The 144179-nt window shown below is 45.0% G+C and overlaps 2 protein-coding genes across 3 annotated transcripts; both read left to right on the plus strand.

Annotated features, from left to right (window-relative positions):
• The first annotated feature begins 29119 nt into the window (after positions 1 to 29119).
• On the plus strand, positions 29120 to 91343 carry ANXA13 (annexin A13). Its single transcript, XM_069731852.1, has 11 exons — positions 29120 to 29201; positions 51149 to 51224; positions 59081 to 59175; positions 67767 to 67937; positions 68927 to 68960; positions 69043 to 69122; positions 70664 to 70732; positions 70989 to 71090; positions 71513 to 71588; positions 88666 to 88778; positions 91095 to 91343. Exons 1-11 carry the CDS (start codon positions 29187 to 29189, stop codon positions 91212 to 91214), a joined length of 951 nt encoding a protein of 316 aa, XP_069587953.1. The 5' UTR covers positions 29120 to 29186; the 3' UTR covers positions 91215 to 91343.
• Positions 91344 to 94249: 2906 nt separating this feature from the next.
• KLHL38 (kelch like family member 38) lies at positions 94250 to 112627 on the plus strand. 2 transcript variants are annotated; one of them, XM_069731850.1, is made up of 4 exons: positions 94250 to 94492; positions 98360 to 99827; positions 102989 to 103094; positions 110224 to 112627. In XM_069731850.1, exons 2-4 carry the CDS (start codon positions 98478 to 98480, stop codon positions 110505 to 110507), a joined length of 1740 nt encoding a protein of 579 aa, XP_069587951.1. In that variant the 5' UTR covers positions 94250 to 94492; positions 98360 to 98477; the 3' UTR covers positions 110508 to 112627. The 2 variants fall into 2 exon arrangements, with proteins under 2 accessions (XP_069587951.1, XP_069587952.1); XM_069731851.1 differs by lacking the exon at positions 94250 to 94492 and having other exon boundaries at positions 98343 to 99827; positions 110224 to 112626.
• Positions 112628 to 144179: the final 31552 nt, after the last annotated feature.

The following is a 144179-nucleotide window of genomic DNA, read 5'->3' on the forward strand; positions in this document are numbered from 1 at the left end:
TCCTCCTTATTTTCTTTGGGAATGGCTCCATTGATGAGTGGAGGCTCCCGAAGCTGTCATTGGTTTTTATTTTTTCATCATTCATAGAAGTGATCTGAGACCTGTAACTGTTGTATTTTTCCGTCGCTGCGGCGGTTGTTGTTGTTTTTTCTGGTGACCTGTACTGGTTTTCTTGGTCCTTTTTTTCTAACACGCACAGTTTTGATGTTCGATGTTCCGATGACAACAAATATGTTTATATATATATATATATACTACATGGTGGCACCGATTCTAACGCATCGGGTATTCTAGAATAGTCATGTCCACGTAGTATATTGCCCAGCCACGTAGTATATTGCCCAGCCACGTAGTATATTGCCCAGCCACGTAGCATATTGCCCGGCCACGTAGTATATTGCCTAGCCACGTAGTATATTGCCCAGTCACGTAGTATATTGCCCAGCCACGTAGTATATTGCCCGGCCACGTAGTATATTGCCTGGCCACGTAGTATATTGGCCGGTCACGTAGTATATTGCCCAGCCACGTAGTATATTGCCTAGCCACGTAGTATATTGCCCAGTCACGTAGTATATTGCACAGCCACGTAGTATATTGCCCGGCCACGTAGTATATTGCCTGGCCACGTAGTATATTGGCCGGTCACGTAGTATATTGCCCAGCCACGTAGTATATTGCCTAGCCACGTAGTATATTGCCCAGTCACGTAGTATATTGCACAGCCACGTAGTCTATTGCTCAGCCACGTAGTATATTGGCCGGTCACGTAGTATATTGCCCAGCCACGTAGTATATTGCCTAGCCACGTAGTATATTGCCCAGCCACGTAGTATATTGGCCAGTCACGTAGTATATTGGCCAGTCACGTAGTATATTGCCCAGCCACGTAGTATATTGCCTAGCCACGTAGTATATTGCCCAGTCACGTAGTATATTGCCCAGCCACGTAGTATATTGCCTAACCACGTAGTATATTGCCCAGTCACGTAGTATATTGCCCAGCCACGTAGTATATTGCCTAACCACGTAGTATATTGCCCAGTCACGTAGTATATTGCTCAGCCACTTACTATATTGCCCAGTCACGTAGTATATTGCCCAGCCACGTAGTATATTGCCCAGCCACGTAGTATATTGCCCAGCCACGTAGTATATTGCCCAGCCACATAATATATTGGCCAGTCACGTAGTATATTGCCCAGCCACGTAGTATATTGCCTAACCACGTAGTATATTGCCCAGCCACGTAGTATATTGCCCAGCGACGTAGTATATTGGCCACTCACGTAGTATATTGCACAGCCACTTACTATATTGCCCAGTCACGTAGTATATTGCCCAGCCACGTAGTATATTGCCCAGCCACGTAGTATATTGCCCAGCCACGTAGTATATTGCCCAGTCACGTAGTATATTGCCCAGCTACGTAGTGTATTGCACAGCGACGTAGTATATTTCCCAGCCACGTAGTATATTGCCCAGCCACGTAGTATATTGGCCACTCACGTAGTATATTGCCCAGTCACATAGTATATTGCTCAGCCACTTACTATATTGCCCAGTCACGTAGTATATTGCCCAGCCACGTAGTATATTGCCCAGCCACGTAGTATATTGGCCACTCACGTAGTATATTGCCCAGCCACGTAGTATATTGCCCAGCCACGTAGTATATTGCCCAGCCACGTAGTATATTGCCCAGCCACGTAGTATATTGCCCAGTCACGTAGTATATTGCCCAGTCACGTAGTATATTGCCCAGCCACGTAGTATATAGCCCAGCCACGTAGTATATTGCCCAGCCACGTAGTATATTGCCCAGTCATGTAGTATATTGCCCAGCCACTAGTATATTGCCCAGCCACGTAGTATATTGCCCAGCCACGTAGTATATTGGCCACTCACGTAGTATATTGCCCAGTCACGTAGTATATAGCCCAGCCACGTAGTATATTGCCCAGTCACGTAGTATATTGCCCAGCCACGTAGTATATTGCCCGGCCACGTAGTATATTGCCCAGCCACGTAGTATATTGCCCAGCCACGTAGTATATTGCCCAGCCATGTAGTATATTGCCCAGCCACGTAGTATATTGCCCAGTCATGTAGTATATTGCCCAGCCACGTAGTATATTGCACAGCCACGTAGTATATTGCCCAGTCACGTAGTATATTGCCCAGTCACGTATATTGCCCAGCCACGTAGTATATTGCCCAGCCACGTAGTATATTGCCCAGCCACGTAGTATATTGCCCAGTCACGTAGTATATTGCCCAACCACGTAGTATATTGCCCAGTGACATATATTGCCCAGCCACGTAGTATATTGCCCAGCCACGTAGTATATTGTCCAGCCACGTAGTATATTGCCCAGTCACGTAGTATATTGCCCAGCAACATAGTATATTGCCCAGCCACGTAGTATATTGCCCAGTCATGTAGTATATTGCCCAGCCACGTAGTATATTGCACAGCCACGTAGTATATTGCCCAGTCACATAGTATATTGCCCAGTCACGTAGTATATTGCCCAGCCACATAGTATATTGCCCAGCCATGTAGTATATTGCCCAGTCACATAGTATATTGCCCAGCCACGTAGTATATTGCCCGGCCACGTAGTATATTGCCCAGCCACGTAGTATATTGCCCAGCCACATAGCATATTGCCCAGCCACGTAGTATATTGTCCAGTCACGTAGTATATTGCCCAACCACGTAGTATATTGCCCAGTGACGTATATTGCCCAGCCACGTAGTATATTGCCCAGCCACGTAGTATATTGTCCAGCCACGTAGTATATTGCCCAGTCACGTAGTATATTGCCTAACCACGTAGTATATTGCCCAGCCACGTAGTATATTGCCCAGCCACGTAGTATATTGCCCGGCCACGTAGTATATTGGCCGGTCACGTAGTATATTGCCCAGCCACGTAGTATATTGCCTAGCCACGTAGTATATTGCCCAGTCACATAGTATATTGCCCAGTCATGTAGTATATTGCCCAGCCACGTAGTATATTGCCCAGCCACGTAGTATATTGGCCGGTCACGTAGTATATTGCCCAGCCACGTAGTATATTGCCTAGCCACGTAGTATATTGCCCAGCCACGTAGTATATTGGCCAGTCACGTAGTATATTGCCCAGCCACGTAGTATATTGCCTAACCACGTAGTATATTGCCCAGCCACGTAGTATATTGCCCAGCGACGTAGTATATTGGCCACTCACGTAGTATATTGCCCAGTCACGTAGTATATTGCTCAGCCACTTACTATATTGCCCAGTCACTTAGTATATTGCCCAGCCACGAAGTATATTGCCCAGCCACGTAGTATATTGCCCAGCCACGTATATTGCCCAGCCACGTAGTATATTGCCCAGCTACGTAGTATATTGGCCGGTCACGTAGTATATTGCCCAGTCACGTAGTATATTGCCTAGCCACGTAGTATATTGCCCAGTCACGTAGTATATTGGCCAGCCACGTAGTATATTGCCCAGCGACGTAGTATATTGGCCACTCACGTAGTATATTGCCCAGTCACGTAGTATATTGCTCAGCCACGTACTATATTGCCCAGTCACGTAGTATATTGCCCAGTCACGTAGTATATTGCCCAGCCACGTAGTATATTGCCCAGTCACGTAGTATATTGCCCAACCACGTAGTATATTGTCCAGTGACGTATATTGCTCAGGCACGTACTATATTGCCCAGTCACGTAGTATATTGCCCAGCCACGTAGTATATTGCCCAGCCACGTAGTATATTGCCCAGTCACGTAGTATATTGCCCAGCCACGTAGTATATTGCTCAGCCACGTACTATATTGCCCAGCCACGTAGTATATTGCCCAGTCATGTAGTATATTGCCCAACCACGTAGTATATTGCCCAGTAACGTAGTATATTGCCCAGTCACGTAGTATATTGCCCAGCCACGTAGTATATTGCCCAGTCACGTAGTATATTGCCCAACCACGTAGTATATTGCCCAGTGACGTATATTGCCCAGCCACGTAGTATATTGCCCAGCCACGTAGTATATTGTCCAGCCACGTAGTATATTATCCAGCCACGTAGTATATTGCCCAGTCACGTAGTATATTGCCCAGCAACGTAGTATATTTCCCAACCACGTAGTATATTGCCCAGCCACGTAGTATATTGCCCAGTCACGTAGTATATTGCCCAGCCACGTAGTATATTGCCCAGCCACGTAGTATATTGCCCAGTTACGTAGTATATTGCCCAGTCACGTAGTATATTGCCTAGCCCCGTAGTATATTGCCCATAGTCCATAAAGAAACAAAGAACCAGCGCTCCATCCGGGTGTAGTATTCCAATGATCTTTATTGAGCCATGTAACAGCAACATTTCGACCTGAAGGTCTTTTTCAAGCACGACCTTCGGGTCGAAACGTTGCTGTTACATGGCTCAATAAAGATCATTGTTTGGAATACTACACCCGGATGGAGCGCTGGTTCTTTGTTTCTTTATGGACTATGTGGATGATCCAGTAAGTTTCCCTGGATGTGGACCGGGCGCCCCAATAAGTGAGTGCTGTCAGTCTTTCTTTTCCTCTTGTAGTATATTGCCCAGTCACATAGTATATTGCCCAGCCACGTAGTATATTGCCCAGCCACGTAGTATATTGCCCAGCCACGTATTATATTGCCTAGCCGCGTAGTATATTGGCCAGCCACGTAGTATATTGGCCAGCCACGTAGTATATTGGCCAGCCACCTAGTATATTGCCCAGCCACGTAGTGTATTGCCCAGCCACGTAGTATATTGCCCAGCCACGTAGTATATTGCCCAGCCACGTAGTATATTGCCCAGCCACGTAGTATATTGCCCAGCCGCGTAGTATATTGGCCAGCCACGTAGTATATTGGCCATCCACCTAGTATATTGGCCAGCCACCTAGTATATTGCCCAGCCACGTAGTGTATTGGCCAGTCACGTAGTATATTGGCCAGTCACGTAGTATATTGCCCAGCCACATAGTATATTGCCCAGCCACGTAGTATATTGCCCAGCCACGTAGTATATTGCCCAGCCACGTAGTATATTGCACAGCCACGTAGTATATTGCCCAGCCACGTAGTATATTGCCCAGTCACGTAGTATATTGCCCAGCCACGTAGAATATTGCCCAGTCACGTAGTATATTGCCCAACCACGTAGTATATTGCCCAGTCACGTAGTATATTGCCCAGCCATGTAGTATATTGCCCAGTCACGTAGTATATTGCCCAGCCACGTAGTATATTGCCCAGCCACGTAGTATATTGCCCAGCCACGTAGCATATTGCCCAGTCACGTAGTATATTGCCCAGCTACGTAGTGTATTGCACAGCGACGTAGTATATTGCCCAGCCACGTAGTATATTGCCCAGTCACGTAGTATATTGCCCAGCCACGTAGTATATTGCCCAGCCACGTAGTATATTGCCCAGCCACGTAGCATATTGCCCAGTCACGTAGTATATTGCCCAGCTACGTAGTGTATTGCACAGCGACGTAGTATATTGCCCAGCCACGTAGTATATTGCCCAGCCATGTAGTATATTGTGCAGTCACGTAGTATATTGTCCAGTCACGTAGTATATTGCCCAGCCACGTAGTATATTGCACAGCCACGTAGTATATTGCCCAGACATGTAGTATATTGCGCAGTCACGTAGTATATTGCCCAGCCACGTAGTATATTGCCCAGCCACGTAGTATATTGCCCGGCCACGTAGTATATTGCGCACGTAGTATATTGCCCAGCCACGTAGTATATTGCCCAGCCACGTAGTATATTGCCCAGCCACGTAGTATATTGCCCAGTCACGTAGTATATTGCCCAGCTACGTAGTGTATTGCACAGCGACGTAGTATACAGCACAGAGCCACGTATTATATTGCCCAGCCACATAGTATATTGCCCAGTGACGTAGTATATTGCCCAGCCACGTAGTATATTGCACAGCGACGTAGTATACAGCACAGAGCTACATAGTATATTGCCCAGTTACGTATGTAACAGGTTAAAAAAGACTTAAAATAAAAAATAAACATATGCTCACCTTCCGAGGGCTCCTTGTAGTCCTGTCGCCTGTGTGCGGTGCACGCGGCAGCTTCCGGTCTCAGGGTTGGTATGAGTGCGGGACCTGTGATGACGTCGCAGTCACATGACCGTGACGTCATGGAAGGTCCATCTTGCATACCATCCTTGGCCCCGGAACCTGACGCTTGCACTGCCGAGGAGAGGACGCGACGGCAGAGGGTGAGTATAAGGTTTTTTTTTATTATTATTATTTGTAACATTAGATATTTTTACTATTGATGCTGCATACACATCATCAATATTGAAAAGTTGGTCACACAGGGTTAATAGCAGCGTCAATGGAGTGCGTTACACCACGGTCCATTAACGCTGGCATTAACCCTGTGTGAGGGCTGACTGGAGGGGAGTATAGAGCCGGCTGTGGGGAGGAAGGAACGGCCATTTTTCCGCCGGACTGTGCCGGTCACTGATTGGTTGTGGCTGTTTTGCCGCGACCAATCAGCAACTTGGATTTGCATGACAGACAGAGGCCGCGACCAATGAATATCCGTGCCAAAAAGACAGACAGACAGACAGAAGTGACCCTTAAACAATTATATAGTAGATGTATATTTTTATGTAGATTTTTAATAATTTTACTATTTTCAACTCATGCTCTGGGAATGGGTGAAATGAGACTCTTTTGGCCTCCGCCGGTGAATGGGGCCTATTGGACTTGGGCCCCCACTTGCATGTTGGTCAGATGTACGGGCCCTAGTAGCGTTCTAGATCCTATAAACACATGCGTGTTCACGCTCCATGTAATAATGTCCCCATCCTGGCTCTTTCCTGTAATAAAGCCTCACCCTTGTCATATCCTGTAATAATGTCTGCCATCCTAGGTCCCTTCCTGTAACAATGTCCCCCATCTTGGTATAATGTCCACCATCATGGGCCCCTTCCTGGTTTAATATCCCTCATCCTATAACAATAACCCCCATCTTGGGCCTCTGATATATCTGGTACATTACCTCCCATTTTATAACAATGGCCCATCCTGGGCTCTTTCGTGGTGTAATAGCCCACATACTGGACCCCTTAAGGTATAATGTCTCCATCATAGGCCCCTTCCTGGTTTAATGTCTCCCATCCTATAACAATGTGCCCCATCTTGGTATAATGTCCCCCATCCTGGGCTCCTTCCTTGTATAATGTCTCCATCATGGGCCCCTTCCTGGTTTAATGTCTCCCATCCTATAAAAATGACCCCCATCTTGGGCCTCTGATCTATCTAGTACATTACCTCCCATTTTATAACAATGACCCCCATCCTCGGCGGTTTCCTGGTATAACGTCCCCATCATGGGTCCCTTCCTGATATGTCTCCCATCCTATAACAACGGCCACCATCCTGGGCCCTTTCCTGGTGCAATGACCCACATACTGGACTCCTTAAAGTATAATGTAGCCATCATGGGCCCCTTCTTGGTATAATGTCCCCATCATGGGCCCCTTCCTGGTATTATATCCCCATCCTATAACAATGACCCCCATCCTGGGCCTCTTACTGAAATATCTGGTATATTACCTCCCATTTTATAACACTGGTCCCCATCCTTGGCCCTTTCCTGGTGTAAGGTCCCACATACTGGGCCCCTTCCTGGTATTATGTCCCCATCATGGACCCCTTCCTGGTATGATGTCCCCCATCCTATAACAATCGCTCCCATCCTGGGCCCTATTCTAGTATGATGACCCAGATACTTGGCCCCTCCCTTGTATAATGCCCCCCATCCTGCTATTATGCCCCCAACCTGGTATAATGTCCCCATCATGGGTCCCTTCCTGGTATAATGTCCCCATCATGGGCCCCTTCCTGGTATTATGTCTCCATCCTATAACAATGACCACCATCCTGGGCATCTTACTGGTATATCTGGCATATTACCCCTCATATTATAACAATGGCCCCCATCCTTGGCCCTTTCCTGGTGTAATGACCCACATACTGGGCCCCTTCCTGGTATAATGTCCCTATCATGGGCCCCTTCCTGGTATGATGTCCCCCATCCTATAACAATCGCTTCTATCCTGGGCACTATTCTGGAATAATGACCTACATACTTGGCCCCTACCTTGTATAATGCCCCCCATCCTGGTATAATGAAACCATCATGGGTCCCTTCCTGGTATAATGTCTACATCATGGGCCCCTTCCTGGTATTATGTCCCCATCCTATAACAATGACCACCATCCTGGGCCTCTTACTGGTATATCTGGTACATTACCCAATAGTGTATAACAATGGCCCCCATCCTGGGCCCTTTCCTGGTGTAATGACCCACATACTGGGCCCCTTCCTGGTATTATGTCACCATCATGGACCCCTTCCTGGTATGATGTCCCCCATCCTATAACAATCGCTCCCATCATGGGCCCCATTCTAGTATAATGACCCAGATACTTGGCCCCTCCCTTGTATAATGCCCCCCATCCTGCTATAATGCCCCCAACCTGGTATAATGTCCCCATCATGGGTCCCTTCCTGGTATAATGTCCCCATCATGGGCCCCTTCCTGGTATTATGTCTCCATCCTATAACAATGACCACCATCCTGGGCTTCTTACTGGTATATCTGGTATATTACCCCTCATTTTATAACAATGGCCCCCTTCCTGGGCCCTTTCCTGGTGTAATGACCCACATACTGGGCCCTTCCTGGTATAATGTGCCCATCATGGGCCCCTTCCTGGTATGATGTCACTTATCCAATAAATATCGCACCCATCCTGGGAAGTATCCTGGTATAATGACCCAGATACTTCGCCACTTCCTTGTGTAATGCCCCCCATCCTGGTATAATGTCCCCATCATGGGTCCCTTTCTGGTATAATATTCCCATCATGGGTCCCTTTCTGGTATAATGTCCCCATCATGGGCACCTTCCTGGTATAATGTCCCCATCATGAGCCCCTTCCTGGTATAATGTCCCCATCATGAGCCCTTTCCTGGTATAATGTCCCCATCATGAGCTCCTTCCTGGTATAATGTCCCCATCATGAGCCCCTTCCTGTTATAATGTCCCCATCATTAGCCCCTTCCTGGTATAATGTCCCCATCATTGGCCCCTTCCTGGTACTTTTCTGTTCTGCCATTCCTTTCCGATACATTAAAACAATTCTTCTTACCTTCCTCCGCTCCCATGTTTTGCGGCGTCCTCTTCTATAGCCTGCAGTTAATGTGCGATGCATGACGTCATTGCCGGGCGCCGCTTATAAAGCGCACAATTAGGTCAGCTGCCGTCCTCTGATTGACCGACGGCATGTATTGCGGTGCAGAGAGCCCGTGGGTCTCTGCACCGCAAAACACCTCAGCTGAGGACACACATGCAGCTGAAATAAGCACTGGTGTCGGACGGTGCGACTATCGTGAATCACCTGCATCTAGATACGGTTTCACTTGACTTCTACAATCGGACCTCGGTGTTTCAACCTGCATCAACTGCATAAACCTCGCCTCACCGTAAAACTTTATTGTCAGAAATAAGCATAGACATTGAAGACGATGGCAGGAAGAGATCATGTGATCATCGTCCTATAGCGCCCCTGCGTGGACACATCCAAAGATGAAATCGTTCAGCCTGTATTTCCTTTCCCGGCCTGTAGAGGCCGACGTTGCTCTTGTTTTGCAATTTTCCCCATGTTGATTTTTTTTTGTCCTCATAGTCCTGAGAACATAAAGCTCCGTAGTCTTCTATCTGGTCTCTAACGTGGTATCATTTCTGATCCATGTGGAATACAGTCGCGTCAGTCCTTTGAAGATGGCTGACCGCTATTCAATGTGCAGAAGAACCATATACTTAGACCGGGTGGCCTAAAATTGGCGGAACCGTCCTTGGACCTTCATACACACCACTTATCTTTGGGATCATGCGGGGATTATACGCTCCCAAAGTCATGAAGGACCAGATGCAGCCCCATTTCTACATCCTTTCCTTGTTTGTGTGTTTCCCCTCAAAATATAAATATCCCTGAACCCAAAAATGTATTTCTTCTTGCCGCTCTTCCATGAAGTTCAGATTTTTTTTGAGTATATACAGTAACTAAGGCCGGCGTCACACACAAAGCATAAAAAATCGTCCTGTTTTACACAGACGAGAATCGCACAAATGTTTCATGAACAGTGATCCGACATGAACTCATTAGCGTGGAAAAGTTTCTGAACATTTTCCCACGGCGTCAGGCGGGGAGTCAGCACAGCCTAAGTGACATCAGCGGTAGTCACTGAGCGTGCGCTGACTGCCCACCTGATGCGATGAACTGACAGCGTGGGAAAATGTTCAGAAACTTTCCCACACTAATGAGTTCATGTCCGGTCAGGCGGGGAGGCTGCGCAGGCGGCTTTTCTTTCATTCCTTCGTGATTTATAGCCCGGCTGGTCGCATTAGCACCGCTCCCAGTTGTAAAGTAATTAACCCCTTCAGATGGATTTACAGCGTGGGACTTGACTGTACGGCGGACACGTATGGGATATTGTTGTTTTTTTATTTTGGATTTTGTTTTTACAGAAGAACGAGGGCCTCGCTTGGATTGAGTGTGCAATAAAGATGTTAAACCTGTGTGTTTCATTATTTCATTTCAAGACTTTATTCTTAATGTGTGTGTATTTTTTCAACCCTTTACTAATATTGGATTAATAATGTGTAGGCGTCTTATTGACACCTCTCCATTATTAACCAGGCTTAATGTCACCTTACAATAGCAAGGTGACATTAACCCCTTATTACCCCATATCCCACCTCTACAGAGCAATAGGAAGAGAGAGGCTAAGTGCTGGAATCTTCCAGATGTGCCTTTTCTGGGGTGGCTGGGGCAGATGTTTTTAGCCAGGGGGGGCAATAACCATGGACCCTCTCTAGGTTATTAATATCTGCCCTCAGTCACTGGCTTTCCCTCTCTGACGGAGAAAATTGCGCGGGGGCCCACACAATTTTTTTTCCGTGAATTTACCCTTTAATTTAACACCTAGAGCTCCAACATTTTACACACAAATACTAACATTATTAGTGAGGGACATATAAAAATCTAACTGTTCTGCAATGATTTACTGTATGTAAACCATGTGTCATATCCTGTAAGCTTCTGCAATTATATTATAGAAGCCGATAATTGAATTATCGTCTATTCTGCTATCTCTCTATGAAATATAAAGATATATATACAGTATATATGTGTGTCAATTACATATATGTATATATGTATACATACTGTATATACACCTATACTATGTGTAGACATTTATTTTATCTATTCTATTGTAACCTGTCAGTGTGATTTTACTGTACACCGCACTGAATTGAACGGCTTTTCTATAGGACACCAATGCGTATTTCTCGCAAGTCACACTGATGGTCCGTGTGGTGTCCGAGTTTTTCTTGTCCCCATAGACTTGCATTAGCGATTCTCGGCCGATATACGCTGATAATCACAGCATGCTGCGATTTCACTCGCACACTGAATACGGGCTAGAAAATATCGGATGATGGGAGGTGCCCCATAGATTAACATTGGTCCGAATGCTATGAGATTTTTTATCGCACTGCACTTGTCCGTATTATGGTCTAGTGTGACTCCGGCCCAATAGTTGTCCTGTGGAGATATTCTCCCACCTGAGCTGTGGATCTCTGCAGCACTTCCCAAGTGATCATGGACCTCTTGGCTGCTTCTCTAATTAGTGTTCTCTTTGCTTGTGATGTCAGTTTAGGTGGACGGCCATGTCTTAGTAGGTTTACAGTTGTGCCACACTGCACCATTTTAGATTATGGATTGAACAGTGCTCCATTACATGTTCAGAGCTTGGGCTGTATTTTATATAACCTAACTCTGCTTTAGGCTTCTCCGCAACTTTATCCCTGACCTCTCTGGTGTGCTCCTTGGTTTTCATGATGCTGTTTAATCCCTGACACAATCCTCTGAGGCCTTCACAGAACAGCTGCAGTTATACCCTGAGAATAAATTGAACCCAGGTGGACTCAATTTACTAATTATGTGACTTCTGGAGACAATTTGTTACTCAAGATAGGTCTTGTAATATCTGCATATCTGTCTATGCTGGAACTAGTACTTCAAGATGCGCTCCCATCTGACCCGTACTGCAGGCCGTGCTATCCTGGTCCTTGCCAATCCACATTGTCTGGCATGTCCAGCTCCGCTGCATCATCTTCTCTTGCCTGTGCTGTTCACCTTGACCTATGTCTTAAAGAGTCCACCTAAGCGGGTGAGCCCTTAGCAATATGTACGGCTATTTCTAGTTGTTGTGATAGGATTAGGGGTTGCGGTCAGCAGAGCTCCCACATCCCAGAGCTTGTCCTGTGTCAGTTTAACTATCAGGTCGTGCCGGGTGCTCCTAACCACCAGGTCCATAACAGGCTCCCCTATATATATATATATATATATTCTGGTCTGGAGGGAAAGTCGGTTAGTTCCTGTCAGACAGACAGCGGGGAAGGAAGCAGAGGGGCCGTGCAGCCACAAGAAGATGCTGCAGCTCCTGGAAAGAGATAGCACAGAAAGACGAACAGATTTGCAGTGAGCGTGCAGGAGAGTGAAGCACAGGCAAGTGACACCTGGAGAGGACAGCTGGGATTGGGCTACATCCCTGCAGAGCACAGATACCGGTAGCTGGAAGACCGAGGTTGTGAGGGACTCTAGAACTTACAGCAGAAACCGGCAGGACAGCTGGACTTCACGTCACCTGTCTGCCCCAATACCCAGGAGACACAGTGGCACATAGAGCCCGGGTCATGATAGAGACCCTGTAAAAAGGCTCGAGCCACCTGTCATACGGGTTAGTGTCCCACCTTTATGGAGTACAGAGAGAACTGTGAGGACCTTGATAGAAGCCACAGGCAGCAAGGAACTACACCAAAGTGCTGGTAGGAAGGCTTTCATCTCCACCTGGTAAAGGGGACTCTTCCTAGCTTCCACACGGTATGTATCCACCCAGCTCTCCAGCCTGCTCTCCTGCTTTGTCTGTCTATGAAGTGCACATAGTACATCACCCAGCTTTGCGCATAGATTTCCCTCTGCTCCTAGCTTCCACACGGTATGTTTGTCCACCCAGCTCTCCAGCCTGCTCTCCTGCTTTGTCTGTCTATGAAGTGCACATAGTACATCACCCAGCTTTGCACATAGATTTCCCTCTGCTCCTAGCTTCCACACGGTATGCTTTTCAGCTAACCCCAGCTCTACCCTAGTGTTATTTATGACCTTGTTTACTCAGGCCTGATTGTATGCATCTGGTCCATTCTTAATTCTCTGACCAAGATGAGCAGAGACCACTCCTCTCTGCTTCACACCTGAACGCACTTAGTTTTCCAAAAATTGCATAGCAAAAGTCTGCAATGACTTTAGTCTGCTGTGTGATCCCTTAGAAGTGTGTCCTTAAAAGTGTGGATTACAGTAGAATTAAAACCTGAGTTGAACCTGAAGGGAACTGAAGGTAACTGGCCAGTCACTCTAAATAATGTTTCTGTTTGTTTTCACTTTCACCCCTATAATCTTTCACTTTCTGCTAACTCCCCTGATCCCTATACCAAGTAAGGAACTGTTCATCTCCTCTTCATTCCTCCCCATTCACCTCACCTCCTCCACAGAACTGTTCCTTAACATACAATCCTCTGTCTGCAAGCACAGACAGCCCCCTCATGCCCTCTCCTGCTCCCACCTGCTAACACTTTCTCTGCTCCTTCTCACTGCTGGTGATATCTCTCCAAATCCTGGTCCTCCTCACCATATTCCCACAATCATTTCTACCTTCCATTCACGCTCTATCACAAACTTCCGTAACCTCTCTAACCTTATACCCATTCGCCCAGCCCCCGCCTCCCCAGTCCCACTAACAGGAGCTCTGTGGAACGCTCGCTCTGTCTGCAACAAGCTTTCCTACATCCATGATCTTTTTGTTACTACCAAACTTTCCTTCCTTGCCATCACCGAAACCTGGCTCACCCCTTCTGACACAGCCTCCCCTGCTGCACTCTCTTACGGTGGCTTCCACCTTTCCCACACACCCCGCCCCAGCAGCAAACATGGCGGAGGAGTTGGTTTTCTCCTGTCAGATAACTGCTCCTTCACCCCAATCCCACTGCCACCCTCTGTTACCCTCCCTTCCTTTGAGGTGCACTCTGTGCGCATCTACTCCCCCTCCAACTTCCAACTGGCTGTCATTTACCGCCCCCCAGGGCCAGCCACCACCTTCTTTGACCACTTCACCACCTGGCTACTCCATTTCCTCGCCGCTGACATTCCCACTATCATCATGGGTGACTTCAATATCCCCACTGACTCTTCCCTCTCAGCTGCCACTAAACTTCTATCTCTGACTTCCTCCTTCGGCCTCACTCAATGGTCTTCTGCAGCCACTCACAAAGACGGTCACACACTGGACCTCATCTTCACCCGCCTCTGCTCTCTAACCTCTCTAACTCACCTCTTCCACTCTCTGACCACAACCTTCTCACATTCTCATCTCTCTCCACTCCATGTCTACAATCCCCACCCCACAAACTTTCACACCCTCACAGAAATCTTAAACATCTTGACCTACATTCATTCTCTGAATCCCTCCTCCCTCTCACAGACATAAGTTCCCTACACAATGCAGATGATGCTGCCGCTCTATATAACACCACAATAGCTGTAGCTTTGGAATCTGCTGCCCCACTTACACATACCAAAGCTCGCAAAATCAACAGACAGCCCTGGCACACCAGCCTGACCAAAGAACTGAGGCGAGCTTCCAGGGCTGCTGAGCGCAGATGGAAAAGATCCCACTCTAACGAGCACTTCATCGCATTCAAACAGTCCCTCACTACTTTCAAGACCACACTCACCACAGCTAAACAAACCTACTTCTCATCTCTCATATCCTCTCTGTCTCACAACACTAAACAGTTATTCAACACCTTCAATTCTCTCCTCCATCCCCCAGCATCTCCTCCCTCCCCACTTATCTCCGCTGAAGACTTTGACTCATTTTTCAAGCAGAAGATTGATAGTATTAGAGACAGTTTTGGTCAACAACCCCCAGAGCCCTTCCTCCCGTCTTCCCAGCCCTCCACCTCCAAAACCAACTTCTCCACCTTTACAGAAGATCAACTCTCCACTCTACTCTCAAGATCGCATCTCACCACCTGTGCACTTGACCCGCTCCCATCCCACCTCATCCCAAACCTCACCACTGTCTTCATCCCAACCCTAACCCATCTCTTCAACCTATCACTAACAACTGGTGTTTTCCCCTCAAGCTTTAAACATGCCTCCATCACACCTATCCTCAAAAAGCCCTCTCTTGACCCATCCTCTGTATCTAGCTATCGCCCTATATCACTTCTCCCCTTTGCCTCCAAACTACTGGAACAACACGTTTACCTTGAACTGTCCTCCCATCTCTCTTCTTGCTCCCTCTTCGACCGCCTACAATCTGGCTTCCGGTCACACCATTCCACTGAAACTGCCCTAACTAAAGTCACCAATGACCTCTTAACCGCCAAGAGCAAGCGACACTACTCTGTCCTCCTCCTCCTCGACCTGTCGGCTGCCTTTGACACAGTGGACCATTCCCTATTATTACAGACCCTCTCATCCCTTGGCATCACAGACTTGGCCCTATCCTGGATCTCATCATACCTAACAGACCGGACATTCAGCGTCTCCCACTCACACACCACCTCCTCACCTCGCCCTCTATCTGTCGGAGTCCCACAAGGTTCAGTCCTTGGGCCCCTGCTCTTCTCCATTTACACCTTTGGCCTGGGACAGCTCATAGAATCTCATGGCTTTCAGTATCACCTCTATGCTGATGACACACAGATCTACATCTCTGGACCAGATATCACCTCCCTTCTAACCAGAATCCCTCAATGACTGTTTCATCCTTCTTCTCCGCTAGATTTCTGAAACTTAACATGGACAAAACAGAATTCATCATCTTTCCCCCATCTCACGTGACCCCCCCAACGAACCTATCCATTACAGTAAACGGCTGCCCACTCTCCCCAGTCCCACAAGCTCGCTGCCTCGGGGTAATCCTTGATGCTGATCTCTCCTTCAAACCACATATCCAAGCCCTTTCCACTTCCTGCCGACTTCAACTCAAAAATATTTCACGAATTCATTCATTCCTCAACCATGAATCTGCAAAAACCCTAGTCCATGCCCTCATCATCTCTCGCCTTGACTACTGCAACCTCCTGCTCTGTGGCCTCCCCTCTAACACTCTCGCACCCCTCCAATCTATTCTAAACGCTGCTGCCCGACTAATCCACCTGTCCCCCCGCTATTCCCCGACCTCTCCCCTCTGTCAATCCCTTCACTGGCTCCCCATTGCCAAGAGACTCCACTACAAAACCCTAACCATGACGTACAAAGCCATCCACAACCTGTCTCCTCCATACATCTGTGACCTCGTCTCCCGGTACTTACCTACACGCAACCTCCGATCCTCACAAGACCTCCTTCTCTACTCCCCTCTTATCTCCTCTTCCCACAATCGTATACAAGATTTCTCTCGCGTATCACCCCTACTCTGGAACTCTCTACCACAACACATCAGACTCTCGCCTACCATCGAAACCTTCAAAAAGAACCTGAAGACCCACCTCTTCCGACAAGCCTACAACCTGCAGCAACCACCGATCAACCAAACCGCTGCATGACCAGCTCTATCCTCGCCTACTGTATCCTCACCCATCCCTTGTAGATTGTGAGCCTTCGCGGGCAGGGTCCTCACTCCTCCTGTACCAGTTATGACTTGTATTGTTTAAGATTATTGTACTTGTTTTTATTATGTATACCCCTCCTCACATGTAAAGCGCCATGGAATAAATGGCGCTATAACAATAAATAATAATAATAATAATGTAGCTCCAAGAGGTCACACTGCACTAGGGGTGTACCTAGTAAAGCCAGAAGGGGCGCAAGCAAGCTATCTTGCCTTGGTCCTTGTATATAGATACAGGGCTAGGGCAGCAAACTGAACCTTTGCCCCGATGAAGCAGAGCCTGTAGATTATCCCATAATGTATAATAGAAAGATGCGATAAGGACGTCCTGAACCTAAATACCTGTGATCTCAGTCACTATGAACAATATGTGAGAAAGGTCCGTCACGGCTAAGCTATGTTATATTACTCGGGACCCAAGGGGGGGATCCGCCGTCATGGCAACAGTCACAAAGTGCAGCGGTTACCTGGTACTGTCTGTTTGCTCAGCCTGATAAGGGTCATATAGTCGTTTTCCTATCAGATATGGCAACTCGGTCATATCAGACCACTCCCCAGTCCATGAATAAACTGTCCTCTGTGCTTCAGCTCCAACCAGGTGATGGCACACAGAATTCATCTGCTTTTTATTTATTTATTTATTTTATTTTACTAGATATTAAAAAAGTACTGCAATTTTCCAGATTGTACATTTAATGAACTCATTGCATCATGGGTACAACATGTCCAGGGCCAGCCTTACATTACATGATATATTGAGAAATCCAGGAACCAGGGCTCCAGACATTTTCACTTTGGTAACTTTATTAGTGCAGAAAAATCACAGCATTTCGGGCACAAAAAGAGTTCTACTTCTTGTTAAAGGCCCCGTTCGACCGAAACGTTGTGATTTTTCTGCAAAAATAAAGTTACCAAAAGGAAAATGTCTGGAGCCCTGGTTCCTGGATTTCTCTACATTGCTACAACCTTGTGGAGGGATGCACTCAGTGTCCACGGACAGCAGAGTGGGGCACAAGACTCATCTATTATATGATATACTGTCTGATACATTCTGTGGAAGTCCGCCTCCCTGTATGGTGGATGGTCCTACAGCATACCCTACAGTGCCGTATAGTATAAAAGCCACAATTGCAGCAATACGCAGGGGGTCTCTACGTCCCATGGCCCAATAAACCTTAAAGGGAACCTGTCACCCCGAAAATCGCGGGTGAGGTAAGCCCACTGGCATCAGGGGCTTATCTACAGCATTCTGTAATGCTGTAGATAAGCCCCCGATGTTACCTGAAAAAGGAGAAAAAGATGTTATATTATACTCGCCCAGGGGCGGTCCCGCTGCTGGTCAGGTCGGATGGGCGTCTCTGGTCCGCTGCGGCGCCTCCTATCTTCTTTCCATGACGTCCTCTTCTGATCTTCAGCCACGGCTCTGGCGCAGGCGTACTTTGCTCTGCCCTGTTGAGGGCAGACAAAGTACTGCAGTGCGCAGGCGCCGGGCCTCTGACCTTTCCGGCGCCTGCGCACTGCAGCACTATCCTCTGCCCTCAAGAGGGCAGAGCAAAGTACGCCTGCGCCGGAGCCGTGGCTGAAGATCAGAAGAGGACGTCATGGAAAGAAGATAGGAGGCGCCGCAGCGGATCGGAGACACCCATCCGACCTGACCAGCAGCAGGACCGCCCCTGGGTGAGTATAATACTGTATAACGTCTTTTTCTCCTTTTTCAGGTAACATCGGGGGCTTATCTACAGCATTACAGAATGCTGTAGATAAGCCCCTGATGCCGGTGGGCTTACCTCACCCGCGATTTTCGGGGTGACAGGTTTCCTTTAAGATGGCTATAGGATAAGTAATAGCTCAGACGATCGATCACTCGACCGGCAGCTATTTCGCACAACTCCTTTCTATACAGAAATGCTCACTCTGCATGATAGAAAACCCACAAATAGTGAATCGAGGCTTTTGCTTCTTCTTCATGTTTATATAATTTATTAAATTGCACCTTTGGCACCAGACAATTTGGCCCTGATCCATCACTGTTGTTTTTATAGTTTTTTGCATTCTTAGATTAGAAGCATAGAATTATAAAATGCTAAAATTGGAAGGGACCTCCAGGATAATTGTGTCCAACCCCCTACTCGATCCAGGATTCGCTAAGCCATCTCAGACAGATGTATGTCCAGCCTCTGTGTGAAGACTTCCATTGAAGGAGAACTCGCCACCTCTCATGGCAGCCTGTTCCACTCATTGATCACACTCATTGTCGACATTTTTTTTCTAATATCTAAGCTGTATGTTCTCCTTTTCACAGTTACCAATCCTTGTCAGAGCTAGCATTTGCTGCATGGCTAACAGAGGGAGAGGCGTTCAGAGGAGAAGGAGAGTTGGAGGAGTTATCTGTGACTGTTGCTTGGTTTGTATGTATGGTAATTCCCTATCCTTCTCTATTTTGGTTTATTCCCCTACCTCCACGCCCCGGTGCATTCTTCTGTTATATATGAGTGAATATTTTGTATGCCTGGAGTTTTCTGTTAACCCTTGTTTGTGTTGCCTTGTTTGTCAGGTTGGTGTACTACGATGCACAGTAGCGCCCCCTATTCCCTGGGTGGGGGAAGAGAAAAGACGGACGGCTAACTCAGGAGATAAGGCAAGGGTGGAGGCCCCGTCATCTTCACCTTCAGAAATATCCTGAGGAGAAAGGCACCCCCTAGTGTTAGTGACAGGAAAGTAGCCCCTGGTCCCAGGTCACCCAACAGCTGTGTCGTGACAAGTGGTTAGTATATGCTTTTTCATGGCTTATTAGTCAGATGGCTAGATAACCGGAATGTAATGGTAGGGTCCCACAGCCAGCCAGTGTACTCGGTAAACTTTTTCAAAACTGTGTGGATGGGTGTTGTGAATTCTGCTCTTGGGCTCCCTCCGGTGGTTATGAGTGGTAGTGCTGCTGTCTTTGGATCACAGCATTTATCTGGTGTGTCCATTTATTGAATTTGGACTGGGCTATTTAGTCTTGCTTGATCCTTTAGTCAGTGCCAGTTGTCCATTGTTTTTGGAGGATTCACATCCCTGACTGGTCCTGTTTGCTGTTCTTTTCAACAAAGATAAGTTCAGGCTTTGTTTTTGCTGTGCACATGCTGTGGGCCTTATAGTTCTGTGCATTTTCATGTTTTGTCTTGTCCAGCTTTGTCTGTGTAAGGATTTTTTGCAGCCAAGCTGTATCTCTGGAGATGCAGATATACCCTCCATGTCTTTAGTCAGATGTGGAGATTTGTATTTTCTGTGGTGGATATTTTCTAGTGTTTCAATACTGACCGCATAGTACTCTGTCCTATTCTTTCTTTTTAGCTAGAAAGGCCTCCTTTGCTAAATCCTGATTTCAGTCTGCGTATGTCATTTCCCTCTCCTCTCACAGTCAATATTTGTGGGGGGCTGTCTATCCTTTGGGGATTTTCTCTGAGGCAAGATAGTTTTCCCGTTTCTATCTTTAGGGGAAGTTAGTCCTTAGGCTGTGTCGAGGTGTCTAGGGAGTGTTAGGTACATCCCACGGCTACTTCTAGTTACGGTGCTAAGTTCAGGGTCTGCGGTCAGTACAGGTACCACCTTCTCCAGGGAACGTCACATGCTGTTCCTAGGCCACCAGATCATAACAGATGGGACTACAGAGGTGGTCCCATCAGAAGCACTTAATAGACCCTGAAGAACGGCAATGGGAAGCTGATGAAACAAAACAGTTCCTACTATGGGATAGTGGGTTGAGATGCCTTCCCACCCGTTGGAGGCTGGATGCTTGGGATGTTCTCAGTGCCGGCTGATGTTTTAGTGACATTAGTGTCAGTTCTGTGGAATCTGTTGAACACACGAGAGTCTTACTGCTGATATTGAGGTAAGTAGACATGAGTAAATAAATTTGCAGGACCCAGTTAGAGAAGCCATGTCAGTACTCAGTGGTCACTGGATGGGAGCCCTGCAAAATGCCTCCTACTTTCCAGCATCTGTGGCTCCTCTTTGGATTAGCTGGCATGGTGTGACAATGTGTGTGCAACAATGATTTTGTTCCAGGCTGAATAATCAAAAGAAGAACTGGAATTAGGGGGCGGTTCGCAGTGATCCCATCCGGCAGCCATAAAATACTGACCTGCCCTATCTCTAGAGGTAAAGTAATGTTGATTGTGCTTGACTCATACCCAATGGAGGCTACAGCTGACCTTCTGGGATGTGGGAGATATTAGCCTAGAAGGGAATGGGAAAAGGGAGCATGTATGCTGATGCCTTACTGTGCAAAGCATGCAACATCAGAAATGGTGAGGAGACTGGTGAGGGACTGGTGCTTAATACCTGTGCAAGTAGGAATGGGCAATAGTGTCAGACCAGCTATTGCAGTGCATTCATGTCAAAAGAATCATTTGTTTTTTTGACCTTGAAAAACATTGCCAGTACAAGGTCGGAACTAATAAAAACTTTTTCTGGCACTCCAAGTCTCCTCATTTCCCACAACACAGCTCACCTAATATGATCGCGCAGACCACTTAACATGATTCTCTCCATTCTAGAAAATATCCAAAAGAGGGGGTAAAACCAAAAACTGGTAGAGAAAGTAACGGACTGAGAGTGAGACAGGGACCAGAGTAATAACCAGAGAAGAGAATGCTAGCCAGGGTCATAAGGGCACATTCAGCTGATGTGTATTGCAGCGCACATGTAACACCCCAGATAACCGGTTGTTACAGTGATGTTGCCTTCCCTTCGGGGAGGGCGATATCAAGCCTGGAGGCAAGGGGGATTCTCTTTATCAGGAAAATCACCCACATTCAACACATTCCAAATCCAGGCCAGAAGAGGGAGCTCTGAACCCAGATTCAGGGGAGCTTCCCTAGCTTTAAGTGTTCTGGTCTGGAGGAGGATTAGATCAGTCTGGAGCAGAGAGTGAGAAAGAAGGAAGTCTGCAGACAGTGGAGCCATGCAGCCAGGACTGTGCTGCAGCTCCTGGGAAGGAAGAGAACCTGAGGGGTTGAGCGTAGTGAAGCATAAGAGGAAAGGAGCACAGAGGAAGGAAAGGGGCTCAGAGGGGAACTGTGATCGGGCACCCTCAGAGCCGAAGCGCAGGAACCAGGCACGAGAGCCCGAGGTCGTGTTGTACTCCAGGTCACACGGCAGAACTGAAGGGCAAAGAACTATATGAGGTTTGCCCACACCACACCTGGAGGTGAAGCAGCACCTGAAGAGCCTGGGTAGTGATAGAGACCCTATAAAAAGGCTCAAGCTGCCTTGAGTGGATGGACAGCACTCAGACAGCACCTGGACAGCGCCTGGACAGCACTCGAACAGCACCTGAACAGCACCTGGACAGCACTCTGACAGCACCCGAACATCACCTGGACAGCACCCGGAGCAGAACCCGAACAGCACCTGGACAGCACTCGAACAGCACCTGGACAGCACTCGGACAGCACCCGAACATCACCTGGACAGCACTCGGACAGCACTCGGACAGCACCTGGACAGCACTCGAACAGCACCTGGACAGCACCTGGACAGCACCTGAACAGATCTCGGACAGCACCCGAACATCACCTGGACAGCACTCCATCAGAACCCGGACAGCACCAGGACAGCACCTGAACAGCACTCGGACAGAACCCGAACAGCACCAGGACAGTTCCTGGACAACACCCGAACAGCACTCGGACAGCACCCGGATAGCACTCAGACCAACGTTATTCACTAGTGCTGTTCAAGTGACTTTTTTCACACAAACCAAATGTCCACTGTTAAATAAAATCTTAGCACACACTATTCTCTTCCAGATTTTGGATGACGCTGGATTCAAGTCTATGGGTGCGCAAAAATAATCGAATCTCGAACTGATCAAACGCAAAGCACCCGATTTTTATACATACAGTGCAATTCTTAACATAGGAAACTGTTCTGGTTTAGTAAATTGCATTAATTGTGATTTATAAATACGGGTGCCGTACGGATGACAATGCAGATGAAAAATCACCTGTTTTTTTCTGGTGGAAAAAGAGACCGATTTTTTTATACGCAGGTGTGAACTTAGCATTATGTGCACTGATCACCATCCTTAAACAGAAGAAAGGAATTACAGGAATTATAGATATTCAGGCTATAAGATGGAGGGTGAGGTACAGACACTACACTGCCGGGAGGGGAGGCAGGTGCTTTGATGTAGACTGCACACCTGGAGCTGAGCGGTGGAGTAAGGGCCAATTGTTGACCAGAATTCCCCTTCTGTAGGTCATAGTTTCCTGGGACATCAATGGAGAAGATACCTGTGATAAGCTGAGATCAGACCTTGTACCGCAGTGATAGACACATTCCTCTTTACAGTGAAGATTTACTATTACTCCAGTTGTGTTTCTGGAGTCCATTATCTGGGACTTTACTGATAATAGATAACAATTTATTGATTTCTGTATGAGCGCCATCAACGTAATGTAGAGATATCAAACATGTACATCATGTAATTGGGCCAACGACTCACTAACCCCAAAGGACAATTAATCCAGTACTTTCCGATGGACATTATTTCTCATGAGTCACCTGCATATGACCACTGCATCTGCTCCTGGCCATACCACATGAGTACACAGCAGATGTTTCTTAGTGACCGCACAGGCAGAATAGTGAGTGCAGCTCTGGAGTATAATACAGGATGTAACTCAGGATCAGTAATGTAATGTATGTACACAGTGACTGCACCAGCAGAATAGTGAGTGCAGCTCTGGAGTATAATAAAGGATGTAACTCAGGATCAGTAATGTAATGTATGTACACAGTGACTGCACCAGCAGAATAGTGAGTGCAGCTCTGGAGTATAATACAGGATGTAACTCAGGATCAGTAATGTAATGTATGTACACAGTGACTGCACCAGCAGAATAGTGAGTGCAGCTCTGGAGTATAATACAGGATGTAACTCAGGATCAGTACAGGATCAGTAATATAATGCATGTACACAGTGACTGCACCAGCAGAATAGTGAATGCAGCTCTGGAGTGTAATACAGGATGTAACTCAGGATCAGTACAGGATCAGTAATGTAATGTTTGCACACAGTGACTGCACCAGCAGAATAGTGAGTGCAGCTCTGGAGTATAATACAGGATGTAACTCAGGATCAGTAATGTAAGGTATGTACATGGAGCGCCCCCAGACGCAGGGCCGCGGGTTACTCGGTACCGGTCCTTTCTGGCTCAGTTCTGGGGATGTCACGGTGGCTGGACCCAGTCCGTTACCCTGATAAGGGGCGTCCAATAAAAGGTGATACGAGTCTGTCAAGGTTTTGTGACGCCACCTGCGGTATTCGGTCAGGGTGACCGACGCTGCTTGGGGTCCACTGGGGTGATGTGATGGCAGCTAGATGGTATACCTTCCCACAGGTGAAGTATGTCCCCAGGGCTTCCCAGTAAGGTGGATGGCGATGGTGTGAGGTGCAGTCAATAACGAGGACACAGGGTTGCAGTCTCTTTACCTCTTTACTAGTGTTGAGCGATACCGTCCGATACTTGAAAGTATCGGTATCGGATAGTATCGGCCGATACCCGAAAAATATCGGATATCGCCGATACCGATATCCGATACCAATACAAGTCAATGGGACATCAAGTACCTGAAGGTATTCTCATGGTTCCCAGGGTCTGAAGGAGAGGAAACTCTCCTTCAGGCCCTGGGATCCATAGGGATGTGTAAAATAAAGACTTAAAATAAAAAATATTGATATATTTACCTCTCCGGCGGCCCCTGAACTCAGCGCGGGTAACCGGCAGGCTTCTTTGTTCAAAATCAGCGCTTTTAGGACCTGAGAATCACGTCCCGGCTTCTGATTGGTCGCGGGCCGCCCATGTGACCGCCACGCGACCAATCACAAGCCGTGACGTCATTCGCAGGTCCTTAACGCGCTCATTTTTTAAAAATGAGCGCGGTAATGACTTTCAAAGACGTAGCGGCTTGTGATTGGTCGCGGCCACGCGACCAATCACAAGCCGCGACGTCACCGCAAGCTATTAACGCGCTCATTTTTAAAAATGAGCGCGTTAATGACTTTCAAAGACGTAGCGGCTTGTGATTGGTCGCGGCCACGCGACCAATCACAAGCCGCGACGTCACCGCAAGCTATTAACGTGCTCATTTTTAAAAATTAGCGCGTTAATGACTTTCAAAGACGTAGCGGCTTGTGATTGGTCGCGTGGCCGCGACCAATCACAAGCCGCGATGTCACCGCAAGCTATTAACGCGCTCATTTTTAAAAATGAGCGCGTTAATGGCTTTCAAAGACGTAGCGGCTTGTGATTGGTCGCGTGGCCGCGACCAATCACAAGCCGCGACGTCACCGCAAGCTATTAACGCGCTCATTTTTAAAAATGAGCGCGTTAATGGCTTTCAAAGACGTAGCGGCTTGTGATTGGTCGCGTGGCCGCGACCAATCACAAGCCGCGACGTCACCGCAAGCTATTAACGCGCTCATTTTTAAAAATGAGCGCGTTAATGACTTTCAAAGACGTAGCGGCTTGTGATTGGTCGCGGCCACGCGACCAATCACAAGCCGCGACGTCACCGCAAGCTATTAACGCGCTCATTTTTAAAAATGAGCGCGTTAATGACTTTCAAAGACGTAGCGGCTTGTGATTGGTCGCGGCCACGCGACCAATCACAAGCCGCGACGTCACCGCAAGCTATTAACGCGCTCATTTTTAAAAATGAGCGCGTTAATGACTTTCAAAGACGTAGCGGCTTGTGATTGGTCGCGTGGCCGCGACCAATCACAAGCCGCTACGTCTTTGAAAGTCATTAACGCGCTCATTTTTAAAAATGAGCGCGTTAATAGCTTGCGGTGACGTCGCGGCTTGTGATTGGTCGCGTGGCGGTCACATGGGCGGCCCGCGACCAATCAGAAGCCGGGACGTGATTCTCAGGTCCTAAAAGCGCTGATTTTGAACAACGAAGCCTGCCGGTTACCCGCGCTGAGTCCAGGGGCCGCCGGAGAGGTAAATATATCAATATTTTTTATTTTAATTCTTTATTTTACACATCTCTATGTATCCGATACCGATACCCGATACCACAAAAGTATCGGATCTCGGTATCGGAATTCCGATACCGCAAGTATCGGCCGATAACCGATACTTGCGGTATCGGAATGCTCAACACTACTCTTTACTGAAGACTTCAGGATCCTCAATCCAGAGCACGGTTAACAGGGCTGTTTGAGACCGGCCGGTCTGAAGGCACATCCAGAGTTCCCTTTGCAGGTGGAAATCGTGGCCTACCACTGGCCTGTGACTGCACCAGCAGAATAGTGAGTGCAGCTCTGGAGTATAATACAGGATGTAACTCAGGATCAGTAATCTAATGTATGTACACAGTGACTGCACCAGCAGAATAGTGAGTGCAGCTCTGGAGTATAATACAGGATGTAACTCAGGATCAGTAATGTAATGTATGTACACAGTGACTGCACCAGCAGAATAGTGAGTGCAGCTCTGGGGTATAATACTTGTATATAGTGACCACATGCTCGTTATTGGGTGGAGAGCTGCCGTTCTGAATGAACCATTAGTGTCTTGTTACTTCTTTACATCATAAACCCTGCGTTTCCTTTGCCATACAAGTTGCTATTGAGGCTGGGTTATTCCTGAGCTGGTAGTGTGTTATATCTGCAGAGATATTGTGAAGAGTGCTAAGAAGCAGAATACGCGAGCACATGACTCACAAGGTCAAGAATTTTACATAAGGATTACGGTGTATATTTCATTGTCCTATTCATTTTATGTATGGAGCTGCGTGATTGGCGCTGCGTGCCACATGCCGGGATCTTTTTAGCACTACACCGTCTGGCGATATTGATTTAAGGCGCATTAGCATTGCACAAACGTGGCCATTAAACAACTGCCAATCGGCTACATGTTTGGCTACAGCGGTCATTTAATAGCCTGTTCAGATTGGCCGACCTCTTCTGACGGACAGAGAATGATCGTTAATAGATCGTTCTGTGCGCATCGATTGTCGCTGCTCCCAGCAGCACATGTCCTGTTTGCACTAGCTTCCTGTTTAGCATGCTTAAAGGGATTGTCTGGTGACAGTAAGTCATCACCTGTCTGAAGGCTAGGGCGATAACTTATAGATATCTGCTTGGACCTCCACCGATTAGCAGCATATTTAATATAGAGCGGCCATTAGTCCGCCACGACATTCATTCTCTATGGGGCTGCCAGAAATAGTCGAGCGCAGCACATGTCCACTGACGCTCCATTCTAACAGGGATAATAGTGCCCAATTGTCTCGATCTGTTGGGGTCCCAGCAGTCCAAACCCCACCGATCAACAAGTCATCACATATCCTGCTGGGACTGGCCAACCCCTTTAAAAATCATTTAATCTGATGAACGAGTGTTTTGCTGATTGGCAGCTTGTTCCTGTCATTGATCGTTTGCTGCATTGACATTGAGCGAGTATTGTTACCATGGCTCAGATATCAGTCGGAGGATGACGCAGAGGCCATCGCTGCCGTCACTTCATCACAGGTGAATCAGCAGAGACAGGGTGACACTGAGTCACTGGACCGATCTGTGATCTGCTGATCTCTCTGCTCCTGGATGATGCAAGATCTTAGAATTGTTATTGGAGAATGTCAGATGGTGGCAGGACGGAGCCTTAACAGCAGCAAACAGAGGTCATACCATTAAAAAAAAAAAAAAAAAAAAGGTAACATGTTATTTTTAATGCTGAAAGCTGTAGAAAAAAATCACAAAAACTATGTCAGAATTGCTGTTTTTGAAAACTAACAGATGCAACCGGAGCTTGCTCAGATTGCTGCTGTTTGACAAATTAAATCCTGCTGTCAATCTCCGACAGGCCCGTTAAGCTCACAAGATCCTGCCTGTGTGACCATTTTGACGACCGTCAGACAACTATGATGTGGTTGCCAACATGGCTGACTTGTTGGTACTTCTGTGAAAATTAGTCACTTACTGGGCATCCTAGAAGACTGTGATTTTTGCTATATACTGCAGTTCTATGGTATATGAACAAGCATTTGGTTGATCGTGGGTTCTAAGAAAAAAAAGTAATAAATAAAAGTTTTAAAAAATATAAAACAAAAATTCTAATCAACTCCTTTTTTTCCGGTTTAAAAAAATAAAGAAATAACAAAAACAAACATACGGTATTGAATCAAATAGAATTCTACATTATATGACTCCTATGGTAAATGACAAAAAAAATTACTCGTTACTCGAGATTTCCCGAGCACGCTCGGGGGTCCTCCGAGTATTTTTTAGTGCTTGGAGATTTAGTTTTCATCTCGGCAGATGAATGATTTACATCTGTCAGCCAGCTTGATTACATGTGGGGATTCCCTAGCAACCAGGCAACCCCCACATGTACTCAGCCTGGCTAGTAGCTGTAAATCATTCAGCTGCGGCGATGAAAACTAAATCTCTGAGCACTAAAAAATACTCGGAGGACCCCCGAGCGTGCTCGAGAAATCTTGAGATGGACAAGTTCTGGTGATGCCATTGGTGCTTCCCATCTTACGGGACAAAACAGGTCATCATGGCAGGAGACAACCAGAGCGCCGACCTGACTAACGTATGCGGCAGTTATAGGAAGGAGGGCACCAGGGGAGGTGATTATACATGAGAAATATATAGTCACATTTAATGTAGAGGTTAGAGGGTCCCTGTAAAGAGAATCTAGGTAAAAAAGGGTCCAGTTTTGCTCCTATAGTTTTCCTGCTGTTCCCCTAATTATTCATATATTTTTTTAAAATCTGTCATACTTATCCAGAGATATGGGCTATTTAATTTAGTGTAAATTTTTATGATCTTTCCCAAAAGGGGTGTGGCTCGCAAGGTAATTATGCAGAGACACGCCCCAGAGGATCCTGTGAGCCACGCCTTCCTTCTAAAGCCCATATAAATTAGCAGTGGAACCGTATGGTGGACTTTAGAGAAAATAAAGCTTGGAGCAGTGGAAATAAATAAAGAGCAAAAACAGACCACTTTTTACTTGGTGAGATGTTCTCTTTAAGGAGCTAAACTAGGCCACATCCTAACGGGTTGATGAGAAAACTCCCTAATAAACACTCCCAATATTTCATAGGTTCCCCTGGGGTTTTCCTTCGGGATAACAAATGACAGCTATTTACGGCTACTTTGGCTTGGATATTGATGGGCGGCTCTAAAGTTTACTCACCGAGCCCTCACCAATACTCTGTAAAGTAGCCTATTAGATAATGGCGGGAGTTATTCATTAATCCGGCTCATCTCATAAAACTGGACTCGGGCAATTCCCAGCAGACTCGTTATCAGCAAACTCCTTCTCCTGCAGAACAACAAACAGGACCATGGGCAACTTCCATGTAAGCTTTCTCTATGCCTGACACGGTACTGCGATGCAGCAGAGCTGGACTTGTTAGACATTGATTTTGGAACAAAAATGGTTTGAAATAGTTTGGGGTTTTACATAGGACTGCAGGTAGCCCTGCTACATTATCCAACAAGTGGGTATACATGAGAGATTCAGCTCTGCTACATCCGCTCAGTATATTAATATTATTCACTGATATTACTTCATGCATTTTAAATGTTAATATTTTACATAAATTCATACTTTTTTTAGATTTTTATGAAACCCAATTTAAGAATATTTGTGCTGTGTTTTATATTTGGGTTCCGTGTCTTTCACACCAGTTTTTTTGTGTGCCCTCCATTATTTGTACAGATAGACCATAGATTGGTTACAATTATTCTGTCTTTTCATATGTCCGTTTTTTTGGGGGGGAGGGGGTTTGCGGATTATTCTAGAATTTGAAGACATGTTCCATTTTGATCAGTTGTTGCGGATGAGTTTCGCCAATGCAAGTCAATGGTCAACTGGAAAAAAACAAAGCGTAAAGCCCATGGATGTTTTCCGTATTTTACTGTTTAGTGGGTAGGAGAGAGGCTAAGAAATGGTTTTATTCCTCTGAGAAAAGCGGATGCAACCAGGAATGTAAAAAGTGACGGAAGGACTAAAAAAACAATGGATGCGGCGCGCTAAAAAAGACTTGGATTGTTTTTCACGTATGAGAAAAAAAATGGCTTGTGAAATCGGCCTAAGGGCTCATGGACCTGTCCATGGATCTCATTCCTCACAGACCCCAATGCACAGGCTGGCCGGCGGGTCTCCCGAGTGTGACAGCCTCATAGAAATACATGGAGAATCTGGAAATCTGGAGACCCGCAGCCAGCCAGTATATTGTGGTCCATGATTGGACCAAGACGTCTGCATGAGACCGTATTCAGGATGAGAAAAAAAAATGAATTATTCACGGGAATCTGATGGGGTCTGGACCACGGGCAGCGTGATTCAGACCCTGACTGTGCAAGCGTAGCCATGTATGCTGTTGCGTTTCAGGAAAACCATCCTTTACTGTCTTGGCTGCGGTCCCTGGTGGCTTCTCCCTATGTCCAGGTCTCCTAGACTGACAGGTCTCTTCTGAAGTGTCTGTAAGTGGAAAGATCTGCCAGTGTAGGGGAGTGGGGTGGGCGGCAGCATCGGACTAGTTATCGGACGGTTTATCGAAAAGCATATTCTCTGTGTAACGGCCTCCACGCACATTAGACTAATATTGGCCGGTGCGGCCAATATCGATGGGTTTGGCCGACACTTATGGAGGTGGCGGCTGATGGACGGTCGGTGGAGATGTCAGTTGGGTATGTCCGATTACAGACTGCCGATTGCTTTGTCCTCCAGGAGAAAAGCAGAGATGTCTGTTGGCGGCTTTCTCAAAGTGTGCCGTGGAGCACTTGGCCGACGCTACTGCGTATGGGAAAGACGGCCAAGACCGGTGATTGATCTAATGTGCTTAGGACATACACGGCTAAAATAACTCTGCTCATGGTTCAGGAGCGTGAATCAGATGATAGCGTCCCTCTAATATAATTACTGCATAATGGTATCAATACATTTCCAGATAAATTTACCTGGAACGTAATATATCGAGGGTAGAATTCGCTTTATTACGGACAAACCACAATGTTGTATGTAATAAAAGTGTGAATTCATTTTATACTCTTGGCAGTGAATAGGACAATATTTTATTACAATAATCGACTAGAGACAAATCTCATCAGAGGGAATGAATGTAGAGTTAACCCTACAAGTAAGGGAAATCACGCTACAGCCAAGAGCGAAGAGGTCATCTCCCTGAATCACGAGATTCACCTGTGCCGATACTGAGCACCGAGGGCTGACGGCTGCCAACAGCTCTAATGACACCTAGATATATATATATATATGTATATATATATATATATATATATATACATATATACAGTATGTAGCACTAAAAGCGCATTGCTAAATAGTACCCAATATCACTAGAATCAATGGATCGATCCATTCCTGCCTCAACGCGTTTCTCCAATTTCGGCACATCAGGAGGCTTACTTGTTAGTACAGGGGGGATATAATAAATATGGTGACCCTAAGGTCAACTTCGGGACCACTGATTATATTGTGCCTCACAATTTACCGAAACCCTGATGGCGGAGGACTCTGGCTGCATAAATGAAAGCCGAAGTTCAAAGAATTGTCAAAGATTTCACAAATAGTTTTTTAAATAAGTGCAAATCTAGAAGGCAAAATGATTACTGTTATTATTTGTCACATTTATTTTTAGAATATGATTTTTTTTATTACCGGTAATTATGCCTAGCTGAGAATCAATTATACTTATGATTTTATTACTAATTTTATACAACGTTATTATCATCGTTGTTATTATTACTATTATTTTTATCATCACATTTTTTTTATTTTCATCATTACCATTATTTATTATTTTTACTTATCATTATTATTACTATTTTTCATTTTATAATCATTATTATCACTATTATTTTTTATTATCATTATTATTCATATCGATATTTTTCATCATGTTATCATCATTATTTTTATAATTTTATTAACATTATTATTATCATTATTATTTTTTTAATACCATTTTATTATCACTTTTTTTTAATAATTTTATTATCTTAATTGTAACGTGCTGCGGAATATGTTGGCGCTATATAAATAAAAATTATTATTATTATTATTATCATTATTATTTTCAGTATCATTTTTAATATTATTGTTATCAAGAGCACTATTATGTTTTATTATAATTTTTTTAACTATTATTAATAACACTATTATAATAATAATAATTATTATTATTATTATTTTGAAATATTTTTATGAAGCCAACAACATATTTTAGTAAGAAAACAAATTTAAGGGGATTTTGCTGTAAAGGTAAAGATTTTATTTAAAGCATACAATACACAATTTTGGCAGCTTCCCCTAATGCTGTCGTCACACACACGCATGCACAGATTGGCAGACCGTGCATTTACGGGTGGGGGGTGACAGTCTGGTCGTCTCCATACACATCAGAGGCCAAGCTGACCAACCTTTTCCTCATGTATTTGGGGGCTTTTATAGGGGATTTACTAGAACTGAATGTTGTCCATACTTGCGTCAGTCCCATTGATAATGCATGGAGCGGCGGAGGTCTGCATCCGCACCATCACTCCATTCACAAATGGGATCTTGCTCTTGGGATTACTGGGGGACCCTGGTGGTCCTACTAATCTCGCGGCTATAGAAAGTTAGGTAGCAAATCTACCGCATGTGAATATATAGAGACAACGCTAAATCAGCCATGAAACAATATCCCATATCTCAGATTCCTACACCCTCGTGTCATGGAGGACATTTCCTGCTTTCACTGCAGAAGTGTAAAGTTTTTAGTTAATTAATGTTTTTTTTACATACATTGGAAAATCCATCAGAAGGCACGTGTTTTCTACAGCACCACCTTAGGGAACATGAAGCAGTACATGGAGCTCATTTATATCACTAAACCATAAGACAAAGTCGTTCTGGACCCTCCTAAGTGACAGAGAGGCACTGTCTACAGCTATCTGACTGGCCCTCAACGGAGGGATGTTTAATCTTAACTTTAAAGCTCATTGTCATTGTTACCACCAACCTTAGAGTACCCAACATCCTAGCCAAAGAGCATGTGTTTGCAAGCTATTTCCTATACAGCTTATAAACGCAGCTCTGATCCGTCCAGTCTCCATCCAGCTCTGATCCGGCAAGCCTCCATCCCTCCAGACTCCGTCCAGCTCTGATCCGGCAAGCCTTCATCACCCCAGACTCCATCCAGCTCTGATCCGGCAAGCCTCCATCCCCCCCAGACTCCATCCAGCTCTGATCCGGCAAGCCTCCATCCCCCCAGACTGCATCCAGCTCTGATCCAGCAAGCCTCCATCCCCCCAGACTCCATCCAGCTCTGATCCTGCAAGCCTTCATGCCCCCAGACTCCATCCAGCTCTGATCCTGCAAGCCTTCATTCCCGCAGACTCCATCCAGCTCTGATCTGTCCAGCCTCCATCTCCCAGACCCCATCCAGCTCTGATCCGGCAAGCCTCCATCCCCCCAGACTCCATCCAGCTCTGATCTGGCAAGCCTTCATCCCCCCAGACTCCATCCAGCTCTGATCTGGCCAGCCTCCATCCCCCCAGACTCCATCCAGCTCTGATCCAGCAAGCCTCCATCCCCCCAGACTCCATCCAGCTCTGATCCAGCAAGCCTCCATCCCCCCAGACTCCATCCAGCTCTGATCCAGCAAGCCTTCATCCCCCCAGACTCCATCCAGCTCTGATCCTGCAAGCCTTCATTCCCCCAGACTCCATCCAGCTCTGATCTGTCCAGCCTCCATCCCCCAGACCCCATCCAGCTCTGATCCGGCAAGCCTCCATCCCCCCAGACTCCATCCAGCTCTGATCTGGCAAGCCTTCATCCCCCCAAACTCCATCCAGCTCTGATCTGGCCAGCCTCCATCCCCCCAGACTCCATCCAGCTCTGATCTGGCAAGCCTCCATTCCCCCAGACTCCATCCAGCTCTGATCCGGCTAGCCTCCATTCCCCCAAACTCCATCCAGCTCTGATACGGCAAGCCTCCATCCCCCCAGACTCCATCCCGCTCTGATCCGGCAAGCCTCCATTCCCCTATACTCCATCCATCTCTGATCCAGCAAGCCTCCATCCCCCCAGACTCCATCCAGCTCTGATCCGGCAAGCCTCCATCCCCCTAGACTCCATCCAACTCTGATCTGGCAATGCTCCATCCCCCAGACTCCAGCTCTGATCCGGCAAGCCTCCAACCCCCAGACTCCATCCAGCTCTGATCCGGCAAGCCTCCATCCCCCTAGACTCCATCCAACTCTGGTCTGGCAATCCTCCTACCCCCCAGACTCCATCCAGCTCTGATCCGGCAAGCCTCCATCCCCCCCAGACTTTATCCAGCTCTGATCCGGCAAGCCTCCATCCCCCCAGACTCCATCCAGCTCTGATCCGGCAAGCCTCCATCCCCCTAGACTCCATTCAACTCTGATCTGGCAATTCTCCATCCCCCCAGACTCCATCCAGCTCTGATCCGGTAAGCCTTCAACCCCCAGACTCCATCCAGCTCTGATCCGGCAAGCCTCCATCCCCCTAGACTCCATTCAACTCTGGTCTGGCAATCCTCCATCCCCCCAGACTCCATCCAGCTCTGATCCGGCAAGCCTTCAACCCCCAGACTCCATCCAGCTCTGATCCGGCAAGCCTCCATCCCCCTAGACTCCATCCAACTCTGATCTGGCAATCCTCCATCCCCCCAGACTCCATCCAGCTCTGATCCGGCAAGCCCCCATCCCGCTCTAATCTGGCAAGCCTCCATTCCCCAAAACTCCATCCAGCTCTGATCTGGCAAGCCTCCATTCCCCAAAACTCCATCCAGCTCTGATCTGGCAAGCCTCCATCCCCCAGACTCCATCCAGCTCTAATCTGGCCAGCCTCCATCCCCCCAGACTCCGTCCAGCTCTTATCTGGCAAGCCTCCATTCCCCAAATCTCCATCCAGCTCTGATCCAGCAAGCCTCCATCCCCAGACTCCATCCAGCTCTAAACTGGCCAGCCTCCATCCCCCCAGACTCCATCCAGCTCTGATCCGGCAAGCCCCCATCCAGCTCTGATCTGGCAAGCCTCCATTCCCCAAAACTCCATCCAGCAAGCCTCCATCCCCCAGACTCCATCCAGCTCTAATCTGGCCAGCCTCCATCCCCCAGACTCCATCCAGCTCTGATCTGGCAAGACTCCATTCCCCAAAACTCCATCCAGCTCTGATCCGGCAAGCCTCCATTCCCCCAAACTCCATCCAGCTCTGATCCGGCAAGCCTCCATCCCCCAGACTCCATCCAGCTCTAATCTGGCCAGCCTCCATCCCCCAGACTCCATCCAGCTCTGATCTGGCAAGACTCCATTCCCCAAAACTCCATCCAGCTCTGATCCGGCAAGCCTCCATTCCCCCAAACTCCATCCAGCTCTGATACAGCAAGTCTCCATTCCCCCAAACTCCATCCAGCTCTGATACGGCAAGCCTCCATCCCCCCAGACTCCATCCAGCTCTGATCCAGCAAGCCTCCATCCCCCAAACTCTAGCTCTGATCCGGCAAGCCTCCATCCCCCAGACTCCAGCTCTGACCTGGCAAGCCTCTATTCCCCCATACTCCATCCAGCTCTGATCCAGCAAGCCTCCATCCCCCCAGACTCCATCCAGCTCTGATCCAGCAAGCCTCCATCCCCCAAACTCTAGCTCTGATCCGGCAAGCCTCCATCCCCCCCAGACTCCATTCAGCTCTGATCTGGCAAGCCTCCATCCCCCAGACTCCATTCAGCTCTGATCCGGCAAGCCTCCATCCCCCCAGACTCCATCCAGCTCTGATCCGACAAGCCTCCATCCCCCCAGACTCCATCCAGCTCTGATCTGGCCAGCCACCATCCCTCTGAACTCTTTAAAGAAGTTATCCACTACTTGGACAACTTCTCATACCCTTCGCTTGGCCCCTTTAAAATTATAAAGCCTATACTCCCCTCTTGTGCCAGGGCCATTCCCGCCATGTCAGCACTCCGTTTCCCAGGGCTCCCATGCTGTTGTTGTGACCCCAGCACCCAATCACTGTCCCCGCCTCCTGTCGAATTGAGTGAGCAGGAAGAGGAAGCTAGGGATCAGCTGCAGCCTGGACTTCCTCTTCATGTTTGACTTGTCCGAAGGTGGAGACAGTGATACTGTTGCTGATTGGGCGCCAGGGTTATATGTCACAAGAACAGCACGGGAGCCCCATCGGCACGGGAAGGGAATATAAGCTTTATTATTTTATCGGCACAAAACATTTTGTTCTAGAAGAAGTTGTCCTAGTAGTGGACAACCCCTTTAAATGATGCAGAAGCAAAGCTGTCTCTGCTGGCAGCTTTGGAGAGCACACAGTTTGGACTAGAGGTGCATCCATTCCGCTGGTCTGAATTGCAAATCTTCAGAAGCTCATCCCCTCCCTGACAAGGAAAGCAGGGAGCAGCGTGCTCCTGAATATAGAATATGAGACCACCCATCTATAAGGCTGACCCCTGTAATAACTCACAATTCACCAATATGAATAGACAGATCTTTGTTTTCCCAAAATGACCATTTGTCACTTATCCTCAGGTGATTTGGGTGGGACCACCATAGTTGGGGCATTGATTGAGACTGCGCACTCCCCCTCTATTCAAAGACGGTGAGGTTCATGGAGGTCTCCGAGTCCACCACTCGGCCATCCCTGTCCCATAGACTTTGACTAGACGGCGGTACATGTCTGTCCAATGGACGGGCTGCCAACGATCAGACACTTATGACCAACGCTGTAGATAGGTGGTAATTGTCAATTCTGAGACAACCCTGATACGGACATTGTACTTCTCTACCCTTATAGTTATCATGCTGGGCGTGGGGTGAAGTCCCTATAGTGACGTGCGCTTCACATTTCCCCGCCAACAATTTTGGTAAAAATTTGAATCAATAGGTCGTGGGCAATACTTGTCAGTAGGATTTCGGTAGTACACCCCGAAACCTAATGTATGGATTTATTTATGGCTTTTGCCATAATAAATTCCGCTGATAAAAGTCACGTCATTGGAATTTCCCAACACCTGCCCAAAGCGACAGTCACGGAAAACACGCAAGTATTTATCAGATGGGAACGGGTACGAATCCATGCGGCCAGTAATGGAGCGATTATTACATTCTTAGACTTAGCGGGATTTTTTTTCTAACTAGATATTTTCAGTAATAGAATAGTCGCAGATTGGCGCAGAGTAGCTGGGGCAGAGGTGTAACTGGCGGGACGGAGGGGGGGATACAAGTCAAGCTGCTTTTTGCCTGGGTATTTTCATGGTTAGGCAGTAAGTCATGGACATAAAGTGGATGCATCACACCTGAGGTCATAGCATCGACTATGGACGTCAGACACGAGTTCTTTTATTGGAAGAATTTGACTGTAGACAAATAAAACCCAGGCTGCGGCTGATATTAAAGACCTACAAGATATTTAAATTAAAGGGGTTGCCCCTTTCAGAAAACTTACTTCATTGTAAAAACAACAAACTGTGCCTTACTTACCCTCCCCGGGTCCAGCGCTGTGTCTCCGTTCTTTGTTTGTTTGGCTGCATCGGTGATTTGACATCAACAGCGCTGCAGCCCATCACTGAGCTCAGCAGCTCGTGTTGCCTATATCGGCGGAGCTGCTGAGTTCAGTGATTGGCTGCAGCGCCAGAGACTTAGCTCAGGACCCGTGGAGGGTTAGTAAAGTGCAGCTTGCTTTTTAATGATAAACTGAGCTGGCAGAAAAAAAGTTTTCTGAAAGGGGACAACCCCTTTAAAATAAAAATTGCATAGTAATGTTGACGTATATTGTAGAAATAATTCCATTATATAGTGTTTAACTACCATTCATAGTAAGTGCCATAATCATTATTGCCAGGCTTGGGAACCAAGTTATTTGGGGATTACTTGGTGTTATCATTTGACCACTGTACCTTTTTTAGTTATTGTAAGTGCTATTATTTGGTTACTGTATATTGGTAATATTTAGTCACTGTATTGCGGCATTATTTTTCCATTGTATGGCGATAGTATTTGGGTACTGTATATCTGTATTTTCTAGTCGCAGTAAAGTGCTATTATTTGGTTACTGTATATTGGTAATATTTATTCACTGTATTGCGGCATTATTTTTCCTTTTTATGGTGGTAGTATTTGGGCACTGTATACCTGTATCTTTTAGTCACAGTAGAGTGCAATTATTTGGGCACTGTATGGGGCTATCAGTTGGATACCATATAGTCCCGTGATGATGTAGTCACAGAATAGTGCCTGTGAGGCTAGTCACTACTCATGGACAAGCCGTGAGGCTGGGTAGTCAAGAGGTCCGAGGTCAAAAGCCAAGAGAAGAGAGTGCATCATAGACAGAGGGGTGAGACAAAGGCATAGTCAGGTAACAGTCCGAGATCAGAATTCCAAGAAGGTAGCGCATGACGACAAAACGCTTCAATTTGCTCTCAGTATAGCGCCATTATTGAGCACTGTATAGAGGTGTTACATGAGAACACTGCGGCGTTATACTGATTGGGGGACATTTATCATTGTGTTTGCTGCACCATTTTTCTGAAAATTGCATCATTTCATTGTCATAAATGGCAAATTCAAGCTCCATATTTTACATCACCGATTACGCCATTTTTTAGTACTTTATGCCAAAACTTAAAAATTACGCGAAAAGGAAACGGTATATTTATTAAAACATTTTGGCAAAAAATGTTCTAAAAAAGTTGTATATTCTAGACTGGTCTCATCTGCCTTAAAAAAAAAAATAAGCCGTAAGACAAACGCATTTATGTCGCAAACATTCTTTAATGGATAAAAACTCCCAATTTGTGCAAATTTGTGCATTAATGTGCGACATACAACACATCGGACTTGGGCTCTTATGTAACATTGGGAAGCGGACCACCGTGCTTAAAAAGTTGCGCCGGCGTAATTTGCTCAAAATTTATCATCAAGGTGCAATATTTGAGTGTTGAAGTGAGCGGACGCTAAAGATTCGGTGCAAATTTTTGATACACGTGGAGAAATCTGGAACATTACGTGACATAATGCCAATGTACGGAAACGGCACAGTAAACCGAGAAACACAAACAGTGGCGTAGTTTTGAAGGCCCTGGGTCCTATGCAAAATTTCCAACAGGGACCCCAACTATCACCGGTCGTTAATGGTGTTGGTCTTCTCATATGGGCCAAAGAGGACCTTTAAGGAGGAGTATGGAAAAGCAAAAAGGTTTTTTTTCCGTTATGAGCCTATAAAACAGGTAAAAGTGTCCCTTTCCGTGTGTTTCATGGAGTGATTTTCATGGGCAAATACATATTGATTGATACAAAGCAGGTGGATTAGTGATACAGTCAGTAATCCTGCGGGCACAATCCTGCCCATTGTAGTTTCTGTGTCTGATCGATACATTCATTCACTTGTGACATGGGGTGGAAAAGTCCGGCGCGCACAATGACTACTCCTTTACTCCTTTTAATTATTAATTAGAACGACCATCACATTTATGACTTCACTTATCGGCAAGTAGATAAGTCCAAACTTTGATCAAGGAGGGAACAGATGTGAACAGGCGGGCAGCGGGCTTTTATAAGGATCTCACACTGCTCATCCGGTTATAAAAAAAAAAAAAAGAAGAAGAAAGAAAAAAAGCGAGATATAAAAGGACAGAAAAAAAAACTAAATAAAATAAAATTACGTGATAAAAAAAAAAAGAGTGTAATAAACTTTTGGTTTAGAATTTTCCTAGTAAAAATGTCCAAGAGTGAAAACAATTTAAAAGAGATTATAATTTAGAATTGATCAATAAAAGCTATGCAAAATTAGGCAAACGCTAGGACCCTTTATGATTATCATCATTAGCAAACGAAGTATGAGAGGCAGTAATACTAACAGTGAGCAAAAGCAGTAAGAGAGGCAGTAATACTAACAGTGAGCAAAAGCAGCGTGAGAGGCAGTAATACTAACAGTGAGCAAAAGCAGTATGAGAGCCAGTAACACTAACAGTGAGCAAAAGCAGTATGAGAGGCAGTAATACTAACAGTGAGCAAAAGCAGTATGAGAGGCAGTAATACTAAAAGTGAGCAAAAGCAGTATGAGAGCCAGTAACACTAACAGTGAGCAAAAGCAGTATGAGAGGCAGTAATACTAACAGTGAGCAAAAGCAGTATGAGAGGCAGTAATACTAACAGTGAGCAAAAGCAGTATGAGAGGCAGTGATACTAACAGTGAGCAAAAGCAGTATGAGAGGCAGTAATACTAACAGTGAGCAAAAGCAGTATGAGAGCCAGTAACACTACCCTAACCCTGTGCAAATGCAGTATGACAGGCAGTAACACTACCCTAATTGTGCGCAAACGCAGTATGAGAGGCCGTAACACTAACAGTGAGCAAACACAGTATGAGAGGCAGTAACACTAACAGTGAGCAAACACAGTATGAGAGGCAGTAACACTAGCAGTGAGCAAAAGCTGTATAAGAGGCAAAAACACTAAAGGTACCGTCACACTGAACGATATCGCTAGCGATCCGTGACGTTGCAGCGTCCTGGCTAGCGACATCGTTCAGTTTGATAGGCAGCAGCTCTCAGGATCCTGCTGTGATGTCGTTGGTCGGAGCAGAAAGTCCAGCACTTTATTTCGTCGCTGGACCTCCCGCAGACATCGCTGAATCGGCGTGTGTGACGCCGATTCAGCGATGTCTTCACTGGTAACCAGGGTAAACATCGGGTTACTAAGCGCATGGCCGCGCTTAGTAACCCGATGTTTACCCTGGTTACCAGCGTAAACGTAAAAAAAAAAAAAAAACACTACATACTTACATTCCGGTGTCTGTCCCCCGGCGCTCTGCTTTCCTGCACTGGCTGTGAGCGCCGGCCAGCCGGAAAGCACAGCGGTGACGTCACCGCTCTGCTTTACAGCTGGCCGGCGCTGACAGTGCAGGAAAGCACAGCGCCGGAGGACAGACACCGGAATGTAAGTATGTAGCGTTTGTTTGTTTTTACGTTTACGCTGGTAACCAGGGTAAACATCGGGTTACTAAGCGTGGCCCTGCGCTTAGTAACCCGATGTTTACCCTGGTTACCAGGGGACCGGCATCGTTGGTCGCTGGAGAGCTGTCTGTGTGACAGCTCTCCAGCGACCACACAGCAACGCTGCAGCGATCGGGATCGTTGTCTAGATCGCTGCAGCGTCGCTTAGTGTGACGGTACCTTAACAGTGAGCCACAGACTGCATTTCTATCCATGGAAAGATTTTTTTTTTTTTAAACCATAAATTTTTATTGAAGTTTGCATATATGATACAGGAAAAGAAGAAACTTTAGTATTATCATATGGTACATTGCATCATAACAAGGGGGTAACAGTCCTTCGTTTATGTTCTGATAACTGGCAATTAACTTAAGATGAGTCATATCAAAGGACGAGTGTAACAGCGACAAAAACACACACAAAATGGGGGACAAGGGTTAGGGGAGGGGGTAGGGAAGGGGGACCCAAGAAGAGGTTATAATGAATCCATACCCATTTGGGTAATTTTAATCAGAAGCCTGAGGACTACGGTTAGATAGTCGAGATACTGGAATAGCGAAAGGGGTGTGGCTGGCGTATTCCGCCCAGGAGAGCCAAGTAAGTTCCAATCTCTCTGCTTTGTCAGTGAGTATAGCTGATAATTTTTCGTTTACCATGTACCATGATAGACGAGATTTAACTCCCGACAAATCCAAGCCAGGTTTTTTCCAAGCCGAGGCTATAGTTTGTTTGGCTGCTAAGAATATAAACGTGATAAGGGCTCGGGAATATTTAGAAATATTGGGGATACGCTTGTTTAGTAGGGCTTCCCAGGGGTTTTTCCTAAGATTGATATTTGTTATTGAGAGAATCAAGTAGTATACCCTGGTCCAAAACCTTCGAGCCGTTGGGCATAGCCACCAGATATGAAGCATATCTCCTATAGAGTTACATCCCCGAAAACAGTTTGGAGAGTAGTTAGCGACTGCCTTCGCCACTCTAGCTGGGGTCAAGTACCATCTTGTAAGTACTTTGTAATTGGTCTCTAGCATGAGGGTGTTAAGCAAGCCTCCAGTGGAGGAAGACCAAATCTGGGTCCATTCCGAGTCCGTCAGGGCTGAACCAATATCAGACTCCCAGCGAGAGGTGTAGCCCAGGCACCGCCTGTGAGTTGGAGAGTTGATGTGTGAGTAAAGAAGGGATATGATACCTGGAGCATGTGGGTTTTGGCGGCATCTCTGTTCAAAGGGGGTGAAGGAATAGGGGGGGCAGAGTTTCTTAGTAGAGATTGACCAACATTTTTAAGTTGCAAGTATCGAAATATCTCTCTCGGTGGGAGATGGTATTTTTCACTCAAAGCAGAAAATGGGATAAGCCCATCCACGTTGATGAGATGGTGAACTCTCGTTATTCCCGCCGCAACCCATAGTCGGAAGTCCCTAAGGGAATCCACTCCCGGGGGGAACTGGGCATTACCCCACAAGGGGGCCAAGGGTAGGAATGAAGATATTAAATGTGAGGAGTATTTTAATGAGTCCCAGATTCTGAGAGAGTGGACCATGATGGGGTTAGTGATTTCTCTCCGGTGTGTTGGGAGAGTCCAGAGCAACGTATCTAGGGTACTCAAGTGGAGTTCTGAGGCCTCTAGAGCTAGCTATAGGGGGGGTTCAGAATAGGCGTGGTACAACGTCAGTTGACCAAGTTGGGCTGCTTGATAATATTTCGAGAGGTTTGGGACCCCCAATCCCCCTTTTAGACGATGGCAGTAAAGGGTGGCTCTATTAACCCTAGGGAACCCCCCTCCAAACAAAGGTATTAATCGCTCGCTGAGCTATTTTAAGGTATTGTGTGGGGACCGAGACTGGGAGGACCCGAAATAGATAAAGTAATTTAGGGAGTATAGTCATCTTTAGTGCGCGTACTCTGGAGAGGTTAAGTTTGCCCCATGACTGGAGTATTGATCGAATTTTACGGAGCATATGAGGATAATTAGCCGCGTATAATGAGCCGTACTCTGAAGTAAGTTTCACTCCTAAGTAGTCCAACTGGTTAGAGGTCCACTGAAACGGGAAATCTTGTTTTAGCAATGTGATAGTGCAGGAAGGGAGAGTGATGTTCATGGCATAGGATTTAGAGGGATTAATTTGTAGACCTGAAATGTGTTCAAAGTTATTAAGAGTTTGAAGAAGGGCTGAGAGGGATGACCGAGGAGATGTTAGGAGGAGCAGCATGTCGTCAGCAAACAAGAAAAGTTTATGGGGGACTGATGCTATAGTGACTCCCCGGATGGATGAATTGAGTCGAAGGTGTATCGCCAAGGGTTCAAATGCTAAAAGAAATAATATGGGTGATAAGGGACAGCCTTGGCGAGTGCCTCTATGAATAGGGAAGCGCGGGGAGGAGAAGCCGTTGTATCGTACATATGCAGAAAGGGAGCTATAAAGGGCCCGAATCATTGTAAGAAAGTAAGGAGGGAAACCCCATTTCCGCAAGACCGCAAACAGATAAGACCAAGAAATAGAGTCAAAGGCTTTTTTAATGTCAAGCGACAATAACATGCTTGGTAAATTGCGCTGTTTGCAATGGTGCAACAGGTGAGAGACTCTTATACTATCTGATGCTTGTCTTTTGGGAACGAAACCTACCTGGTCTCTATCATGGAAAGATTTTTCATAGTCTAATCAACTCTGTAGTATTTTTCTTTGCAGGCATAATATGCTGGTATATACAGATATACTGTATTTCCTGTAAAAAAAAAAACGTTAATGAAAAATAAAAACAATTACAATAAACACATTTTTTAAAAACATAAACTTTATTGCATAAAACAGTAAATCGCATAGACATATTTAGCTTTGACTAAACATCTCCATATATGAAAACTGTGATATTTAATCCTTTATTTGTACATTATTTTTCACATGAGCTGACATGATAAAATATAAATGTATAACAAATGTCACAAAGGCAATGACAGAAGACTATATGCTCCAAGGCAACACTTTGCTATACTGATTAGTCAAAGCAGAAATTAACCCCTCTGTGACCTTAGACGTACTATCCCGTCGAGGTGCCCTGGGCTTATCTGACCCTGGACGGGATAGTACGTCATAGCCGATCGGCCGCGCTCACGGGGGGAGCGCGGCCGATCGCGGCCGGGTGTCAGCTGCTTATCGCAGCTGACATCCGGCACTATGTGCCAGGAGCGGTCACGGACCGCCCCCGGCACATTAACCCCTGGCACACCGCGATCAAAGATGATCGCGATGTGCCGGCGGTGCAGGGAAGCACCGCGCAGGGAGGGGGCTCCCTGCGGGCTTCCCTGAGACCCCCGGAGCAACGCGATGTGATCGCGTTGCTGCGAGGGTCTCACCTCCCTCCCTGCTCCCTCCAGCCCCGGATCCAAGATGGCCGCGGATCCGGGTCCTGCAGGGAGGGAGGTGGCTTCACAGAGCCTGCTCAGAGCAGGCACTGTGAAGCCTGCAGCGCTGCATGTCAGATCAGTGATCTGACAGAGTGCTGTGCAAACTGTCAGATCACTGATCTGTGATGTCCCCCCCTGGGACAAAGTAAAAAAGTAAAAAAAAAATTTTCCAAATGTGTAAAAAAAATAAAAAAAAATATTCCAAAATAATGAAAAAAAAAAATATATATTATTCCCATAAATACATTTCTTCATCTAAATAAAAAAAAAAAAACAATAAAAGTACACATATTTAGTATCGTCGCGTCCGTAACGACCCGACCTATAAAACTGTCCCACTAGTTAACCCCTTCAGTAAACACCGTAAGAAAAAAAAAAAAAAACGAGGCAAAAAACAACGCTTTATTATCATACCGCCGAACAAAAAGTGGAATAACACGCGATCAAAAGGACAGATATAAATAACCATGGTACCGCTGAAAGCGTCATATTGTCCCGCAAAAAAAGAGCCGCCATACAGCATCATCAGCAAAAAAATAAAAAAGTTATAGTCCTGAGAATAAAGCGATGCAAAAATAATTATTTTTTCTGTAAAATAGTTTTTATCGTATAAAAGCACCAAACCATAAAAAAAGATATAAATGAGGTATCGCTGTAATCGTACTGACCCGAAGAATAAAACTGATTTATCAATTTTACCAAACGCGGAACGGTATAAACGCCTCCCCCAATAGAAATTCATGAATAGCTGGCTTTTGGTCATTCTTCCTCACAAAAATCGGAATAAAAAGCGATAAAAAAATGTCACGTGCCCAAAAATGTTTTCAATAAAAACGTCAACTCGTCCCGCAAAAAACAAGACCTCACATGACTCTGTGGACCAAAATATTGAAAAATTATAGCTCTCAAAATGTGGTATTGCAAAAAATATTTTTTGCAATAAAAAGGGTCTTTCAGTGTGTGACGGCTGCCAATCATAAAAATCCGCTAAAAAACTCGCTATAAAAGTAAATCAAACCCCCCTTCATCACCCCCTTAGTTAGGGAAAAATAAAAAAAATGTATTTATTTCCATTTTCCCATTAGGGCTAGGGTTAGGGCTAGGGCTAGGGTTAGGGCTAGGGTTAGGGCTAGGGCTAGGGTTAGGGTTAGGGCTAGGGCTAGGGTTAGGGCTAGGGTTAGGGCTAGGGTTAGGGCTAGGGTTAGGGTTAGGGTTAGGGCTAGGGTTAGGGCTAGGGTTAGGGCTAGGGTTAGGGCTAGGGTTAGGGCTAGGGTTAGGGTTAGGGTTGGGGCTACAGTTAGGGTTGGGGCTAAAGTTAGGGTTAGGGTTTAGATTACATTTACAGTTGGGAATAGGGTTGGGATTAGGGTTAGGGGTGTGTCAGGGTTAGAGGTGTGGTTAGGGTTACCGTTGGAATTAGGGTTAGGGGTGTGTTTAGATTAGGGTTTCAGTTATAATTGGGGGGTTTCCACTGTTTCGGCACATCAGGGGCTCTCCAAACACGACATGGCGTCCGATCTCAATTCCAGCCAATTCTGCGTTGAAAAAGTAAAACAGTGCTCCTTCCCTTCCGAGCTCTCCTGTGTGCCCAAACAGGGGTTTACCCCAACATATGGGGTATCAGCGTACTCAGGACAAATTGGACAACAACTTTTGTGGACCAATTTCTCCTGTTACCCTTGGGAAAATACAAAACTGGGGGCTAAAAAATAATTTTTGTGGGAAAACAAAAAGATTTTTTATTTTCACGGCTCTGCGTTATAAACTGTAGTGAAACACTTGGGGGTTCAAAGTTCTCACAACACATCTAGATAAGTTCATTGAGGGGTCTAGTTTCCAATATGGGGTCACTTGTGGGGGGTTTCTACTGTTTAGGTACATTAGGGGCTCTGCAAACGCAATGTGACGCCTGCAGACCAATCCATCTAAGTCTGCATTCCAAATGATGCTCCTTCCCTTCCGAGCCCTCCCATGCGCCCAAACGGTGGTTCCCCCCCACATATCGGGTATCAGCGTACTCAGGACAAATTGGACAACAACATTTAGGGTCCAATTTCTCCTGCTAACCTTGGAAAAATACAAAACTGGGGGCTAAAATATAATTTTTGTGGAAAAAAAATATTTTTTATTTGCATGGCTCTGCGTTATAAACTGTAGTGAAATACTTGGGGGTTCAAAGCTCTCACAACACATCAAGATGAGTTCCTTAGGGGGTCTACTTTCCAAAATGGTGTCACTTGTGGGGGGTTTCTACTGTTTAGGTACATTAGGGGCTCTGCAAACGCAATGTGACGCCTGCAGACCATTCCATCTAAGTCTGCATTCCAAATGGCGCGCCTTCCCTTCCGAACCCTCCCATGCGCCCAAACGGTGGTTCCCCCCCACATATGGGGTATCAGCGTACTCAGGACAAATTGGACAACAACTTTTGGGGTCCAATTTCTCCTGTTACCCTAGGGAAAATACAAAACTGGGGGCTAAAAAATAATTTTTGTGGGAAAAAAATTTTGTTTTATTTTTATGGCTCTGCATTATAAACTTCTGTGAAGCCCTTGGTGGGTCAAAGTGCTCACCACACATCCAGATAAGTTCCTTAGGGGGTCTACTTTCCAAAATGGTGTCACTTGTGGGGGGTTTCAATGTTTAGGCACATCAGTGGCTCTCCAAACGCAACATGGCGTCCCATCTCAATTCCTGTCAATTTTGCATTGAAAAGTCAAACGGCGCTCCTTCCCTTCCGAGCTCTCCCATGCGCCCAAACAGTGGTTTACTGCCACATATGGGGTATCAGCGTACTCAGGACAAATTGGACAACAACTTTTGAGGTCCAATTTCTTCTCTTACCCTTGGAAAAATAAAAAATTGGGGGCAAAAATATAATTTTTGTGAAAAAATATGATTTTTTATTTTTACGGTTCTGCATTATAAACTTCTGTGAAGCACTTGGTGGGTCAAAGTGCTCACCACACATCCAGATAAGTTCCTTAGGGGGTCTACTTTCCAAAATGGTGTCACTTGTGGGGGGTTTCAATGTTTAGGCACATCAGTGGCTCTCCAAACGCAACATGGCGTCCCATCTCAATTCCTGTCAATTTTGCATTGAAAAGTCAAATAGCGCTCCTTCCCTTCCGAGCTCTCCCATGCGCCCAAACAGTGGTTTACTGCCACATATGGGGTATCAGCGTACTCAGGACAAATTGGACAACAACTTTTTGGGTCCAATTTCTCCTGTTACCCTTGGTAAAATAAAACAAATTGGAGCTGAAGTAAATTTTTTGTGTAAAAAAGTTAAATGTTCATTTTTATTTAAACATTCCAAAAATTCCTATTAAACACCTGAAGGGTTAATAAACTTCTTGAATGTGGTTTTGAGCACCTTGAGGGGTGCAGTTTTTAGAATGGTGTCACACTTGGGCATTTTCTATCATATAGACCCCTCAAAATGACTTCAAATGAGACGTGGTCCCTAAAAAAAAAATGGTGTTGTAAAAATGAGAAATTGCTGGTCAACTTTTAACCCTTATAACTCCCTAACAAAAAAAAAAATTGGTTCCAAAATTATGCTGATGTAAAGGAGACATGTGGGAAATGTTACTTATTAAGTATTTTGTGTGACATATCTCTGTGATTTAATTGCATAAAAATTCAAAGTTTGAAAATTGCGAAATTTTCAAAATTTTCGCCAAATTTCCGTTTTTTTCACAAATAAACGCAGGTACTATCAAAGAAATTTTACCACTATCATGAAGTACAATATGTCACGAGAAAACAATGTCAGAATCACCAGGATCCGTTGAAGCGTTTCGGAGTTATAACCTCATAAAGGGACAGTGGTCAGAATTGTAAAAATTGGCCTGGTCATTAACGTGCAAACCACCCTTGGGGGTAAAGGGGTTAAAGGGGTTTTTTCACATCATCATAAATGGGTATTATTGGATAGTGCTTGTAAATACGAGCAATTTTGCAATTTACTTCTTATTAAAATTTTCTGTCGTTCCAAAGATATTACCACTTTTCTTTTGTTTACTGCGCGTTGCCTTGGAGATCGACCACCGCTGCTAGACTGCAGAACACGTGTTTAGTGCTTACAAGCCCTTGTCTATCTGCTTTAAAGCTGACCAGGAACACTGGAGTGCACTGTGAAACCCTAATTCTGTCTTTCTTCGGTGCAGAGCTTGCAAATTAGACAGCGGCGGTGGTCGGTCTCCTAGACAACGAGCTGTAAACAAAAGAATAGTGTTAAGGTCCCTTCACATTAAGCGACGCTGCTGCGATACCGACAACGATCCGGATCGCTGCAGCGTCGCTGTTTGGTCGCTGGAGAGCTGTCACACAGACAGCTCTCCAGCGACCAACGATCCCGAGGTCCCCGGTAACCAGGGTAAACATCGGGTAACTAAGCGCAAGGCCGCGCTTAGTAACCCGATGTTTACCCTGGTTACCAGTGTAAAAGTAAAAAAAAAAAACAGTACATACTTACTACCGCTGTCTGTCCCCGGCGCTCTGCTTCTCTGCACTCCTCCTGTACTGGCTGTGAGCACAGCGGCCGGAAAGCAGAGCGGTGACGTCACCGCTCTGCTTTCCGGCTGACCGACGCTCACAGCCAGTACAGGAGGAGTGCAGAGCACAGCGCTGGAGGACAGACAGCGGTAGGTAAGTATGTAGTGTTTGTTTTTTTTTACTTTTACGCTGGTAACCAGGGTAAACATCGGGTTACTAAGCGCGGCCCTGCGCTTAGTTACCTGATGTTTACCCTGGTTACCAGTGAAGACATCACTGGATCGGTGTCACACACGCCGATCCAGCGATGTCCACGGGAGATCCAGCGACGAAATAAAGTTCTGGACTTTGTTCAGCGACCAACGATCTCCCAGCAGGGGCCTGATCGTTGGTCGCTGTCACACATAACGATTTCCTTAACGATATCGTTGCTACGTCACAAAAAGCAACGATATCGTTAACGATATCGTTATGTGTGAAGGTACCTTTAATAGCTGAAGAACGGATGCAAATTTTAATAAAGAGTAAATTTCAAAAATGCTTCTTTTTACACACTCTATCCATCTATGACGATGGGAATAACCCTTTAAAGTTACATGAAATCACCAGAAAGACGTAAATCCTCCATAATCCATAGTTATTAAGGGCCATTATACTTGTGTGGCCATAAGATTTATGATATACAGTACAACAGATAAAGGGTTCCCTCCCTGCAGGAAAGCCAATACCAGTTATTGATTAATGCTACGTATTTCTAGGGAACAGATAATTTATGAGGAAATCATCTGCCAGCCTTATGAAGCAGACGTCGCTTTATTACTGTTGTTTGCCTGAGATTAGACAGTGGTGGTGATCAGTCAGCAAACATTATGTTATGCTATGCCTTGTGCAAATATCCTGCGATAATGGACCTGTCCGTGACATTTCCACTGTGGAGCCAGCAGGACTGGAAAGGCCCCATACACAATGTCCACAGGGACCACCGGCGTCTCCCCCGACAGGTGACCCCATCTGTTAAATTCCAATGACCAATGCTTTTGTGCGGAGATAATCCACTACCAGAGGTGTCTTGTAGTGGCCGTTGATGGGGGTCGCCCACATTTTTTTTTTTTATTAATTTATTTTTTTACTTAATGCATATATTTAGGGCTAAAGATCCTTTTTGCAATTGGGATACATTAAAAATTTTGCACCGTTTGCCTTATAAAGGTTTTTTTGATTCCCAGCATATTCAACTTTTTGTGGTCAGGAGGAGCTCAGAAAAAAAAAGACAGATAAAAGGGTTAAGAACTGTCCCTGTCATTCAATCTTAATGAGCTCACTGATGGATTCTCAGTTAACTCATTCTACTGCCTACAATAGAAGGCAAGAAGCAAAAAGCAAACTTTGGACACATTTTTAATCAAACACAATTGCAAAATGATTTTTAGCCTTAGATCCATGAATTTAGTTAGAAAAATTTTCCCCCAAAGGTGGGAAGCCCCTTTAACTGTATGCCGGTCAGTAGGCGGGGCAGGGTGGGGAGTAATGAAATGCACTGAGGCACTTTCCATGAATCGACACACCTCCGATTCCAAAATCTGCAACCAGGGCCGGCGTCAGCACCCGGCGCACCTGGGCAAATGCCGGGGCCCTAGAGAGAGAGGGGGGCCCACTCACCCTGTCATAGATACAGCTGGGAGAGCAGAGCAGGAGATAACATGCTCTCTCTGCCCACAAAGTCACTGCTGGCTGCGTTCTCTTAACCCCTATGTGCCAGCTCTGACACAAGCATCTTCTCACTCAGTCAGTGCAGCCAGGCAGGCACACATAGGGGTTAAGAGAAGGCAGCCAGTGTGACATTGTTTGTGGGCGGAGAGAGCACGTTCTCTGCTCTGATCTCTGCCCCTGAATGGCTGCAGTGCTGCTGAAGTTATGAGGCAGATTCAGGAGGAGCTCCTACCAGTGCCTGAGTGAGTGGCGCTGCTATATACTACGTGGGCTGCGCTGCTATATACTACGTGGGCTGCGCTGCTATATACTATGTGGGCTGCTATATGCTACGTGGGCTGCTATATACTACATGGGCTGCTATATACTACGTGGGCAGTGTTATATACTACATGGCTGTGTTTATATGCGATCATGAATCGGAGTATGTGTTAAAGGGGGGGCCCACTGAGACTCTTTCGCCCGGGGCCCTCAAAAACCTGGAGCCGGCCCTGTCTGCAACCAAACTGCTGGGAAATGCACATTTGACATACAGATTTTTTTTGTGTGTTTTGCCCCTCACATGGCAAATGGTGAAATTTAGGGTAAGATTTCGGCAATATTTTTCAAAATAACCCACTATGAAATATTCTTTACTATTATATCAATTTTGCTTTTTCTTTTCAGCCAACCATCCGGCACCATCATGATTTTAATGCAGAACGAGATTGCAAGAAGCTGCAAAAAGCTTGTAAAGGAATGGGTGGGTATCCAGCAAATGAACCGTTCCACAGACCCAAGTTATCCAGGGTGTACATGGTGTAATTTAAAGAGGACCTGTAACTAAGTCAAAAGTGTCCAGAGTTTGCTCTTATTTTATTCCCGATGCTCCCCTGAGTATTCCACTATCTTTCTTTTTTAAATCTGCCATATGGTTCCAGAGATATGGGATTTTTTAATCGAATGCTAAGTTTTTAGTCTTCAAAAGGGGGTGTGGCTTACTAGATTAATTGGGGGCGGTCTCTAAACTGCTTTGCATAATTTCCATCAGCCACATCCCTTTCATAAAAACCATCAAAATTAGCACCCTTCTCTGGTCACCCACAGATTTTCTATTGGATTCATGTCTGGGTCATTCTACAACTGTCATCTTCTTCTAGTGAAACCATTCTTCTATTGATATGGAGTTTAGCTTAGGATTGTTGTCATACTGAAAGGTGAAATTCCTCTTCATCTTCTGCATTTTAACAGAGGACTGACGGTCTTGATGCAAAATTGAGTGATATTTGGAACTGTTCAAAATTCTCTCCACATTGACTAACGTCTCAGCTCCAGCTGGCAAAAAACAGTCCCAAAACATATATCTGCCTCCATCATGCTTCACTTTGGGTATTGTGTTCTTTTGGTGATTTATAGTGTTGGCTTTTTTCCAAACATACTGTCACATAGTGACAGGGGACTGTGGGCACCCTAGACTAACCGATTACCCCAGATGGTGGAGACGCTGGGGTCTCTGACGTTGCTCTCTGTTCTCTGCCCCACCGATGGAGGTGTGAGGCTGATGTGTATTGGAAAACACTAACCAGACAAACAGGGGTTAACAGACAGAGATAAAAGAAAACTGTAATCATAAAAATACACTCATAATACAATAGAGATGGAAACATGGGAGGATTAGGAGGCACAAACCAAATAGGAGATGAAAATGATAGACACGCAAACCAACCCCACACAGCAATCTTCTGAAAAACTCTCCAACCGCCAACTCCAAACACTGAACTTCCCCTTCAACACCAAACCAGGAAGTAGAACTATCACTGGCAAATCCCAAGTGCCAGTGACAACCATATATACCAGAGGGGAGTGGCCAACACAGAACAGCTGAGATAATTCAGGATGGAGAGATGCAGGAGATAAACTGAACTGATTAACACTTGCAGTGACAGAGCAATGAAAAAAGATAGTCATTTTGCAAAGTTCTTATATATATATATATATATATATATATATATATATATATATATATATATATATATATATATTGTGATGCAGTGACCCCTGTGACAGCTAGGGGGCGCTGTGAGTGCTCTTTGGGATGTGCATGAAGGCATATCTATTGTGATAATCGTGGTGAAACAGTGACTGGCTGTGTTGTGAATGGCCGATATGTGTCGCAGAGGGAATCTGCATAGTAAGTCTGATGCAATGTTGTTGTTCTGGGACCTGTAGTCCCTCAAGTGTGTATATGTATGGTGTAGCTGTAAGGGTGACTTACTAGCAGAGGTGTATCTAGCGTTTCTGGCACCCGGGGCAAGAATTCATTTTGGCGCCCCCTCCAAGGGCATATGCCCCCCGTCAGCCCCATCATTGCCCTCTCCTCCCACCCCCACACACACCATTCACTTCTCTGCACATTCCCCTGCAGCGCGATACACACACACACACACACACACACAATACTGAGACACACACATACGCACACACTCACATACACACACACACTCACACACATACACATTCACACACACACACATTCACACACACATACACTCACACACATACACACTCACATTCACACACTCACATACACACACACACACATACACTCCTCTCACCTCTCCTCGCGCTCTGCGCAGCAGCTCCATCGCCTTCCTCTGACACAGCCGGCCGCTGAATGATGACGTCATCCAGCGGCGCGTCTGTGTGAGAGGAAGCAGGAAGAAGACAGATCGTGCGGCTGGGCAGTGGAGCTGCAGGGATTTCTTCCTGCCCGCCGCAGCCACTCTGCAGGGGCTCCCCTCCCCCTCTGCACACACTGGGAGCCGGCACTCTGCAGCTTCTCTGTGCCGGCTGTCAGCTTGACAGTCGGCACAGAGAACAGCTGACTCCCAGAGCGGGGGGCGGCAGAATGCAGCCGCCGGGGGAGACACTGCGGACCGCCGCATTAGGCGGCCCGACTGCGCCCCCCTGCCGGCTGCACTCGGGGCAAATGCCCCGGCTGCCCCCCCCTAGATACGCCACTGCTTACTAGGCTAGTTGTGTGAGATGGGTGGGACAAACTAGCCACACATCCACACTCCCATCCAGGGGAGTGGTTAAGGGTATATAATGTGACCAGGGTGTGGGTCACATGTTCCCGTGTGGTTCCTGTGTATGGTCGCTGTGAGTGACCTGTGTGGTTCCAGTGGAAGGTCCTGGAGAGCCAGTGTGTTGGATTTCCTGGGAGTAGGAGTCCTGAATAGCACATGGTGGGGCTTTGGACCTGGTGGCCTGGGGTGTTGGACAGTGGTCCTGAATAGCACCTGGACAGGTCACATGCTGGAAGTATGTGTTGGATTTCCTGGGAGTAGGAGTCCTGAATAGCACACGCTTGTGTGTTGGGAGGTCCTGGGAGTAGGACCGGATCCCTGAAAAGCGCACAGTGGAACTGTTGGGGAAGCCACCGTCCTTCGGTGGCTCTGGACTGACTGATGTGTGCCGGCCAGGCAAGTTGGTGAACCCCGTAAGGCAGCTTTCCCGGAGGAGTGGACTGACGAGGAGTCAGCAGGTGGAGCAGGAGCTCCCGTCAGGTACCTATACAGACTGTTGGTGCTTGTGATGTTCCATGAACTGTGTGCTCTCCCACGATGACTGAACGGAGTGAGGTTCGGCGTGTTTAAAGACTGCGACCCAGTGTCATATGCTCTGTATGTGACTTGGGACATTGGTGAAGTGTACGGCGTACAGACACCCATGCTAACTGGGCGAAGTGAGAGGTCCAGCATGTTTAGTGTCTGTGAGACAAAGCTGTAAACATGAGTTAAGGCCGTAAATGAATTGTTAAGACAAAGCTGCAAGTTAATATCACCAGTTGGTGCCCATTGTGTTCTATGGAATGTATATTATGAACTGCATAACCCAGTTCATGACACTTTAATAAACCGTATGGACTGTTTTGTGTTCAAAAAAATCGTGCCTGACTACGTCAATCCCGTGCCAAGCGAGTGTCCCCCAATACATTTAGTGAGAGCAATCTTGCATATGGCGTTCGAACGTGGGCAACGTTCCAGGTGGCACGTGCGGAGTTACTGCCTGTAACTCGGCGGGGTTACGAAGGTGGCAAGCGTCTTGCTGTGGATCGGCGGGTCCACGAAGGTGACAAGCGGCTTGCCGTGGATCGGCGGGTCCATGAAGTTTGCAGTGGAGCCGTGCAGAGCCTTGTGGAGCATAGCTGCAGTTTCAGCAAGAGGTTCTGCAGCAGCCGGAGCTGCAGTGGCAGTGGCTTGTCGTTGGCAGCCGGAGGTGCCGGTTGTGTCTGCAGCGGGAGCTGTGGCAGTACCAGCAGGAGCTGGTGAAGTGACATAAAAAGAAAAAAAAAAAAATGTTTTTTCCCTCTCAGATCGTGCAGACTCTTAAAGGGCCAGTACAAGCCCAGAGACATAGTGTGTGTACTGTGCGAACTGGGGCCTGAGTGACGTGGGGGAGTCCACGGAGTGTACCCCAGGGAAGAGGTGGTGTCCCTAAAAGGGGTGGTGCCCATAAAAGTGGGCGGTGATCCAAACGGGGATGGTTGTCCAAAAGGGGGCGGAGTCCCAAAAAGGGGCGGTAACCCGAAGAGGGGTAGAAGCCAAAAAAAAGGTGGAATCTCGGGAAATGGTGGTTTCCCAAAAGGGGGCGGAGAGTCCCAAAGAGGTACCGCAGACAAATTGGTGCCCAGGGCGAGTAAGTTATGTGTGTCCGGTATGCGGTGTGAACTATCCACCTGGTGAAAGTTTACGGGGGTGTGCCCTACGGATGCATGAGATGGAAATGTGTGGACTGGTCGATTCTAGGGGTCCGGTGACTCTAGTGAGGGTTGCACCTGATGAATTCGAAATACCCGGTAGGAAGGTCACGGTCACGGTCACCTGCATCCATGGGTACACTAAGGGTTATCCAGTGGCCAGGGTGGTCCTAGAGACGGCCAAGGACAGTGCAATCCATGATGTGGCCATAGTCTCAACCTTACTCTGCCCAGTGATAATTGGCCGGGACTCTAGGTTGTTCACAGAATTATGGGAGAAGGGAGCTTCTTTACAACAGGAGAATGGAGGGCTCTCAGCTGGTGGGGTTGCATACCTTAAAGCATTTATTTCTCCCATAGTAGTTGGGGCTGACGACGAGTTGACCAGTGGGGAAGGTGAGTCTGCCCAACTTACGGACATGTCACCTGATGAGTACCCCAAGTTGACTTTAGGTGACATGGTTAATGAAGCCTGTGAAGCTGATACCCGGTTAAAGAGTGACTTGAGGGTTCACCGTGTTGTGGGGTGTGACACAGACTCCAAGGGTGACTGTGATATGACATGGCCAGTAACAAGCGCTACAACTGAGTACGATGTAATGGTATCAGAAATACTGACACAGGGTAACGACAGGGCTCCACAGGGTGAAGACAGGATGGCAGTGACAGCCATGCCAGAAATTGTGACCTGTTTAAGTGGGGACTGTCGGTTCCAGGAAGACCGAATGGGTGGTGATGACTCCCATTCAGATGATGACGCCAGTGGGAAAGAGTGTAGTAAGGCTGACTCAGGTACAATTGGCAAGTCTACCTCCCGTCACCGGAGACATAGAAAAGGCAAAGGGGCTGAATCAGTTGCACCTTGTGAAGGTTTGACGGAAGATGGTGAAGGCTCCAGAAAACCTGGTGCTGAGGACTTGAAGTGTCTGGAGTACTTTAAAGTCCCAGGGGAAAGGGGCGATCCTAAAGATGTCACTGCTGACACCCAAGACAAGGCTGACGCTGAAAGTGCAAAGTCTGGGGGTACAGAAGTGGAGGAGGCCACCAAAGGAGTGGGGCCTGAAGTGGATACCCGGGTGAAGCAAGAGGAGCTTCGGAGACGGGCTGCTGAGCGCCGTGTGGGGGCCTTAGAGAAGGAGGTGGCGGGGCTCAGAGATCGCCTGGCAGAAAGCCAGTCAATGAATAAAGCAGCCTGGGAAAAAATGAAGCGGTAGGTGTCTCTCCTGGCCAAACAACTGAAAGCTGGTGACATTCAGAAGAAGTTAGCTCTGGAAGCGGAACAAGATGGGTGTCTGACAGCAGAAGAGAAGGAGACTTCCTTGTTCAAGTGCATGATAGACGTACCTGAAGACCTGAGAGAGGCATGTGCCAGGGAGTCTATGCATGAAGGGTTTAAGAGAGCTGTGGGGGCCTGTAAGGTGAACTGGACCCCGGAAACAGGTCAGTTAGTGATACTGTCCACAACTGAGGTCACGGTGAAGAGAGTAGCCACTCAGAGTGACATGCACTTGAGATATGTGCGCACAAAGTGGATGGCCCAATGTAGGAATGAAGACGCTGCTAGGCGGCTGGAGCTTATGAGGAAAGCTCGGAATCTGCAGGAAGGGGTAATACAGGTACCCGTCTTTATGGTGAAGAAGGTCATTGGAAGGAGTGGTCAAGCCATGCGAGAGATGGTGGACAAATCTGGAGTGGTGAGGTTGAGAATACCTGGTATCCACGAAGACCAGTTACCCCGGGAAAAGGGTATGGTTCCCTTCTTCATTGTAGGAAGAGTGGAGAGTCTTAGAAAAATGTGGACTCTGCTGGAATATCGCATGGTATGGCTGAAGGAAATGGAGCAGTTAAGGGTTGAAGGACGGCGCCTTACAGGACTGCTGCGCCCATTTGATGGAAGATGGCAGCCACTTTCGACCCGAAATGTGGACAAACGAAGGGGTAGGAGTACCCTGTCAGATGAAAGAAGTGGTGTCGCCTCAGCTAACTCAGGACTGAGTGACATAGGTGGGAGACCTTGTAGCCAAAGTGGTGACAAAGGGGCAAACTCTGACCAGACAGTAGCCTCGACTGTAAGTGGGACTCATGACCGCACCAACCATGGGTGGCGGCCATGGAGAGAAAGGCCAGGCAATGGGGCACACTTGGAAAGTGTGGTGACTAAAGGTTTGGTGACACAGAGACTGTGACAAAACGGCCAAAGCTCAAGGCCTACGTGTTGACCGCTGGGGGCGTTGTAAACCCAACAAGGGAGTGGTTATGTGTGATGCTCAAAACCGACTGAGACGGTTCTCTCGACTGGTAGGGCAAGGTGACGTGTGTGACCTGTCTCGAGATCCCAGGTGTATGACAGGTGTTCAACCCCACAAGTTTGAACAGGGGGGGTATGTGATGCAGTGACCCCTGTGACAGCTAGGGGGCGCTGTGAGTGCTCTTTGGGATGTGCATGGAGGCATATCTATTGTGATAAATAATCGTGGTGAAACAGTGACTCGCTGTGTTGTGAATGGCCGATATGTGTCGCAGAGGGAGTCTGCATAGTAAGTCTGATGTAATGTTGTTGTTCTGGGACCTGTAGTCCCTGAAGTGTGTATATGTATGGTGTAGCTGTAAGGGTGACTTACTAGGCTAGTTGTGTGAGATGGGTGGGACAAACTAGCCACACATCCACACTCCCATCCAGGGGAGTGGTTAAGGGTATATAATGTGACCAGGGTGTGGGTCACATGTTCCTGTGTATGGTCGCTGTGAGTGACCTGTGTGGTTCCAGTGGAAGGTCCTGGAGAGCCTGTGTGTTGGATTTCCTGGGCGTAGGAGTCCTGAATAGCACATGGTGGGGCTTTGGACCTGGTGGCCTGGGGTGTTGGACAGTGGTCCTGAATAGCACCTGGACAGGTCACATGCTGGAAGTATGTGTTGGATTTCCTGGGAGTAGGAGTCCTGAATAGCACACGCTTGTGTGTTGGGAGGTCCTGGGAGTAGGACCGGATCCCTGAAAAGCGCACAGTGGAACTGTTGGGGAAGCTACCGTCCTTCGGTGGCTCTGGACTGACTGATGTGTGCCGGCCAGGCAAGTTGGTGAACCCTGTAAGGCAGCTTTCCCGGAGGAGTGGACTGATGAGGAGTCAGCAGGTGGAGCAGGAGCTCCCGTCAGGTACCTATACAGACTGTTGGTGCTTGTGATGTTCCATGAACTGTGTGCTCTCCCACGATGACTGAACGGAGTGAGGTTCGGCGTGTTTAGAGACTGCGACCCAGTGTCATATGCTCTGTATGTGACTTGGGACATTGGTGAAGTGTACGGCGTACAGACACCCATGCTAACTGGGCGAAGTGAGAGGTCCAGCATGTTTAGTGTCTGTGAGACAAAGCTGTAAACGTGAGTTAAGGCCGTAAATGAATTGTTAAGACAAAGCTGCAAGTTAATATCACCAGTTGGTGCCCATTGTGTTCTATGGAATGTATATTATGAACTGCATAACCCAGTTCATGACACTTTAATAAACCGTATGGACTGTTTTGTGTTCAAAAAAATCGTGCCTGACTACGTTGATCCCGTGCCAAGCGAGTGTCCCCCAATACACTTAGTGAGAGCAATCTTACAATATATATATATATATATATATATATATTTATATATATATATATATATATATATATATATATATATATATATATAGTGGTGCCATGTACAAATTTGTCATTATTATAATTTTTTTTCTAAAGTTTATCTAACTAGATATAAAAGTATGACTAAATCATGATCCAAACAGAAAAAAATTATATCAAGCCAACAATTTACTGAATAAATCTCTTCCGTTCACCGAATGACAGCTTTTTCTTTTTTCCTTATTTTACAGGAACTGATGAAAAAGCAATTATTGAAATCCTGGCAAATAGATCTTCTGAACAGCGGCAGGAAATAAAGCAAAAATACAAGACAATGTACGGCAAGGTACTGCACACCGTGCACTCATGGTGACATATACAGTGGGGAAAAAAAGTATTTAGTCAGCCACCAATTGTGCAAGTTCTCCCACTTACAAAAGGTGAGAGAGGCCTGTAATTGACATCATAGGTAGACCACAACTATGAGAGTCAAGATGAGAAAACTAATCCAGAAAATCACCTTGTCTGATTTGGCAAGATTTATTTTGCTAATTATGGTGGAAAATAAGTATTTGGTCCCCTAAAAACATGCAAGATTACTGGCTCACACACCTGTAACTTCTTCTTTAAGAGGCTCCTCTGTCCTCCACTCATTACCTGTAGTAATAGCACCTGTTTGAACTTGTTATCAGTATAAAAGACTCCTGTCCACAACCTCAAACAGTCACACTCAAAACTCCACTATGGTGAAGACCAAAGAGCTGTCGAAGGACACCAGAAACAAAATTGTAGCCCTGCACCAGGCTGGGAAGACTGAGTCTGCAATAGGCAAGCAGCTGGTGTGATGAAATCAGCTGTGGGAGCAATAATAAGAAAATGAAAGACATACAAGACCACTGATAATCTCCCTCGATCTGGGGCTCCGAGCAAGATCTCATCCGATGATATCAAAATGATTACAAGAATGGTGAGCAAAAATCCCAGAAGCACACGGGGGGACCTAGTGAATGGCCTGCATAGAGCTGGGATCACCGTACAAAGGCTACCATCAGTAACACACTACGCCGCCAGGGACTCAGATCCTGCAGTGCCAAACGTGTCCTCCTGCTTAAGCCAGTACATGTCCGGGCCCATCTGAAGTTTACTAGAAAGCATTTGGATTATCCAGAAGAGTATTGGGAGAATGTCATATGGTCTGATGAAACCAAAGTAGAACTGTTTGGTAGAAACAAAACGCGTCATGTTTGGAGGAGACCGAATGCTGAGTTGCATCCAAAGAACACCATACCTACTGTGAAGCATGGGGGTGGCAACATCATGCTTTGGGGCTGTTTCTCTGCAAAGGGACCAGGACAACTGATCCATAATAATAATAATTTTTTATAGCACCAACATATTTTGCAGCAATTTACAAATTATAGAGGGGATTTGTACAGACAATAGACACTACAGCATAACAAAAATCACAGTTCAAAACATATATCAAGAAGAGTGAGGGCCCTGCTCGCAAGCTTGCAATCTATAGGAAAAAGGGAGACACGAGAGGTGGATGGTAACAATTGCTTTTGTTGTTCGGACCGGCCATAGTGTAAGGCTCGGGTGTTCATGTAAAGCTGCATAAACCAGTTAACTGCTTAAGTATGTAGCAGTATAGACACAGAGGGCTATTAACTGCATAAATTGTATGAGAACATGATGCGAGGAACCTGATTTTGGTTTAACTTATATGAATGGGCCACACAGGGATAATTAGGTTAATACTTCGAGGCGGTAGGCCAGTCTGAACAAATGCGTTTTGGGCACGCTTAAAACTGTGGGGATTGGAGATTAATCATATTAACCTGGGTAGTGCATTCCAAAGAATTGGCGAAGTCTTGGAGATGGGAGTGGGAGGTTCTGATTATTGAGGATGCTAACCTGAGGTCATTAGCGGAGCGGAGGGCACGGGTAGGGTGGTAGACTGAGACCAGGGAGGAGATGTAGGGTGGTGCTGAGCCATGGAGTGCTTTGTGAATGGGGGTAATAGTTTTGTACTGGATTCTGGAGTGGATGGGTAGCCAGTGTAATGACTGGCACAAGGTAGAGGCATTGGTGTAACGGTTAGTGAGGAATATGATCCTGGCTGCAGCATTCAGGACAGATTGGAGCGGGGAGAGTTTGGTAAGAGGGAGGCCGATTAGTAGAGAGTTACAATAGTCCAGACTTAAAGAGTCCAGACTTAAATGAATGAGTGAAACAGTAAAAGTTTTTGCAGAGTCGAAAGTAAGAAAAGGGCGAATTCTAGAAATGTTTTTGAGATGCAGATAAGAAGAGCGAGCCAGTGATCGGATGTGGGGGGTGAATGAAAGCTCAGAATCAAATCAAATCCATGTACATGAAAGAATAAAAGGGGCCATGTATCATGAGATTTTGAGTGCAAACCTGCTTCCATCAGCAAGGGCATTGAAGATGAAACGTTCATGGGTCTTTCAGCATCATAATGATCCCAAGCACATTGCAAGGGCAACGAAGGAGTGGCTTCGTAAGACACATATGAAGGTCCTGGAGTGGCCTAACCAGTCTCCAGATCTCAACCCCATAGAGAACCATTGGAGCGAGTTGAAAGTCCGTGTTGCCCAGCGACAGGCCCAAAACATCACTGCTCTAGAGGAGATCTGCATGGAGGAATGGGCCAACATACCAACAACAGTGTGTGGCAACCTTGTGAAGACTTACAGAAAATGTTTGACCTCTGTCATTGCCAACAAAGGATATATAACAAAATATTGAGATTAATTTTTGTTTTTGACCAAATACTTATTTTCCACCATAATTTGCAAAATAAATCTTGCCAAATCAGACAAGGTGATTTTCTGGATTTGTTTTCTCATTGTGACTCTCATAGTTGTTTTACCTATGATGTCAATTACAGGCCTCTCTCATCTTTGTAAGTGGGAGAACTTGCACAATTGGTGGCTGACTAAATACTTTTTTTCCCCACTGTATACTCATCTGAAGACCTGGATTGTTTACTTTTATTTGAAGAAACAGTCCCAGCAAATTTTAGAAATTCTTGAGTCAAAGGAGGTTTCTCATTAACCCAACCCATAAGAGGGTGATCGCTGGTGCTGGTGGGGTCTGGTACAGTCCTGGGCAGGAATGGTTGTGAATCTACAACATCCCAAATTTACCATAATCTGTGTTGATAACTATGTTATTGCTAGGATTAATCATTGAAGTCGTTTTTACATATGGCGGCAGTGGTATGGTTGTGTAGGTACTCGTTAGTCAAGAAAAAAATATTTTTTTTTTCATAGAGTTCCAACTTGCTAATCATGAGAAATCTAGCATAGAAGCCGTAAGAAAATTAGGCTAGAAGTGCACTGAGGGCATGTCAATGCAATTGGAAAAAAGCTGTCCAAATGCACCGACACGCCTCCAGTGCACTTCAAGCTTAATTTGCCTACAGCTTCTACACAAGATTTCTCACATCAGATATATATAGAAAATATAATATTGCATAGGGGACCAGCACCTATTCAGCCACACCATTACTCCAATACATAAAAACGTACCGATAGATTCCCTTCAACAATCATTGTGACCACGTCATCTCTTGTTGGCTCTTTTTTGGCTTCTTTTGATAGACACATGGTTGGATTATTATGGCCAAAGTATGGAGCGTTCCCAAATCTACTGTTATTTCTTTCTTGCAGGTGGTGGTCAGACCCCACCAATATACACAGGGTTCTGTGAGAATCTACAATTTTTTCAGCATTACATATTTGGGGGTGTTAAATTCAGTGTCAATACCCAGATCCAAATCCCTTGTATGGAAACAGATTTATAAAATAACATGGCCGGCTATTTGCTGTATTATGTGAAGGCGTCTTTCTATTGAGTTGTGGGATTTGGGGTACAAACGGTGGTGGCAGGGGCGGACACTGACAGCTTGGGGCCCCCCTCCTTTTATGGCAACAAAGATATATATATATATATATATATATATATATATATATATATATATATATATATATATATATATATATATATATATATATATATATATATATATATATATTATATATACAGCTCTGGCAAAAATTAAGAGATCACTGAAAAATGTTCAGCTTTTTCTCTTTATAGGTATATTTTTTAGCTAAATGTAAATTATAGAATAAATGAACAAACTTCTGACATGTCTCCAAATTTCCAAGCAATAAATTTTGTATTTTTTTTTTATGAAAAGGAGAAAAGGTCAAAATTTAAAAAAAAAATTCAGACCTAAAATAACGCAAAGAAAACAAGTTCATAATCATTTAGAAACAACAATACTAACGTTTTAACTCAGGAAGAGTTCAGAAATCAATATTTTGTGGAATAACCATGATTTTTAATCACAGCTTTCTTGCGTCTTGGCATGCTTTCCACCAGTCCCTCACATTGCTTTTGGGTGACCTTATGCCACTCCTGGCGCAAAAATATAAGCAGTTCTTCTTTGTTTGATGGCTTGTGACTATCCATCTTCCTCTTGATTACATTCGAGAGGTTTTCAATTGGGTTCAGGTGTGGAGATTTGGCTGCCCATGACAGGGTTTTGATGTGGGGGTCTCTATATATATATATTATATATATATATATATAGCCACACACACATACAGTACATATATATATTACATAGTCTCCTTTATTATGTATATTGCCGTCCCTTATTACACAGTGCTCTCTCATGTTATGTACAGCACCATCCCTTACATATTGGATTATATAGAGCCCTGTTTTTTTATTACATACCGTCCTGTCTTGTTAGCTGTATAATGCAATGATGGCTGATGGAGCATGGGAAAGCTTCTTTTCTAATAGAGGAGCTGATGGACTGGTAGTCTGGTCACCGACTGCTCCATCAGCTGTCATTTTGTATCTAACAAGAGAGGAGACTAAGTAATAATAGAGGGTGCTGTGAATAACAACAATAACAAGAATATACAATGTAAGAGACAGCACTGTACATAACAGCAGAGAAGGCTATATAATAAGGGATGGCACCATATATAACTAGAGAGGATGGTACGCAATAAGGATAGTGTTATACATAATGAAAGAGGAAACTATGCAACTAAGGACACTATATACTAAGGGACTGTGTTATACATAATAAGTAAGTACACTGTGTTACACTGTGTGTACACTAAGGGACTGTGTTAGACATAAGTGAGTACACTATGTACTAAAGGACTGTGCTATACATAAGTGAGTACACTATATACTAAGGGACTGTGCTATACATAAAAAGTGACTACACTATATACTGAGGGATGGCGCTATACATAATAATCAAGTACACTATATACAAAGGGACTGTGCTATGTATAATAAGTGAGTACACTACAAGTGAGTACACTATATACTAAGGGATTGTGTTAAACATAATAAGCAATAATGTCTTTCTCCACCTCCCCCTGTTCCTAAATCCATTATAAATCCCCCTTCCTCCCATCCCAATCCCCCACACCACTCATTGTCCTCCTTCCACCGCATCTCATTACTGTAATTTCCCCACCCCCATTATTGCCCTCTTCACTACCTCTATCATTGCTTTCTCCCCCACCACCCCTATCATTGTCCTTTCCACCACCTCCATCATTGCTTTCTCCCCCACCACCCCATCGTCATTTCCACCACCTCCATCATTGCTTTCTCCCCACCACCCCCATCATTGTCCTTTCCACCCCCTCCATCATTGCTTTCTCCCCCACCACCCCCATCATTGCCCTTTCCACGACCTCCATCATTGCTTTCTCCCCCACCACCCCATCATTGCCCTCTCTATCACCCCCATCATTGCCTTCTTCCCCACCACCTCCATCATTACCTACTTCCCCACTGCCCCATCATTGTCCTTTCTATCACCCCATCATTGCCTTCTTCCCCACCACCTCCATCATTGCCTTCTTCCCCACCACCTCCATCATTGCCTCCTTCCCCACCGCCCCATCATTGCCCATTCCACCACCTCCATCATTTCCTTCTCCCCCACCACCCACATTATTGCCTTTTCCACCATGACCATCATTGTTCTTTCCACCACCACCATCATTGCTTTTTCTCCCATCATTGCCCATTCCACCACCTCCATCATTTCCTTCTCCCCCACCACCCCCATTATTGCCCTTTCCACCACGACTATCATTGTCCTTTCCACTACCACCATCATTGCCTTTTTCCCCGCCTCCCACACCCATGCCCATTCCACCACCTCCATCATTGCTTTCTCCCTCATCACCCCATCATTGCCCTTTCCACCACCTCCACCATTGCTTTCTCCCTCACCACCTCCATCATTGCCTTCTTCCCCACCACCCCATCATTGTCCTTACCACTGCCACCATCACGTGCTGCGCCGATTCTTTGGAATGCACTACCTAGGATAATACGATTAATCCCCAATCCCCACAGTTTTAAGCGTGCCCTAAAAACTCATTTGTTCAGACTGGCCTACCGCCTCAATGCATTAACCTAACGATCCCTGTGTGGCCTATATTAAAAAAAAAAAATTAATTAACTGGTTCATGCAGCTTTACATGAACACCCAAGCCTTACACTATGGCTGGTCCGAATAACTATAGCAATTGTTACCATCCACCTCTCGTGTCTCCCCTTTTCCTCATAGTTTGTAAGCTTACGAGCAGGGCCCTCACTCCTCTTGGTATCTGTTTTGAACTGTATTTCTGTTATGCTGTAATGTCTATTGTATGTACAAGTCCCCTCTATAATTTGTAAAGCGCTGCGGAATATGTTGGCGCTATATAAATAAAAATTATTATTATATTATTATTGCCTTCTCCCCCCACCATCCCCATCATTGCCCATTCCACCTCCATCATTTCCTCCTCCCTACCACCCCATTATTGCCCTTTCGACCACCAACATCATTGTCCTTTCCACCACCTCCATCATTGCCTTCTCCCCCACCATCATTGCCCATTCCACCACCTCTATCATTTCCTCCTCCCCCACCACCCCCATTATTGACATTTCCACCATGACATCATGTCCTTTCCACCACCACCATCATTGCTTTCTCCCCCACCACCCCATCATTGCCCATTCCACCACCTCCATCATTTCCTCCTCCCCACCACCCCATCATTGTCTTTTCCACCACCTCCATCATTGCTTTCTCCCTCATCACCCCCATCATTGCCCTTTCCACCGCCTCCACCATTGCTTTCTCCCTCACCACCCAATCATTGCCCTCTCCATCGCCCCCCATCATTGCCTTCTCCCCCACCACCTCCATCATTGCCTCTTTCCCCACAACCCCATCATTGCCCATTCCACCACCTCCATCATTTCCTCCTCCCCACCATCCCATTATTGCCCTTTCAATCACCAACATCATTGTCCTTTCCACCACCTCCATCATTGCCTTCTTCCCCACCATCATTGCCCATTCCACCACCTCTATCATTTCCTCCTACCCCACCACCCCCATTATTGCCCTTTCCACCACCTCCATCATTGTCCTTTTTACCATCTCCATCATTACCTTCTCCCCCGCCACCCCCATGATTGCCCTCTCCGTCACCCAATCATTGCCCTCTCCTCCGCCGACAAACACACACACACATAGCACCATTTGCCTCTCTGCACATTCCACCGCAGCGCTCCAGCCGCGCCGCTGACTGCTGTGTCCTACGAAGCGGAGCTGCAGGGATCTCTCCTTGCCCGCCGCACATGAAGGCAATCTGGCCAGAGGCCCACTGGAGCCTCGAGGCCGGATAAAAAGGCCAGATTGCCCTCATTATTAGCCGCCCTGCAGGGGCCCCCCTCCACCTCTGGGTACCGATGCAGCCTCACAGGCTGCACATGCGGTATGTCCACACCCCTGGGTGGTGGTCCCACCATCATTTGAGCCAGTTGATGTTCCTTACACAAATGCACAAGGTATACATTCCCAAATTAGGTTCTAAGGACCAGGAATCCAAAAATAGGATAAGGGATAGTTTTCTGATCGCTGGGGGTTCAGACCGCTGGGACACCCAGAGATCTTGAGAATGTGACTCTGCACATTCTCAAATTTTACTGCATTAAAGAAGTTGTCCACTACTTGGACAAGTTCTTCTCATACCCCTTGCTTGGCCCCTATAAAATAATAAAGCTTATACTCATCTCTCATGCTGGCGTCATTCCCGTGGTGTCACCACTCGGTCTCCACGGGGCTCTCATGGTGTTAGGTCACGTGACGCCGGTGTACCAATCAGTGTTGACCTCATTGTCCTCGCCTTCTGTTGAATTGAGCAGGAAGAGGAAGTCCGAGGTCAGCTGCAGCTCTGACTTCCTCTTCATGTTCAATTTGTCCGAAGGCGGAGACAGTGACGCCAGTGCTGATTGGGTGCCCGTGTCATGTGTCACAACAACACACAAGAGCCCCAGAAGAGTGAGTGCCAACACCGCAGGAACGGCCCAGCATGGGAGGTGAGTATAAGCTTTATTGCTTTGTGGGGACCAAACATTTTGAAAAAGAAGCAGTTGTCTTAGTAGAGGAAAACCCCTTTAACTGTCTAGGAAAATAGAGGAGCACTTCACTCATCTTTCTTCGGCAGTGCTATAGAAAATGAATTGAGCAAATGGAAAGCACGTGCGCCTCCACTCCATTCAATGAGTCGCGTCCTTGGGATTTTTGGGTGTCCCAGCAGTCGGAGCCCCAGTGATCAGCAAGTTATCCCCTTTGAGATCAAACTTTTAAGGCTTTATTCACACATCAGAATTTTTTTCCAAAACACAGAATAGATGTTATTTTGTCAATTTTAGCTTTTTCTCTGTAAGTTCCACTCCTGGTTTTGGCATACAAACACTCATCTAAATTCTCCCAAATACTGATGTGGGAATAAGCGCTAAAGAGGTTTTCTATGTTTTGCCTTACATTTGTTTGTTTTTTTGTGTTTTTTTTTTCAGGACTTAGATAGTGTATTAAAAAGTGAACTGAGTGGCCACTTCGAGAAGACTGCCTTGGCGTTGCTTGATCGTCCCTGTGAATTTGACGCAAAAGAACTGAGAAAAGCCATGAAAGGGGCAGGAACCAACGAATCTCTGCTGATCCAAATCCTTTGTACAAGAGCCAACCAGGTACATCGTCTCCTTAGATCACTCAATTGCATTTTTTTGCAATGGATACAACTTTGCAACCATTTCATAGCATCAAATAGTCCTGATGACAATCCATTTTTTTACCGTTTGATGTATGCAGCCCATATGCAGAACTATGTATCTCCGTGGTTTTAACCTACAAACACTGCAAATATTGTAAAAATGCAGTTGTATGTACCATCTACTAGTTATTTTTGCTAAACAGAGTACTGGAACTGGTTAATAAATGGCTTCAAGATCAGACTGCACAGGGTTCATTTGATGTATGTAATCAAGGAGACAGATTGGTCTGCATAGGAGCTGTATACACATAATTTAGTTAAAGTTTTATTGTACTATTTTTTTTTTTTTTTTATGCCTCTTCGGGGGAACATATTGACTATATACAGTTTCCTCCTGATTTGTCTGTATAGACAGCGCAGCATAGTGTGTGCTTTATGGCAGTTGGTATGAGTTGTATAAGTATCTGTCCACAGACTTGGTGCTGACGAACAGCCCATCCCCTAAAGATCGGGGACTTACAAGGGATCATTGTGATTATTGTATGGCATTACCATCCTGGGTTATTTAGATCACATCAGTACAAGAAAGCTGTCATGAAATCCATAATTCTCTGCTGATTCTGTCTTAGTCTACACAGTAAAGCTGTCAAGTGAACTACAGAAAACAGGAAGTGTCAGCCTACTTTGTGTGCTCTACTGGGCACTGTAAAAGTTGCAATATTTCAATATACATATTGAGGTCTGTCATTTTTATCGTAGGTCCACTTCACCTGTGAGAGACAGAATCTAAAAATAAAAACCAGAAAATCACATTGTATGATTTTTAAAAAATTAATTTGCATTTTATTGCATGAAATGCGCATCAGGGACCAAGCAGGGACTATGCGTTTCTACAGAAGCGAGGTGACTCTGTGACTTACCTCTGATAAGTCGCCATCCTCCATGATATCCATCTTTGTTTTTCAGCAAATTCGAAACATAAAAGAGTCGTACAAGAAATGTAAGTATTATGGCTCCTGTGCAGTACTGCCTTGCAGGGATGCCGCCCTCAGCTGTGACATTCATATGTGTCTGTATCTCAGTGTTCGGGCGAGATTTGGAGGCTGATGTGAATAGTGAAACCAGTGGTTACTTCCGGAAGATACTCATCTCATTGCTGCAGGTACTTCTACTATGAGTCTTGTAATATTGACCTCCGGGGATAAGGCATGTTGGAAACCAGAAACTAGGACGTACTGGATCCAGTGCATTTGGTTGAGAAGTGCATCTGCCATATATAATTTATGCTCGTGGACAGATATTGGGAAAGAGAAGAATCAGCATATTGGAATTTTCCAATGGCCGATCCTTATTTTTCGGAGCAGATATAAGCCACTGCCAGAGGAGTTTGGCAGCGGCTCTCTCATAGAGAACACAGGATGATTGTTCATGTGTAGGGGGGAGGTAGCTATCGACCCAACAATTGTGGGTATGGAAGCCTTAAAAGGCTGCGAAATGGGCCACAATCTAGTGTATGTCACAAATAACACGTGCTGAACATCAGTAAGCTCATTCCCACCCAAGAAGCACACCAGAGGTGGAGACATTTCGGCGAAACGCCACTTTCCACTAGTTTTCTTTATCGGGGCAGTTTTATTGAATTTGACATTATGGGTTTTGGAGGCCTTAAAGGGCTCCCTAATGTGTCCATTCAAGGGGCCAAAGTCTGGTGGACCAAAACATCATACCTACCCTAAAATGGTATCAATACAAAAAAGCTCAGGGTGCAAAAAGTAATCCCTCACCCAGCCCCATAGCCCAAAAAATGAGAACACTACGGTAACAGGTCTCGGAAAATGGCGACACAAGCAAAAAAAAAATTTAATTACAAATTTCATAATTTTTTTTTTTTTCACCACTTAAATAATAAAACAAACGATATATGTTTGGGCTCTTCATACTTGTACTGACCTGGAGAATCATATGTAAATAAAAATAATTTTGTGGGAAGTGCATTAACAGAAAAAAACAGCAATTCTGGAGATTCCATTTTTTTTCTTCCTTTCACGGTAATCACCAGACTGGTTACAAAATGTTCTATTTTCGTAGATCAGACCTTTGTCCCCACGATGATACCAAATATATTTGTTTTTTATTTATTTTTATATTAAACGTTTTATTTTTTGTAACTTTTTTTTTTTTTTTTTTTTTTTTTACCTGCGATCTTTATATACCGTAAGACTTCAGTATTGCCGTATATAGTAAAACTTCCAATAAACTCCAGCCACAAGAGTATAAGTTGGCCGCAACGAGCATCTTCAGTAGGTCCCTGTATGCCACCCATCATCACCCCGCGATCTCATACAATGGGTGATCACCTGAATAGGCAAACCATTGGGAGCGCACCACTTATACGCTGCTGTCAGAGGTTGGCAGCAGCTTTAATTTGCTCCGATCGCTGATGTTAGAGGCTGATGATGGATGTTCAACGCAGACGGCACCAGTCACGTATGGAACGGGATCGGCTTAGAACCACTATTGTATATAGTAGGCCAAATGTGGCAGCGAGGGAGGACAGGGAGGAGTCAAATATAGGGGTCATTAATTTTCGTAAATATGTGGAAATCTGGTAACCATGAAAATCTGGACCTCTAATGGACTATATATATATATATATATATATATATATATATACACACACACACATGTAGTAATTTTTTTTAGGCAAACCGAGATGAAGGTCTGGAAGTTAACAAGGATCTTGCCGGTCAGGATGCCAAGAGACTATATGAAGTGAGTAACCAAAATCGGAAGACCCTATGTAGTTATAGGAATAGCCAAATAGTGGTCATGTTATGAAAATTCTAGTTGTGGTACAATCACTGTGTGGCGGTATAATTGTTTAGCGTTTCATACTATTCCTTGTTGGGCACTTATTTTCAATAATGAAATTAATTGTCAAAAATATAAGTTTCCTAATAATTCTGCACACGCTGTATACAATGGTGTGCCAGAAAATATTTGCTTATTTCCCAATTCTCTTTCCCAGGCTGGTGAAGCTCGATGGGGCACGGAAGAGTCGGAGTTTAATGTTATCTTGGCAACAAGGAATTACATGCAGCTAAGAGCCACATTTAAAGCATATGAAATTGTAAGTATCAAGGAGGTCGAAATCTTGGGTCGGCCATAGAGATAAAGACTTCCTCCATGTATGATGATCCAATGTCCATTAAAACAGCACAATATTTCGGAGAACGGTCCCTATAATATGCTGGGCGTAATTACATAAGTCCGCATGTGTAGGTGACAAACCCCCTTTCAGATTTCTGGAAACTTTCCAAGAAGTTTCTTTTATGGTTGTTAAGACCCATCTTTGGTCATCCGGTCACCAGTTCTGTAAGCATGTCGCACCCCTGGAACAGGAGGAAACAAGGGCAGGGCAGCTTTTTAATATGACATTCACCTCTTTCAATCTCATGTCCCCTCTTCAATGCTGAACACAACTGATAATAACAATCCCTATTGCCCCTAATAATTGTATAAAATCTGTTTTTTTTTCTGCTTCTATCGTAGCTGCATGGTAAAAACATTGAGGATGCAATCAAAAGTGAAACATCGGGAGACTTGAAGAAAGCTTATCTAACAATTGGTATGTGTGACTAGAATAGTTATGGAAATTATTTCTTCATTTTCCACCAGATTCATACAGATCACATGGTTACTACTCAATGGAAGCTCATCTGTAGAACATAACCTCCAGATTTAAAAGAAGCGCTCCTCCTCCTCATCATCATCCTCCTCCCCTCAAAGTTTTTCTCCTCTTAATATATTGCAGTCATCATATTATACAGCACTGGGTACTTACAATTGATCATTTTACTTTTGTACCAAGATAATTCTTCTCATTTCTCTGCTCTGTGTAGAAACAGGAAGTCTCTTGTCCCTGCATTTATCATCCCCCTCCACCTCCTGACCCAGCTGCTCCTTCCTCCCCCTGACATTCTTTTGCAGTGACCTTAGAGTCCTGCAGGGAAAATTTACCTCCTGTTGCTACACAGAGCTTAGAAGGATTCAGCTTGTCAGTTATTAATCACCTGATGTCATAGACCTAATGGAAAAGAGAATAATTATCTCGGTAGAAAAGCAAAATAAGCAATTGTAAGTACACAGAGCTATATAATATGATCATTACACTATACTAAGAGGATAAACATTTTGATGGGAGGAGGAGGAGGGGGAAGAAAAATGTTGCTTTAGAAGGGAATTAACCATTAGAATATGATCTATTGTTTAGATCAGATTTTTATGCAGGTTTTTTCATTTTCACATTTTCAAGACAGAAGGTATAATAGAAAACCTGTTAACAATAGAGACAGTGATTGAAAAAAAGTATTTAGTCAGCCACCAATTGTGCAAGTTCTCCCACTTAAAAAGATGAGAGAGGCCTGTAATTGACATCATAGGTAGACCACAACTATGAGAGTCAAAATGAGAAAAACAAATCCAGAAAATCACCTTGTCTGATTTGGCAAGATTTATTTTGCAAATTATGGTGGAAAATAAGTATTTGGTCACCTGTCATGGACCTGGTGGTTAGGAGCACCCGGAACAACCTGATGGTTAAACTAACACAGGACAAGCTCTGGGAAGTGGGAGCTCTGCTGACTGCAACCCCTAATCCTATCACACACACTAGAAATAGCCGTGGAGCGTACCTAACTCTGCCTAGACGCCTCTTCACAGCCTAAGAGCTAACTAGCCCTAGAGATAGAAAATAAAGCCTACCTTGCCTCAGAGAAATTCCCCAAAGGAAAAGGCAGCCCCCCACATATATTGACTGTGAGTTAAGATGAAAGTCACAAACACAGAAATGAAACAGGTTTCAGCAAAGGAGGCCAGACTTACTAAACAGACTGAGGATAGGAAAGGTAACTTTGCGGTCAGCACAAAAAACTACAAAAAGACCACGCAGAGTGTGCAAAAAGACTTCCGCACCGACTCGCGGTGCGGAGGTGCCACTCTGCATCCCAGAGCATCCAGCTAGCAAGGCAAAATCATGATAGCAAGCTGGACAAGAAAACAATGAACAAATAATTAACTAGCAGGGACTTAGCTTCTGCTGGAGTAGACAGGTCACCAGAAAGATCCAAGAGCGAACTGAACCAGTACAAGAACATTGACAGCTGGCATGGAGTAACGATCTGAGTGGAGTTAAATAGAGCAGCCAGCCAAAGAATAAACTAAGTCACCTGTGGAAGGAACCTCAGAAGCAGCAGCTCCACTCACAGCCACCAGAGGGAGTCCATGGACAGAACTCGCCAAAGTACCATTCATGACCACAGGAGGGAGTTCGATAACAGAATTCACAACAGTCACCTAAAAACAAGATTTCTGGCTCTCACAGACCTGTAACTTCTTCTTTAAGAGGCTCCTCTGTCCTCCACTCATTACCTGTAGTGATGGCGCCTGTTTGAACTTGTTATCAGTATAAAAGACACCTGTCCACAACCTCAAACAGTCACACTCCAAACTCCATTGCGGTGAAGACCAAGGAGCTATTGAAGGACACCAGAAACAAAATTGTAACCCGGCACTAGGCTGGGAAGAATGAATCTGTCTAGCAGCCGCAAATCATGCAACTGCGTTGACATAAACTAAACTAAATCTCAGAGCACGCTGAAATACTCGCATACCACCCAAGCATTCTCGGAGAAACTCAAGTAACGAGTATACTCGCTCATCACTATTCGGGACCATAAAAAGCAGAACAGCGTAGAGACCCCTCTATTCTTGATAACCAACCTTGTTAAAGCTGACAACTGAGGGCTGCAGCCCCCAGCTGTGAGTTTTGCCTGGCTGGTTATCAAAAATACAGGGGAACCCTTGCCGGGTTTTTTTTTTTAATTATTTATTTACAGTGCAGGAGCCGACTTATGAATACACCCATCCGCCGCTCCTGCTCTCGCTGTTATTAGTGGCAGCAGGAGTCGGATGATGGGAGCAGTAGTCCCATCCGCTGACACCAGTGACCGGAGGTAAACTTTATACCTCCGATCACAGCTGAGCGCTCACGCTGTCTTTAGGCCGCGGCTCTCTGACCGGCGGGGATGATTTTACCGTCGATCAGAAACGGTGTTTGTCGCGCTGTCTTGCACATGACAAACACACGGTGTTCGGACTCTCGAACCCGAACAGAAACACAAACTTCCTGATGAAGTTTGTGTTCAGTGTCCGTGCCCGAACAGTAGGTGTTCAATACAGACACCGATCTCTACTGTTCGGGTTCGCCCATCATTAGTTGGGACCATAAAAAAGCAAGAGATCCTTGGGGGAGTTAGTTATACAAAGCTCGGACATCTTCTTGATAAGTAGGATTGCCTGGGTCATTTTTTTTTTTAAATTATAGAACAATTCCACCAAATGTGTGTAACTATCCCCTAAAAAATTTGTCCGATACCGTGGGGTACATTTTAAGTAACAACGCCAGTGCACGGTACCATCTAGAAATAATCTTGAAGGAAGTTTCTTGGGCTTTGGTAGCAATTGAACCCTTATATGCAAATAGAAAACATTCCATTGGAAGTCACCAAAAGATTTCCCCAATTCTTTTTCCCCACTCAGATCCATACAATGGTCTGTCACCAGATGTCTGAGCAATAAGGTAGTTATAGAGCCCAGAAGAGACGGCGTAAGAAGGGGGATGATGAAAGACACCAATTTTTCAAAGTTTGTGGACTCCCTGTGAAGCTGTATAGTTTTCTTTATTTTTGAATAGAGGTGTTTTAGTTGTCTGTAGTTATATTTTTTTCTTGGAGGACTAGGAGTTCCCCAAAATATCTCACCGGGTGACATTAGGAAGGTGTTGGACCAAAAATATATTTTTCTTTCCAGGAATCGATTAGAGGATAATATTGGTAAGAAGGTAGAGTTGTTTGAGATGTGGAATAATGTTCTGCTGGGGTCAATTACAGAAATCGTCATGTTGCCGTGTCTCACAATTGTGAAATATGTGCTAGATGACATGTGATTAAGAGACGGGATGGGGGAGGCACCGGGGAGAGAGGTCAGTGCCTTTGAGTAGATAGACTCAGCTGTACGGAGCCCGAGTTTCCCGGCTGATGGTGGAAAAAAATCTAAAATTCTAGCATGGATGGCCACCATGTCATCTTACCTGCATCTCAAAAACATTTCTAGAATTCGCCCTTTTCTTACTTTCGACTCTGCAAAAACTCTTACTGTTTCACTTATTCATTCTCGTCTGGACTATTGTAACTCTCTACTAATCGGTCTCCCTCTTGCAAAACTCTCCCCGCTCCAATCTGTCCTGAATGCTGCAGCCAGGATCATATTCCTCACCAACCGTTACACCGATGCCTCTACCCTGTGCCAGTCATTACACTGGCTACCCATCCACTCCAGAATCCAGTACAAAACTACTACCCTCATCCACAAAGCACTCCATGGCTCAGCACCACCCTACATCTCCTCCCTGGTATCAGTCTACCACCCTACCCGTGCCCTCCGCTCCGCTAATGACCTCAGGTTAGCATCCTCAATAATCAGAACCTCCCACTCCCGTCTCCAAGACTTTACACATGCTGCGCCGATTCTTTGGAATGCACTACCTAGGTTAATACGATTAATCCCCAATCCCCACAGTTTTAAGCGTGCCCTAAAAACTCATTTGTTCAGACTGGCCTACCGCCTCAACACATTAACCTAACGATCCCTGTGTGGCCTATTTATAATAAAAAAAAAAAAAAAAAAAAAAGGTTCCTCGCATCATGTTCTCATACACTTTATGCAGTATTAGCCCTCTGTGTCTGTACTGCTACATACTTAGGCAGGTAACTGGTTCATGCAGCTTTACATGAACACCTGAGCCTTACACTATAGCTGGTCCGAATAACTAAAGCAATTGTTACCATCCACCTCTCGTGTCTCCCCTTTTCCCCATAGTTTGTAAGCTTGCGAGCAGGGCCCTCACTCCTCCTGGTATCTGTTTTGAACTGTATTTCTGTTATGATGTAATGTTTATTGTCTGTACAAGTCCCCTCTATAATTTGTAAAGCGCTGCGGAATATGTTGGCGCTATATAAATAAAAATTATTATTATTATTTATTATGTCATATTTTCTACAGTCTGGAAGGTTAAGGGTATGTGTCCACGTTCAGGATTGCATGAGGATTTGGTCAGGATTTTATGCAGGTAAAATCCTGACCAAATCTGCACCTGAGGTGACTGGCAGGTCACCTGCGCTGTCCTTGCGTTGTTTTAGCAATGTAAGGACATGCTGCATTCTTAAAAGACGCGCCGCATGTCCGTTTCCGCGGGTATGCCGCATGCGTCTTTTAATGCATAGTGGAGACAGGATTTCATTAAATCCCCTCCACTATGCTGTAACATCTGGACGCTGTGATTTTGACGTTGCGGCTCAACGCAGCGTCAAAAACGCAGCGTTTCCTGAACGTGGAAACATACCCTTAGACCTCCCATCTGTATGGATCTAACCAAGATATCTCCACAAATACGTGGTCGTCTGCTTGAGAATATAGACTTAGTAAAAACATCTGCGAATGTTTTGGCAAATGCTTTCAGGTATTTTTTTTAGGTCTGAAAGAGATATAAATGTCTGGGTAAAATGTTCATTTTTAATATATTACATTTTAATATATTTACTCTTTCCGAATCATGCAATGTTCCTTCCAGTCCATGAATGTAAGTCTCCTGCACAATGACTGATAATCCCTCCATATACAGCAGATAACACAGGATCCACCATTCACAATAGGTGATATCACAGCTCACCTCCTCCTCCTGTACAATGACTGATAACACCTCTATATACAGTAGATAACACAGGACCCACCATTCACAATAGGTGATATCACAGCTCACCTCCTCCTCCTGTACAATGACTGATAACACCTCTATATACAGTAGATAACACAGGATCCACCATTCACAATAGGTGATGTTACAGCTCACCTCCTCCTCTTGTACAATGACTAATAACACCTCTATATACAGTAGATAACACAGGATCCACCATTCACAATAGGTGATGTCACAGCTCACCTCCTTCTCCTGTACAATGACTGATAACACCTCTATATACAGTAGATAATACAGGATCCACCATTCACAATAGGTGATGTCACAGCTCACCTTCCCCCCTGTAGAATGACTGATAACACCTCTATATATAGTAGATAACACAGGATCCACCATTCACAATAGATGATGTCACAGCTCACATCCTCCTGTACAATGACTGATCACACCTTTATATACAGTAGATAACACAGGATTCACAATAGGTGATGTTACAGCTCACCTTCCCCCCTGTAGAATGACTGATAACACCTCTATACACAGTAGATAACACAGGATCCACCATTCACAATAGGTGATATCACAGTGCAGCGCCCCAGAGACCTGGTCGTTGCAGTAGTATCGCTCTGCCACTAAGGGGAGTGATGGTACGTCTGATGGCACTAAAGGAGTTCATCTGATAAGGTATCACAAGCACACAGTACACTTCACACTCCGGCCACTAGGGGGAGCAAAAGGTTCTATTTATTAGGCCACTCCTCACACTGGTAAAACTAGGGGTTGGATAGGAAGTTAGTTAGAAGCTGACTGGGTTTTGTCCAGGCAACATCCCGTGGCAGCGGGTGTTGCGGGGAAGATTCAGGGGGGTCCCTGTCAGGCGTGGGAACCTGGTAGGCACCTAGCGACAAGGATAGAACGTTACGGAGCCGCACCTGCGCTACCCTGCGGCGGCATCTAAAGAAAGGACACGAAGCGAAGGATATTGTGGACAGTGAGAAACGAGATCAAAGCACAAAGGAGAGCCAGTAGGAGTCGTGCCCCGAGAACGGCAACATCCTACTGAGGCGCGTAGCCGGTGACCGGAACACCGAGGAAGTAACTGACTTTATGCCTTACTTCAAATACCGCAGGACAGTTAATTATAGGTTGGCTGTCTAACATACATCACCTAAGAAGACATAGGGGGCAAACGTGGAGAGGGGCGTCTCTAGGGTCTCAGAATAGCTCCGAGCCTTCCCGTCAAACGGGTGCGTCCTAGCCATAACAAACCTGAGGGACGGAGAATAGAAAGAATGAGAATAGAAGTTGTGAGGACTATTCCGAATGCTCAGCAGGGTAGCACTACAACACACAGGTGCTAGTGGTAGGCCACGATTTCCACCTGCAAAGGGAACTCTGGATGTGCCTTCGAACCGGCCGGTCTCAGAAAGCCCTGCTAACTGTGCTCTGGATTGAGGATCCTGAAGCCTTCAGTAAAAAGGTAAAGAGACTGCAACCCTGTGTCCTCGTTATTGACTGCACCTCACACCATCGCCATCTACATTATTGGGAAGCCCTGGGGACACACTTCACCTGCGGGAAGGTATACCATCTAGCTGCCATTCCATCACCCCAGCGGACCCCAAGCAGCATCGGTCTCCCTGGCCGAATACCACAGGTGGCGTCACGAAGCATTATTTGACTTTCATCATCCCTTTTATTGGACGTCCCTTAGCAGGGTCACGGGTCCAGCCACCGTGACATCCCCAGAACTGAGCCAGAGAGGACCCGTACCGAGTAACCCGCGGCCCTGTGTCTCGGGGCGCACCAACTGCTGACTTCCTCGTCCTGTACAATGACTGATAACACCTCTATACACAGTAGATAACACAGGATCCACCGTTCACAGTAGGTGATGTCACAGCTCACCTCCTCCTCCTGTACAATGACTGATAGCTCCTCTATATACACCAAATAACACAGGATCCACCATTCACAATAGGTGATGTCACAGCTCACCTCCTCCTCCTGTACAATGACTTACAAACCTATAACTTTTCTTCTGCCTTTGACATACATCTATCTGAATGTACGTCACAATCTGTAATTTAGGGGTTTGCCTGCACACAATGCCCGGGGCAATATCACCGCCCTGGTGAATAGGGCAAGCATTAATCATCTATTGTAATTCCTGGGAGACGAGAAGTTCTGGGAACGTGGTAGAACGTTGGTAGATCTGTCTGTGGTCACACTTATGTGTGGGCTTTTGTCTTTTTCTGGCAGAAGAGATAATTACCACTATACTCCTGGCTGGCTCGGTTCACACAACCGAAATATAGTTTGAAGTTTTTTTGTTCTGCTTTTTGCTGAAATTAATAATTTATTAATAAAGTAAGCCATTGTTACATTGATATTTTATACTTGTTATTTTTTTATAACTTTTTTCTACGTAGCTATTTTATTACACTAGCCATAACCCTTACACAGTATTAACACTAACAGCAAGCCTAGCTTTAGCCCATAACATTTATTCTAATGTGGTTTTTGTCTAGTTTTTTTTTTTTTTGCACCTGACTCTCAGCTGTAGTTAACAAAGAAACGTCATTAGATAGATGTTACAAATGAGAAGTGAGGCAGAGAGCTGATGAAGAGCACAGTACAACACAATGCAGGCACATGATTCAGCACTGTCGCTGCCTATGCAGAGTGCAGCAGTCAAAATCATTTGTCATCAGCTGCTGCTCTCTGCATAGTTAGCAACCAAGACCAGTTTGCCAAAATGTATGTGAGAAAGCCAAAATCCTTTTGGGAAAGCATCTTGTGGATCAATGAGACCAAGATAGAGCTTTTTGGCAAAGCACATCATTTTACTGTTTACCGAAAACTGAATGAGGCCTACAAATATAAGAACACAACACCTACAGGCAGACATGGTGGAGGCTCAAGGATGTTTTAGGGTTGTTTTGCATCTGGCACTGGGTGCCTTGACTGTGTGCAAGGCATCATGATATCTGAAAATTACCAAAGGATTTTGGGTCGCAATGTAGTGCCCAGTGTCAAAAAGCTGGGTTTGCATCTTAGGTCATGGGTTTTTCAGCAGAACAATGACCCCAAACATACTTCAAGAAACACCTAATGGATGGAAACAAAGTACTGGAGAGTTCTGAAGTGGTCAGCAATGAGTCCGGATCTAAATCTCATTGATCACCTGTGGAAAGATCTTAAAATTGTTGTTGGGAGAAGGCGCCTTCACATATGAGAGACCTGGAGCAGTTTGCAAAAAAGTGGTCCAAAATTCTAGGTGAGAGGAGTAAGAAGCTTGTTGATGATTATAGGAAGCGATTGATTGCAGTTACAGTGGGGCAAAAAAGTATTTAGTCAGTCAGCAATAGTGCAAGTTCCACCACTTAAAAAGATGAGGCGTCTGTAATTTACATCATAGGTAGACCTCAACTATGGGAGACAAACTGAGAAAAAAAAATCCAGAAAATCACATTGTCTGTTTTTTTAACATTTTTTTTGCATATTATGGTGGAAAATAAGTATTTGGTCAGAAACAAACAATCAAGATTTCTGGCTCTCACAGACCTGTAACTTCTTCTTTAAGAGTCTCCTCTTTCCTCCACTCATTACCTGTAGTAATGGCACCTGTTTAAACTTGTTATCAGTATAAAAAGACACCTGTGCACACCCTCAAACAGTCTGACTCCAAACTCCACTATGGTGAAGACCAAAGAGCTGTCAAAGGACACCAGAAACAAAATTGTAGCCCTGCACCAGGCTGGGAAGACTGAATCTGCAATAGCCAACCAGCTTGGAGTGAAGAAATCAACAGTGGGAGCAATAATTAGAAAATGGAAGACATACAAGACCACTGATAATCTCCCTCGATCTGGGGCTCCATGCAAAATCCCACCCCGTGGGGTCAGAATGATCACAAGATCGGTGAGCAAAAATCCCAGACCCAAGCGGGGGGACCTAGTGAATGAACTGCAGAGAGCTGGGACCAATGTAACAAGGCCTACCATAAGTAACACACTACGCCACCATGGACTCAGATCCTGCAGTGCCAGACGTGTCCCACTGCTTAAGCCAGTACATGTCCGGGCCCGTCTGAAGTTTGCTAGAGAGCATTTGGATGATCCAGAGGAGTTTTGGGAGAATGTCCTATGGTCTGATGAAACCAAACTGGAACTGTTTGGTAGAAACACAACTTGTCGTGTTTGGATGAAAAAGAATACTGAGTTGCATCCATCAAACACCATACCTACTGTAAAGCATGGTGGTGGAAACATCATGCTTTGGGGCTGTTTCTCTGCAAAGGGGCCAGGACGACTGATCCGGGTACATGAAAGAATGAATGGGGCCATGTATTGTGAGATTTTGAGTGCAAACCTCCTTCCATCAGCAAGGGCATTGAAGATGAAACGTGGCTGGGTCTTTCAACATGACAATGATCCAAAGCACACCGCCAGTGCAACGAAGGAGTGGCTTCGTAAGAAGCATTTCAAGGTCCTGGAGTGGCCTAGCCAGTCTCCAGATCTCAACCCTATAGAAAACCTTTGGAGGGAGTTGAAAGTCCGTGTTGCCAAGCGAAAAGCCAAAAACATCACTGCTCTAGAGGAGATCTGCATGGAGGAATGGGCCAACATACCAACAACAGTGTGTGGCAACCTTGTGAAGACTTACAGAAAACGTTTGACCTCTGTCATTGCCAACAAAGGATATATTACAAAGTATTGAGATGAAATTTTGTTTCTGACCAAATACTTATTTTCCACCATAATATGTAAATAAAATGTTAAAAAAACAGACAATGTGATTTTCTGGATTTTTTTTCTCAGTTTGTCTCCCATAGTTGAGGTCTACCTATGATGTAAATTACAGACGCCTCTCATCTTTTTAAGTGGTGGAACTTGCACTATTGCTGACTGACTAAATACTTTTTTGCCCCACTGTATTTATTCCAAAGGGTGTGCAACCAAATATTAAGTTGAGGGTGCCAACAATTTTGTTCAGCCCATTTTTGGGGTTTCGTGTAAAATTCTGTCCAATTTCCCTCTTTTTCTGTTTTTTTTTTTTTTTTTTTGTGGTGTTCCAATACACACAAAGGAAAGAAACGTGTGTAAAACAAAACACGTGTAATTGCAATAATTATATATATTTTGCGCATGATCTTTCTATGTTACATACAGCTGAGAGTCATGTCAGGTGGAGTTCATGTGTCTGGAGGACCGTGGATGTCTGTCTATAGACAATACCGGACACACATTGAATTTAATAGATTTGTAGATCATTTTAAAATGACAAATATATCATGATGCAAAAATAAAAATAATAGGTATACAGAAAAGAGTAACTCGACCCCTAACTATACAGATTCCTGTTACCTGAATTTGGCGGGACAGGTTTGCGGTCATATGGGCGGGGTTTTCAGGTGTTTGATTCACCCTTTCCTTACCCGCTGGCTGCATGCTGGCCGCAATATTGGGTTGAAGTTCATTCTCTGTCCTCCGTAGTACATGCCTCTGAAAAGCATTAGTGCGCATGCGCAGGCGCACTATGTCCCGAAAGTATTTCACTGCGTTCCAGGACATAGTGCACCTGCGCATGCGCACTAATGCTTTTTGGCTTTGCCCGCCGTTGGGCAAAGCATACTGCGCGTGCGCAAGGCAAGATTGCCTTGCGCAGGCGTGTACTTCGGAGGACACAGCATGAACTTCAACCCAATATTGCGGCCAGCATGCAGCCAGCGGGTAAGGAAAGGGTGAATCAAATAATAATAATAATAATAATTTTATTTATATAGCGCCAACATATTCCGCAGCGCTTTACAAATTATGGAGGGGACTTGTACAGACAATAAACATTACATCATAACAGAAATACAGTTCAAAACAGATACCAGGAGGAGTGAGGGCCCTGCTCGCAAGCTTACAAACTATGGGGAAAAGGGGAGACACGAGAGGTGGATGGTAACAATTGCTTTAGTTATTCGGACCAGCTATAGTGTAAGGCTCAGGTGTTCATGTAAAGCTGCATGAACCAGTTACCTGCCTAAGTATGTAGCAGTACAGACACAGAGGGCTAATACTGCATAAAGTGTATGAGAACATGATGCGAGGAACCTTTTTTTTTTTTTTTTTTTTTTTTTATTATAAATAGGCCACACAGGGATCGTTAGGTTAATGCATTGAGGCGGTAGGCCAGTCTGAACAAATGAGTTTTTAGGGCACGCTTAAAACTGTGGGGATTGGGGATTAATCGTATTAACCTAGGTAGTGCATTCCAAAGAATCGGCGCAGCACGTGTAAAGTCTTGGAGACGGGAGTGGGAGGTTCTGATTATTGAGGATGCTAACCTGAGGTCATCAGCGGAGCGGAGGGCACGGGTAGGGTGGTAGACTGAGACCAGAGAGGAGATGTAGGGTGGTGCTGAGCCATGGAGTGCTTTGTGGATGAGGGTAGTAGTTTTGTACTGGATTCTGGAGTGGATGGGTAGCCAGTGTAATGACTGGCACAGGGTAGAGGCATCGGTGTAACGGTTGGTGAGGAATATGATCCTGGCAGCAGCATTCAGGACAGATTGGAGCGGATGACCCCAAGGCAGCGGGCATGTTGCTTTGGAGTAATGGTGGAACCGCACACGGAGATGGCAATGTCAGGCAAAGGTAGGTTAGTAGAGGGAGAGAACACGAGGAGTTCAGTTTTTGACAGGTTTAGTTTCAGATAGAGGGAGGACATGATGTTAGAGACAGCGGTAAGACAATCACTGGTGTTTTCTAAAAAGGTCGGTGTGATATCGGGAGCAGAAGTGTATAATTGGGTGTCGTCAGCATAGAGATGGTACTGGAAACCAAATCTACTGATTGTTTGTCCAATAGGGGCAGTATACAACGAGAAGAGTAGGGGGCCTAGGACTGATCCTTGAGGAACCCCAACAGTAAGGGGAAGGTGAGAGGAGGAGGAACCAGCAAAACATACAGTGAAGGATCGGTCAGAGAGATAGGAGGAGAACCAGGAGAGAACGGTGTCCTTGAGGCCGATGGAGCGGAGCATAGTGAGGAGGAGCTGATGATCCACAGTGTCAAATGCTGCAGAGAGATCCAAGAGAATTAGCATGGAGTAGTGACCATTAGATTTAGCTGTGAGTAGGTCATTAGAGACTTTAATGAGGGCAGTTTCAGTAGAGTGTAAAGAGCGGAAGCCAGATTGAAGAGGGTCGAGAAGAGAGTTATCTGAGAGATAGCGGGTAAGACAGGAGTGGACCAGGCGTTCGAGGAGTTTAGAGATGAAGGGAAGATTAAAGACATGTCTATAATTAGCGGCACAGTTTTGAATCAAACACCCGAAAACCCCGCCCATATGACCGCCAACCTGTCCCGCCAAATTCAGGTGACAGGTTCCCTTTAAGTTTCAGGGTGAATCTTACCTGGCTGAAATCATGCATCCAGCGTCTGATACATGTTTACACTAATGGATTGCGACAAACGATGTACTCCGAGCGATCGGTAGTAGATCTGTAATAGATCGTTCAATGCACAGAGGCTGCCATCGTTCTCGTCAGGGCAGTTTCTGTTGACACAACCTATTTACACTTAATTTTTAACTAGATTATTATTACACGTTAGTACTGTTAATTCAGTTTAGTTTAAAAAAGGCATCATCTGTATGTCCCCTGCAATTCCTCTTTATACCTGCGGGAGTGCTATACAAATCATTCCTGCTCAAATTCCTGACACCTCCCAGCCCCTATAATCAGCGAAGAACCTCACAATCTGAGAAATTAGTCAGCCCCTTTCATAGAGGTTATTACATTATTAGCTGCACAGACGTTTTTCTTTCACATAAATGTTCTTGTTTTTACAATAATAAACGATTTGCACACAGTACAAACTGCGGGGGCGGCGGGGCATAGACCCCTTGTACCCGCTGACACATGACTCATACACAGACATGGGCCAGGAATTCCATTGCTGGGATGTCGGTGCAATCTCACGCCTGTCCTGCCCTTGTCCTGACCCGGATCCTTCTCCCAGCGCGGCTCTGCTAATGTCTGAGATCTGATAATCACGCATTAATGTGGAAATCATTCCGCAAAGTTTCTGGTCTGCGGTCATTACCGGCGCAATTAATATTATATGGAGTTATTGAAACGCTGATATTTACTTGTGTCAGTAACTCATTGTAGCCCGAGAATACAAATATGATAAGGAACCTCGGGCATGCTGGGAGCAGTAGTTCAACTCAGGCCGCCCTTTACACGAACGCTTAAAAAACATTCTCGTGAAACAGTCTGTTCTTACTTTTCTGTTGGGCGTCCATTAGTATATGTGTACTATCCGTGTGTACTATCTGTGTGACATCTGTGAAAAGTCCATGTACAGTCCCTGTGACATCCATGTCCCACCGGAATAGAATGCAGAATAGAAATTACAGGTTTTTAGATGTTAAAGATATACATACGGTGGCATGTAAAAGTTTGGGCACCCCTGGTCAAAATTACTGCTATCGTGAACAGTTAAGCAAGTTGAAATGATCGCTAAAACTAAAAGGCCTAAGGTTAAACATGACCCATGTCATTTTCTTTGAATTTTAGGCAAAAAAAAATCATATATTTTAAAAATTACAAAAAGGAAAATGGGCACCCTTGGAGATTTGTGTGCTCAAAAAACTTTGAAAAAGGATTCAGACCTTAATCAGCCTTTTAGGGTTATGTTTTGGTCACTATCATCGTTAAGAAAGACCAAGTAATGCAAATTTCCCAGCTTTATAAAAACCCAGCTTCCTCTATCCTTGTGCCAAAAAAAAAGCTGCCTAGCACTCTGAAAATGAAAATGGTGGAGGCCCACAAAGCAGGAGAAGGCTATAAGAAGATAGCAAAGCATTTTCAAGTTGCCCTTTCCTCAGTTCGAAATGTAATTAAGAAGTGGTAGTTAACAGGAACAGTGGAGGTCAAGATAAGGTCTGGAAGAACAAGCAAATTTTTAGTTAGAGTTGCTCATAGGATTGCTAGAGGCAAATTAGAACCCCTGCTTGACTGCAAAAGACCTTCAGAAAGATTTATCAGACTCTGGAGTTGTGGTACACTGTTTTACTCTTCAGAGACACCTGCACAATTATGGCCTTCATAGAAGAGTCTTCAGAAGAAAACCTCTCCTCCATCCTCACCATGAAATTCAGCATCAATAGTATGGAAAAGAATGCCTACACAAGCCTGATGCATTTGGAGACAAGATAAGATGAAAATAGAACTCTTTGGCCACAGTAATGGAAGGTATGTGTGAAGAAAAAAGGGCACACTATTTCAGTAAAAGAACATCTTGCCAACCATTAAGCATGGGGATGGATCAATCATGCTTTGGGATTGTGCTGCAGCCAATGGCATGGGTAATATTTCACGGGAAGAATGGATTCAGTGGAATTTCTACAAATTCTTGATGCAAACATAACACCATCTCTAAAAAGCTGAAGATGAAAAGAGGAAGAGGATGGCTTCTACAAATGGATAATGATGCTAAACCCACGTCAAAATCCAAAATAGACGACTTCAAAAGGTGCAAGCTGAAGGTTTTACAATGGCCCTCAGTCTCCTGATCTGAACATCATTGAAAATCTGTGGCAAGATCTCAAAATAGCAGAGGATGAAAGACGACCCGGAAATCTCACAGAACCTGGAGAAATTTCCAAGGAAGAATGGATGAAAATCTTATAAAAAAGAGCTCAAAGACTATTGTCTGGCTACAGAAAGTGTACTAACCATGCAGGGAGCCCAAACTTTTGCATCAGCCCATTTTCCTTTTGTATATTTATATTTATTTTGCCTAAAATACAAGGAAATGTGTCAGCTGTAAATTTAGCCCGTTTAGAGATCATTTCATTTTCAACTTGCTTAACTGTTCACAATAACAGTAATTTTGACCAGGGGTGCACAAAATTTAACATACCACTGCAGACAGATAGATAAAGGTGACATATATAGTTTGCCTTGTGTGTGTAGCTTATTTTGTAACCAGCAAAGGTAAAGCAGACAGCTGTGGGTTGATATTATCAAGATGGGAAGGTCCATGCATATTGGCCTTTCCCCAGACTAAAAATACAAGCCTGCATCCACCCCAGAAGTGGCGTATCACATGAGATGCTCCATCTATGGCAGGGGTGTCAAACTGCATTCCTCGAGGGCTGCAAACAGGTCATGTTTTCAGGATTTCCTTGTACTGCACAGGTGATAATTTAATCACCAACTCATTATTTGTGTAGGTGATTAAATTATCACCTGTGCAGTACAAGGAAATCCTGAAAACATGACCTGTTTGCAGCCCTCGAGGAATGCAGTTTGACACCCCTGATCTGTGGTGTTTCGCCTTCACTTTTCCCAATGCCCTGGTGATTTGGCAATCTGGATAATTAGGCTTAGAGTTGATGTCAGCTGTGAATTGTGCATTGCTAACCCAGGGAAAGAAAAGAATTGACGCACATAAAAAATAGTTTCTTTTTTTTTTTTAAATAAGCACACTTTCCCTGGTTCACCACTTTATTTAAAAAATAAAAAAGGTCCCACACAGGTCCGATATTGTCCAAGCAAATCTAGTGAATCATCCATGCAGAGTCTATGGAGCCTCGCACTCAAGCTCCATAGTCTTTGCAAACAGCCATTTCTAGGTCACACTGCGCAGCGCGAGATTTGGCAGCTCTGAAAAGCGATGACATCAGTAACATTGCGACTCTAGCTAGGGACCCTTCACTAGTCCTATTTAGGCCCGTTATCTTCTGCGTTACAAGCTCAGGGTCTTGTGGCTAGGTGTCCTCTTCCATTATTCTTCTCCGGAAGGCCACTCTGTCTCTCCGTCACTTGATCTCAGGATCTCGCTATCCCTCTTCTTTGGTCTCCTCTCACTCAGGGTCACCCTCGAAAGCGGCACTGCTCACTTTGTATTCTCAGTCCTCTCACTTCGCACTGCAGATCCTATCTGTCTTCTTAGCAAGAAGCACCACTAGCCCCTCCCACTGTGGGCTAGTCACAATCATTAAGTTAAGAGTTAATGGTTGTGGCTAGCCCTCTGTAGGATGGGCTAGTGTAAGGGAAAGTGACTGGTGCTTCGTGCTAAGAAGACAAATAGGATCTGGAGTGCGGAGTGTGAGGATTGAGTCAAAAGTGAGCAGTGCCTCATTCGTGGGTGACACTATTCACATTACATCACAATACTATTAACACTACACAATATTTACAAAAGGCGCAGAACAATTCACATAACATTCAGACCCATTTCTATAAGGGGGAAACGTGGTCACATGCCCACACCCTTACATTTTCACCATGAGCAGATCAGTAACATCTCGGTCCATCCTGTGATCTCCATCATTCCACCAATATTCCTTCTCGGTGTTACAACTTTAATGTTTCAGAATGAGGGGTGTAGAACTGTGCTCAAAAGTGAATATTTAGGATAATCATGACACGCCACACTGGATTCTTTAAATGGAATCTGTCAGCATTGCAAGTCTTTGCTATATAATCTGAGAGCAGCATGATATAGGGGAAGAGATCCTGACTCCAGGGATACGTCCCTTACTAGGCTGTGTGTCTGTGGGTTGTAGTTTCAATACAATCAGAGTTTTATCAGCAGAAGATTATCACTGCAGGACCAGGTTGTTTGGTCTGTGGTCATTAATCAGCACAGAGGAGTACAGAAAAAGACATATAAATTAGTTACATCAGTCAGTGAACTCCTTATACAACCAAGCAATGTGCAGAGGAAAAAAATATCAGATAAAAGCCGAATGCTGCAAAATTTTTTAATGAAAACCAAACACTAAAAATATTTTACCCCAAAACATGCGCAAATCAAATGTGACTTTTTTTTAACCTAGAAGGTTTAGTGAACCAAATGTGATTTATTTCTTATTTTCAGCCCAATGCACTAAGGATGCACAAGGATATTTTGCCAAGAAACTTAACAAAGCCATGAAGGGAGCTGGAACAGATGAAGACATGCTGATCCGTATCCTTGTCACCAGGGCAGAGGTAAGAGACGGAGTATTATGGGAGGAATCATTTCTTAATTTACCTTTACAGGGGCTAGAGGAATCTTACTTCATCCTACACCATGGCCGTACACACAGTGTACAGTGATAGGACTGAGCTGCAATACCCGACGCGACCTATAGATGAGAGTGGCGCTGTTTGACACATCCTTACATAAAGCTAGAGATGAGATATTGCAACACCTCAAGCTCGAATCATGCGCAAATATGCGCCATTGTAATGGCGGTGTCTTCTTTTGTGGCTAAGTGCCTTTAAAGGGGGTTTTTCATTTGAAGAAAAGCTCCCGTCCCCTACATGCAGTTTGTTTTAAACAAACTGTGCCCGACTCATCCTCCCTCGGTCCCAGCGTCTGGTATTGTCTGTAGTGTTGACATTGATATAAAGTCAGGACTGCAGACGATAAGACACCCGAAAGCTTTGGAGACACATAGTTGGACCAGGGGAGGGTGAGGAAAGCAAACTTAAAAAAATTATAACATTTACTTTTTTTTTTTTTTTTTTTTTATACGTCTATACACAACTTTGAATCCTCGCTGCTGATAACCACAGAGCTAATATGTGGTGTATTTGGTGGAATCTATTTTGGGTTTCTATTTCCTAGTTGGACACTAGGGGGCAGCAGATATATTTACCTTTACTCCACATTCTATGTCCACAGTAGAGTACACTGTTCTGTTTTGGAAAAAATGACGCAACATGATGAGGAAATATAGGACGGGGGGGGGGGGGGGATTTATAAAGCAATTTGCATTCTATATTATTACTGTTGAACTACAGTGCAGAATTGCCACATAGACTTATTAACAACATTTAGAAACTTTCTCCTGTTTGCAATAAATTAAACAAGAACAATCTAAATAGATCAACGACAACTAATATAACAAAAGGGATCTCCAAATTCAACCCAAAATGCCGCTTTTTATGACTCCTGCAGTCTCAGAATAACTCACCCCTTCACGACAAGTCTTTAATACTTAGTAGATCCCTTAGTAGATTAACCTGCTGTTAATGTGATCTGTAGCAAGATGCCAGTGTTCCTGAGGCTTCTTGACAGTGTCGTCCAGATTACTAGCGCTCTTAGGTTGTCAAAGAGAAGACCAAAAAGTTACCAAAAGATATCACTGCCTTGTAAAAACAAGGAAAAGAATGCAAAAGACACAAAGACATTGAATGTTCCTAGAGATACAGTAGAAATCAAAGTTTGTAAGATCAAAATTCTATCAACACCGACTACACTACAGAGAGAAGGAGCTGTCACCGGCTCAGATCCCTGAGGAGGACGGTGATCAAAAACTCGGCACATATTAAACGCTGAAGGTCTCAATACTCGAGCTCCATGATGTCATCTCTACTGACCCAAAAGCATAAGAAAAGTTTGTTCCATTATGTTAAAAGCCAAAAAAAAAAATAAGTCAGAAGTTTTGGAATTCTGTTTGGTTGAGTAATGAAACAAAAACGGAACTTCTGGGGCTCATGAATCAGCGATAAGTCTGGAGGAGGAAGAATGAGGCACACACTAAATAGATCACCTACTGTGAAGCATGGTGGTGGCTTTGTGATATTTGCAGTGAATCATGGGGGTGACTCAGTGGTGGGAACAATGAAGCATAGTGGTGGCACGGTGCTGCCTACAGCAAAGCATGACGGTGGCTCGTTGATGGCTACTGTGAAGCATGGAAGTGGCTCAGCGATGGCTACAGTAAAGCATTGTGGTTAGTCAGTGATGGCTACAGTGAAGCACGGTGGTGGCTAAGTGATGACTATAGTGAAGCATGGCAGTGGCTCAGTGGTGAGGACAGTAAAGCATGGTGGTGACCCATCAGTGGTTACAGTGAAGCATGACAGTGATATGCATTGTGGTGGCTCAGCAGTGTCTATAGTGAAGCATGGCAGTGACTCAGTAATACCTATTGCAAAGCATGGTGGTGACTCAATGCCTACAGTCAAGCATGGTGGTTGCTCGGAGATGCCTACGGTGAAGAACCAATGCTGATGAGGAATGACCTAAGATTTCTCAGGAAGGCTGTCAAAAGCGAGTGTCTGGCTATGTATCAATTTTGCAGCAGGTTATAACAGCCAGAGGGATTATACTAAATACTAAAGACTCTTGCAATGATGGGGTTGATAATTCTGAGACTGTAGTTGATAGTAAAATTATCAACCACTAGTTATACTGTATTAGTTGTGCTGAACTATTTACTATTGGTTTTGTTAGATCGGTTTATTGCAGAATGTAACTTTTGTGATTTTGTAAATTTTGCGAATAATCCTCGTTTACAATTTCTTTCTTCACAGATTGACCTGGAGACAATCAAACAAAGATACCAGGAGCTGTACAAGAAGAGTTTATCCGATGCCATAAAATCAGACACGTCGGGAGACTTCTGCAGACTGCTCCTCGCTCTTCTGCATTAAACCCTATTTTGTAGATTTTTCTCCGTCCAGGGAAGAAGAGACGCTGATTTCTAGGAATCTGCACGTTATCTCCATATGTTAAACACAAAAGAAAACTGACAGCGACTGAATAAAGACTTTCCTCAATCACCTTGTTGCTCATTTTACGTCATTTTCAATATTTATACAATATTTATACAGACGTTTCGATAGAATTGTAATGAAAATCCTTGAAACAGAACACAATTGTCACGGATCGCTGCTCCGTGGTGTCACTTATTCGTCACGTGCCCGCTCTCACACGTGACTTGGGGTTGTACCTGCAAGGGTTAATCTATCTCCCCACTCTCCGTCCAGCATTCAACCTCTGTCCTATGCTGTAAAGGGAGCATAAATCACACACCGACCCAGGCCACACACCCGCTCATACACGCTGCCACCACTCACCGAATACATGGGCGATGAGTCCCAGAAATAACTAATAAAAGTATGTCTATCACTCATAAGGCTCACACACCTCTAGGCTATGGATTCTTTAGAACATTCAAGGTTCAACTTATTAAACGGTTATACTTTAATAGAAAAAGGTTCAATGCTTACAATAAGAAAAAGGTATAAAAATATGATAATAAAAAGACATATAACTTAAGCAAAACAGTATCAAAATAAATAGGAGAAAACTTACAGAAATCATCCAACTTGTAGTCTGCTTTCTGCTCCCTGAGGGGGGAAGTGAGTGTAGTTGTGGAACACATAAGCTTTTCAGGCTTCCCTCATCATGTGAACACAATTCTGTCTGCATATTAAAACATAAATTAAACCCTATACCAAGTGGTGAGGGGGGCTATTTTAGCACGGGATACCCCATAATTAGTGAAAACGGAAGAAAAAAAGAGAAAAATGTATCCCATAAAAATTATATAAAGTTTATTTATAAACAAACTAGTGCATTGAAAATTTTGTAACAAAATTAACATGAAGCGACAAAGTGAATAGATGATTTACGCAGATGTTAAATATTAATAAAGTGCTAGTGCCCATACAGTAATTGTTCCCAGGCCACAAAAGTTATTAATCCATAAACTTTTTGCATAGCATGCATATATATTTCTTAACTAAAGGAATAAGGTGTATACCACTTTAAGGGAGACAAAAAGTGCAAAAGTAAAGCTAAATTCTGCTCTTACCCATTGTATCCACCTGGGACCAGATGCTGTCAGCCCCAACGCGCGTTTCGCGGGGGCTTCCTTCGGGGGCTGTGACACAAAAGGGACTATACTCTTTTATCACTTCACTCTCCTAGACCAACAGGAACTGTATTATTTTATCACTTTACTATCCTAGACCACCAAGGACTGTATTATTTTATCACTTTACTATCCCAGACCACCAGGGACTGTATTATTTTATCACTTTACTATCCTAGACCACCAGGGACTGTATTATTTTATCACTTTACTATCCTAGACCACCAGGGACTGTATTATTTTATCACTTTACTATCCCAGACCACCAGGGACTTTATAATTTTATCACTTTACTATCCTAGACCACCAGGGACTGTATTATTTTATCACTTTACTATCCTAGACCACCAGGGACTGTATTATTTTATCACTTTACTATCCTAGACCACCAGGGACTGTATTATTTTATCACTTTACTATCCTAGACCACCAGGGACTGTATTATTTTATCATTTTACTATCCTAGACCACCAGTAACTGTATTATTTTATCACTTTACTATCCTAGACCACCAGGGACTGTATTATTTTATCACTTTACTATCCCAGACCACCAGGGACTTTATAATTTTATCACTTTACTATCCTAGACCACCAGTAACTATTATTTTATCACTTTACTATCCTAGACCACCAGGGACTGTACTATTTAATCACTTCACTATATTAGGCCCTATACTATTGAAAGGTTATTCCAATTTTAACAAGTTATCACTTATTGTTGATTTCTGGGTGACCCCCGCTGGTCTTGAAAATGGGGATCTGCCGTGCCCAGTTTGAATGAAGTAATTGCTATTTTGGGAAGTCCAGGAGACAATAAGTGGAGGCCATCACTTCATTGAAATGGGGCACTACATATAGATAGGTTATCACTAGTTAAAATGGGAGTAATGTTTTATGCACATCACAATACCCCTAGACCACCAGGGACTGTATTTTGATTCATTTTACTATCCTATACCACCAGGGACTATACTTTTAATCCCTTCATAATGCTAGACCCCCAGAGGCAGACACTATACTATTAAATTATTGCAGACCCCTAAACCATCAGTGGTTTTACAATAAAGCCCTACACAAATCAATAATCTATTTATTACACTCGACCACCAGGGATCTCAAAATTAACCCCCACACTGCTTTAGACCACCAAAGATGTCTCCATTAACACTTTCACCACTCTAGCCCAAGGTGAATGTCAAAATTAACCCCCTCACTGCTCTAAACTCCAAATATGCATCTATTAACTTATTCCATCACTTAGACCTCCAGGTCACAAATAATCTGTAGAGAGATTTCTGGTAATTGCGCTCAATAATCAACCACCCATGTATTTTTTTAAAAAATCCTCTTCAAAAACCATTAAAAAAACACTGGGAAATCTTTCTATTCATTTCTATAGGAAATCCACTTTCCTGTTCACATGAGAGTCTTTCCCCAAACTAGGAACTGTCAAATCAAAAAGCAAAAAAAAATCTAAAAAAATGCTTTAAAAAACCCTCTTCCTGACAAAAGAAAACTCTCCTCCAAAAAATAGCGTCTTTCAAGCTTCAGATTTCACCCATAGTAATGAGAGGGGAAATCAGCGGCAAAAACGCACCTATTTATCCTGCGTTCTTCCTGCCGAAAGAATGCAGCCAATGCTTCCCGTGTGCACAGACCCTTATTCCTAGATTAACCCCTGATTGTATCAGCTCTGACACTCCACAAATCTGCCTGCAGTCAGCAGTAATCGCGGGTATTGCAAAATGAAGCAGAACAGAGAGGTCCATCCTCCGCCATAAATATCCGCTCTGTTTACACCGTCTCCTATTGCAGCTATTGTGGGACAGAGATCTGCAGAAGTTTCTATCGCTCCGGATAAATCCGTGGGTATATTAACATTAACTAGAAAACAAGGCCGGGAGCGGAGCGGAGCGCACCGCCACATGTGACCGCAGCGGAGGCCAAAGACGGCTAATATTAGCATCTGCCCAGAGAAGAGCACAGGGCTCCAAGGTCCAAAAAGCAGAACCTCAGAGACGAGCGCAGCTCTGCAGGAACATGGATCCAAGTAAACTATCTATCTATCTATCTATCTATCTATCTATCTATCTATCTATCTATCTATCATTATCTATTATCTATTATCTATCTATTATCTATCTATTATCTATCTATTATCTATCTATCTATTATCTATCTATTATCTATCATCTCTCTATTATCTATCTATCATCTATCTATCTATCTATTATCTATCTATTATCTATCATCTATCTATTATCTATTATCTATATCTATCTATCTATCTATCTATCTATCTATCTATCTATCTATCTATCATCTGTCTATTATCTATCTATCTAATATATAAAGCTGAATGTGTGTGTGTGTGTGTGTGTGTTTGGCATTGGCATCTGCACCGTCGCAGCTACAGCCACAAAATTTTGCACAGTCACACGTCTGGACCCCGAGAGCGTCATAGGCTATGTTGTGAGGCGAAATTTTAACCCCGCGCTTTCCAATTCACCAAACAATTTTGCCCCTATCTACATAATGGGGAAACAGTGAAAGGAAAAGTGTTGGAGGCAAATTGACAGCTGCCAGATGTGAACAAGGGGGACTTAGAGTGAGAGCGAAGGCGCCAAAGAGTATATACCGTACAGATGCTAAGGTGGGGCCCGACGTGGGATACCCACCACACACAGGGATATGAACACACACACAAAATGCACCACACACTACCACATGCTTGAACACATATACCACCCTCAGCACACATTTCACCACACATACACCACCCTCGCCACATAAAAGTTGAAACACAAAAGTCGCCGCTCAAAACTCACCACGCGCAAAACTCGCCACATGCAAAACTCGCCACACGTGCAAAACTCACCTCATGGAAAACTCGCCACACGCAAAACTTGCACCAGCGGAAAAATTGCCACATGCACAAAAGTTGAAACACATGCAAAAGTTGCCTAACACAAAACTTGCACATACTCAAAACGCACCACACATAAAACTCGCCACGTGCAAAACTCGCCATGCGCAAAACTTGCTGCACACAACCTGCTACACTAATCTGTCACATGCAACTCGACACAAAAAGTTGCTACACGCATGTTGCCACACAAAACTCATCTCACAAAAGTCGCTACATGCATGTCGCCACATGCAACTCAACACACACAACTTGACACATGAAACTCGCCCTAAAGGTACCGTTACACTAAACGACTTACCAACGATCACGACCAGCGATACGACCTGGCCGTGATCGTTGGTAAGTCGTTGTGTGGTCGCTGGGGAGCTGTCACACAGACAGCTCTCTCCAGCGACCAACGATCAGGGGAAAGACTTCGGCATCGTTGAAACTGTCTTCAACGATGCCGAAGTCCCCCTGCAGCACCCGGGTAACCAGGGTAAACATCGGGTTACTAAGTGCAGGACCTTTTTTTGGTCGCTGATCACCCGCTATCATCGCTGGATTGGCGTGTGTGACGCCGATCCAGCGATGTGTTCACTTGTAACCAGGGTAAATATCGAGTTACTAAGCGCAGGGCCGCGCTTGGTAACCCGATATTTACCCTGGTTACCATTGTAAAAGTTAAAAAAAAAAAAAAAAAACAGTACATACTCACATTCCGATGTCTGTCACGTCCCCCGCCGTCAGCTTCCCGCACTGACTGTGTCAGCGCCGGCCGTAAAGCAGAGCACAGTGGTGATGTCACCGCTGTGCTCTGCTTTATGGCCGGCGGCGCTGGATCGGCGTCACACACGCCAATCCAGCGATGACAGCGGGTGATCAGCGACCAAAAAAAAGGTCCTGATCATTCCCCAGCGACCAACGATCTCCAAGCAGGGGCCTGATCGTTGGTCGCTGTCACACATAACGAGATCGTTAGCAGGATCGTTGCTATGTCACAAAAAGCGTGATGTTGCAACGATATCGTTAACGAAATCGTTATGTGTGAAGGTACCTTAAAACACACACAAGTCTGGAATTATCCTTCAAAAATAAAAATCTGATTAATAAGCAGACAAACTACAAGAGCAACAACTGTACCATATAGGAAATATGGCAGCTGTCAGTCACATGTCTATTATGTGTATGTGTGAGCTAATATATACTGCCAGGGGGAGGGCTTCCTGTTGGCTGGGGATTTATCAGGCTGCCAATTTAGCTTACAAATACTGAGGTAAAAATACTGAGCAAATAACGTGTGAACGAGGTCTAATACAGGAGGAGATGACACACAAATATATACTGTGATATCACCTATTGTGAATAAATTATCCTTTGTTATATACTGTATGTAGAGATCTGCTTACATATGCTGCCTCTAAGGACACGTTCAGTATTTGGTCAGTATTTCACATCAGTATTTGTAAGTCAACACCAGGAGTGAGTGTAAAAATTTTCCTCTGATTGTTCCAGTCTATTTTTTATGTGAACTACTGACTAAACACTCAATGTGTGAACGTGCCCTAATAGTGGAAATCACAGATAAGTTCGGATTGCTGCTGTTAGCTCCTTCTCATTCCGGATGCCCAGACAGTGGTTTCCCTGCAATTTGACCAAGGAGTACGAATAGGTTGACATGGCAGCTGGAAGCCCGCTGAAGGCCCTGTGACTGCCATGTTGGTACTCCCGCGAAGCACAGGCACAGGCTGGGCTTCATAGGAGGCTGTCATTTTAGCTCTATACCACAGTTCAGTTCTATTGCTTTATACAGAAGAAGAAATCAGACGATCTCAGGTTCAAGTATCCTAATAACCTAAAGACTTGGACCGGCCCACCACACAACCGATGAATCCCCCGTGGGCCCCTGTGAGGAGAGGCGCCTTTCCCCTGTATATAAGCACTAATGGGCACAATACATTTGATTCTTTATGTAAAGACAAAAGCAGCATTTCTTCACAAAACTACCCAGATTATTATTATATAGATACATTTGTGAATGAGGGTGATGTAATATTTGCGAGTAGCAGAACAGCGGGCCCCAAAAATCAATGTTACTGATGGGCCCTTGGCACCCCAGACCCATACTGCTAAAGAGATTAAAGAAAATATTAATGAATTAAAAAATATATACCAGATTAAAAACACTAAAATTTAAAATCGGCCTTTTCTCCGTCATTAAAATTAAAAATCTGTACTGCAGCATCTATAAATAATTGCTCTAATAAAATATAAAATAATTTAACCCATACTGTAAAAGCCATAAAAAAAGAATAAAAATTATAATGCCAGAATTGCTGGTTATTACTTGCCTCACCTACGCAAAAATATTAAATTAAATTTTGTCAAAACATTATATGTACACAAAAATGTTATCAGGAAAAATATAGGGTTTTTAAAAAAAAAAAAAAAGTCCTAAAAAAGCTGGAAAAATGCAAAAAAAAAGTTCAGGAAATGTCCATAAAAATGTTTAACTTTTTAAGCGGAATTCGGAAAAATGTTTAGGAATTTTGAGTTTTTGCGGATGATTTTGGAGAGTTTCCTACTCAGTTTTTGCTCCAAGAACTCAGGAAAAAGACTCAGTATGAACACATCCGAAGGGGGGGATAATTCTGATGATAGTTTGCCTTTAAGGTATAAACCCACTCAAGCAATAAACTATCAAGAAAATCATTAAGTTCCTATTTGTGATGAAAACTAAGATCAAACCATAATTGAAATTACAAAAATCACAAAAGCTTTCGTTCTTTTTAAATTGCCTTGTAAAACCTTTATGGTCCTTATAAAGTTACTAGAAAAAGAAAAATCTAGCCCGTAGCCCAAATGATTACTGAAACTTGAGAAAGTGGATTGTTTCCTATAAAATCCCATAACGGGAGATTTTGTGAGAAGTTTCACATTTTGTGACTTGCTCTAAGTTCATCATATCTTATAATGAATGAGACTCAGAATATTACTTTATTTTTATAGGCTGGAAGAAGATAAGAGGACTTCTGCTCCAGTGTGGCTGCTGACATGGCCTCTCTCCAATACAAGTTATTGCGTTTCATTTGTTGGGAGCTTTTCTAATTGGAATATTTGAGGCAATATGGATGGCAAAACCAGTGAAGTCCTACTCTTTCATGATAAAGTGTTCTCCAGCGACTTATTGAGGCAGCTGAACAAGTTCAGAGAATCCAGGTTGCTTACTGACGTTACCATTTGTAGTGATAACTGCGAATTCCCTTGCCATAGGAACGTCTTGGCCTCCAGTAGTCCATACTTTAAAGCAATGTTTTGCAATAATTTTAAGGAAAGTACCCAGGACAAGGTGTTTTTGATGGGAATAGATTCAGACACGCTTCATCGGATTATCGTCTACGTCTACACGGGGGAGATCCTCATAACGTTGGACAACGTCTTCAGTCTCATTCAAGGTGCTTCACTTTTACAGTATGAAAAACTATTGGGAACTTGCTCGAAATTCCTCCAGGACCAAATGACTCCTCAAAATTGTTTAAGTATGATCAGACTTTCTGAATTCTTTAGCTGTAAGAACCTCAAAGAGAAGGCTAGACGAATGGCTTTGCAATACTTTAAAGACGTGTCCATTTCCGAAGATCTGAAGGATCTCGGAGTCTCGGAACTGTTGGACTATATTGGAGATGATGATCTTTGTGCTGAAGAAGAACAAGTGTTTGAGGCTCTAATGACTTGGATAAGACACAATGAACATGGTCGAAGGTGCTACATACAAGAATTATTTCAAAAAGTCAGGCTCCAGTATGTCCATCCAACTTTTCTTTTCCATTTCATTGCCAATGAACCTTTGATCCAGTCTTCGGCGTCTTGCCGGAGATTGTTAGAATCAGCCTGTAGAGTATTATTTGCTCATAACACATCCATCTCCCCTGATATCAAGCCAATATGTCATGTCCCACGTCGATTTTCTCATCAAGAATTCCTCATCAACATAGGAGGCCGAAAGGACAACCAGCAGACGACACGAGACGTCTTGCTGTATAATGAGAAAACCAATCAGTGGTTGAGGCTTGCAAAGTTGCCGACACGTCTACATAAGGCTTCGGCAGTTGGATTGCATGGTAATGTGTATGTCCTAGGTGGGCTATCCATTGGCAACAAAGAGAACATTGTCACATCAAGTGTTTTCATACTGTCCCTAAAATTAAATCAGTGGCGCAAAGGTGAACCCATGCTTGTTCCGAGATACTCCCACAAGAGTATCGGGTACAGAAACTATATCATCTCAATAGGAGGGATTGGAGCAAAACAACAAATTCTTAGCTCAGTGGAGAGGTTTGATAGCATTTATAACTCCTGGGAGGAAATGGCTAGTATGCCAGTCGCTGTCCTCCATCCTGCAGTAGCTGCGAAAGATGAAAGAATATATCTTTTTGGTGGAGAGGATGTGATGCAGAATCCAGTCCGGCTTATACAGGTAATTCATGAAATTCCTATGGAACCTAATAACTATGCCACCAAGAGTAAAAGATTCCATGCTTGCCTTCTGCTCCATCGGCGGCACTCCGACCGTTTTTACTGGACCAGAAGTGATAACTGACAGCTGAGACCACTGACTTTCTGCAAGGTCAGGATACTGGAAAAGTCAATATTATTGGAGTGGCAGTGCCAGCTCTGGCAGCGGTGAGGCGGCAGCTCTGGCAGCGGTGAGACAGCGGCTCTGGCGGCGGTGAGACGGCGGCTCTGGCGGCGGTGAGGCGGCTGCTTGGTTATTGTAGGCTGTAGGCTTTCCTGAAGAGATGGGTTTTCAGGTTCCATCTGAAGGATCCGAGGGTGGTGGATAATCGGACGTGTTGAGGCATGGAATTCCAGAGGATGGGGGATATTCGGTAGAAGTCTTGGAGGCGGTTGTATGAGGAACGAATAAGTGTGGAGGAGAGTAGGAGGTCTTGGGAGGATCGAAGATTACGTGAGGGAAGATAGTGGGAGATTAGTTCAGAGATATACGGAGGGGACAGGTTGTGGATGGCTTTGTAGATCAGTGTTAGTAGTTTGAACTGGATTCGTTGGGGAATTGGGAGCCAGTGGAGGGATTTGCAGAGGGGAGAAGCAGGGGAGTAGCGAGGAGAGAGGTGGACCAGCCGGGAGGCAGAGTTTAGGACAGACTGGAGTGGTGCAAAAGAGTTAGCTGGGAGGCCACAGAGGAGAGTGTTGCAGTAATCGTGGTGGGAGATGATGAGAGCATGCACAAGAGTTTTGGTAGATTGTGGGCTGAGGAAGGAACGGATTCTAGCAATATTTTTGAGTTGGAGGCGACAGGAGGTGGCAAGAGCTTGGACGTGAGGTTTGAAGGACAGGGCAGAGTCGATAGTTACCCCGAGACAGCGGATTTCAGGTGCGGGTGAGAGCGTGATGCCATTTACCATAATAGATAGATCAGGTAGGGGGGATACGTCAGGTGGGGGAAAGATGATGAATTCGGTTTTGTCTACATTGAGTTTAAGGAAGCGAGAAGTGAAGAAGGAGGATATGGCTGACAGACACTTCGGGATTCTGGACAGCAGAGAGGTGACATCTGGGCCAGAGAGGTAGATCTGAGTGTCGTCCGCATACATTGAATGATATGGTTTCTCCCAATACACACAAAGTCAGAAGAGAAGTTGGCTGTGACCCATGCCGATGATTATGCTGCTGTATAGTAACCCTATATTGCATTGCCTTATGGGGAGAGTATTCTCGATTTTATGACTTTGATGTCATTTGAAAACTTTTAAGAGGTATAGTATAGTCCCATAGATTTTTAGAAAGTGCTATGTTATGGCCCCATATTCTTCCACAGCTTCTTTCCTGACTCCCAGACAGTCTCTGTAAATTGAATGTGACCACTGTAGCCAATTACAGGTGGTCCGGTTTTACAACGACTTTTTGAAGAGGGTAAATGTAACACCCCAGGTAACCAGTTGTTACAGTGATGTTGCCTTCCTTTCGGGGAGGGCGATATCATGCTTGGAGGCAAGGAGGATTCCCTTTATCAGGTAACGCACCTACATACAACACATTCTGAATCCAGGCCAGAAGAGGGAGCTCTGAACCCTGATTCAGGCGAGCTTCCCCAGCTTTAAGTGTTCTGGTCTGGAGGAAGAGTTAGTTCAGTCTGGAGCAGACAGTGAAGGGAGAAGAGTAGAGAGCAGACAGCGGAGCCGTGCAGCCAGGACTGAGCTGCAGCTCCAGGAAAGGAAGTGAACCCGGGGGTTTGAATGTAGTGAAGCATCAGAGGAAAGAAGCAACAGGAGGAGGAATGGGGCTCAGAGTGGAACTGTGACCGGGCACCCTCTGAGCTGAAGCGCAGGAACTGGGCACCAGGAGCCCAAGGCTGTGTTGTACTCCAGGTCGCATGGCAGAACCGGAGGGCATAGGACTTTATGTTATTTGCCCACACCCCCACCTGAAGGTGCAGCAGTACACTAGGAGCCCGGGTCGTGATAGAGACCCTATAAAAAGGCTCACATTGCCCACCATATAGGTGACTGTCCAAGGACAGGAGAGAGAGGACTTTGCCAGCAAGCTACAGGCAGCAGGGACCTCGCATACGAGCGCGAGTAGGAAGGCTTACGGACCTCACTTGGGAGAGGGATCTACCTTTGCCTCCAGGCCGGCCGGACCACATCACTACCTGTTTCTAGTACCCTGGACTGTGAACTGCTACCACCAGTAAACCAGGTAAAGGCGTTACAACTCTGTGTCCTCCAATTATTTGCTGGCATTCACCATCTCTGCCCAGCACACCGGGAACCCTGGGGACCCCGTTTCACCTGTGGAAAGCGTCACCATTTATGCTGCAGCAACATCACCCCAGAGGACCCCTTTAAGAAGCTTTGGTCCCTACTGACCCAGAACCACAGGTAGCATTACGAACACAAACTTTAATACAAATCCCCTTAAAATACCTTTCCCCTTTAATTGGGCGCCCAGGGCCACGGACCGGATCGCAGCCACCGTGACATCCCCTTTAAGTGCGACAGGACCCGGTACTGAATATCCCCCCATTGCCCTAGCGGGCGACTCATAAACTCTGCAGCAAATCCCCAGCATGAAATCCAGAGTGAATATATTCTGGGTAACCTTAAAGTTACAGTATCTGTTTGAGATAAGGCAAACAGAATATTTCCTACTCTGTAAGGATTTAATTTGATTGTCCCAAATTAGAAAAAAAACATGTTTGCTTCCTTTCGATTCCAGCAAAACACATGGAGATGAACTGTAAAACCATACAGTGTGGCACTCTTTTTGTAAGAAAGCAGCCATGCTTTTTTAATCTTAAAAAACTCCTTGAAACAGAGACCAATCTAAACAAGTGGTAGGGATAATAAATCGAATTCTAGACCTTCCGGAGCTGTATACTGGGTCTAGCATCCAGAACATTAGGGAGGAGCTATAATCTTTGAGTCTGCTTTGAGCCAATCAGCATTGACTCGAGTGTTCTCATCAACGCTAATTGTCTGGAAGCATGTGATTGACAGGGTTCTCCTACCAAATCCTTTTTAAGTTGGATTCCTTCCTCTGAGACATTATAGATATGACTAGAGACAGTATATATTACTGAATATGTGATAATAAATTATTGTTCTTATATCTTAGGTTTATCATGTTTTCAGAAACATGTGGTTCAGGATGGAGACCAGAATGGTAAAAAACGTATGCGCCCCAGCCGTTGTTGTTGGGGAAAAGATTATAATAATCGGAGGTGAGTTCTTAATTAAATGTTTCAACACATTGGCTATGAAATGAGTTTTAACAGAACTCTTGAGAATCATCGAAACATGTTTTTCCAGAAGTATAAATTAAGCCCCCGTAATGGCAGCTTATGCACCTCAATTGCACCAATCAGACTGCCTCTCAGGAACCGTGCTAGAAAAATGCTGCCATAATACAGTAATAGCGAGATGCCTCTTATATTCAGTGCTAGTAGACAGCCTTCCATGAACAACAGTGCCCCCAATCAACAGTACAGCCGTCAGAGTGCCGCCAATCAATCCTTATCAGTGAAATACCTTCATTCACACAGACAAAGATATATGTTGTGGTCAAATATAAATTTATGGCACCTGTGCTCAGGGCTGGGACAAAGTATTTTGGTGCCATAGACAGATGAAGCCAATGGCACCCACCCCAAAGCAAAGGAATGGCTCAGAGACTAGGGTAACAGGACTAAAGATGGGCGAACCTGAACAGTAAAGTTCGGTATCCGTACTGAACCCCTACTGTTCGGGCACTGACACCGAACACTGACTTCACCATGAATGGCATGACAGCGTGGCAAACACTGCTTCTGATCGGCGGTAAAATCATAACCACCAGGCAGCCGCAGTTCCCACGCTGTCAAATGACAGTGTGAGCATGCAGCTGTGATCAGAGGCATAAAGTTTACCTCCGGTCACTAGTGTCAGCTGATGGGACTACTGCTCCTATCAGCCAACTCCTGCTGCCGCTAATAACAGTGAGAGTAGGAGCAGCTGATAGAAGTATTCAGCAGGTGGCGCCTGCACTGTAAATAAATAATTTAAAAAAAAAATGGTGTGGGTTCCCCTGTATTTTTAATAACCAGCCAGGCAAAACTCACAGCTTGGGGCTGCAACCCTCAGCTGTCAACGTTAGCAAGGCTGGTTATCAAGAATAGAGGGGTCCCCACGCCATATTTTAAATTATTTAAATAAATAATTTAAAAAAATGGCATGGGTCCTTCCCATTTTTGACAACCAGCCTTGCTAAAGCAGACAACTTGGAGCTGGTATTCTCAGGCTGGTAAAGGGCCATAGATATTGCCCCCCCCCAGCCTAAAAATAGCAGCCCACAGCTGCCCAGAAAGGCAAGTGGGGTTCATATTTGTAGGGTTGATGTCACCTTTGTATTGTCCGGTGACATCAAGCCCATGGCTCAGTAAACTAACCTTATTCCCATTCCACTGAATCCCTCGTCTATTTTAATAAAGCAAAGCTAAAAAACAACAATATCATCACATGTCCATCGCAGCAGCTCATTTATCAGTGGTTCACAGCCTGGATGGTCCCATCTTGGCACCATCCAGGTTGAAAACTATTAATCCTCAGACATGGATTACGGCATGGGACAGAATGTTGGATAGGTGAGGGATATTGTTGTTTATTTTAGCTCTCTTACATGAGAAGATGGCTTCAGTAGAATGGGTGTTAGGTGAGTATTTTATTTTTAAATAGAAATGCAAATGTGTGTTTTGTTTTATTTCAAATAAAGGACTTTATACTTGCTGTGTCTTACAACTATAGGATTAGTAATGGATAGGTGTCTTATAGACGCTTTTCCATTACTATTCCGTGGGCTTGATGTCACTGAACGATACAAAGGTGACATCAACCCCACAAATATGAACACCCAAATGCAAATGTGTGTTTTGTTTTATTTCAAATAAAGGACTTTATACTTGCTGTGTCTTACTACTATAAGATTAGTTATGGATAGGTGTCTTATAGACGTCTCTCCATTACTAATCCGTGGGCTTGATGTCACCGAACAATACAAAGGTGACATCAACCTCACAAATATGAACCCCACTTGCCACAACTATAGGGCAAGTGAGAAGAGGCAGGCAAAACACCAGAATTGGCACATCTAATAGATCCGCCTTTCCAGGGTGGCTGCGGGCTGCTGTTGTTTAGGCTAGGGGGTCACTATCCATGGCCCCTTACCAGCCTGAGAATTGCTTTAGCAAGGCTAGTTGTCAAAAATGGAGGTGGACAGCATAACATTTTTTTTAGATTAAAAATCTAAGTGGGGACCTCTCCATTCTTGATAACCAGCCTTGCTAACGCTGACAGCTAAGGGTTGCAGCCCCCAGCTGTGAGTTTTGCCTGGCTGGTTATCAAAAATACAGGGGAACCCATGCCGTTTTTTTTTTACTATTTATTTACAGTGCTGGCTGATGAATACTCCCATCAGCCGCCACCAGCTCTCGCTGTTATTAGCGGCAGCATGCATCGGCTGATGGGAGCAGTAGTCATCTGACATTAGTGACAGGAGGTAAACTTTATACCTCCGATCACAGCTGCGTGGGACAAAAGACAGTGTGGGAACCGCGGCTGTCTGATGATTTTAACGCCGATCAGAAGCGGTGTTTGTCATGCTGTCATGCAGATGACAGTGTGGCAAACACTTGATGTTCGGTACCCAAACCCAACCTTTTTGTAACTGTTCTGCTGGACCCGAACATCCAGGTGTCCTTCCTCCTCTAACTATAACCCCTAATGCACCTCTCCCTTCCCCTCCGATGGATTAGTTGGCAAACTCTGATGACCAGTTCCACTAGAATTGTTACCTTTTCACAAAAAAAGTCATCAAAAGTAAAAAAAAAAAAAAAGTGGTGGACTTTAGGGATTTGACTTACCAGGAAGTGCAATTTCATAGTTAGATACAGAATCAATCATTTTTTTGGAGACCACTTACACAACACAGGGGATAAAATAGTGATACTGTATTCATGCCTCACATCCTATATTTTAAATGTAGAACCCAAGGATAGTTTTGGAAACTAATAAAGCATAGCTATAATCGGGCTGTTTGGTTTCAATTAAGGTGTCCAGAATTTGGCAGATATCCGAATGGAAAATACACAGACCCTGATGGGATACGTCTGAAGGTTTTTGTGTCCGTCATGTGAAAATCACAGCTTGCACAAAACGGATGGTGGTTGTGATGATGTATTCTGGTTCTGGTGACATATTCATCAAATCAACAAAAATCATCATTGGTATATATTTAAAGCACCAGAGCTATCAATAGTATATAAATATGGCACCAGAAACATCATCAGTAAATAAATACATCACCAGAACCACCTTAAGTACATGAATATGTCACCAGAACCACCATTAGCACATGAATGCATTACCAGATCCACCATCAGTGCATGAATACATCAACAGACCCACCATCAATACTTGACTACATCACCAGAACCACCATCAGTAAATTAATATGTCACCAGAACCTTCATCAGTACATGAATATGTCACCAGAACCACCATGAGTACACGAATGCATGACCAGAAGCAAGAGTACTTGAATACAAGAACCAAGCTTAGTACATCTATCAATTGTAAAATCAAGTCAGCAACATAAACAATTGTATTGCATGAACCTAGAACTCCCAGTATGTTCTTAACAATGTTAAGGACATACTGGGAGTTCATATTAACAGCCATCATCAGACCGTGGACCATACAGGAACCACAGCACTGATGAGAATTAGTCAGTATCACAAATAAATGTTTATATCCAGGTACTGGATATATCCTGGAGTTGTCACTTTCTTTTCATCTCCATCTTGTCTGGATGTCATGATTACTTTTCACATCCACAGCTAGTCTCTGCAGACCTCACTCTGCTCCGGTCTTTTGAAGCACATCCCCACACAGTGGTCTTAAAAATAAGAGTGTTATTAAAATGCAGAAAATATCTGTTCTATTTATGACCTCCTATGGTATATGACATCCACTCTGTCTGCCATTATCAGTTATAACCGCGACACCATTTGCCCTTATGAACCACGGTCTATATCATAGCTGTCACCACTCTAATTTTCCATTACACTTTTTATATCTCCACACTGCCCCCCTGCCATGCTAACCCCTCTCCATATTGTGCCTCCATTTCACTCTGTCCCCTCTCCATATCCATTCAATGCCCCTTTTCACACCATGCCCTCATATTACCCACTACGCTGTCCACTTCAAACTGTAACCAATATGATGGTCACCACAGCCTCCCATACGGTATGATATCTACAACAAGCCGCCAATATATAGTATAGTCACCACCACAGCCCCCCATATATAGTATGATGTCCACCACAGACTCCCATAAATAGTATGATGTCCAAAACAGCCCCAATGTATACTATGATGGCCCCCAGCATACCATACAGTATTATGGCCCACAAACATCACCCCAAACAGTATGATATTCACCACAGCCCCCTATAAAGTGTGGTCACCACAGCCCCCAGTATAATGACCTCCACAGCCTCATATACAGTATGGTCAACACAGCTCCTCATATACTTTGCTGTCCCCACGCACAGCCCCTCATTACATGGCCCAAATGCACAGCACCTCATTTCATGGCTCTCGAAACAACCTCTAATTTAATGGCCCCTGCACTACCTCTCACTTTATGCTCTCCTGCACAGCCCCTCATTTCAAACCTCCCTGCATAGCCCCTTATTTTATGCCCCCCTGACAGCCCCTCATTTTTCCCCCTCTGCACAGCCACTCAATTTGTTACACCCATCTGCACAGCCCCTCATTTTATCCCTCCTGTCGACAGCCTCTGAATTTATCCCCACATCAGCACAGTCCCTTATTTTATTCTCCCCCAACAGCACAGCCCTTCATTTTATCCCTCCATCAGCACATCCTCTCATTTTATCGCCCATCAGCACAACCCTTCATTTTATCCCCCATCAGCACAGTCTCTTATTTTATTTCCCCATCAGCAAAGCAACTCATTTTATTCCCTCCATCAGCGCAGCCCTTCATTTTATCTCCTCATCATCACAGGCTCTCATTTTATTCCCCCCAGCATAGCCTCCCATTTTATTCCCCCTGCATAGCCTGTTATTTTATTTTCCCCTCTGCACAGCCCCTCAGTTTATTCCCCCCATCTGCACAGCCCCTCATTTTATCACCCCTCTGCACAGCCTGTCAGTTAATCCCTCTCATCAGCACCGCCTCTCATTTTATTCCCCCATCAGCACAGCCCCTTATTTTATCCTCCCCATAAGCACAGCTCCTCATTTTATCCCCCATCAGCATAGCCCCTCATTTTATTCCCCCATCTGCACAACTCCTCATTTTATCCCCCCATCAGCACAGCTTCGCATTTTATCCTCCATCTGCACAACCCCTCATTTTATTACCACATCAGCACATACCCTCATTTTATTGCCCCCAGCACAGCCCTTCATTTTACCCCCCATCTGCACAGCCCCTAATTTTACCGCCCACCCTCCCATGCACAGTAATATGAGACTGAAAGAAAACAAAAGTGATTAGGAAGATGCCTCCACCTTGATGTTATCATCCGCCCACTTGGAAACAGAAGATATAGGATCACTCTTCAAACTAGTCTCTTTAAAAACATGTCCTCGAGATGGGAAGGTTCCTGGGTACAGGTCATTGGAACAGTCATCGGAACTAAGTGGAGATATTGCCTCCGATTCCCCTCTATCAGAGACGTCAGTACACAATGAACTAACATCTAGTAGACCTGATGGAGAAGATGGCAACTCTGGCGGAAGCCAGGAAATAAAGCGACCAGACACCTCTTTTGACATGACTGTCCCCAACGAGGCACCTCACTGAATGCTCAATCTAGAATTGGCTCATGAGTAATCAGACAGCACATAGAAAACAATCTTCTCCGAATGCAATGCTCAGATCTGGAGATCTACTGGTTCCGTGAAGACTTGAAGAACTTCGGATTAATCCTTTCCTTTGATGGATGATGCCCTCAGCAGATTCTGGAGGCGTCGATTGGGACTCTCATCTGATCCACCACAGCCAGTTGCAGGAAATATCCCGTCAAACCCGAGTCAAAATAAGTCTATAGGACACGAACACATTCAAAGTCAGTATTTCTACTCTGAGCTAGGGAAGCTTCACCTACTGGTCCTAGGTTTTGTAGTTTTTTAGACCTTTCTGAAGAGCAACAAATGAAATGTTCTGTGCTACCACAGCCGTAGCATACCCCCTTGGCACTACCACGTTCTAGCTCCTGCACTACCAGCCTAACACGATCGACCTGCATTGGTTCAGAATAGATAGCAGTCTCTGGAAACTGGGAAACAAGCCTCCTCTGGAAGGACGGAGCCAAATGCGACAGACCAATCTCACTGGTCACCCCATAAACAACTCCAAACAGAATATCTAAAAATCATATTTTTACAATAAAAACAAAAGCTGGACATCTCGTGACACTTATGTTGGGATGTGTTGACTTGAGAAAAGGTAAAAAAGTGAATCTCACACACGATTTGTGGGAGACTAATCTGCTTGACAGAGAGTGTTGACTCCCAGATAATATGAGAAAAGAGGGTAAAATAAAGTCAAACAATCTTTATACTTGTATTATGGGGGTGTAGAGAATAAAATAAAAAATGGGGTACATAAGACAGGAGAGACTGATCTTGCAAATCCCCTTAAAGGGTTGTTTTCATGATTGATTTTCAGGAGCTCATTGCTTCTCAGCATCCCTTCTTTCTGTTACCTGTGGTGGCAGTATGGAAGACTGATAGTTTGGAGCAACGACATTGTCGCGCTACTGGCCCAAACTGTGCGGTCTTCCATGCTCTAAAGAGCAAAGGGGGTCTGAAGCTAGCCATATCCAATGATCTATCAAGCTTTAGAGCAGCGCTTGCAAGATTTATAGCAAAGAGCTTGTGAGTGCTAACTCCTTGACTAGGAAACCAGCCACTTCTGATAGACTACAGCGGTGGCCATTAACTCAGGCAACGAGCAGTAGACTATAGAATTAAAAACACCTTCGTTCGTGAGGATGGAGAAGGTTTTTAATAATTTTTTTGTTTTTACAAGAGCTCTCCAGATTGCATTTCACATCTGTCCATACTACATCATTGGCTGTAAAAAGTATTTTTTATAGGTGGAATTATAGTTTCAGCTTCAGATGTGACTTAAATATATAATATCAGTAGTAGAAAATGACTCCATAAAAGCTTCAAAATAAAATCAAAATTTGGATATTCTGCTCCATATAACACCATTTACATTACCGTTTATGCCATTAACTTTTCACCAGATCTGATCTGACGTTTTTTGTTCCAGGTTACACCAGAAGAATTATTGCCTACGATATGATGCAAAATACATTTGCCAAATGTGCCGACATGAAGGACAGACGAATGCACCATGGCGCCACCGTCCTGCAGAATAAAATTTACGTAACAGGCGGCCGGTGTCTGACCGTGGACAACACCATTGAGGACTCTGATTCCTTTGACTGCTATGACCCTAATACCGATACATGGACTTCAAAGGGAAAACTGCCCCATAGGTTATTTGACCATGGCTGTCTCACTCTGCAGTGTATCCCTACACAATTTCACTAAGCAAGTACTGTCATTTGGTATGGTCCAAGAATACTTTATGAGCAATGGGACATGTCGTGGCATTTATAGAAAGAACATAACAAAGATCAAAATTGCTGCTCCAAAATGTTGCTTTGTTTTTCTGCCTAGGAGAGAAGGGCGCCTTTTACCATTTCTCTGATGCTTTGAGCATCTCCCATTTTGTAGTTCCCCTATGGAGGAGAGTCCTACACGGGCTTTCACCATCATCATAAGCCAACAAGACGGGACAACCATTGCAATGGTTGCAGACTACACACAAACTCGGTTTGTAGTCTACGAGGAGGTGGAAAGTGTCTGGAAATTGTCCATGTGGCTACTGGCCCTTTCACTGAGGATAGCCTTACAGTCAGTCCCCAGGACAGCTGTCTTTGCTGTCCAGTGATTGTAATCCCAGAGTCTTTGCTATGCTTCACGCATTCGCATGTCATGGTTTGAGCACGGCCTGCGATTCATAGATTGTCTGCGGATCTCCAGACCCAAATTTGACTGTTGAGTTCGGGTCGAGAGACACGCAGCTAGCCAGCACATCATGGTTCGTACACAGAACGTGTTTTACGGACAGCCTTAAAGCCACTAGTAACGTTGAAGAAGTTCTGCAGCGGTTCTGATTACACAAACATAGAAAAGGTGAAAGAGGCAAACATAAGGGGGCAAACAAAGTCAAACATAAAAAGAAAACATAAAAAGAATAGTAAGGTTAAGAAGCTTTATACAAATTATTTTTCTTGATTATTCGAGGCATTGGAGCAATAAACCACAGAATAACAAAGGTGAGCATTCACATAGCACTTAAAAACTTTTTTTGTGGACCTTTTACTTTTTTCCTTGTTTGTTAAGTCGGTACAATTCGATTCGAACGACCCAGCCCATCGGCCATATGAGTTATTTCTGTGAAACCGTGAGAACTAGCTCTTACCTGACGGTATCTGCAGCTTTTTTGTTTAGCAGTCTAACACAAAGGCATGGTTGCGGCGTGGCCAACATATGAGTTTGCATCAGGCCAGCTAATAAGAGGAGCCATGGGTGTCATTAGGTAAGAGCCGGGTCCTACTGCTCCTGTCCAACGGCCAAAGATTTACTGAGGTGACCGATGGACGAGGTTGTGAGAATCGATTTACACCAACCCTACTTCTCTGTTTTCTATGCTGATGCTACCAAACTTCTTGCGTTTTCGCGTATGAATGAGAGGGATCAAAAGCATGGAGGGTCACAGCCATGTCCAGTAAATGGCTGTGTCCACATTTATATCAAAGAATTTTGGACCCGTAATCCGTGTACCCAAAGCCAATTTTTGGATCATGGAGTTGCTGTTGGTGCAGCTCGTATGTTTTTCCGAGTGCCGCTGCCTATTATCCCGTGAATTACCACATCCAGTTAGACGGAACCATATCTCATCGGACATGATGTACTGCAACTGGTCCAAATGAATTTTTACGAATTTGTCCACCATCCAATTACAGTACTCCAGAGTCTTCTCTTTATCCCTCTCTTTGAACTCTTGCACAATCTGATACTTGAGGTTCCAGGTGGTTATTTCATCTCGACATGTTGTTTTGTTGAAGTGCTCTTGCTAGAATGATTTTTATGTAGACTTCCATGGCTTCGTATAATTCTCATCTGGACATCTGCAACAACCACCACATTTAGTGTCTATGGTTTTGCATTGGCCAGGAGTCCTATGTTCCACAACTTTTGCACCAAACTATATTGCTTTTTACTGGAACAAGATGGTCTGGAAATTGACCAACAGAACAGTAGTGTGAATGATCCTGTGTGTTCACAGGCCTCCAGGTATCATAAAACGCCATGTTGGACACACACACAAACACACAACACTGCTGCCTTAAAATTGTCCGGCTATGGTTATTGTAAGAATATTAACTCATCTTAGTTGCACGTCAATGTCATTAATTTGTCAGCATTTCTACTTATGTACATGTTTTCACGTTTGGTATTCTTTATTCTGGATCAATGCAATAACAAATTAGAAAGTACATTTTTAAATTTATACAACACATATCAACTATCTAATAAAGCGTGTTGGCATCAAACAGGAGAAAATTTGTACTGAATTTGTAATAAAGATTTTTTTTTTCCATAAACTCTATTTTCTCTTTTATTAAGCGACAATCTCTCTTTTTGTCTGTCTGCAATTTCAACCCCAAAAATGTGGTTCTATCAATAAATATCTTCAAAAATTCATTGTATTTAATTTTTTTATTCTATGTATTTGTACCCCTAAAATAATAACCTACCTGGATTGATGGCGATCATTGCTGGCTTGCCTTTATTTACAAATGAGACAACCCTTTTAATCATCATCAGTAACTGTGATAGAAGTTTCTGTTCCCCTATGGTGAATTTCAGAGTACAGTCTATGCAGTTTCATCATACAGGAACTTCTGCTGATTGGATTGGTGACCCCCTTTAGAGAACATAAGGCACAAAATTAACAAGGAGGGAATCACCATGTTATCACATGACCAAACTAAAGAGTAAAAAAATTCCAAGAATTTTCTGATATAAAGGATCAACTAAATTAGGTAATATATAAATTGGGGAACGGTTGCAGAATAAATAAAAATATTGTTGCAGTGCTACCTTAATACAGAAGGTTTGTCTGTTCAGGGTAATCAGCTCTTAGCTAAAGCCAAAAACTGCTTCAAAGTGTCTCTGGAGGACCTGTCCATCAGTAGACAGATAATTACGGTATGTGACGTGAATAGTCATTTTGTAATACTTAATTTGCCCTGTGGGGGCGCTGCTGGAAAATGTAACACTTACTTTCAGCTATTCTTAACAAAAGCCAATAACCAATAGAGATTTCCAATATGGAAAAGCCCTCTAAGCAGTCGTGATCTATCTGTCGCATATGACATAAATGCTTGGTAAGTGCAGCTCTCATATATGTGACCCTTATATCCCCCCGATGTGGGAATAGGAATCTTTGGATAGAACTTGGTCAAAACACTGGTTTGACATTTGTTTTGAACTGGTAAGATAAATCACAAATCCCAGTACAGGAACATTATAGTATATTATTCTGCATCTATAAAGGAGGCAGCAACTGGAAGAATATTGATGCGCGTGTCACACCAATCAGGACACAACAAAGTCATTACACATGAGTCGCCCGCCTGGGCCGTGGAGTACTCGGTACCGGGTCCGGTCTTACAGGGGGGTGTCACAGTGGCTGCAACCCGGTCTGTGGCCCTGGGCGCCCATTTAAAAGGGAGCGGTCATTTAAGGGATATGGTGAAAGTCAATTGTTGTGACACCACCTGTGGATCTCGGTCATTAGGGACCGACGCCGTGTAAAGGGGTCCTCTGGGGTGATGGTACGGTGGCTAGATGGTGGCACTTCCCACAGGTGAAGTGGGGTCCTCAGGACTCCACTGGTGTGTGGCAAGGATGTTGTATGCCGACGAATAAGTAGAGGACACAAGTTGTAAAGTCTTTATCTGGTTTACTGTGGTAGTCCACAGTCCAGGGTACCAGGCACGGATGGTGATGTGGTCCGGCCGGCTTGGAGGTAAAGGTGATCCCTCTTCCAGGTGAGGTCCGTAAGCCTTTCCTACTTGTGCTAAGATGTCGAGGTCCCTGCTGTTTGTAGCTTGCTGGCCAGGAATCCTCTCTCTCCAGTCCTTGGACAGTTGCCTGCATGGTAGGCAGTTTGAGTCTTTTATAGGGTCTCTACCATGACCCCAGCTCTTAGAGTACTGCTGTACCTCAGGCTTAGTGTGGGCAGTTAACGTATAGTCTAGTGCCCTCCACTTCTACTCTGTGTCTTAGAGTCCCACAAAAGCCTCGGGCTCCCGGTACCCGGTTTCTGCACACTGGCTCTGAGGGTGTCCAGACACCGTTCCCCTCTGAGCTCTGTTCCACTCCTGTGCTCCTTTCCTCAATGCTCCACTGCAATTCCACCCTTCAGGTTCTCTTTCCTTTCCTACCTGGAGCTGCAGCCCTTCTCCAGCTGCATGGCTCCATTGTCTGCACTCAGTTCCAGACTTCCTTCTCTGTCTCCTGTCTCCCTCAGACTGCTCTCCTTGGTCTTCCTGGACCAACTGACTAACTCCTCCTCCAGACCAGGATACTTCAAGCTGGGGAAGCTCCTCTAAATCCGGGTCCCGAGCTCCCCTTCCTGGCCTGGATTCAGAATGTGGTGCATGTGTGTGCTTACCTGGTAAAGAGAATAGTCCTTGCCTCCGCGCATGATATCGCTCTCCCTGAAAGGAAGGCTACATCACTGCAACAACCGGTTACCTGGGGTATTGCACACACTGTAAAGGGTTTTCCATTTTTAGGAAAGTTGCCCTCACACACTGACAATACTGCTAAAACTGTTATTTTTGGTGATATGGCTGCATTGGTGATGGCACCTCTACAGCGCACATCACCACTGTAGCCAGTCACTAAGCCAAGCAGCTCATCTACCTCGGCACAGCCACCGAGCTCTGTGGTGATGTGCACTGTCGACATAATGTCAACTACGCCAAAGCACTGATGCCGAGTAGCAGCGGGGAGTACACGCATTTAGGTATATGTTATGACCTGGTGGTCAGGACAATAATGGACCTGGTGGTTAAGAGCACACGGAATGACCTGATAGTTACTGATAATAAAGGACGAGCTCTGGGACGTGGGAACTCTGCTGACCGCAATCCCTAAACCTATCAAACACACTAGAAATAGCCGTGGATTGCGCCTAACGCTCCCTATGCAACTCGGCACAGCCTAAGAAACTAGCTAGCCCTGAAGATAGAAAAATAAAGCCTACCTTGCCTCAGAGAAATTCCCCAAAGGAAAAGGCAGCTCCCCACATATAATGACTGTGAGTAAAGATGAAAATACAAACACAGAGATGAAATAGATTTAGCAAAGAGAGGCCCGACTTACTGAACAGACCGAGGATAGGAAAGGTTACTTTGCGGTCAGCACAAAAACCTACAAAAAGACCACGCAGAGGGCGCAAAAAGACCCTCCGCACCAACTCACGGTGCGGAGGTGCTCCCTCTGCGTCCCAGAGCTTCCAGCAAGCAAGACAACAAATTAAATAGCAAGCTGGACAGAAAAATAGCAAACCAAAGAAATACAAGCTGGAACTTAGCTTCTGATGGGAAGACAGGTCACAAGAACGATCCAGGAGTGAACTAGACCAATACTGGAATATTGACAGGTGGCCTGGAGCAAAGATCTAAGTGGAGTTAAATAGAGCAGCAGCTAACGAATTAACCTCGTCACCTGTGGAAGGAAACTCAGAAACACCCACCAGAGGAAGTCCATGGACAGAACCAGCCTAAGTACCATTCATGACCACAGGAGGGAGCCCGACAACAGAATTCACAACAGGTATATTCTTCAAATACAGCTTTAGTCCTTAGATAAAAATATGTAATATCCAGAGTTATTAGGTCAAAAGTATCCACTATTTGCTCATATTTTGTTCCTGCGCCATCTGAAGCTCCATCTTCAATTAATTATGCTAATAATGCAGCGCCCCAGGGTCCTGGTCGTTGCAGTAATGTCGTTCTTCCACCAGGGGGAGTGATGTTTCGTCTGAAGGCAATAAAGGAGATCTCTTTACCAGGTATCACAAACCACACAACACACTGCACACTTCAGGCCGCCAGGGGGAGCCATTCTTCTATTTATTAAGGCACTCCTCACAATTAGGTAAAACTGGTGGTCAGGAGAGGAAGTTAGGCAGAAGCGAGCTGGGCTTCACCAAGTGAGCTACTATCTGAGCTCCACTCAGATAGTGGGTCCCTGACAGGGGTGGGATCCTGTCAGAGGCCTAGACAGAAGGCCACGGAGCTGCATCGGCCCGACGTGCGGCAGCATCCTAAGAAAGAGACATTGAAGGGAATTGCGTTGCAGAGAGTGAGAAACAAAGTCATAGCAAAAGGAGAGGAAACCAGAAGGTGTTCTGCCCTGTAAAAGGCTGCCTCCTTTCTGAGGCGCAGGATCCAGTAGCCGGAACAAGGATCCGGTAGCCGGAACACCGAGGGAGTCATCGTCTCCAAGCCTGGCTCCAGAGACCAGCAGGACAGCTAGTTCCATATTAGTTGCCCGACCTTATACCCAGGAGGCCCGGTGGCAACTGTGGGGGCCGGGGCGTGATAGAGTCCCTGTAAAAAGCCTCAGGCCATCAGTCATACGGGTTTGTCCTATCCTATCCATCAGGGGGACAGAGAGAGAAAGAGACATAACATCTATAACACCAACATCAGTTGTGAGGACCTTACCGAGAAGCTCAGCAGGGAGGTAGTACAACACCCAGGCGCTAGAGGAAGGCTACTGATTTCCACCTGGACAAAGGGGACTCTGGGTTTGCCTCCAAACCGGCCAGACTCTGCCTTCCCTGTGGTCTGGTGCTCTGGACTGTGGATGCTGAAGCCTTCAGTAAAAGGTAAAGAGACTGCAACCTTGTGTCGTCGTTATTCACTGCACACCTCACCATTCACCATCTACACACTGGGAAGCCCTGGGGACATACTTCACCTGTGGGAGGGTATACCATCTAGCTGCCATAACATCACTACAGCGGACTCCTTAAAGCAGCGTCGCTCACCCTGACCGAATACCACAGGTGGCATCACGAACATTTCCCCTTTAAAGACCTTTCTCCTTTAACACGGACGTCCCAAGGGCCACAGACCGGGTCAGCCACCGTGACATCCCCTTGTGAACCAAAGGACCCGGTACCGAGTACCCCTAGCCCTTGGGGGGCGATCCAATAATATTGAGGAATTGTGCTACAAACAATTCCCTAATTTATCCCTTTAACCTTAATGACCAGGTCAATTTTTACAATTCTGTCACTTTATGTGGTTATACCAGTAGCATAGCTACCAGGGGGGCAGAGGGTGTGGTGGCCCCGGGCCCGGAGCTCAGAGGGGGCCCACCTGGAGCTACGCCACTGTAACTGTATCGGCGCGCGCAGTGCGCCGATACAGTTACATTCTGCTGCAGAGCAGGGAGAATCGGTCTCCCTGCTTTGCCGCTCGGCCGCTATGGGGCCCCTGAGCAGGCGGGGGGGCCCCGGTGCCAGCATTGGGCCCCCCACATGTCACCCAAAGGTCAGCTGTATCGCCATTTAGCCGATACAGCTGACCACATTGATGAGGGAAGGAGCGTGCAGCGCTCCTTATCCCATCACCCCACTGTCAGCGTCAGATGTCACCGACGCCGACACTGACAGTGGGTGTGGTGACGTCACCACCCGGCGCCAGCTGTCAGAAGATGAGCGGGAGCTCGGAGTGCCACTGGAACATGGAGGAAGAGAGGTGAGTATTAATTGTTTTTTTTATGGGGGCTGCCTTATACTACAGGGTCTGCCTATGGGGGTACTGTCTTATACTTACAAGGTCTGCCTATGAGGGTACTGTCTTATACTTACAGGGTCTGCCTATGGGGGTACTGTCTTATATTATAGGGTCTGCCTATGGGGGTACTGTCTTATACTTACAGGGTCTGCCTATGGGGGTACTGTCTTATATTATAGGGTCTGCCTATGGGGGTACTGTCTTATACTTACAGTGTCTGCCTATAGGGGTACTGTCTTATACTACAGGGTTTGCCTATGGGATGCTGCCTTATACTACAGGGTTTGCCTATGGGATGCTGCCTTATACTACAGGGTCTGCCTATGGGGTGCTGCCTTATACTACAGGGTCTGCCTATGGGGTGTTGTCTTATACTACAGAGTCTGCCTATGGGGTGCTGTCTTATACTACAGGGTCTGCCTATGGGGTGCTGCCTTATACTACAGGGTCTGCCTATGGGGTGCTGTCTTATACTACAGGGTCTGCCTATGGGGTGCTGTCTTAAACTACAGAGTCTGCCTATGGGTGCTGCCTTGTGCTATAGAGTCTGCCTATGGGGAGTGCATTATACCATATTGAGGACTATCTGGTGCATTATACTATATGGAGGCCATCGTACAGTGTGGGGATTACAGTGAGGGGGCCATCGTACAGTGTGGGGATTACAGTGAGGGGGCCATCGTACAGTGTGGGGATTACAGTGAAGGGACCATCATACAGTGCTGGAGCCATCAAACAGTTTGGAGGCTACTAAGGGGTCAGTATACTGTGTGGGTGGTACTATACAGTGAGGGGCATTATACTGTGTATAAGAGAGCATCATACTGTGTGTAGGGGAGCTGTACAGGAGGGAGACTCGGGACATTATTAAATTATGTAAAGTGGGCACTTATTGTTATAGGGGAACTCGGGTTACTGTGCCTATTAAAGGGGCACACAGGGCAATATTACTTTCTAGGGGGCAAAATGTGGTCTCTGTTTTCTAGGGCACTTGCACCCGGCATTACTATATTATAGAGGGGTGCTTTAGAATTTAGAGGGCACAGAGAATCACACAGCAGGTGCAGTAATAGGGACACATACGGCAGCAGCAGCAGCTCAGTATTGGGGTATCAGGTTTAGTAATAGGGACACATAAGGCAGCAGTGGCTCAGTATTGGGGTATCAGGTGCAGTAATAAGAAAGAGACATTGAAGGGAATTGCGTTGCAGAGAGTGAGAAACAAAGTCATAGCAAAAGGAGACGAAACCAGAAGGAGTTCTGCCCTTCACAGACTGCCTCCTTCTGAGGCGCAGGATCCAGTAGCCAGAACACCGAGGGAGCAACAGTCTCTAGGCCTTGCTCCAGAGATCGGCAGGACAGCTAATTCCAAGTTACCGATCCGCCCTATACCCAGGAGGCACGGTGGCAACTTGTGGAGGCTGGGGCATACTAGAGTCCCTGTAAAAAGCCTCAGGCCACCAGTCATACGGGTTTGTTCCTATCTATCTGGGGGACAGAGAGAGACATAACATCTAGAACATCTACAACAGTTGTGAGGACCTTATCAGAGGCTCAGCAGTAAGGTACTACAACACCCAGGCGCTAGAGGAAGGCTACTGTTTTCCACCTGGATAAGGGGACTCTGGATTTGCCTCCAAACCGGCCGGACTCTGCCTGCCCTGTGATCTGGTGCTCTGGACTGTGGATGCTGAAGCCTTCAGTAAAAGGTAAAGAGACTGCAACCTTGTGTCCTCGTTCTTCTCTGCGCCTCACACCATCCACCATCTACACACTGGGAAGCCCTGGGGACACACTTCACCTGTCGGAAGGTATACCATCTAGCTGCCATAACATCACCCCAGCGGACCCCTAAGCAGCGTCGGTCACCCTGACCGAATACCACAGGTGGCATCAGGAATATATCCCTTTAAAGACCTTTCCCTTTTACACGGACGTCCCTAGGGCCACGGACCGGGTCAGCCACCGTGACATCCCCCTTGAGAACTGAAGGACCCGGTACTCACTGCCCTTAGGGGGGCGATCCATCTCTATATGTATAAAGTATTACCGTATTTTGCGGATTATAAAACGCTCCGGATTATAAGACGCACCCCAAATTTTGAGGAGAAAAATAGGAAAAAAACTTTTTTTAACAAAATGGTGGTGCTTCTTATAATCCATGCGTCTTATTGCTTACTAGGGGTGGTGGCTGCGGTGAAGCGGGTCCCAGGGTCGCTGCTGGAGCGTTGCTGCAGGCCACAGGCTGGGATAAGGGGGTGTTTGGATGTGCGGCGTGCCGCTGTGGGTGTACGGTGCTGCGGGGGCTTTGCCGACATTTTGTGAAAGGCCAGATCCCCCGCAGTTTATTTATTTATTTTTACTCATTTATATAGTGCTATTAATTCCACAGCGCTTTACAGACATTAGTGGCACTGTCCCCAATGGGGCTCACAATCTAAATACCCTATCTTTGGAATGTATGAGGAAACCGGAGAACCCAGAGAAAACCCATGCAAACACAGGGAGAACATACAAAATCCTTGCAGATGTTGTCCTTGGTGGAATTTGAACCCCCTGCAAGGATGCAGTGCTAAGCACTGAGCCACTGTGTCGCCCCAGTTGCATAGCATGGTTTCCTATGCGGTGGACTCCTGGGAAAATAGCTGCTGGGGGCGGCGCATGTGCAGATGGAGATCTCGGCACCAAGATCTCGGGAGATGAGATCTCAGCGCTGAAATCTCATCTCCCGAGATCTTGATCTGCTCATGCGTTGCCCCCGGCAGCCATTTTCCCAGAGTCCACCCCATAGGAAACCAAGCAACTGCGGGGGCTCTGACCTTTCAAAAATGTCGACAGAGCCCCTGCAGCACCGAACACCCACAGCGGCACACCGCACATGCGATCACCCCTTCATCCCAGCCTGTGGCCTGCAGAGACCCTGGACCTGCTCCATTACGGCCAGTAAGGTATACCTACATTATAAGACGCACCTCAATTTCCCCCCCAAATTTTGGGGAAAAAAGTGTGTCTTATAATCCAAAAAATACGGTATGTCTAATGCATGTGTCTTACATTATGACCTGTTCACACTTTCTTTACTGCTCCCGATGCGTTCTGCCTGAATTCCCTATAGAACCATAGATTGCAATGACAGGAATGGAGATCACATGAATTCCACGTGATGTTTTTTTTTTCTGAATGTGTCCGTCTGTCCCAACAGCCACAGAAAAGTGGTCACTTTTAGGCTGCCCTCACACTAGCAGTATTTGGTCAGTATTTTACATTAGTATTTGTAAGCCAAAATCAGGAGTGGGTGATAAATGCAGAAGTGGTGCATATGTTTCTATTATACTTTTCCTCTAATTGTTCCACTCCTGGTTGTGGCTTACAAATACTGATGTAAAATACTGACCAAATACTGCTAGTGTGACGGCAGCCTTAGACAAAAAATACACAGACTGAGGGTCGGTGCACTCGATCAGTAATCGCTGCGGGTTGGACGCTGTGCACTTGTGCAGCGTCCAGATGTTACAGCATAGTGGATGGCATCTCAAGAAACCCCATGTCCACTATGCGTCCACAGATGCCCACGGAGACGCGATAAATGTCACCCGTACAATGTATTGGACGCAGAGAATCCGCACGGTTCAGTGATCCCATGTGGAGTCACCTGCGTTCAGTAGCCGGCAGAGGACGTGTGCTGCGTCCAAAGCGCTGCCCAATCCTGATCGTGTGCACCCGGCCTAAGGAAATAAATCAGTCAATTTCAGAAAAAAAAACTAATTCATTTGACCTCTGCTTGTGTCGGTGCAGTCTGTGGCCCCATTGGGGATTTACGTGAATCCAATTTTAGGGGGATTCAGGCAGAGCCCCCGGACGCACTGCAGAAGTTTAGTGTGAACAGGGCCTAATATACTATTCCGCACTGTCCCAGTGCAGCAGCCAGACACGGACAGTGGCCAGACACAGACACCGGCAACAAGACACTTTTTTTTAAATATATAAATAATCTTTATTTTTATATAGCGCTAACATATTCCGCAGCGCTTTACAGTTTTGCACACATTATCATCACTGTCCCTGATGGGGCTCACAATCTAGAATCCCTATCAGTATGTTTTTGGAATGTGGGAGGAAACCGGAGTGCCCGGAGGAAACCCACGCAAACAACATACAAACTCTTTGCAGATGTTGTCCTGGGTGGGATTAGAACCCAGGACCCCAGCGCTGCAAGGCTGCAGAGCTAACCACTGCGCCACCGTGCTGCCCAATCTGTTGCTGTCATCTTTCAGCGTACCCTATTCAAATGAATGACACGCAAAAATGCAAGTGAAAAGGCTGAAAAAACGCAGAATATTTCCTGCCAACACTGTAGATGAATCCACAGAAAAAATGGTGCGTGTGACCAGTCTCTATAGGAGTTTTCTGAGAATGTAAAAATAATTAGTGAGTCGCCCACCAGGGCCGTGGGGTACCCGGCGCCGGGTCCGGACAGCTTACAGAGGGATGTCACGGTTGCGGCGACCTGGTCCGTGGCCCTGGGCGCCCACATAAAAGGGAATGTCTTCTGTGGATAAAGTTTGTTCGTGACGCCACCTCTGGTTTTCGGTCAGTAGGGACCGACGCTGCTTAAGGGGTCCTCTGGGGTGATATTATGGCAGCTAGATGGCACAACTTCCCACAGGTGAAGTAGGTCCCCAGGGCACCCAGTGTAGTGCACCGTTGGTGTGGTGGATTGTATGGCAAAGAACGAGGACACAGATTTGCAGTCTTTACCTGGTTTACTGATGGTAGCAGTCCTCAGTCCAGGGTACCAAGTGCAGGGGTAACTGTGGTCCGGCCGGCTTGGAGGCAATAGGGGATCCCTCTCCCAGGTGAGGTTCGTAAGCCTTTCCTACTTGTGCTACGCTAGTTGGCGAGGTCCCTGCTGCTTGAAGCTTGCTGGCAAAGTCCCCTCTCTCCTGTCCTGAGACAGATGTCTGTACGATAGACAGTGCGAGACGTTTTATAGGGTTTCTATCATGAACCGGGCTCTCAGGTTACTGCTTCACCTCATATATGGTATGGGCAATTGACATACAGTCCTATGCCATCCGGTTCTGTCACGCGTCCTGGAGAACAACACGACCTCTGGCTCCCGGTGCCTGGTTTCTGCGCTCTGGCTCTGAGGGTGTCTGGTTGCTGTTCTCCTCTGAGCCTCTTCCTCCACTGTGCTCCTTTCCTCTAAGCTCCTTCACTATTCAACCCCTTCAGGTTCTCTCTTTCCAGAGGATGCAGCTCCCACGTTACTGCTCGGCCTCTCTGTATGTTCCTTCTGCTATCACTGTCTCCTCCAGACTATCTAACTCCTCCTCCAGACCAGGATGCCTATAGCTAAGGGAAGCTCCCCTGAATCTGGGTTCAGAGCTCCCCCTTCTGGCCTAGATTCAAAATGTGTTGAATGTGAGTGCCTTACCTGGTTAAGAGCATCCTCCTTGCCTCCAAGCATGATATCATCTTCCTCGAAGGGAAGGCAACATCACTGTAACAACCGGTTACCTGGGGTGTTACAATTAGCATGAAATGATAACTCCCCTGCAGCTCCAGCACCGATGCTCCGGGGGTCTCCGTAAGTCTCAACACTGGGTTGCAGAGGTCTTGTGGCTCCAGTGGTCTCCAACTGTCTCAGCACTGGGCTGCAGGGGTCTTGTGGCTCCAAGGGTCTCCAACTGTCTCAGCACTGGGCTGCAGGGGTCTTGTGGCTCCAAGGGTCTCCAACTGTCTCAGCACTGGGCTGTAGGGGTCTTGTGGCTCCGGGGGTCACTGCCAGTCTCCGCACTGGGCTGCAGAGGTCTTTGACTCCGGGGGTCACTGCCAGTCTTCGCACTGGGCTGCAGGGGTCTTGTGGCTCCGGGGGTCTCCGCACTGGGCTGCAGTCATCGTGTGGCTCCACCTTATATTATAGCTGCAAAGTGAATAATAACTATCAGGGCCCCCGAACCATCAGCAATGGAGCCAGAGGGGATTTAGCAGAGTAGGTTGGGGGACATGTAGGATTTTTTTTTAATCGCCTTTTATTATGCTGTTTGTGAGGTAGGATGTAGAAAAAGACGGCAATTCTGCTATTGTTTTCTCTTATGTGACTGTGCGGCCCCTTCACACGACCTATCATGTTTTTCACAGATGCCACGTGTGCCCTAGTTGACCTACGGTGCTGCACTCAAGTCCATGCTTTCCCAGCAGCACAGATGACAAGGCCCAATACAAGTCTATGAGTCTGTGTAAACATGCCATACGAGTGCTGTCCATGTGTCGTACATGTGCCATCTGCTGATTGAAAACACTGGTGACACCGATATCGGTGTAACATGTACGTGTTTTATATGGACATGGGGGCCCCACTTTGAATTTTGCCTAAGGCCCCAATTTGTCTAAAACCGGACCTGACGGCACCTGTGCTGTAAGAAGCCGACTCAGCTCGTTAGCTCGCATCACATAAGCAGTGTGAACATCCACCAACAGCCGATGTCACTAAAGGTACCGTCACACTGAACGATATCGCTAGCGATCCGTGACGTTGCAGCGTCCTGGCTAGCGATATCGTTCAGTGTGACAGGCAGCAGCGATCTGGATCCTGCTGTGCCATCGTTGGTTGGAGCAGAAAGTCCAGAACTTTATTTCGTCGCTGGATCTCCCGCAGACATCGCTGAATTGGCGTGTGTGACGCCGATTCAGCGATGTCTTCACTGGTAACCAGGGTCAACATCGGGTTACTAAGCGCAGGGCCGCGCTTAGTAACCCGATGTTTACCCTGGTTACCAGCGTAAATGTAAAAAAACCCAAACACTACATACTTACATTCCGGTGTCTGTCCTCTCCGGAGCTCTGCTTCTCTGCACTGTGTAAGCGCAGCGGCCGGAAAGCACAGCGGTCACCGCTCTGCTTTCCGGCCGGCGCTTAGTGCAGAGAAGCAGAGCTCCGGAGAGGACAGACACCGGAATGTAAGTATGTACTGTTTGTTTTTTTTTACGTTTACACTGGTAACCAGGGTAAACATCGGGTTACTAAGCGCAGCCCTGTGCTTAGTAACCCGATGTTTACCCTGGTCACCAGGGGACTTCGCATAGTTGGTCGCTGGAGAGCTGTCTGTGTGACAGCTCTCCAGCGACCACACAGCAACGCTGCGGCGATCGGGATCGTTGTCTAGATCGCTGCAGCGTCACTTAATGTGACGGTACCTTAAGGAGTTAATATTTGCAAGTGGGAGTGATATAGAGACCCTTATAAAAAGGTGCTGTGCAATCATCAACATCACAACTAAGTCATCAATTTTGTATGTGTAGTTGAGTTGTGTAACCTTTGAGTCATGTGATGCGTCTACTCACAGATCTGCCGTTAATTGCTCTCAGTTTTACAAGGCTGTTAAAACCGTAAAAATAATTGCAGCGATCAGTCCGGAATCATACTGTGTCATGCCGGGTTACACCATCAGTTTTACTACTATATCTGTGTTCTGTACATTGTGTAACTCAACACGGAGAAACAGACCTGTCTTCACTCATATCAGCAATATAGTCAGTAAACACAACTACAAGAAGGCATCCATCCAAGAAAAAAAAATATTTTAATTGTTATATCCTTGCTCATGGGGAGTTGTATTTTAGCAGTATTTTTTTTTACATAGGGGCAGTATTATAGTAGTTATATTCTTGTACATAGGAGCAGAATTATAGTAGTTATATTCTTGTACATAGGAGCAGTATTATAGTAGTTATATTCTTGTACATAGGGGCAGTATTATAGTAGTTATATTCTTGTACATAGGAGCAGAATTATAGTAGTTATATTCTTGTACATAGGAGCAGTATTATAGTAGTTATATTCTTGTACATAGGAGGCAGTATTATAGTAGTTATATTCTTGTACATAGGAGGCAGTATTATAGTAGTTATATTCTTGTACATAGGAGGCAGTATTATAGTAGTTATATTCTTGTACATAGGAGCAGAATTATAGTAGTTATATTCTTGTACATAGGAGCAGTATTATAGTAGTTATATTCTTGTACATAGGAGGCAGTATTATAGTAGTTATATTCTTGTACATAGGAGCAGTATTATAGTAGTTATATTCTTGTACATAGGAGGCAGTATTATAGTAGTTATATTCTTGTACATAGGAGGCAGTATTATAGTAGTTATATTCTTGTACATAGGAGCGGTATTATAGTAATTATATTCATATATATAGGGGACAGTATTATAGTAGTTATATTCTTGTACATAGGAGCAGTAATATAGTAGTTATATTCTTGTACATAGGGGCAGTATTATAGTAGTTATATTCTTGTACATAGGGGCAGTATTATAGTAGTTATATTCTTGTACATAGGAGCGGTATTATAGTAATTATATTCATATACATAGGGGACAGTATTATAGTAGTTATATTCTTGTACATAGGAGTAGTGTTATAGTAGTTATATTCTTATACATAGGAGCAGTAATATAGTAGTTATATTCTTGTACATAGGGGCAGTATTATAGTAGTTATATTCTTGTACATAGGGGCAGTATTATAGTAGTTATATTCTTGTACATAGGAGCGGTATTATAGTAATTATATTCATATACATAGGGGACAGTATTATAGTAGTTATATTCTTGTACATAGGAGTAGTGTTATAGTAGTTATATTCTTGTAGATAGGAGCGGTATTATAGTAATTATATTCTTATACATAGGGGACAGTATTATAGTAATTTTATTCTTGTACATAGGGGCAGTATTATAGTAGTTATATTCTTGTACATAGGAACAGTATTATGGTAGTTATATTCTTGTACATAGGGAGCAGTATTATAGTAATTTTATTCTTGTACATAGGAGGCAGTATTATAGTAGTTATATTCTTGTACATAGGGGCAGTATTATAGTAGTTATATTCTTATACATAGGGGCAGTATTATAGTAGTTATATTCTTGTATATAGGAGCAGTATTATAGTAGTTATATTCTTGATACCCCTCCTAAACTCTTGCAGTGAAAAGTTGGCAAATATGGCATGACAATGGTAGCAATAGAAGAACAGTAATGGTGCCTCACAAGATAACCCAATTGATAGTGGCCTGGAAATCACTCATACTGTTATACTTTACCCAAGCAGAGCCTTAAGGTGCTTACAAAGTGACAAGATCCCCAGGGCTAAGAAGAATCAGGAATCCCATATTAGTGACAGTCGCTTGAAGGTTGACTGACAATGGTGGACACATTGCATTAGGTAGAAGATGGACATCAACTCAGTGGATCAGAACGTGAACTCCCTGCAAGCCATGGGGATCAGTATCGCAGACACAGAAGAAGAGGGCTCCTGTGCATGAGCAGTATATGGGCCCTGTGGAGACCGGCTGTCTTTAGAAATACCATATGGACCAGGGCTCATCCCACTGAACACCGGCACTCCTTTGACGTGGGCATGCTAAGAAAAATCATGGTGAGGGTAAAACAGTGTGTCAATACTTTATTGAACCACCAACGGACAATAACAAATAGTACCATCCCTGCAAGTACATAAGATGGTGCAAACTACAGGGTCTCACCCTTCCGCTGGCTCGCTGGGATTAGAGCAGCTCTGACTTCGAGGCTTCCAGGGCTGACTACCCCCACCTGTGGCACCCCACGTTTGACGGGCACCCACATAGGTAATGACAAGCTTAAGAATCTGACAGTGCATAGAGTTATGTGGCCAGGTTACCTGACTGTCCCAACCTGACTTCTCCAAACGTCTTCCTGGGTTCAGTGATGGTCAATGGATCAGATCTATATTCCTCCAGGTGGGGTCTTGGTCCCTTAAGCTGACTTCCTGAAGAGTGCCTCAAATCTGTATCACTCCTGTTGGAGTGATGGTGTCCTGAATTCTGCTCTGTACAGTCTCTCTGCAGAAGAATAAAGGTCACTTTTTATACCCACATCTGTTCTTCAAGCCATCATCCACAGGTCAGGGTGAAGGTGCGATGAAGTCAACTCTTATTGTTTGGGTATTTAATCGATCTGCATAGTTTGTCCTTCACAGTTTCCAGGTCAACAAGCTACCTGAACTTGTACAATGGGTAATCAACATATTAGCAAGCATCTATTGTTCAATTACCATGTGTCCCTGTCCTCCTAGGATAGCAGCACAATAAAGTGTAGGAGCTAGAGTCATAGCTAGGGTTTTGGTTCAGAGGCAGGCGAAACTTCTGAGTGGGCCCCTAACCAGTTAACCTTGATCACAACTGGGTGACGCACACTAATAGTGGAGGAGAACCTCAGCAGATGACCATGCTGTTGCTGAAAATAATCTCTATACAATGACCAACATTGATATTATTGCCATATGGTCAGTGGTAGATACCAGTCCTATGGGACATTTAAGAGATCACAGCACAGTTACAGATAGTTACTTACGAAGGATATTTTTTCTGATAGAATCGTTCACTTTTTACATCTTTTCCATCTGGCTCAGACCGACATGATGACTTCTTCCAGCCAGGACTCGGCTGCAGAGATTACAACAAAGACACATTTCACATCTCATATTTTCAGTGCTGTCCGCAACGGGATTATTCCCAACCTGCACAAGCTCCTCATCCTGCTGATACCCCAGTATTGAGCCGCTGCCGTCATATGTGTCCCTATTACTGCACCTACTGTGTGGTTCTCTGTGTCCTCTAGATTCTAAAGCAACCCTTTAGAATATAGTAATGATATGTACAAGTGCCCTAGAAACAAATACCCACATTTTGCCCCCTGAAAACCTAGAAAGTAATAATGCCCAGTGTGCCAATTTGACAGTCACGGTAACCTGAGTTCCCATATAACAATAAGTGCCCACTTTACATTTAATAATGTCCCTGTGCAGCTCCCCTATACACAGTATAATGCCCCCTCACTGTATACTACCACCCATAGAGTATACTGACCCCTTAGTAGCCCCTAAACTGTTTGATGGCTCCAACACTGTATGATGGCCCCCTCACTGTAATCTCCACACTGTGTGATGGCCTCCATATACAGTAGTATAATGCACTCCCCCATAGGCCTCCATATAGTATAATGCACTCCCCATAGGGAGACTCTATATAGTATAATGCATCCCCCATAAGCAGACTCTATATAGTATAATGCAGCCCCATAGGCAGATTCTATACTATATAATGCACCCACTATAGGGCATTCAGCCTATACAGTTGAGTTTGCGATGACAGGTGGGGGGCCCACTGCTGGCACCGCCCCTCCCCCTGCTCAGGGGTCCCATAGCTGCTGGTTGGCAGTCCAGAGAGATTGAGTCTCCCTGCTCTGCCACAAAACGTAACTGTATAGCTCTGGGTAGGCCCGCTCATAATGCAGGGCCCGGGGCGACCGCCCCCTCTGCTCCTCCGGTAGCTATGCTATTGGTAGGAGCTGATGTAAGAGGTAAACAGCTGACATTCAACCATTCACTAGCATCAATTCAACGTTCAGACTCATATGAACAATAGTCTATGTCTCCTGACATACTGAAAAATACATATCCCTTAATTAAGAGTAAATGCTGTGTCGTCACAGGCTCTTTGCGGTACAATAGCTCATCATAATGCACATAAGGCCCACTGACCTCTTGGGCCCCCGTGTGACTGCACAGGTTGCATCAATGATATATCTGCCCCTGATAGTTATATAACGTATGCAGCACTATATCATATGTATGTAATGTATAACTGTGCTATATATGTATACGGTGTTCATATATTTGTTCCCATTCTCCCTCATTTGCACAACGGCCCCTCTTATCAGCGTTTTTCTCCGGTTTCTTGAGAGCAGACATGCTCCCTTCTTTTATTGTTTAAGTAGTAAGATTTATTATAAAAACAGGCTGCTTCAAAAGCTGGAAGATTTCCTAGAACAGATCAGTCGAGGACTTTCTAAACATATCCATTCTCGGAGGAGTTTGGCTGCTGTTAGGTTTTCTACTTTGAAAAGGAGTTGTCTGTACTTTGCCTAAATGGCTTTCAGAGAACGCAGCGGCGGCGGCCGTCGCTAAATGTATATTTTCATTCCTTCTATCCCCACAGTCATCCAGAAAAGATGAATATAAATGTGGGCACTGCCTGAACATGGCACAGATTTTATCTCCTGGGTACACGCTGCAACTAATAGGCAGATGCCAGGGTTTCGAAAAGAAAATCTAGTATTCGACTTGTCTTTCGTAGAGAAAACTGGCTGTGCGGCTGTGCCATCAGCTAATGGTGGGATTATATCTGTTACGGGACAGACCCTGTTATTCAGGGCATCCATGCTGCTTTATTGTGGTGGATTCATGCATGTGATCGATCCCTATCAATGAGCCCAAATCTTCAGAAACATCTTCTCACCAAATATTAGATGGACGTTGTTAGAGGAAATAACACAAACAGCAGGGGGTGCCATAAGAAGTACGTGTAAGCAAAATGTGGGCATAAGGGCCGTCTTTAAATAATTCCAATTGAAAAATTGATCTGTTTCGCCTGATCAAACAGCGTCTGGTTAGAACTACAGAGACCGAAGAGAAAGGTTGATAACTGGAGAAGTAACAGAAGTGCCAGAGCAGAGCAGATCAGGAGGCTCACTGAAGCAATGGAGCAGAGACCAGTGATGTAGCAGAGTTACGTGGGTCAGAAAATAGCAATGTAAAAGAGTCTAGCGATGTAGCAGAGTTGAGCATGTCAGGAGGCAGATTGTGGCAATGCAGCAGAGCCCAGGTATGAGCAAAGTCAGGTACAGTATGTAAGGAGACATACTGCTTTAATCTAGTAGAGCCCAATGATGTAGCAGAGCAGGATATGTCAGGAGGCACTATAGAAAGCCAAGCTAGGTACAGTATGTCCGGAGGCACACAGTGATGAAGCCGAAAAGTCCAGCAATGCTGCAGAACTGAGTATGTAAGGAGGCATAGAATGACAATGAAGCAGAGCCCAGCGATGCAGCAGAGCTTGGTAAATCATGAGCACAAAGTGACAATGTAGCAGAGCACTGTGACATGGCAGAATTAGGTATGCCAGAAGGCAAACTGTGGCACTATTGCAGAGCTGAATGTGTCAGTATTAGGCGATAATCCAAAGCAATGGCAGACATCAATTACCTGAATTCTCATAAAATTATGTCCACAACATGTTTGATAAATTAAAGTGAGAACTTCAGCTACTTACTTTAAAATGCAGCACTACAAGGAGCAATGGGGGTAAAAGAGGTCGGACCCCAGCACCAGTGATGGCCCCCCATAGGCAGGCTATGGTTAGCAGTGGTCATCGTGTCTCCGCTATGTAACAATACACCACAGCGTGCACCACTAGATGTTTAGCTCAGATGCAGAAAGAGGCAATGTTTATCAGACCTGACTATTGTTGTGTTTTCTCCACTGAGGTTATGCAAGAATCTGGAACCATCTGTATAACTGAGATCTGAAAGAAACCTTGGATGTCACTGTTGCATTTTTATGTGGAGCGTAAAGATGTCTGAATGCGTTGGAAGAAATTGTCAAAAAAGTCGATAACAACGTTTGATAAGATGCAGTAAAAGTCATAAAAATCCTAAAGACTACTTCTTTAATCGTACCTAATATAAACATGTAGGAGTTCTCCTTATTGTAACTTTATTTATAGCCTAATAAACTAACAATAGAGACACAACATCGTAATTGTGATAATTTTTTTCTGTGATCCTCTTTCTTTTCTAGATGATTCCATTTTGTCTAGATTCCTAGCAGACCTATCTATAGTAGTCACAGAAAATTCATGTGAAGGTCTGAACAGCGCAAGGAAGCTCCACCTATGAAGAGAGGAGGGCATGGAAGCTCCACCCATGAAGAAAGGAGGGCATGGAAACTCCACCCATGAAGAGAGGAGGGCATGGAAGCTCCCCCCATGAAGGGAGGAGGGCATGGAAGCTCCATCCATGAAGAGAGGAGGGCATGGAAGCTCCCCCCATGAAGGGAGGAGGGCATGGAAGCTCCACCCATGAAGAGAGGAGAGCATGGAAGCTCCCCCCATGAAGGGAGGAGGGCATGGAAGCTCTACCCATGAAAAGAGGAGATCATGAAACTCCACCCATGAAGAGAGTAGGGCATGGAAGCTCCACCCATGAAGAGAGGAGGGCATGGAAGCTCCCCCCATGAAGGGAGGAGGACATGGAAGATCCACCCATGAAGAGAGGAGGGCATGGAAGCTCCCCCCATGAAAGGAGGAGGGCATGGAAGCTCTACCCATAAAGAGAGGAGAGCATGAAACTCCCCCCATGAAGAGAGGAGAGCATGAAACTCCACCCATGAAGAGAGGAGGGCATAGAAGCTCTACCCATGAAGAAAGAAGGGGATGAAACTTCAACCATGAAGAGAGGAGGGCATGTAAGTGAAGCGCCCAGCAAGGCCATGGGGATACTCAGTTCCAGGCCGGTTCTTAAAGGGGATGTGTCACGGCAGCAGTGACCCAGTCCGTGACCCTGGGCGTCCAATTAAAGAGTCAATGAAATTAAAGGGGAATAATAAAGTTTATAGGGAAAAGGGAATTGTTTGTGATGCCACCCGTGGTGTTCGGTCAATATGGCCGATGCTGCAGTTCAGATCCACTGGGGCAGTTGGTGACGCAGCAAAGATGTTTCAGCTCTCCACAGGCAGAGCTAGTCCCCAGGGTAAGTATAGGTGTTAATTATGATGATGGTGGTTGTGCTAGTTGTAATACAGGGCAAGTGATGCAGGAATAATTCAGAAGACACAGGTGGGTGCAGTTTTCAACGCTTTACTCACAGTTCTGCTGATTACTGTCTCCAGCTGGGTGCAGTGTCCTCCGGGTCTGTGGACCAGCCAACCCCAAGATGATTTGGGGTACACTTTTCCAGGACTCCTCTCTTATGTTCCTTTCCTGGCCATCTCACTGCGCTGGCTCCAGTCTCTCCTGCCCTGTGCCTTCACACACAGTGTCCCAAGCCAGCAGCCTTGGACCTTGTCAGGCAATGTCATCTACGTCCCCTTGCTATATGGCTGCCTTTTCAGCAAATGTGCATGGATGTGGCTGTGGAACCTACAGCTGCCACAGCTTCCAACTTGATAGCTGAGCCTTGTAGTTCTCCACTAGTCTATGGGGGGCCAGTTCCCCCACTGCGACCAGGTCCCTCCACCTGGTGATGGTCAGCATGGATGCGGGCCCCATGTGTGGATTGCTCACTACCCGTGCCCCTAGGTCCCCTTCTTTCTCACTTTCTGCAACTTCTCTCTCTCTTTTGTCTTCTGGTGCTTGGACGAGCTTCTCACTGCTCAAGTCCCAAGCTCCATCTATCTCTCACGTCTGCTCTCCTTCACTTCTCCCCACAGACTGACTAACTTTCTAGACCTTTACTGACTCCTCCCTCTTGTTTCCATGACATCTCTACTCTCTCCACCCACACCCTCTCCCTAGTAACCCTCTCAAGACTGGGATGAGGCCATCCTCCAATAGGGTACACCCAGGTGCCCTGACTGGAGTGGTGAGGTCTTGGATGCTGGTGTTAGAGTCCTGGGTAGTGCCCCCTCCTTACCTGAGAGTGAGATACCCCACCTCTGGCTGAGGTGCAGTACTACTGTGGCGATCGGACCTCAGGGGCACCACAAAAGCTCCACCCATGAAGAGAGGAGGGCATGGATGCTCCACCCATGAAGAGAGGAGGGCACAGAAGCTCCACCCATGAAGAGAGGAGGGTATGGAAGCTCCACCCACAAAGAGCAGAGAGCAAGGAGAATTAACACATAAAGAGAGAAAGGGTAGGATAGCTCCACATATAAAGAGAATTGGGTCAACTCATGAAGACTCATGGAACAGTCATAAAAGGCAGCTTTCATTTTTGGGCTAATTTTGGGGGCTGTATGCTTAAACTATTAGATGGAATATAGATAAGTAGGAAAAGTAGCAGCATTCATGGTTAGTAAAGCCATCCATGGACTTTAAGGAGAGATCTAGCCAGTCAAATGATGTCCCTGGCAGGCTTGTCCGCAGCCTGCTACAGTTAATTGACAGGTCCCTATGTACACAGAACCAAACAGACTGTTAAAATACAAGTGTGAACATGTCTTAATGAGTAATGTAATCCTGAACTGTGTACTGTGTATGTTTGCATTCCTTCCATAATCCATTAGTGAGGAAACAAGTCATATACCAGGGGCTATGTATCCTACATTTCATTTAAAGGGCCAGACCACTATTCAAGCGTCTTTTACAAACTAATAGACATACGTGTATGTATGGATGGATTTTTGGAAGATAACTGCCATGGTTTTTTTCTTGTACACAAGGTAAAGTACCTAATGAGATCCTCATTACAAGTCAATGGATTTCCATCTCTTCCCACAACTAAACCTATGATTCTTATCTTTCCTTTGCCTACACATTTCAGACCATCAGGTTATCCTGGTAACAAAAAACTATTTGTAAAATTCTTCTATAAATCAATGTAAAATGTTGGCAAGATTGGTAGCAGTATTTACTCTAAAGGTACCTTCACACTGAGCAACTTTACAACGATAACGATAGCGATCCGTGACGTTGCAGCGTCCTGGATAGCGATATCGTTGTGTTTGACACGCAGCAGCGAACAGGATCCTGCTGTGATATCGCTGGTCGGAGCTAGAAGGCCAGAACTTTAATAAGTCGCTGGATCACACGCTGTCATCACTGGATCGGCATGTGTGACGCTGATCCAGCGATGTGTTCACTTGTAACCAGGGTAAACATTGGGTTACTAAGCGCAGGGCCGCCCGTTATTTACCCTGGTTACCATTGTAAATGTAAAAAAAAAAAAAAAAAAAAACACTACACACTCACATTCCTATGTCTGTCACGTCCCTCGCCGTCAGCTTCCCGCACTGACTGTGAGCGCCGGCCGTAAAGCACAGCGGTGACGTCACCACTGTGCTCTGCTTTACAGCTGCAGTCCACTCCTTGTGAAACTTCCTCAAATTTTTTAATGGACTTTTCTTAACAATCCTTTCCAGACTGCGGTTATGCCGGTTGCTTGTTCACCTTTTTCTACCATACTTTTTCCTTCCACTCAACCTTCGATTAACCCCTTCCCGACCCATGACGCCACGTAGGCGTCATGAAAGTCGGTGCCAATCCGACCCATGACGCCTATGTGGCGTCATGGAAAGATCGCGTCCCTGCAGATCGGGTGAAAGGGTTAACTCCCATTTCACCCGATCTGCAGGGACAGGGGGAGTGGTAGTTTAGCCCAGGGGGGGTGGCTTCACCCCGCCCCGTGGCTACGATCGCTCTGATTAGCTGTTGAAAGTTAAACTGCCAATCAGAGCGATTTGTAATATTTCCCCTATTAAAACTGGTGAAATATTACAATCCAGCCATGGCCAATGCTGCAATATCATCGACCATGGCTGGAAACACTGATGTGCCCCCACCCCACCCCACCGATCGCCCCCAGCCCTCCGATCTGTCCAGTACACTGCTCCGGCTCCCCTCCGTCCTGTGCTCCGCTCCCCCCGTGCTCTTGTCCGCTCCCCCGTGCTCCGATCCACCCCCCGTGCTCCGTTCCACCCCCCGTGCTCCGTTCCACGCCCCCCGTGCTCCGTTCCACCCCCCGCGCTCCGATCCCCCCCCTTGCTCCGATCCCCCCCCCCCCGTGCTCCCCCCACCCCATCATACTTACCGATCCTGCCGGGGTCCGTCCGTCTTCTCCCTGGGTGCCGCCATCTTCCAAAATGGCGGGCGCATGCGCAGTGCGCCCGCCGAATCTGCCGGCCGGCAGATTCGTTCCAAAGTGCATTTTGATCACTGAGATATAATCTATCACAGTGATCAAAATAAAAAAATATAATAAATGACCCCCCCCCCTTTGTCACCCCCATAGGTAGGGACAATAAAAAAATAAAGAATTTTTTTTTTCTACTAAGGTTAGAATAGGGTTAGGGTTAGGGTTAGGGCTAGGGCTAGGGCTAGGGTTAGGGCTAGGGTTAGGGTTAGGGTTTCGGTATGTGCACACGTATTCTGCTCCTCTGCGGATTTTTCCACTGCGGATTTGATAAATCCGCAGTGCTAAACCGCTGCGGATTTATGGCGGATTTACCGCGGTTTTTCTGCGCATTTCACTGCGGTTTTACAACTGCGATTTTCTATTGGAGCAGTTGTAAAACTGCTGCGGAATCCGCAGAAACAAGTGACATGCTGCAGAATGTAAACCGCTGCGTTTCCGTGCAGTTTTTCTGCAGCATGTGTACAGCGATTTTTGCTTCCCATAGGTTTACATTGAACTGTAAACTCATGGGAAACTGCTGCGGATCCGCAGCGTTTTCCGCAGTGTGTGCACATACCTTTAGCATTAGGCTATGTGCACACGGTGCGGATTTGGCTGCGGATCCGCAGCAGTGTTCCATCAGGTTTACAGTACCATGTAAACCTATGGAAAACCAAATCCGCTGTACCCATGGTGCGGAAAATACCGTGCTGAAACGCTGCATTGTATTTTCCGCAGCATGTCAATTCTTTGTGCGGATTCCGCAGCGTTTTACACCTGTTCCTCAATAGGAATCCACAGGTGAAATCCGCACAAAAAACGCTGGAAATCCGCGGTAAATCCGCAGGTAAAACGCAGTGCCTTTTACCCGCGGATTTTTCTAAATTGATGCTGAAAAATCTCACACGAATCCTCAACGTGAGCACATAGCCTTAGGGTTAGGGTTGGAATTAGGGTTGTGATTAGGGTTATGGCTACAGTTGGGATTAGGGTTAGGGGTGTGTTGGGGTTAGTGTTGGAGGTAGAATTGAGGGGTTTCCACTGTTTAGGCACATCAGGGGTCTCCAAACGCAACATGGCGCCACCATTGATTCCAGACAATCTTGTATTCAAAAAGTCAAATGGTGCTCCTTCACTTCCGAGCCCCGACGTGCGCCCAAACAGTGGTTTACCCCCACATATAGGGTATCAGTGTACTCAGGACAAACTGCACAACAATTACTGGGGTCCAATTTCTCCTGTTACCCTTGTGAAAATAAAAAAATGCTTGCTAAAACATCATTTTTGAGGAAAGAAAAATGATTTTTTATTTTCACGGCTCTGCGTTGTAAACGTCTGTGAAGCACTTGGGGGTTCAAAGTGCTCACCACATATCTAGATAAGTTCCTTGGGGGGTCTAGTTTCTAAAATGGGGTCACTTGTGGGGGGTTTCTACTGTTTAGGCACACCAGGGGCTCTGCAAACGCAACGTGACGCCCGCAGACCATTCCATCAAAGTCTGCATTTCAAAAGTCACTACTTCCCGACGTGTGCCCAAACATTGGTTTACCCCCACACATGGGGTATCAGCGTACTCAGGAGAAACTGGACAACAACTTTTGGGGTCCAATTTCTCCTGTAACCCTTGGGAAAATAAAAAATTCTGGGCTAAATAATTATTTTTGAGGAAAGAAAACGTATTTATTATTTTCACGGCTCTGCATTATAAACTTCTGTGAAGCACTTGGGGGTTCAAAGTGCTCACCACACATCTACATAAGTTCCTTTCGGGTCTAGTTTCCAAAATGGGGTCACTTGTGGGGGGTTTCTACTGTTTAGCCACATCAGGGGCTCTGCAAACGCAACGTAACGCCCGCAGAGCATTCCATCAAAGTCTGCATTTCAAAACGTCACTACTTCACTCCCGAGCCCCGGCATGTGCCCAAACAGTGGTTTACCCCCACATATGGGGTATCAGCGTAGTCAGGAGAAACTGGACAACAACTTTTTGGGTCAAATTTCTCCTGTTACCCTTGGGAAAATAAAAAATTGCAGGCTAAAAGATCATTTTTGAGAAAATAATTTTTTTTTTTATTTTCATGGCTCTGCGTTATAAACTTCTGTGAAGCACTTGGGGGTTCAAAGTCCTCACCACACATCTAGATTAGTTCCTTTGGGGGTCTAGTTTCCAAAATTTGGTCATTTGTGGGGGATCTCCAATGTTTAGGCACACAGGGGCTCTCCAAACGTGACATGGTGTCCGCTAATGATTGGAGCTAATTTTCCATTTAAAAAGCCAAATGGTGTGCCTTCCCTTCCGAGCCCTGCCGTGCGCCCAAACAGTGGTTTACCCCCACATATGGGGTATCATCGTACTCAGGACAAACTGGACAACAACATTTGGGGTCCAATTTCTTCTATTACCCTTAGCAAAATAGGAAATTCCAGGCTAAAAAAATCATTTTTGAGGAAAGAAAAATTATTTTTTGTTTTCGTGGCTCTGCGTTATAAACTTCTGTGAAGCACCTGGGGGTTTAAAGTGCTCAATATGCATCTAGATAAGTTCCTTGGGGGGTTTAGTTTCCAAAATGGGGTTACTTGTGGGGGAGCTCCAATGTTTAGGCACACAGGGGCTCTCCAAACGCGACATGGTGTCCGCTAACAATTGGAGCTAATTTTCCATTCAAAAAGTCAAATGGCGCGCCTTCCCTTCCGAACCCTGTCGTGTGCCCAAACAGTGGTTTACCCCCACATATGAGGTATCGGCGTACTCGGGAGAAATTGCCCAACAAATTTTAGGATCCATTTTATCCTATTGCCCATGTGAAAATGAAAAAATTGAGGCGAAAAGAATTTTTTTGTGAAAAAAAGTACTTTTTCATTTTTACGGATCAATTTGTGAAGCACCTGGGGGTTCAAAGTGCTCACTATGCATCTATATAAGTTCCTTGGGGCGTCTAGTTTCCAAAATGGGGTCACTTGTGGGGGAGCTCCAATTTTTAGGCACACGGGGGCTCTCCAAATGTGACATGGTGTCCGCTAAAGAGTGGAGCCAATTTTTCATTCAAAAAGTCAAATGGCGCTCCTTCCCTTCCAAGCCCTGCCGTGTGCCCAAACAGTGGTTTACCCCCACATATGAGGTATCAGCGTACTCAGGACAAATTGGACAACAACTTTCGTGGTTCAGTTTCTCCTTTTACCATTGGGAAAATGAAAAAATTGTTGCTAAAAGATAATTTTTGTGACTAAAAAGTTAAATGTTCATTTTTTCCTTCCATTTTGCTTCTGCTGCTGTGAAGCACCTGAAGGGTTAATAAACTTCTTGAATGTGGTTTTGAGCACCTTGAGGGGTGCATTTTTTAGAATGGTGTCACTTTTGGGTATTTTCAGCCATATAGACCCCTCAAACTGACTTCAAATGTGAGGTGGTCCCTAAAAAAATGGTTTTGTAAATTTCGTTGTAAAAATGAGAAATCGCTGGTCAAATTTTAACCCTTATAACTTCCTAGAAAAAAAAAATTTTGTTTCCAAAATTGTGCTGATGTAAAGTAAACATGTGGGAAATGTTATTTATTAACTATTTTGTGTCACATAACTCTCTGGTTTAACAGAATAAAAATTCAAAATGTGAAAATTGCGAAATTTTCAAAATTTTCACCAAATTTCCGTTTTTATCACAAATAAACACAGAATTTATTGACCTAAATTTACCACTAACATGAAGCCCAATATGTCATGAAAAAACAGTCTCAGAACCGCTAGGATCCATTGAAGCGTTCCTGAGTTATTACCTCATAAAGGGACACTGGTCAGAATTGCAAAAAACGGCAAGGTCTTTAAGGTCAAAATAGGCTGGGTCATGAAGGGGTTAATATGCTTGGATACAGCACTGTGAACAGCCGGCTTCTTTACCAATGACCTTTTATGGCTTCCCCTCCTTGTGGAGTGTGTCAATGACTGCCTTCTGGACATCTGTCAAGTCAGCAGTCTTCCCCATGATTGTGGAGCCTACTGAAACAGACTAAGGGACCTTTTTAAAGACATAGGAAGCCTTTGCAGGTGTTTTTTGTTAATTATTCTAATTTACTGAGATAATGACTTTTGGATTTTCACTGGTTGTAAGCCATAATCACCAACATTAACAGAAATAAACACTTGAAATAGAACACTCTGTTTGTAATGACTCTATATAATAAAGGAGTTACATTTTATGTATTGAAGAACTGAAATAAATTAACTTTTTGATGATATTCTAATTTAGTGAGAAGCACCTGTATCTCCAATGACCTATTTCCATAAAATGCAGCTTATCTATCTGTTCAGTCTTGGATGTAATCATTCTGCGGATAATAATTATAGTGATTCAGTGTTTCCATGACTAAATGACTCCTACCATTTCTTACCTGGGTGACATCATTGACTAATAATAGTTTCCATCTAGCGGTCCTATGTAATGTGTGCCTGACGACCTACAAACAGCTCTGACCCTGTACTTATGTCGGAGTCCTATTATCACGGCACACCGGTGGTGATATTCAGGTGTCTCCTTTCCGTGCAGATAAGCCTGCCGCTCAGCATTGACAGCCGAGAAATTAATTAATCTTTTTAATCTATTTTTAGGTGCTGTAACCACAAGACGCCCAGCGCTTAGCACATCTGGTAAACTACTTATGAAGTGAGATCCCAGATCTACAACATCCACAGGAGAAGCTTATAACTCTCAAACCCAAAGCAAAATTTGTTGTTATAGCCGCGTAGGTTTCACTTTTTAACTCCATGCAAAAACTTATTTTGGAACTACAGCTGGTGAAAACGTGACTAGGATTACTTGTCGAAGGCAAGTACCTGGCCACTTCTTTGCCTTCTTCCCCATGCTTCAGAGTGAAATATGCATGGTGGCAACAAGTGGCGCCCATGGTTCAGGCAGCGCGGATCAGGCTCCATCCACATGGGAATGCAAATTGCAGTAAAAAAAAAATCTTGCAAAATTCAACCCAATGCTAAGAAAATAGTGAAATAAGTGGAGAAAATCCACAGAAATATGCAGCAAATGGATCGTATTTTGCAAAATGTAAATAAAACATACATCCAGTTTGATATCTACATTTTTAGGCCAGGATAAATTATCCATTTCTCATCAGAAAACAATGACTTTTCATCCATATTGTCACACGTACAGTATGTTTGTTTTTTTTCTATCTATCTGGCATCAATTTTTTATACAGCAGCAGTTACAAAAATTTACTAGACCAAAGACCTTTTCCAATGTTAATCATTTCAATGGAACCATAAAAAAAAACACGGATGACATTGTGCTCTTCTGAATTTCCTAACAATTCTTGAGACAGGTCCCCTTTAAGAAATTTTGTGTTTTCTGTCTGCCTGAGCAAGTTTACACTGAGGTTTTACACTGAGCTGGAGACAGAAGATCATTACAAAAGTGTTTTGGAAAGAGCAGGCGATGGCGCAATATCTGCAGATACTCCAGCAGCCGGTGACCAGTCACATTACAACATGACGACACGGGCACAGACTTCGGCACTGCAAACCATATGGACACACGAACCATCAATGTCAGAAGATACATTGATGGCTCAATAAATGTAAGCTGAGAAAGTGAATTATGTCTTTTTTTATGCACTTTGTGATTGGACTGACTTATGGTTCAAAGGTTTTTCCAGGACCCACAAAAGGAACAATGATCTCCGCTCAATCCAACTCCATTTCCACCAGAAACATTCACGGTTTCCACTTGAAGAATCAGGCCAATGTTAAAAGAAACTTGGCAGCTTGAATGCCTAAATACAAGGTTGGGGCCAAAACCTGGCAAACCAGGGTAAGTGCTGGAGCCTGCCACGCCTAGGGTACCAACTCTGCCGGGTTTCCGTAGATCCAATAAAGAAATTCTCCATCTGTATGTCCAGGTAAAAAATATAACTTTATTCCAAAATCTTTAAAAAGGAAATTGACGTCTACAGACACATCGAACAGTAATATACGACCCTATGCGTTTCAGACTGTAAACCAGTCCTTAATCGTGGATGATGTACCTGGACATATTCGATCTACACAGTGCCAAGTTTTGCAGGAGTGGCTTTCTTCCGTGCCGATGATCACAGTGTTTCAGCAGGGGTAAGCTTGTTTCCTTCTACTATTGGTTGTCCCAATTTGATAACTCCCATTATGGGTGCATGTATCACAGGTGCATCCCATTACTGATTCCAAAGCCTAGCTTAGGTTTGTCCCCCTCACTTTCCCTCTGGATGGTTTAAACTAATATTGGGCTCCAACACTGCATTGACACAAACAGGGTGGGAAAACTAGGCTTTTACCCCATGACCAAGGGTGGCGTGTGAACCATATTTGCCAACAGTTCACAATTTCCCAGGACTGCCATGAATTTTGAGACACAATCCTGGAAGTATTGTAAGTATGGTGTGATGCAGCACTAGGCATCACATGGTATATAGTGACTGCTAACAATAAAGGGACACCCTGTAAATAAAGCTCCAAACAAGGCCAGAGTAACCCAAATTCAGGGGACAATACCACGATGATTCACCCCACCACCAATTTAATATCCAATTCAGGGTATGACCAACTATCACAGTTACTTAATATTATTGGTTTTCTCAAAAGGGCCAAATGGACCTTTTGGGCCCCTCTAAACTCCAGGGCCTGTGTGTTATGCCCCTCACCCACCAAGGTCCAACATGGCCAAATCTTGAAACTCCTTCACATTAATCAACAAGGGTCAAGAAAACAGGAAACCCTAAATCACAAGGAAGGTCAGGCTGGTCTTTCCTAACGGTATCTCGACACTTGAGTGGCCTCTTTTGACATTCCCTTAATTTTTATATCATCCCCCTACTTCAATCTACCCAACTACTCTTCCATAGTGGATGCTTTCCTGAAACGGAAAGTACTTGCAAGCAGCATAATACAAAGAATAGCAGGTTTACCCAGAATCCTTTGCAGTAGGCGGAGATATGCAAATCATCTCTTTCCACCCCTGTCTAATCCACAGCGCTTGGAACCCCCAAGCGTGCAATGCTGCGGATTAGTTTCTAAATTTACACAGCCAACCAATTCCTACCTGTGGACACGTGGTAGGAATTGGTTGGCTGTGTAAATTTAGAAACTAATCCGCAGCATTGCACGCTTGGCGGTTCCAAGCGCTGTGGATTAGACAGGGGTGGAAAGAGATGATTTGCATATCTCCGCCTACTGCAAAGGATTATGGGTAAACCTGCTATTCTTTGTATTATGCTGCTTGCAAGTACTTTCCGTTTCAGGAAAGCATCCACTATGTATTTCCTTTAAGTAGAGGGCTTTTCGGTCTCTTTCGTCCCGCTACATTTAGCCCAACTTGGGTCTCTCCCTAAGGTGGCTAGCATATATGTAACTACTCTTCCTGCATTCTAAACTTAGTCATGTGAGTTTTTGTCTATGACTTCCAGTCCAGGCTCTGGTTTCTTCTTAATTCTTCAATGAGCCGAGGTTTAACCCCTTAGTGACAGAGCCAATTTAGTACTTAATGACCGAGCCAATTTTTACAATTCTGACCACTGTCACTTTATGAGGTTATAACTCTGGAACGCTTTAACGGATCCCGCTGATTCTGAGAATGTTTTTTCGTCACATATTGTAATGCATGTTAGTGGTAACATTTCTTCAATATTACTTGCGATTATTTATGAAAAAAACAGAAATATGGCGAAAATTTTTAAAATTTAGGAATTTTCAAACTTTGTATTTTTATGCCCTTAAATCAGAGAGATATGTCAGAAAAAAATTGTTAATAAATAACATTTCCCACATGTCTACTTTACATCAGCACAATCTTGGAAACAAAATTTTTTTTTGTTAGGGAGTTATAAGGGTTAAAAGTTGACCAGCAATTTCTCATTTTTACAACACCATTTTTTTTAGGGACCACGTCACATTTGAAGTCATTTTGAGGGGTCTATATGATAGAAAATAACCAAGTGTGACACCATTCTAAAAACTGCATCCCTCAAGGTTCTCAAAACCACATTCAAGAAGTTTATTAACCCTTTACGTGCTTAACAGGAACTGAAACAATGTGGAAAGAAAAAATGAACATTTAACTTTTTTTTGCAAACATTTTAATTCAGAACCATTTTTTTTATTTTCACATGTGTAAAAACAGAAACGTAACCATAAATTTTGTTATACAATTTCTCCTGAACACGCCAATACCCCATATGTGGGGGTAAACCACTTTTTGGGCGCACTGCAGAGCTTGGAAGTGAAGGAGCGCCGTTTGACTTTTTCAATGCAGAATTGGCTGGAATTGAGATCGGACGCCATGTCGCGTTTGGAGAGCCCCTGATGTGCCTAAACAGTGGAAACTCCCCTCAAGTGACACCATTTTGGAAACTAGACCCCTTAAGGAACTTATCTAGATGTGTGGTGAGCACTTTAAACCCCCAGGTGCTTCACAGAAGTTTATAACGTAGAGCCGTGAAAATAAAAAATCGCATTTTTTCTACAAAAATGATCTTTTTGCCCCCAAATTTTTATTTTCACAAGGGTAACAGGAGAAATTAGACCACAAAAGTTGTTGTGCAATTTCTCCTGAGTACGTCAATACCCCA

The sequence above is a fragment of the Ranitomeya imitator genome, chromosome 6 (assembly GCF_032444005.1).
Source record: "Ranitomeya imitator isolate aRanImi1 chromosome 6, aRanImi1.pri, whole genome shotgun sequence".
In the NCBI taxonomy this organism is placed as follows: domain Eukaryota; kingdom Metazoa; phylum Chordata; class Amphibia; order Anura; family Dendrobatidae; genus Ranitomeya; species Ranitomeya imitator.

Excerpts from the sequence above, each read along its gene's own strand:
- ANXA13 (XM_069731852.1), top strand. Across the intron at positions 51,225-59,080 it reads AAAAGCTTGTAAAGGAATGG|GAACTGATGAAAAAGCAATT; the intron begins GTGGGTATCCAG and ends CTTATTTTACAG. Across the intron at positions 71,091-71,512 it reads CATTTAAAGCATATGAAATT|CTGCATGGTAAAAACATTGA; the intron begins GTAAGTATCAAG and ends CTTCTATCGTAG.
- KLHL38 (XM_069731850.1), top strand. The coding sequence starts at position 98,478 with ATGGATGGCAAAACCAGTGAAGTCCTACTCTTTCATGATAAAGTGTTC. Across the intron at positions 99,828-102,988 it reads ATCCAGTCCGGCTTATACAG|GTTTATCATGTTTTCAGAAA; the intron begins GTAATTCATGAA and ends CTTATATCTTAG. Across the intron at positions 103,095-110,223 it reads AAAGATTATAATAATCGGAG|GTTACACCAGAAGAATTATT; the intron begins GTGAGTTCTTAA and ends TTTTTGTTCCAG.